Source organism: Chelonoidis abingdonii, chromosome 1 (assembly GCF_003597395.2).
Source record: "Chelonoidis abingdonii isolate Lonesome George chromosome 1, CheloAbing_2.0, whole genome shotgun sequence".
Lineage (NCBI taxonomy): Eukaryota > Metazoa > Chordata > Testudines > Testudinidae > Chelonoidis > Chelonoidis abingdonii.
In genome coordinates this window covers 346,513,196-346,657,374 of record NC_133769.1, presented here as the reverse complement: position 1 = coordinate 346,657,374, position 144,179 = coordinate 346,513,196, and the positions used below count along the sequence as shown (strand labels likewise).

At 45.1% G+C, this 144,179-nt stretch overlaps 3 protein-coding genes and 1 pseudogene across 4 annotated transcripts in view; 3 read left to right on the top strand and 1 right to left on the bottom strand.

The window, feature by feature from the left end:
• The window catches only part of C1H11orf97 (chromosome 1 C11orf97 homolog), a 15,477-nt gene extending 12,346 nt beyond the window's left edge, over positions 1-3,131 (top strand). Inside the window, exons 4-5 of the mRNA XM_075061894.1 lie at positions 1,897-2,022; positions 3,122-3,131. Coding sequence (XP_074917995.1) covers positions 1,897-2,022; positions 3,122-3,131 — 136 coding nt within the window. The remainder of the gene's footprint in view (positions 1-1,896; positions 2,023-3,121) is intronic.
• Positions 3,132-21,511: 18,380 nt separating this feature from the next.
• FUT4 (fucosyltransferase 4) lies at positions 21,512-23,079 on the top strand. The gene is given in 2 exon segments (XM_032762855.2): positions 21,512-21,561; positions 21,563-23,079. Coding segments are annotated over 2 exon segments (1,062 nt in total). The 3' UTR covers positions 22,575-23,079.
• Positions 23,080-41,812: 18,733 nt separating this feature from the next.
• Positions 41,813-42,438, bottom strand: LOC116814893 (large ribosomal subunit protein mL49 pseudogene; annotated as a pseudogene).
• Positions 42,439-54,282: 11,844 nt separating this feature from the next.
• PIWIL4 (piwi like RNA-mediated gene silencing 4) lies at positions 54,283-124,751 on the top strand. 2 transcript variants are annotated; one of them, XM_032762858.2, is made up of 21 exons: positions 54,504-54,691; positions 55,958-56,063; positions 56,651-56,776; positions 58,524-58,738; positions 61,142-61,263; positions 63,265-63,345; positions 63,792-63,989; positions 64,709-64,759; positions 65,386-65,497; positions 67,738-67,861; positions 84,411-84,528; positions 88,580-88,691; positions 89,961-90,145; positions 93,417-93,489; positions 94,504-94,704; positions 98,001-98,104; positions 110,641-110,711; positions 114,825-114,978; positions 115,349-115,474; positions 122,490-122,637; positions 124,181-124,751. In XM_032762858.2, the coding sequence occupies exons 1-21, from the start codon at positions 54,602-54,604 to the stop codon at positions 124,295-124,297; spliced, it is 2,634 nt and encodes an 877-aa protein (XP_032618749.1). In that variant the 5' UTR covers positions 54,504-54,601; the 3' UTR covers positions 124,298-124,751. The 2 variants fall into 2 exon arrangements, with proteins under 2 accessions (XP_032618750.1, XP_032618749.1); XM_032762859.2 differs by lacking the exon at positions 64,709-64,759 and having other exon boundaries at positions 54,283-54,691.
• The last annotated feature ends 19,428 nt before the right edge of the window (positions 124,752-144,179 follow it).

Here is a 144,179-nt window from a genome sequence, read left to right as displayed (position 1 = left end):
CAAAAGGTTTGTTGTTGTCTTTTAACATGTTCCTGTGTAAGTTCATTCGAGAGCACAATGATTGTCTGGTTTCACCCATATAGTTGCTATTTTGGCATTTAGTGCACTGGGTGAGGTATGCCACACATAGGTGCTGGAAATTGGGGTGCTACTGCACCCCTTGGCTTGAAGTGGTTTCCATCATTTACAGTTTGGTTCAATGGCTCTCAGCACCCCCACTATACATTTTTTTCTAGCACCCCTGACACAACATGTTGTGATAGGCATGTGTAGGACCATGGATCTTGAAAGGTATTTTGTAGGGAGTGTTGATCATTGTAGCAGTAGAGATATGTCTGCAAGTTTTGCATCTGTTGTTCTGGCAGGGTCTAGTGCCGCTTTGAGTTGGTGTGTCTTTCACAATGGAATCTCCATCAAGTATGGGTTGATAGTTGTTTGATGATACACTAAGACTATGAGTTGGTCATGGAGGTCACAGATTCCGTGATTTTGCATAACCTCCGTAACTTCAGCCCTGCACAGCAAGGCTCAGGCTGTCAGTGCCAGGTTGTGGGGCTCGGGCTTCCATGATTTATTGTTTATTGTCTGCATCCTGTCTCTGACTTTTACTAAAAATACCCTTGACAAACTCTTAACCTTATTATACCCCATGTAGATTCCAGTGTGGGGTGATAGGTGACAACTAGTGGTATGCGGTCAGAAGGGATTTTATTTTTGTATTGAAGCAGATTCTCTTGGGGTATTTGAGAGGCCCTTTCCCTGATGCAATCTACTTCTCTGGTGGAGTGTCCTTTGTTGGTGAAGGTAGTTTTGAGTGTTTTAAGGAGTATATCCCAGACTTTCTCCTCAGAACATATTCTGTGGTATCTCAATGCCTGGCTGTAGATAACAGATTTCTTGGTGTGTTTGGGGTGGTTACTGGATCTATGAAGGTAGGTGTGGTGATCTGTGGGTTTCTTGTATATAGTTATCTGTAGGGTTTCATTGTAAAAGCTGATCATGGTGTCTAGGAAGTTGCTGCTGGTAGAGAGTGTTCTAGAGGTTAATGGACTGGTGATGGCTGTTGAAGTTGTGGTGGAAATCTATGAGGGAGTTTAAGTCATCTCTTCAGAGGATGAAAATATCCTCAGTATATCTCAGGTGTATCATTGGTTTGTAGTGCATTTGTCCAGAAATTCTTCTTCAAGGTGGCCCATGAAGAGGTTGGCATATTGGGGAGCTGTCCTCCTACCCCTGGCTGTTTCCAGGGTTTGGACAAAGTGTTTGTTGTTGAATGTAAAATTGTTATGGATGAGGATGAAATTGATGAGTTGAGTGATGTGCCTGGGGTGGATATCTTGTAAATATTTGAGGCAAACAGCTATGCTGTCATTGTGAGGGATGTTGACATAAAGGGAAGTGACAACCATTGTGGCAACGATGGTGTACTGATGGATGTTGTTAATGTTGCAGCGTTTGTGGAGGAAGTTCATTATGTCCTGGGGGAAGCTGGGCCTTTGTGTGGTGAGAGGTTTGAGGATGGTTTCTAGGAGTCCCTATATTCTTTAGTAAGAGTGCTGTGGCAGGTAGAAGGTCCCTGGTTTGGGTTCTTGGAGGATAAGTTTGTAGAGCTTCTCTTGGTGTTGTTTGGGGAAGGAATTAATGAAAACCTTAAATTCAATAACTGTTGATCCAAATTATAGAAAAATAAAGTATATTAAGTTAATTGTGTGTTATATCCTTTGTGTAGTGCTTGTCTGTAGTATATTATGTTGTTTCTGTTCATTACATTGACCAAAGATATTTGTTTTAAAAGTGGCTTATATTAATTCTTTACAACAGCCTAGCTGAAAAGTAAAACAACCCAAGCTAGAATGATCAGTTTTAATGGTATTATTCTAATAAATTATTAAACAGTGGCTCTGGAAGGAATATGGAGTGTGAAAAGAAATTTCTCCGTGGGAGGCTTGACACCAGCATCACAGAACAGAAACAGTTTACTTTCACAGCCCAAGTACTATTCCAGGCATGGAGGAATAAGAAGTAAGACAGTAATCAGTAGATTTCAACTGTAACACCTCATTTTGCAACATTAGGATGACACTGTTTTATAATATTTTTTAACATTTCAACCAACCCTTTCTTTTCCTTCAGCAAGTAGCAGGACACTAGGTTGCAGACCTTACATAGGAAAGCTGGTTAGTGCTGCTTTGTTGAGCCACCTTAAGTTCATGTGCTAAGGACCCTGGTTGAAGATGCAGAATACTTTCTTTTTATTCATGTTGGTGGATAGATCTCAATAGCTCTATGTGGATCCTGAGTCACACTTGCTCTCCTCTCTTCATGGGATTAGAGTTTTCTTCAGGTCTTGGACTGCAGTGACCCCCTTCCTCTGCCCATCTCCCATTGGGGAGATATGAGGTTGGGGTGAGGTCTCAGTCATTTCCCTCTTTGTATCTGAGAGGGGTAGTGGGCAGCTTGGGGAGATTTCTCCTTACAATCCCCAAGGGGCCTCTTCAGTCCAATGGGCCTGTCCTCTCCCAGCTATCAGCATAGCATGCTCACTATGCCCAGCAGCTCTCTTCCTGAGGAATTTGTAGATTCTGTAGTGGGGAGAAAGCAGCCAAATTCAGGGGCATACAGAGTTTATAAGCTCTGGCAGGGCAGTGCTGTTAGGGCCGGGGGAGCATGCAGAGTTCATGCTCTCTGCATACTGTGTGGTTAAATGGGGCTCCTCTTCACCAGGCTGGTGAGTGGGCACTCCAGGCAGGACTTGCTTCAGCTCTTCTGTAGCAGCTCTCTCTTCCTGCCTGGGCATGTGATTCTGTGATTAAGCTATTGGCAATCCCCTGAGAACTCATTTTTGGGGGGTCTATACATTGTTGGCTTACACACAGATATACACAATATCTACACCTTATTTCCTCCCCAACCTCCACTGTTACTCTCATTCCCTCAAAGATCACATGTTGTGCTGTGTGTGGTGCTCCACCGTGGATTTCAACACACTGTGCTCTTTGTCTTGTCCTGCTTCCTTACAAATATAAAATGTGCTAGAATTCTGAGGCAAAGGCTGTTTAAAAATATCCCCTGCCAAATAAAACCTGTACTAATTTCTGTTTCCATATATTTTTTCCTCTAGGATAGGATGAAAAGCAACATCTCCCTTTCTGGAGGATGTGGGTCAGGGCAGGCACCTCCATGTGTTACCAAGCCTACGATTATTTTGTTCCAGCAAATTCAAAGTACCACAATATAGACTGTGTATTATATTTTGTATAATAAAATAATAAAGCCATCCGTACTGGCATCTGATCAGCTCTTACAACAGAGCGCTCCAGCTAGAAGGTGTTGAATGTGTAAAGGCTTGATTGCCAAACCTATCTATTTGCAGGCATTGGCAGGTACATATCAGCCACTCAGGTTTATTGATATTTTTTGACTTCAAATTAACATATTGGGCAAATAATCTTGTACTAAGGCCTTGTCTACATAGAAAAATTGTAGCAGTGTAGTTAAAGTGGCACATTTCCCCTAGTGTGGATGCAATTATAGCCATATAACATGCTTATCCCAGTAGAGCTTTTTCCTATATGGGAAGGGGCCTGGGGAATAAGCAATAGTGATATAAGACACCTTTATACTGGTATAACTATGTCCACACTATAGGTTATACTGGTATAGCTATTTTAGTATCAGACCCATAGCTGACATAGTTATCCCAGTACTATGTGATCTGGCTTCAGCTCCCATGCTCACCAACACATCCCCCTTCACACATACATACAGCAATGACAGCATCAGCTGTACACTCCCTCTCACCTGAGAGGGACTGGAGGAATGCTAGAGTGGGGGGAAAGAAAAGCTGGGGAGATCCTAGGGTAGAGAAGAGAGGAACTGGACACAGACTAGGGTAATGGGGCAAGGATGAAAAATAAGGGGTACTGCATAGACAAGAAGCCTGCAAAGTTTAATGGAGGAATAAGGGGATCCCCAGGAAAAAGAGGGAAGGGACAAAATGGAAACCAGAGGTGTGAGGGAAGAGGCAAATATCCTGATGCTAGAGAGACAGGGAAAATTCACAGGAAAGAGGGGGGCGAGGGGAAGGAGAGAGAAGAGGACCATCCAGAGACCATGCAATATAGGGGAGAGGCAAGAAGGAACAGAGAGACAAGGGAGGCCAAAGTAGGAAAAAGCAGAAGAGGAGGAATAAGGGGACACAGGCAACCTAGGGAGAACAAGCAGGGTAGATAACAGAACAAGGGACAAATAGGAGAGAGGCAAAGAAGGAGCAGGAGGGAGATGCTGCTTTCAGGGGAAGGAAAGATTCAAATAAGAAAATTAAATGGAAATGAGGGGAAAGCAATAAAATGGATAAAAGAAGAGAGAAGAGGAGGTGGTAAGAGGTGGAAGAGGGAGAATCAAGAAGAGATGCCTACAATCTGGACATTAGAGAATTTCCTGTATTTATTTCTGCTGCTATATTTTATTGTCTTTCCTTGACATTTGTCTTGTGGCCTGAATTTTCAAAAGCAACTAGGTTTTGGGTGCCCAACTTGAGACACCTTAGAGGGACTTGGTTTTCACAAAATGCTGAGCACCTGCCCTGTCAAAATCTGGGCCTTTTTTGGTGTCTCCAGCTGGCCGCTCCAAATCACTAGTCATTTCTGAAAATGTATGCCTGTCTATCTAAAGTGTTGGGGAAAGTAATGGGCTCACTGTTCTGCTCAATTGTTACTTACTGTTGTATTTCTTAGTCAGCTGATATTAGTGTAACGTCCATGTCTGAGCAAAAGGAAATCTGCATGTATCTTGGCCAGCACATCAGTTAGGAACTCCACAATACAAGGCGCATTTGCCACACATGAACTGTGAAATGTATTTCAAGGTAAAGTGTAGTTAATGCTGGTATTTTTGGCCCTCTTTTTGGCAATTTTACTGTAAAGTGATACCAATCCCTACAGCAAGATTATAAAACAATTGGCAATTGTTTTAACCTCCTTTGTCTGGGCTCATTTATTGATGGCAGCATCTTGTAGGCCCAACATTAAAAGATTGTGAATTAATATCTATCCTCATATGTGAAAGAGATTAGAAATGGGCACCAGGGAACCCAGAAATAATTAATAAATTAACTGCAGCCTTTAGGCATTATTACAGTAAGATACAAAGAAATGTTAATGAGAAATCCATTACTTATTGATAGAAACAGTTACAGCATATTCCCAACTACTTGTCACGTTTTACTCCAGGTTTAGCCCTTATCTCAGAGTTTTCATCTTCAGAGAACTTCACAAGTATTCTCACAACACAGTTGTGAAGTAAGCATTATTTTCATTTTACAGAGGGGGGAGACTGAGGCATGCAGGAGTTAAGTGACTTGCCCGAGGTCGATAAGGGAGCTGGCGCTCAGGAGTTCCTGGCTCCTCATACTCTGTGCAGACTGCTAGTCCACTCCTTTCATGTGGCCTGATCCTGAGCGGTGCTGGGCACGTGCAGCTGCCATGCTCTTGCTCTTGTTAACCATCAATTAACATAATAATGAACCAGACATGAGAATTTGCCTCTTTTCTAAGAACAGAGTTGTTGTTGTCTTCAGTTTTTCAGTGACTAGTGCGAAATTCCATATGAACAGTCTTCCTTTTTACCCTAACAGACATATTACTCATCCATGTCCACATCACCTTGGGTCTTTTCCATACTAACCTGGCCCACCCTTAATCCAGCCAAAAAACTTCTGACAAAATCCTCTTCCATTCCTGTTACTTTGTTCCCTCTGCAACTCCTGTCTTTGGTCTGAAGTACTGTAAATGGGATGAAATTCTTTAAGGGCAACTGCAAAGTACTCCACTTAGCAAGTAACAATCAGTTGCACACATACAAAATGGGTAATGATTGCCTAGGAAGGATTACTGCAGAAAGCAATCTGGGGGTCATAATGGACCACAAGCTAAATATGAGTCAACAGTGTAACTCTGTTGCAAATATCATTCTGGGATGTAGTAGCAGGAGTGTTGTAAGAAGATGAGAAGTAATTCTTCTGGTCTACTCCACACTGATTAGGCCTCTACTAGAATATTGTGTCCATTTCTAGGTGCCATATTTCAGGATAGTTTGGACAAATTGGAGAGAGTCCAGAAAAGAGCAAAAAAAAATGATTAAAGGTCTAGAAAACATGACCTATGAGGGAAGATTGAAAAACATTGGTTTGTTTAGTCTGAAGAAGAGAAGGCTGAGTGGGGACATGATAACAGTTTTCAAGTACCTAAAAGGCTGTTACAAGGAGGAGGGAGAAAACTTGTTCTCCTTAACCTCTGAGGACAGAACTAGAAGAAATGGACTTAAATTCCAGCCACGGGGGTTTATCATAGAATATCAGGATTGGAAGAGACCTCAGGAGGTCATCTAGTCCAACCCACTGCTCAAAGCAGGACCAATCCCCAGACAGATTTTTAGCTCAGTTCCCTAAGCGGCCCTCTCAAGGATTGAACTCTCAACCCTGGATTTAGCAGGCCAATACTCAAACCACTAGATTGGACATTAGGAAAAACTGCTTGTCAGGGTGGTTAAGCACTGGAATAAACTGCCTAAGGAGGTTGTGAAATCTCCATCATTGGAGGTTTTTAAGAGCAGCTTAGACAAACATCTGTCAGGGGTGGTCTAGATCAGTATTCTTCATTGCAAGGCCTGCAAGCCAGTAGCAGCACCCATTGACTCTAAGTGTGGCTCCCTAAGTTGCTGCTAAGCTGCGCAGCTGTGTAGCAGGCTATAAATAGCTGAAGATGAGAGAGGTAGGGGGTGGGCGGGAACTGGGGAGGAGAGCAAATTGGGGCTTGCAGGGCTGCTGTGGGCCTCTCCCCTGACCCTGGAGCTCCCTGCTGCCGGCTAGGGGGGGAAGGGCCCCTTCCCTCATAGCTCCCATGCTGCCTGCCAGCGGGGGGAGAAAAGGCCCCTTCCCCCGGAGCTCCCATGCTGCCTGCCAGCAGAGGGGGCTTGGGGAGTCCTCTGGCCACAGCCCTGGGGCAGCTTGCCTGCATCCCAAACTCCTTATCCCTGGCCCCACCTCAGAGGCAGCACCCTTGCATCCCAATCCTCTGCCCCAGCCCTGAGCGAACCTCCTGCTCCTTGAACTCCTCACCCCCAGCTCCACCCTAGAGCCTTCACCCGCAGCCAGAGCCCTCACTCTGAACCCTTCAGCCCCACCCCACGTGGCTCTCACATTGACGGTTTTTCACCAAAGTGGCCCCCACTTAATAGTGAAGAGCACTGGTCTAGATAATACTTAGTCCTGCCATGAGTGCAGGGGACTGGACTAGATGACCTCTTGAGGTCCCTTCTAGCCCTATGATTCTATGTATGGTAGTCACTGGTATGGTACAGATGGGAAAGAAATCAACCTAGAGCAGTATTTCTCAAACTGGGGTCTGTGGACCCTTTGGAGTCCCCAAGGGAACTCTAGGGGCCTCGTGGGCCCCACTGATGAAGTCCTTCCCCTCCCTCTATCTTTCAGAGGCTACTGAAGCCAAACTTGGAGATTTTAGCCACTAAAACTCCGGCACTGCAGCAGGGCTAAGGCAGGCTCCCTACCTGCCCCGGCTCCACACCTTTCCCAGGAGTGACCGCTACGTCCCTGTGGCCCCAGTCTCTGCACACTGCCTCAGCGCCAACTCCACAGCTCCCATTGGCCGGGAACTGAGGCCAATGGGAGCTGCAGGGGCAGTACCTGCAGGCAGGTGCAGTGCACGGAGACCACCTGCCCTCCCCACCTAGAAGCCGCTGCCAGAGGGATGTGCCGGTTGCTTTTGGGAGCCACCTGAGGTAAGTGCCTCCCCTCCCCCCCTCCCCAACCATCTGCCACGGCCGAGAGCCTGCACCCTTCACCCCCTCCTTGCACCCAAACTCCCTCCCAGAGCCCGTACCCCCTCCCAGAGCCAAACTCCCCCCCAAAGCCTCTTGCAACCCTGCTGCACTCAAACTTCCTCTCAGAATCCTCACAGCTCACCCCCTCCTGCACCCCAAACCCGTGTCTCAGCCCAGAGCCCATACCCTACACCAAAGCTGTCTTCCAGAGGTTGCACCCCACACCTCCTCCTGCACCCAAACTCCTCCCAGAGCCTGCACCCCTTCCTGCACCCCAATCCCCTGCCCCAGCGTGGTGAAAGTGAGTGAGGGTGGGGGACAGTGAGCGACGAAGGGACGAGGGATGGAGTGAACGGGGAGCGGGAAGAGGTGTGGTGGGGCCTTGGGAGAAAGGATGGAGTGGGGGCGGGGCCCAGAGCTGAGTGGAGGGCTTGGGGGTCCTCCAAAATTTTTAAATCAAAATGTGGGTCCTCAGGTTGCTAAAGTTTGAGAACCGCTGATCTAGAATATGGTTATTTACCTAGCGTAACATTTTCAAAAGCATAAAAGGGTGTAGCTACGCTGCAGTGTAAGACCAGGCTCAACCTCAAACCCCCCTTCCGTCTACGCTCATTCTATCTAACACAAGAACGGCCATACTGGGGTCAGACCAAAGGTCCATCTAGCCCAGTATCCTGTCTTACGACAGTGGCCAATGTCAGGTGCCCCAGAGGGAATAAACAGAACAGGTAATCATCAAGTGTCACAGGCCCAATGACTCCCTCAGGGGGTCCTATGGGGAGGCAAATTAGCATTGTATGTTGCTAATGTGGTTGCAAGCATTGCAAAGCATTTCAGGGGAGGGTCAAAGGTGTGTGAGTGTAAAGTGGAAGATTCCTTTGCAGGCTGCAAAAGACCAAAGGGGGAGGGAGGAAGAGAGCAGAGAACGGGTTAACTCGAAACTTCAGCTAGCTTCGTCTGAAGATAAGACGCTGACCCCGGTCCAAGGTCATGGGCTTGATGAGAAATCCGCAGCTGCCCAGCCGTGAGAAGAGGAGAATTAAGTTGAGTAGGGCTGCAGAGATTGCAGTGAGAACAGTGAGAGCGAAGGAGATGGCGAAGGGCAATGGGGGTGGAAAACAAAGTCTCTGAAGCCTGTGTGTTTTGGGAAAGCCAAGGAGGCCACAGCGAGCTGGTTTGGACTGGAACAAAGAGCAGTAGAGCACCAGGCACAGAGGGCCCTGAATGAAAACACCCCCAAAAGAACCCAGGACTTAATAAGCATCCTGAGAGCCAAAGCAAGTCGGAGATCACAGCAGACCCTGGACAATCCGTTCACGGGACAAGAACTCCCATCTACCCTTCCCTGCTCTTCTTATGTTACACCCAGGCTTGGCCAGACTCAGGTAGTGCGGGTGTAAGTATGAAAGTGGGCTAGAGCTTGGGACACTAACGCTTTGCTTTTTCCTTTCTCTGAGTGATGTGGGGAATACCCAGCACTCTCTGCTGTTATTTTATTAATAAAGCTTTAAAATTCAGCACTTGGTGTGCTCTTCATCTCCTCCCCTAAAGGTCCTGTGGCCTCAGCCTGATCACCTGATGCCCCAGGCAGATTGGTAACATAAATCTGTCGAAGCAGCAAAGAATCCTGTGACACTTTTTAGACTAACAGACGTTTTGGAGCATGAACTTTCATGGGTGAATACCCACTTCGTCAGATGCATATAGTGGAAATTTCCAGGGGCAGGTATATATATGCAAGCAAGAAGCAAGCTAGAGATAACGAGGTTAGTTCAATCAGGGAGGATGAGGCCCTGTTCTAGCAGTTGAGGTGTGAAAACCAAGGGAGGAGAAACTGGTTTTGCAGTTGGCAAGCAATTCACAGTCTTTGTTTAATCCTGAGACTAACACGGCTACCCCTCTGATAAATCTGTCACAATCCATTCCCAGCTTCTGGCAAACAGAGGCTAGGGACAGCATCCCTGCCTATCCTGGCTAATAGCTGTTGATGGGTCTAACTTGGGCCCAGGACCCTGAGGGGTGGAGGGTTTGAGACAGAGTCCCATGGAGGCACAAGCCCAAACTCCATCATTTTGCAGTATGAACACAGCTCAGCCTGGGCCTCCTGTCTTAAGTCCTGAGAGTCCACCAATGCTATCCCACAATCCCATGGGATAGTGTCCTTTCTATCCCAAGACTGGCCAATCGACTCCTCAGAAACTGAAGCAACCTCATAGTTCAAGTACAGCTGTTCAGCATTTAACCATTCCATTTTGTTTTGACTGCTGAGCTGCACACAGAATGAACCTTCCCCTGCATTTGTAATGGCCACTGACACAAAGAGAGGAAGGAAGCCCTCAGGCTAGTCCCATGCAGTGTACCGTTTTCCCTTTGGGAAATATGGTCACCCTAAGTCTAAGGGTGTGTAGAAGGGTTCAGCCAAGGCTCATCCCTTCGCGGGTTGTGGGGAATCCCACCACCTCACAATAGTTCAATGTGAGCCCAGGCCCCGGGTTAGGGCATGGCAGCAAACTCACAATCAGGAGCTCAGGCCCTTAGGCAGGGGCTGAGCCTATAGTTCAATATGGGCCCAGGCCCTAGGTCAGGGCAGGACAGCAAACACACAGTCAGTGGCTCAGGCTTCTGAGCGTCTGGTGTGAGGGGGACACTGTCACCCATGGGTGGGATGGCAGGGGGGACACAGGCCCATCCACTCCACTGTGTCCTAGCCCGGGGCCCCAGCAGCAGCAAGAGGCTCGCTGCCGTGTCAGTGGGGATCCTGACCGCAACACACTGACATCGGTTCTGGCTGAGCTGCAGCCAGACCAGAGCCGACTGCCCCTGGGTTACTTCCAGACTCCCCCCCCCCATAGGGTACCTGGGTTAGGGTGGTGTCCTTGGAGGTTTTCAGCACCATCAGTTCCTCCAGGTAGCGGGCAAGGGGTAGGCTCAGCTGCTCCTCAGGGCAGCTGGCCAGGGGTAGGCAGGGCTGGCCTGGTTAGTCCTCGTGTTGGCCACAGCCTGTTGGCATGTCCCAACCCAAAGCTAGGCCACAGGCATCTGGCCTCTCCAGCGGCTGGCTTCCAAGTTAGCACTGCAGTTGCTCTTTTCTACTTCCTGTCCTGTGCCCTGCCCCCTGGGGGGCGGGTACAGGACACGCTGGCTCAGCCCATGTTGGTGCTATAGGAGGCTCATCCCTCCACGGGGCTGTGGGGGATCCCACCACCTTGCTAGAGGGTGCATTTACACTGAAGCTGGATGAAAGCTTCCTAGCCCAGACAGAGAGACACACACTAGAAAATAGCAGTGTGGACTTGCAGCATGGGCAGTGGCATGAGCTAGCCACCTGAGTATGGACACAGGGGAGCTGCCAGGCTTGCATTCAGGAAGCTAGCCCATGCAGTCACCCATGCCACAACTTCCACACTGCTATTTTTAGTGTGCTAGCTCAAGCACATCTGTCTACCTGACGTGGGAGTCACTTTAGGCATTATGAATGCCTACACTGCAATAAAAAACCTGTGGCACTGAGTGACAGAGCCCAGGTCAGTTGACTCAGGCTGTGGGGCTATAAAACTGCAGTGTAGGCATTTAAGCTCATAGTGGAGCCCAGGCTCTGAGACTCTCCCCGCTCCCAGGCTCCAGCCTGAGCCTGAATGTCTACACTGCAGTTTTATAGCCCTGCAGACTGAGGGCTGGTCTACACTAGGGGGGAGTATCGATCTAAGATACGCAACTTGAGCTACATGAATAGCGTAGCTGAAGTAGAAGTATCTTAGATTGCGTTACCTTGGGTCCTCACAGCGCGGGATCGACGTCCGCGGCTCCCCGTGTTGACTCTGCTACTGCTGCTCGCTCCGGTGGACTTCCAGAGTCGATGGGAGCACGTTCTGGGATCGATATATCATGTCTAGATGAGACGCGATATATCGGTCCCCGAAAAATCTATCGCTACCCACCGATACGGCGGGTAGTCTGGACGTACCCTTAGACATTCAAGCCCAAGTCAGCTGTGCTGCGGGTCTTTTATCGCAGTGTAGACATACCCTATGAAGCCTAAGTCTCACCTTGCTGCAGTGAAGATGGTGTAAAATTGACTACAATGAGCACGGCAATTTCCTTTCACTTTCTGTCTAGTTTTGTCCATCTAGTCAGGTGTCCTAGCTGTGAAAGTAGTTTGTACCAGGAGTTTCACAGGAGGATGAAAAGCCTCATACTGCACCTGCACAACTGTACAACCATGGAGCACATTTCTTCTTGATCCTATTCACTGAACATTTTTCCCCTAGAAGCTTGATGATTGATTGCTCTTAAACTGTTATCTCTTGGCTAATATACACACAAGCGCTATTCTTACTCATGTATCTAATCATTCATTTGAATCTTATTAAACAGTTTGCTTCCATAATATTCCACAACTGTGAGTTCAAAGTACTTGCACATAAAAATATTTCCCTTTATCTGCATTGATTGTGTTTGTCTTTTAATCTTATCAACTGTTGATTTGATCTTTTGTTCTGGGACAGGGTTAAAAGGATTGTCCAACTGGCCTTCTCTGTTATACAGCTCTCCTGTATCTCTCCCTCCATTTCCAAACTAAACATTCCTACCATTAAAAAAACCAAAGAACCCGTCTTATTTTTGTAAGTGTTGATAAGATTTACAAATGCTCATATATTGACTTTTGTCTTTCAATGTCATGCAATATATTTTAACTACTAACACAAAAGAGATCCGAAATCAAAGACAAAATTATAGGGGAAACATCTCCCTATGAAATGGTTGTTGCTGATTAAGAGTGTTGAATTACATAACTAAAGGCATAAAAGTCATTGTCTTTTTGATTTTCCTCCAAGAATTTCCTCCTGCATTTTGTCATGAGTAGAAGTAGAGTTATGCATAGTCTGGTTTTAGCAGTTGGGATAGTCTATGAATAAGTTTAATACAATACTTGCAGCTATAGTCTCATCCTGCAGTTCTGTAAGGGTGGATCCTTATACTTGTACGGAAACTCACTGACTTCAGTGGTGCCAATGCAAGGATCCATCTGAGTGGAGCCAGCTGTAGAAGCGCAGGTCTTAGTCTTTTAACACTTTTTCCTTAGTCAATAGATCCATCATAAATGGGACCTTAGAATAGGGGAGAAATCTTGGTTGTGCAGAATTATTTTTTGTCTCTGGATTTATAAACCCAAGTCTCATAGCCAAGTTATTCAAGAACTGCTTCTAACTAAAGATTCACAATGGAATACTGTATCATAAAAGAACTAACAGACAGAGTCATACTGTGGCTGTCAGCTGCCTCTGTGTGTTTGTCACAAAACCTGAGAGCAGTTTGGAATCTTGGGATTGGGGAAGGGGTCCAATAGGGACAGGGAGGGGGCAGAGTTGGGGTAGGGACATTGGGAAAGGAGTTGGAATTGGGGCAGGGCAGGGGCGGGGAAAGGATGAAATCAGAGCGAGGGGGGGCCCAAGCACCCACCGGCACCAGGGAAAATTGGTGCCTATGCTACTCAGATGCACTGGGGAAAGTTGGTGCCTATGCTACTCAGATGCACCTGGGCAGGCCCAGCTGTAGGTTTTTTGCCGCCCCAAGCAAAAAAAAAAACCTCCAAGAGCACAACTGCCAAAGAGAGAGGAAAAAGAAAGCCTCCTGGAATGCCGCCCCTCAAATTGTGCTGCCCCAAGGACGTGCTTGGTTTGCTGGTGCCTAGAGCCGGTCCTGCACGTGGGACTATTCCCTACTAGAATACTGGTGCACACTGACACCCCCTTTGCTGCATATATTTAATCTTTTATACACAGTTACTTTTCAGAATTGTTTAATCCTTCAACCAAATAGATTACATTGTCCAAATAATACACTACGTGTAATCAAATTACATGTATATTTAAACATTACACCAGAAAATAGCACATAATTCATTTTGTGCTGGATTTGACCCACTTTTTCACACTGAGTAATGCCATACTCTGCAAACACTCCTTTGAATACTATTTGCGGAGAAAGGACTTGAAAATCTGACCTAGAAATATTTATATGCAGGAAAATATTTATATTTATATCCTGCCATTCTGTGAAAATAATCATTTCTGTTTTTAAAACAAACTCTGCAAGGTCTCCCATTGCACTGCAGTATCTGGCTCAATAGTTTGGGACCAGAAATACATCACCATCTTCCGGTGCCTTTTTAAACTGGAGTTTTGAGACAGTTGATGAATTTAGAAAGAATTCAGATCTAAATAAACATCAGGTGGTAAAGAAGACAGTGAGTCAGAGAAGGTGAAGAGACCAGCTGGGCAGCTCCTGGGCAAAAACATTTGCTGCTGTTGGAAACTGCAAACATTTGGAATACAAAACAAGCAAATGTGTTTTGCTTTGCAATGCCTTTATGGCTTAAGGGCCCAGTCCTGGAATATTACTCAGTTGTTGTTGTCAAGAGGTGTCGTCAGATGCTACTGGTTTGGTGCTCTGCTCTCTCCTTGTTGGTATCACTCGGCTGCGTGCATGTGTTCCCTCTGTGTGCTGCCCCATCTCTGCAGATAGCTGACACAGCAGACCCGAAGAGAACCCCCAATAACCACAAAGTCTAGTAAGGTACGAAGGCATGTCGGCCAGGTTTATTGCCATATCGGATACAGTAGTAGTTCCCTGTAGGTTTCTTAGCCTAACTCAGGGCATATTACAAATATGTATCCACGGTCAATGGACTTGGCTCAGTCAGTGGAGGGACTTTCCACTGCCCCCTAGGCCGGACAAAGACACCACCCCAGGGATACATTTTTATACACAGGTACAAACAAGTTACACATCACTCCTGACATATTGAGGTGCAACCCTTCCACACAGCAAGGTACAACCCTTCTACGTAGTAAGGTGCCGCCTCTCACCTTGTACATGTTGATTTGAACAAAACAACTCTATCCATCATATTACCCTTTTGCCCCTGTCATTGGGATGGGTCGGCCTGTTTCTTGTTATCTGTGTGGAATGTGCAAGTATGTGAATGTTCTGATCTCTAGTGTTCAGTACCTTTTAGGTACGTATCTTCTTGCAGCATCAGCCCTTTCCTTGCCAGCTTCTGTGAGCAGAGCCTGCCTCTGGCTCACAGCTTAACTTTGCTTTATGTTAGCAAAGTCTTAACCATTACTCTAGTTCAGGCCTCAGGCCTCATACTGGGCCTTTATCAGGGCCTTCACTTACTACAGTTGTTATTAGGGCATATTTGCCATTGACATCAATGGGAGTTTTGCCCAAGTAAAGAGAGACCGGTACTGCCAGATACGACCCTATGTTTGTGTAGAAGAACCATGGTGAAGGAAAACGTTGCAGTTTCCAGTCTCCCCACCCAGAGAAATTAAGGGTATGTCTACACTGCAATTAGAAACCCAGGGCTAGCCTGTGCCAGCTGACTCAGGCTTGCGGAGCTTGGGCGACGGGGCTGTTAATTGCACTGAAAACATTCGACTTGGGCTGCAGACCAAGCTCTGCACCCTCCCCGCCACTCACAGGGTCCTTGAGCCCCAGCTAGAGCCCGAATTCAAGCTCTTCACTGCAATTAAACAGCCCTTTAGTTCGAGTCCTACAAGCCCATGTCAGCTGGCACCGGCCAGAGGCAGGTTTTTAATTGCAGTGTAGACATACCCTCAGAGGCAGACTCCTCACCCTGTCTGAGCTCCACTCACATGCAGGGTGAGGCGCAGTGCAGGGAGCTGGTTACAGCTTTTAGAGTCTGAGCCACTTGCCCCGGGTTTATACATCATAAAGACAGAAGGGACCATTGTGATCATCTAGTCTGACCTCCTGTGTTACTCAGGCCATAAGATGTCCTTGAATTAGTGCCTCTTGAGACTACAGCAAAGCTTTCACAAAAATATCCAATCGTGATGTAAAAGTTGCCAGTGATAGAGAATCCACCCTAACCCTTGGTAAATTGTTGCAGTGGGTAATTACCCTCACTGTTAAAAATGTGCACCTTATTTCAAGTCAGACTTTGTCTAGTTTCAGCTTCCAGCCATTGGATCATGTTATAGCTCTGTCTGCTAGACTGAAGAGCTCATTATTAAATATTCGTTCCCCATGGAGGTACTTATAGACTGTAATAAAGTCACTCCTTAACCTTCTCTTGGTTAAGCTAAATAGATTGAGCTTGTTGAGTCTGTTACTACAAGGTATGTTTTCTAATCCTGGAGTCATCCTTGTGGCTCTTCTCTGAACTCTCTCCAATTTATCAACAGCCTGCTTGAATTGTGGGCACCAGAAATGGACACAGTGTTCCAGCAGCAGTGGCACCAGTGCCAGATACAGAGGTAAAATAACCTCATTCCTCCTACTCAAGCAGCAGGGAAGCAGGCCCAAGTGACACTCCTGGAATAAAATCCCTTATACCAGGAGAGGATCAGGTATAGGGGAGCTCACATGCAGAAATTTGTCCAAATTTTGTACTCCTTCTCTAGTACAAATTTTGTACTCCTTCCTTTCAAAAGGAAGCGAAGAATTTAAAAAAAAAGGTGACCCAGTGGCGTGAGCGCAGGAGCAAGAGACAAAAACTCCTGACTTCTAACCCTGGCAATGACATTGATTCTTTCTATGGCAAGTCACTCAATTTTCTTGAGCTTCAGTTTCCCAACCTGTAAAGTGGGTATTATAATGCCTATCTCCCAGGCTTAACTAGTCCACACTTACAACATGCTGTTAGACTGTCAAAGGCAAGGCACTTTAAAAGTGCAATGTACTATTATTATTAATTATTATGATAATTATTAAGTGTGCTTAAAAGAGATTATTATGCTGTCTCTCAAATTTCTGGTGTTTGTGGAAGAGGTAGCAGTTGTTAGGGTCTGAGACATAGGCAGTCTAGTGCAAGAATCACATATCCAGGTCAGGGAATGGAGTTGAAGGACAGCACCAGAATCAATTGCTGACCACCAGAGCCAGGGGTTGAGTCAGAGTCAGGAATCGAAGCTGAGAGTCAGAGCTGGGGTCAGATACCAAATGCCAGAGCCAAGAGTCAAGCCAGAGTTGGAGTCAGAAGCCCAAGCTGGAGGTCAGAGCCAGGACTGGTAACCTATGGTCTGAAGTGAGGCATAAGGGCAGGAATGGGAGGCTAGGCAAGGATGAGCACGGAGCAGGAGCACAGTAGGAACTGGGAGCAAACAGGGTGAAGCAGGATCCAGAAGCAAGTCAAGAGAAGAGCAAGAACTAAGGAACGGGGGTTGGTACAGCAGGCACAAGCAGGGTCTGGTGCTGGAGAAAAAGCAGGATCTGATGCTGGAGCAGGAGCAATCAATTGCTCAGACAACTTTTCTTTCTTTTTCTTTTTTTAATGGGGAAGCAGATTTGTCTGAATAGTCAATAGCCACCATCAACTATAATTCCTAAATACTGTACCTAGTTTATATTTTCTCAGTCTACCCTGTGTCTTTCAGAAAATGCAATAACCACCTTCTAATACTATCCCATATCCCCAATATTTTTCATTAAATAACAGTGTAATTTTTTGTTACCTTAAGATGTTTGAATTCCTCAGAAATCTTTCCCCTTTCTTCATCAAAGCCTTAACATACCCAGAAAAGGTGATCAACTGTTTCTTCCACCTTACAGTGAGCGCACACATAGTCCATCTTTGTGTCTATTTATTTCAACAGGTTTTTGTTTAAGCTACAATGGCCAGTTAGTATTCTAAAAAAAAAGCACTTCATTTTTCCTATCCAGGCTCTGAAATGTATCTTTATCCTCACTTCAAAAAATCTTTTCCTTCTTTTTTTTTTATTAATTTTCTTGACATTCCTCTTTTGATTTTTTCTGTACTAAGCTTTTGAATTCCCATTTACTCAAAGGTATTTCTGTGTCAATTCTTCCATTTCATACAGCATTTTTAGCTACTTTTTCCGTGATTTAATTCCCTGTTACCTTGATATGTGCCAGGATCCAAGCTAATGCTACACGTATCCCCATCTGTACTAACTTTGTTATTAGAAATTTGTTATTAGACAGAATCAGGCTCAAAGTGTATTGCAGCTGTTTTTCCTACTTGTTTATTTGGTTTTTTAGGTAAGATTTCAGATTTTTGACTGAAGACTCAATGTGAGACTGCCAGAAATCAAAAGTAATTAGCCAAATATTACTACTAATCCCCAAAGAGAAAACAAACCTTTTGTTTTACCTTTAAAACAGATAAGGCTATGAAAAGGGGAAGCCTTGCACAATCAGTGAGAGAAACAATATCCTATATCAGCGGTAGGCAACCTATGGCGCACACACCGAAGGTGGCATGCGAGCTGATTTTCAGTGGCACTCACACTGCCCAAGTCCTGGCCACCGGACCGGGGAGCTCTGTATTTTAATTTTAAATGAAGCTTCTTAAACATTTTAACCTTATTTACTTTACATACAACAATAGTTTAGTTATATATTATAAACTTATAGAAAGAGACCTTCTAAAAATGTTAAAGTGTATCACTGGCATGCGAAACCTTAAATTAGAGTGAATAAATGAAGACTCGGCACAGCACTTCTGAAAGGTTGCCGACCCCTGTCCTATATCAATGGAACACAGACAGAAGAGTTGGAATTTACATTATATTTATTTTCATATTTCTTAATAATACTTAACATATAGCAGCTTACACTTTGCGGGTCCCAAAGTACTTTATAAATTCTAAAGCAATGACAAAATACTGATTGAGTTCATTGTGTGTAGGATTGGGCTTTGTATGATCAAATCCATAATATGCTTAACACAGAACCACCTCTGTAAGCTACCAAAATAAAAACTTGATGTGCCAAGTGGAGCCACATGAATAAAAAATATGTAGCTGAACTTTCAATAGCATCTGAAATCACTGCTAGAAATTATATTACTGAAAGCCATAAGAATTATGATCATAGCCATTATGAATAATAAATATAATGGACAACATCCTAGCCCCATTGACGTCAATGGTGTTTTCTCACTTCAGTGGGGCCAGGTTTCATTAATTATCAAGCAAAAATGGCTCAACTAAAGAATTGGTAGCAATAAAGTGGCCCTTTTATATCAATTGGACTCTTCTGTTAGAGCAGGAGGTGGTCATCCTCTCTTTAAGCCAGTTAGGCCAAAGTGAACACATAATACATGTGCTCAATTCTCTGCACTGACTTCTGCATACCGGTCATGGTGCTGGTTACCTATGTGATCCAAACCGTGAGGAGGGTTTGGTGGATGGGTGAGGTGGTGCAGTCAAGGGATAACCACCCATCCAACATTCTCACCGGTTGATGGGAAAGGAGTTAGAATATAGGCAAAGTTACCGGAAGGCCAGGGCTGAAGTATTTTACTCTTTATTCATATACATACTCTGTTGCTGGGTTTTCCCAAGTTTATGACTATATTCCTTTTCCTATAATAAAGATTTTGCTGTTTGTACACAGTTTTGGAGTACTTGCCAGTGGGTAATCCAAGCACGGAGTCTTTCGTTTTCCCAGATTTCTGGGTGGGGGCTCAAGCCAGTTTCTCAAGTGGGGCCCTAGATGTATTGAACCCATCCCATTTGGCTGCCATTAACCACCTGGCAGAAAGGCAATTGCATTAGAATACGGGTAAAGTGCAATTTACTTTGGATAAGAGAACTGTGCTGAGTGTTTATAACTATGGTGCTGATCCACCAGGGAGCCTGCCCAAAGCCTCATTGACTGAATGCAAAACTCACTGCAGGACTGGGATCTACGTTTGCTTTTAACATGTTCCAGTTACTAGCAAAACCTGGATACCCACAACTGAAGGAAATAACTATCTAAAGCATCAGTCTTAAAAAATAATAATCCCCAGCCACTTCCACAGTAGTGACAAATTTAGCAAAATAAACATGATCTTATATTTGTCTGGTGAGATATGTGTTGTTTTTACATTAGGAAAATATTATGCAGAATGTGTAAATCTTTGCAAATAAGGATCCAGCACAGATAGACTATTATAAATATACAGTGACTATCAGGGCTACTGTTGCTTAGATTTTTGTAAGTGCTGTGAACAGGGAATTGGAAGGCTGTCTATGATGCCAACTAAGCTTTGAACACCTCCACACACAAACTCTTCTTCCTTTTTCAGGATCAACATAATCCTGACATAAATCCTCCTAAGCTCTTTGCGGCACGGACTGTCATTTTCTATATTTGCACGTGCCTAGCACATATGGGGCCCTGATCTGGCTGGCATCTAGAGGCTACTGTTATAAAATTATTTACTATTATTATTATTGTTATTATTTATAATAAAATCTAGGTTCTCATCTAAATCACGGGTTACCATGGACTGCGGGTAGATTTACATGAGAGATGAAGTTGGCCCTACACATCTATTGGATATGAAAATAGAGTGTCAGATTTGGAAACTTCACCTTTCCATAAAATAGCTCTCAGATTTACAAAGCACCAAAGCTGTACACAGCACTTTGTTAAAACGGGGAAGTCCCTGCCTGCCCCACGTGGTTTACAGGCAAACTCAGAAAAGACACAACCTGATTCAAACACAAGGAGACGTAGAGGCAATGTGAGAAGGGGATTTGGATGAGCCAAGGCCTGTGGTTCTGGGAACAAAGCGTGTTTGAAGGAGTGATCTGAAGAAGATGGAGGGAAAGTATTTGGAGAATAGAGGCTGTTCCAAATCTCTTGGAAGGAGAGAGCCTAGTCAGAAGTAAAGGAATGAGTGAAAGTGTATGAAGAAGCAAGAGTCCTCCAACCCTCAGGCTGAGTGTCCGCTGGACCTTTTCCTCACTGTGCTTATTGTGGCCTCGCCGTCCCCATCCTGCCCTGTGTCTGCTCACAGTCTGTACTCTGTGTCCTCATAATCTGTTCCCTGTGTGCTCTCCTCATGCCTATGCTTGGAGGCGGACGGGGTGGGGTGGAGTAGGGAGTGTGTCTCCTTCCTGAAGTGCAACCCCTGATGCAGCTGGTGGAAGGGAAGAAGTGGGTTTCCTTATTTTCTGCAGGATTCAGAGTGAACAAGGACGTTCATTGTGTTTATGCTGCCTTCAGCCACGGGGTGCCACATCAGTAATATGATGCTGCAGATAAATCAGTCCAGAAAGGCTGAGCAGCCAGGAGTGGAACACACCTTGGGGAGGGATGGTGGGGCTGCTAGGGGAACCATACAAGGGAAGGAGGAAGGATGGAAGTAAGGGAAGAGATGTGGTATCTTTACAGGCAAGGAGGGGCTAAGGAATGAGAAATAACGTGGGGAGGGGTAGGCGAGGGAGGAGGGAAGAAGCAAGAAGAGATACATGAGGTGCAGGGAGCGGTTCCTACACAAGGAGGGGTGTCCCCCTGAGGGAGCGGCTGGTTCCCTGGAAAAGGGTGAAGGTCCCTGGGGAGTGGTTTTTGCGCAGGTAGGGGGTGGGTCCCTGGGGAGTGGTTTGTTCCTTGCTGGGGGGCGGGTCCCTGGGGAGTGGCCGACGCGCTGGCACAGGGCTGTTGGCCGGGGCTGCTCGGCTATTCAAGAGCCAGGGCCCGGGAGGGCAGGGCTGATAGCGCCGGGCCAGCACCAGAGAGGACAACGTGGCCGGCGGGGCGTGGCTCGGAGCCTCCCCCGGATCCCGCAGCTGGGGGCTGGAGGAATCGCGGCGGCTGCAGGATGCTGGCTCCGTCGCTTCGGTCCCGGGCTCCTCAGCATTCGCGGCGCCGGCCAGAGCAGAGGCAGCGCGGGCGGCTGCCCCCGATGGAGCCGGGCCCGGCTGGGCCCCCGGCGGGGACTGCGCCGCGTGGCGCGGCTGCTGCTGGCGGCCGGGCTGAGCTGCACCGCGCTGACCCTGTACACTTGCCTGCAGGAGCTGCCCCCGCTGGACGTGGGGCCCGGCCGGACGCGGCCCCCGCCGGAGGTGACCGTGCTGCTCTGGTGGGAGCCCTTCGGCCGCCGCCGCCACATGGCCGACTGCCAGCGGCGCTTCAACATCAGCGGCTGCCGGCCCAGCGCCAACCGCAGCCGCTACTGGGAGGCGCAGGCTGTGATCTTCCACCACCGGGACTTGGTCCTCCACGGCCTGGACCAGCTGCCCGCCGGCCCCCCGCCGCGCCCCCCGGCCCAGCGGTGGGTGTGGATGAACTTTGAGTCCCCTTCGCACTCGCCTGGGCTCAGGGACCTGGCTGGCATCTTCAACTGGACCATGTCCTACCGGGTGGACTCGGACATCTTCGTGCCCTACGGGTACCTCCGTGCCAGGCAGGCATCCCCACGTTTCAGCTTGCCCCGCAAGACCAAGCTCGTGGCCTGGGTCATCAGCAACTGGAACGAGGCGCATGCCAGGGTGCGCTACTACCACCAGCTGAGGAAGTATGTCCCCATCGATGTGTATGGGGCACAAGGCCTGGCGCTGGAGAAGGGCAGCATGATCAGGACCATCTCCCAGTACAAGTTCTACCTGGCCTTTGAAAACTCCCAGCACACCGACTACATCACTGAGAAGCTGTGGCGGAATGCCTTCAAATCCAGCGCTGTGCCCATCGTGCTGGGCCCTCCCAGGTCCAACTACGAGCTTTTTATCCCGCCCAACTCCTTCATCCACATCGATGACTTCCCCAGCCCTAAGAAGTTAGCCATCTACCTGAAATTCCTCGACCAAAACAAACCTCTCTACAGACAGTACTTCGCCTGGAGGGACAAATATAATGTTCATATGACTTCCTTCTGGGATGAGCAATATTGCAAGGTTTGTGAGGCTGTCAGGACAGCTGGGGATCAACTCAAGATCATACAAAATTTGGCCAGCTGGTTTGAAAGCTAATAGTGTTGGTTGGGGAGGTTTTCTTTGTTGGCTTCTCGTGAGGATGCAGTACAGCCAAACCAAGGCTTAAAAAGCACTAGTTTTCATGGGGTCACGCACCCAGCCAAAAAACCCAGAAGATTTCAGAAGTGTGTTTGAGCTGTCACTTCAGAGGCAGGTTTAAAAATGTGGGTGAACAGACCATCAGACCGCTATATGTTTGTTATGAACTTATGCAATTCCATCTTTGGTCTATGGCAGACCCAGCACTTCCTCAAGAACTTGATTATCTGGTGATCCAGAGCTGAAACCATAATGCAGCATGGTGTTAGAATCATAGAATATTAGGGTTGGAAGAGACCTCAGGAGGTCATCTAGTCCAGTCCCCTGCTCAAAGCAGGACCAACACCAACAAAATCATCCCAGCCAGGTCTTTGTCAAGCCTGACCTTAAAAACCTCTAAGTATGGTGATTCCACCGTCTCCCTAGATAACCCATTCCAGTGCTTCACCATCCTCCTAGTGAAACAGTGTTTCATAATATCCAACCTAGACCTCTGCCACTGCAACTTCAGACCATTACTCCTTATTCTGTCATTGCTACCACTGAGAAAAGCCTAGATCCATGCTCTTTGGAACCCTCCTTCAGGTAACTGAAGGCTGCTATCAAATCCAATTTCTGTCACTCAGCCAATTTTGTCAGCTGTGACAGTTTCCAGGATTGTGAGACTTCCTCATACAGTTCTGACTGTATTTTTATTCCCTTCTGGTAATATATTTCTGCTGCACAAAGGCAAATGTATTAACAGTGATCATTGGGAAGATGAAAACTCTTTTGCATACAAATTCTGAACCTTGTGCCTTTAATGTAATAGTATAACAATACCCAGGCAGTTTTTGGCAGTGTTTTAAATAGCTATAACCAAAAACAAAAATGGAAAAATCCTTTACTAGGCATCTTAAAAGTCCCAGTGAGGAAGAAGTGTGTGGAAGGATGTGGGTGTGAGTAGAACAATAACCAGCTCTGAAGGGTAGCAAGTATTTCCTCCACTGCTTGGTGCGTAGCCCAATGTGCAGCAATGCATGGGATGGACTAAGTCTAAGTAAAAACAACAAGGAGTACGGGACCACCTTAAAGGCTTACATTTATTTGGGCATAAGCTTTCATGGGTAAAAAACCCACTTCTTCAGATGCATGGAGTGAAAATTACAGCTAGAGGCATAAATATATTGGCACATGAAAAGAAAGGAGTTACCTTACGAGTAGAGAATTAGTGTTGACAAGGCAAATTCAGTCAGGATGGATGTGGTCCACTCCCAATAACCGATGAGGAGGTGTCAATACCAAGAGAGAGGAAAATTACTTTTGTAGTGAGCCAGCCACTCCCAGTCCCTATTCAAGCCCAGATTAATGGTGTTAAGTTTGCAAATGAATTGTTGCTCTGCAGTTTCTCTTTGACATTTTAAACCCCTCTTTCTGTGGCCTGCCCTCAGTAGATGCCTGAGTCTGTTCAAAGGCATCAGCTAAAAAGCCATCTCATCCACAGTCTTTACATCTTTGTCCCATAGACACTGCTTTACATATGCTTAGGAAATACTTGTGAGCAACAAGATCTAGCATTCCTTCAAAACTTGCCACCTCTTTACCCCTCACTCATTTTCCCAACAAAACTTTAATTTTGTTTACATATTCCCCATTACTCATACCAATATCCCTCTTAAGATTCCTAAATTTAACTCTATATGTTTCAGGGGTAATCTGAAATCTTTGCAATACAGTATATTTAAATTTACAATTGTCTAAAGCATCTTCAATAGGCATTCCATTGAATACATTTCGAGCTTTACCGGTTAATTTCACAATCAGGGTGGGAACTCTCTTATCAGGAATTTCATGTATTACATAAAGTCTTTCAAAGGTAGTCAGATGTTCAGCAATATCATTGTCCTCACTGTATGCAGGATATAAGTGTTCCCATTTGTGGATTTTTGGCGTGATGGGAATTGCTTGGGTCAGTGGGTTCTGGTTTTGCTTCTCTAGCAGGTCTGGTTGGTGATTTCGCTCTCTTTCTCTTTCTTCTCTTTCTCTTCTTTTCTTCCATGGCCCTTCTGTGTGCAGCCTCCTCTCTGGCTGCCTCTGCCTCCGTAGTTTTCCTGGCTGCAGCTGTTTCTTTGAGCCTCATTTCTGCCTGCCACATTTGAAACAAATGGTCCTTTGCCTTCTCTTCCGTTTCCAGTCTGGCAGGCTCTAGTTTTGTAGTTGCCTCACTGGTAGTCATTTTTCTGCTTCTCTGTTCCTACTTCCTTTTCCTGAAATAAGCAAACAGAAAATAACAAAACTGTGACCTCCTCCTGACTGTTCTTAACCGGGGGGAAAGAATAGCTCAGTGGTTTGAGCATTGGCCTGCTAAACCCAGAGTTGTGAGTTCAATCCTTGAGGGGGCCACTTAGAGATCTGGGGCAAAAATCAGTACTTGGTCCTGCTAGTGAAGGCAGGGGGCTGGACTCAATGACTCTTTGGGGTCCCTTCCAGCTCTATGTGATAGGTATATCTCAATTTATAATATAATAACCACTACACTTAAGACTCACTTAAAATCACAAATATCAGTGCTTAAAATGTGAACTCCAACTGGAGTAACAAGCTGCACATACACCTGCTTACTGCACCACTGTGACTTTCCCCTGGACCAATGATCTGCTAGTTCATGCCAGTCCTTGACTCTGGAAGCCAGACTTACCCTGCTCTGCTGTGAGAACCTCCACTCCTGTCTGTTCATGCACAGCCTCTAGCATATAAGCTGCTCCCAGCTACTTGGAAGTGAATGACACTAGCCAATATCTCCAGTCCCAGACACAACCCTAGGAATCTCCATCTTGCAATGTCCAGTTATGCCTGCTGGACACTACAAGCTTATATGAGTTCATCAATTTAACAAAATTGATATGCACCAGGCTTGTATCCCAAGGGGAGTCTCCATCACACTTCAAACCAAACATCCTGCTTCAGATAGAATAAACAAATTTATTCACTGCAAAGATAAATTTTAAGTGATTATAAGTCAAAGCATAACAAGTCAGATTTGGTCAAATCAAATAAAAGCAAAACGCATTCTAAGCTGATCTTAACACCTTCAGTGCCCTTACAAACTTAGATGCTTCTCATCACAGGCTGGCTGGTTGCCATTCAGCCAGTCTCTCCCCTTTGATCAGTGCTTCAGTCGCTTGGTGATGATGTCTGTAGATGGAGGTGGAAGAGAGGGAGCATGGCAAAGGCTGTCCCTTTTATCATGTTCTTTCTTCCCTCTTGGCTTTGCCGCCATGCTTCAGAATCAGGTGAGCATTACCTCATTGTAGTCCCGAACTGACCAAGGGAAGGGGGGGTGACTCACTCAAGAGTCCAACAGATCTTTTGTTGCTGCCTAGGCCAATGTTCTTTGTTCCTGTGAGGCTGGGCTGGGTTTGTCCCATACATGCCCTGATGAGGTGTGAACTGCCCCTCTGCTCTTGGAGAGTTTTGCCTGCGCTTATTTTAAGCCATGAGGACACATTTTCTTCCTCATAACTGTTACATAGCAGCTCTGTGTTCTTGGGAAACCAGGGCGCAGTACACAGCCTGTCCAAGCCCTACCGCCTAGGGCTGAAGCCAAAGCCCAAGGGCTGAAGCCCTGGGCAGTGGGAGTCAGGCTTTGGCTTCAGCCCTGCATGGCTGGACTCTGTTTATAGCCCCCAGCCCACCGCCTTAGGTTGAAGCCCTCAAGCTTTGACTTTGGCCCACCTGCCCAGGGCGACAGGGCTCAGGCTTCAGTCCCTCTTCCTCGGGTTGTGTAGTAATTTTTGTTGGTAGAAGGGGGTCACAGTGCAATGAATTTTGAGAAACCGTGTTGTAGTTTAAATGAATTATTCAGAGTTCTGTATTAATATGCCTAGTAAGGAATCTATTTCTCAAAAAACATTTCCTGAATCCTTTTTGTTGTAGATATTGTTACAGACATACTTGCTGACAGGTATTTTGAAATAAATGACCAAAAATAATTGAAACTGGTGTGATTATATTACCTTATTTTGACAAATAAAATATGCAGATTATGACAGAATTTTAAAATATTGTGAACAGAATTTTAATTTTTTTGTTGCAGAATTCCCCCAGGAGTACCATACGCTGTACTTGATTAGGCCTATTTGGGAGAGCATTTAAGTATATACCTAAAATTATGCATGTGCTCAAGTGCTTTCCTGAATAGGGATGCTCTCCTTAATTGGGACCAAAGCTCTGAAACTCTTTTTTATCTTCCATATAATCTCTTGACCCTCCTGATCTTCTTGCACTATTATCTACCACTGTCATACATTAAAAGTGTACCATTTTACTATCCCTTCCATAATGTTACTATTGATATAATCCTATAGGTGTGCATAGTGATTTACAGACAAAAAACAATTTTCAAACTTGTCTGCCTAAGCGTGCTGAGCAGAACTGGTGCTCAGCACCTTTGAAAATCATGTCAGTCCTCTAAGGTATCTAAATATGGATCTAGGGGCCAAATTCTCAATTAATGGAGTTATACCAGTAGATCATCTATCTGTGGGAACCTACATTTAGGCCACATTAGACCTCATGCCATTACAGTCTCTGTCCTCCATGTAGCCCTTGTACGGGTGCATGTGTCAGACCTCTATTTTCAGCCAAAGCCCGTGTCATTTTCAGTGGGTGTTAGGCTACGCTAATTTGTGGAAGTTCACGACAGAAATTTTGTTACCTGGGGTTCTTTTAGCCCAAAGCTCTTGGTAACTTTTACTCTGTGTGAGGAGGTGTCAGGAAATAAATCAGGGGAGACACAGCCGTCCCACCGATAGATGGCTGCCACAAACAGGACAATACAAGAGTGCTTTCACTTAAAGCTAAACTTTACTAGTCTCAAGCACTTACGCACGTCCGCAACAAGATTAGTAAAACACCCTCAACCTTTGATAATTATCAAAGCTGAGTGTGGCTTTCGAGTGACACAGCAGCAGGCTTTCAGTGGCCTTTTCAGGTGGCCAAATCTCGTTCCTGTCTGCCTGTGGGGGACCGCAAGATGTAGCCCAGAGGGAGAGTCCAAAAGAGTCCCCAGAACGAGTCCAACTGTCTTCACAAGCTTTTTCCTCCTTATTTATACGGTAGTAAATAGAATGACATGTACCTTAAAGAAACCTTGTTAAAGTAAAGCAATTTCTCAATGATCAAGCAAGAGGCTCTTTCTGATCATTGATTAACCAGGTGTGGGTTTTTCCAGAGTCTGCAGCCTTGAGACTCCAATAGACATTCCTGAGGGTACATCCTGCTCTTTTAAAATGCAGTATCGCAGTAGCAACTTCAACACAGTTCTTATCAGGAAGGACATGGGGTCAAGCTGCCCTTTCTGAGGCACCCAACCTCCCCCTTCCCTCCTGCCTTGGTCAAGCTGCATGGCCACTTTACAGCTTGATGACTAGGTTGCTTTGTAACAATAAGCCATAGTGGTTTTAGGCACTTTACTGGTTTGCCAAAGTCTCCCCGTACAGTTTGGAATTTATACACCTTGGGGTTGATTCTTCTGTCACATAGGTATACATTAGTGGTAACTCCACCTACCACAATGGAGTTACTGCAGGATCAGTGGACTTGGCAGAATTAAATTTTATTTTTTTATAATTTTGACTGATATCAATGTCTATATTAAGCTATTTTTAGATTTTTATCTATTTAACTTTTCACAGGTGTGTGAAATTATGGGGTTTAAGCATTTTTTTCTATTTATAAATTTTCAGTTGTGGGAAGTTAGAGGGTGTATCAGGGTGGTCACTCCACTCTTGCCCAGAGGGGTTAAAGGCAGCCCTGGAGAGGGCTGTGGCTGGGGAAAGGCTAATTGAGGAAGCAGCCTTAGTTAAGGCTATGCCCCAATCAGGCCGCAGCTGGCCCTATAAAGGGGTTGTGAGGCAGGAGCTAGGAGTTTCTCTCCAGTGGTAGGTAGGGAAGGGCCTGGATGCCTGGAAGCTGAGAGGGTCCTTAGACTGGAGCAGAGCTGGGGAAAGGCCAGAGGAGCTGGGGAGCTCTGGCCTAGAAAGCCTCCAGGCTGCAGGCCTTGTTAAAGGCTGAGAAGGTACTGGGGTTGCAGAGGCAGCAGGTCCAGACCCTCCTTGCCAATGATGAGTGGCAATTATACTGCAGTCCACTCCAGTGAGCGGGGGCTAGATGGTGACGGTCAGTAGCCCAAGACTGAGTCAAGGTGGGAATTGGGGGTTCCCTGGGGAGGGGAGACCAAGTGAGACTGTGGGGTACTGCAGGGGGCAGAACCCTGAGAGAAGGGCACTGGGGTCTGGGAGAGACACGGGGGCCAGCGACGAGGTGAGATACCGGTCTGCAGAGGGCACTCTGAAGGCTGGTGAGCTAATTCCCAGGATAACCAGCAGGAGGCGCCACACTTGTGAGTTATCACTTTGCTGCAGGGGGTCAGATAGTTTTTATGACAGTAGATGCTGAGATTCAAAAAGTTAACACAAATTGTCAACATCACATGTCAAAATATACAAAGTAAATATCCTTACATCAACAAATTATGTGTGTTTTTACTATTCATTTGCCAGTCCATTTGTAACCAGCCTAATTCAGATCTAAATCACTGGATTTTGACTTTAATTTCTCAAACAGCATTTTTCTTACTTTGCCTATCTGTAAATTTTTATTATTATTGATGGAAATATATTTTGTCAGTAAGTATGTGTATGGTGAAAGTGATGTACTGACATTTATTAATTAAAAATCAAATCCTTCCAACCCTAAGTATCAGTGAAAGGAGAACCAGGTCCAATGAATTCAGTCTATGCAAGAGGTTTTTTTGGGACCTCAATCTTCATTTCCACTGAGTGATAAACTCCATCAGATCTTAATGGGTTTTCTATTTAGCTATGATTATTTTGTAGAGTATCCATGATTGTTTTCAGTCGCTATTATTTCAGCCTGGATGTTAACATGGACTCCCAAATCAATCAATTGCTTATGCTCATGCACAAGTAAGTTCCATTAACCATAGCTAGGAACGTGCTAAGATGAAGTTCTGGCAAGTTGCCAACATGTATGTTACCGGAATAACAGACATTCGTTCTCCATTACCATTAGATACGTCTTTTGACACAGAATTGTGCAGGAAACTGAAACCTAATTAATGCACAGAAACCACTTTCGTGACTTACAATCCAGAAGTGTTTTATTTTTCAAATGTAAAAATTACTGCCACTGTAACAAATCAAGACATATCTATAATTAAGTATAGATACCTATAAAATTGATATATTCACTGTACAGTGTTTGAATAATTTATAAATATATATAATATGTCTCATCTGACAAATTACTTAAAAACATAAATAATAAGCGCAGTACTTTTACTTAATGTAACTGAGGGAGGAAAGATGGTCTTTAATTTTAAGCACATGGCCAGGAGATGTGAGTTCAATTCCTGGTTTTGCTACAGAGATCCTTTGTGATTGTGGGGGTGTTACTTCAGTTCTCTGAGCCTGATCTTAACTGAAGTCAGTAGAGGTGCCAGAAGTTACAGTCTATAAAATTGCTGTGTAGACATTCCGGCCTGGTCTAGATCCCAGTGTCTGGAACCCCGCAAGTGGGTAGGCAATGGCACTGGAACAATTTACAGTGGGGGTGCTGAAAGCCAGTGGTTCCCACCCCAAACTTTTTCCCTCACCCTCCAACCCCTGTCTGTGCCCCCCTCCCCAGTGTTGGGGCCAAGAGTGGGACTGTGGCTGGGGGGGGAAGGGGGAACATGGATGGGGTAAGGGGGCCAAGGCTGGGACCCCGCATGCAGGGCCGGGAACAGAGCCCCAGGTGCAGGTCCTGCAGCTGGGAATCGGGACCCCGGTGCTGGGCCAAGAGTACAGCCCCAGGCATTGGGACAGCAGCACTAGGACCCTGGGTGCAGGGTGGTGGGCAGGACATTGAATTAAAAACTGGGGGTGCTTCAGCACCCCCTGCACCTCTATTTCCCATGCCTATGGGGGTAGGGTCCGAGAGCCTGGGCTCTAGCTCAAGCTCAAATATCTACACTGAAATTTTTAGTCCTGCTGCCCAAGCACTGTGAGCTCGAGTCAGCTGACCTGGGCCAGCTGCAGCTCTTTTAATCCAGTGTAGATGTACCCTGGGAATTTTGATTAGGCTCTGTGTACTTAAATCTTTTGCATCTGTAAAGTGGGGTTAATAATACTTACTTCACAAGTGTAGTATGAGACAACTAATATTTGCAATATGCTTAGTGATCACTGATCACTGAACACTGAACAGGTACGGGTGAAGGAGTTTGGAGCGCAGGTGGTATTCTCTTCGATTCTTCCTGTCAAAGGTAGGGGCCCAGGCAGAGACAGATGCATCATGGAGGTGAATGCCTGGCTGTGAAGATGGTGTCGCCAGGAGGGCTTTGGCTTCCTCGACCACGGGATGCTATTTGAGGAAGGACTGCTAGGCAGAGATGGCGTTCACCTTTCGAGGAGGGAAGACCCTATTTGCACACAGACTGGCTAACCTAGTGAGGAGGGCTTTAAACTAGGTTCGACGGGACAGGTGAGCAAAGCCCACAGGTAAGTGGGGAACATGGAAGACCTGGGAGATGGGTCGAAACAAGAGGGAGCGTGGGCTATATATGGCAGAGAGAAAGGAGGGTCAGGGCAAAACTGGGAGGCAAGATCAAACCAGTATCTTAGATGCCTATATACAAATGCGAGAAGTATGGGTAATAAGCAGGAAGAACTGGAAGTGCTAATAAATAAATACAACTATGACATTGTTGGCATCACTGAAACTTGGTGGGATAATACACATGATTGGAATGTTGGTGTGGATGGGTATAGTTTGCTCAGGAAGGATAGACAGGGGAAAAAGGGAGGAGGTGTTGCCTTATATATTAAAAATGTACACACTTGGACTGAGGTGGAGATGGACATAGGAGACGGAAGTGTTGAGAGTCTCTGGGTTAGGATAAAGGGGTAAAAAACAAGGTGATGTCGTGCTAGGAGTCTACTACAGGCCACCTAACCAGGTGGAAGAGGTGGATGAGGCTTTTTTAAACAACTAACAAAATCATCCAAAGCCCAAGATTTGGTGGTGATGGGGGACTTCAACTATCCAGATATATGTTGGGAAAATAACACCGCGGGGCACAGACTATCCAATAAGTTCCTGGACTGCATTGCAGACAACTTTTTATTTCAGAAGGTTGAAAAAGCTACTAGGGGGGAAGCTGTTCTAGACTTGATTTTAACAAATAGGGAGGAACTCGTTGAGAATTTGAAAGTAGAAGGAAGCTTGGGTGAAAGTGATCATGAAATCATAGAGTTTTGCAATTCTAAGGAAGGGTAGAAGGGAGTACAGCAAAATAGAGACAATGGATTTCAGGAAGGCGGATTTTGGTAAGCTCAGAGAGCTGATAGGTAAGGTCCCATGGGAATCAAGACTGAGGGGAAAAACAACTGAGGAGAGTTGGCAGTTTTTCAAAGGGACACTATTAAGGGCCCAAAAGCAAGCTATTCCGATGGGTAGGAAAGAGATAGAAAATGTGGCAAAAGACCACCTTGGCTTAACCACGAGATCTTGCATGACCTACAAAAAAAGGAGTCATATAAAAATGGAAACTAGGTCAGATTACAAAGGATGAATATAGGCAAATAACACAGGAATGCAGGGGCAAGATTAGAAAGGCAAAGGCACAAAATGAGCTCAAACTAGCTATGGGAATAAAGGGAAACAAGAAGACTTTTTATCAATACATTAGAAGCAAGAGGAAGACCAAGGACAGGGTAGGCCCACTGCTCAGTGAGGAGGGAGAAACAGTAACAGGAAACTTGGAAATGGCAGAGATGCTTAATGACTTCTTTGTTTCGGTCTTCACTGAGAAGTCTGAAGGAATGTCTAACATAGTGAATGCTTATGGGGAAGGGGGTAGGTTTAGAAGATAAAATAAAAAAAGAGCAAGTTAAAAATCACTTAGAAAAGTTAGATGCCTGCAAGTCACCAGGGCCTGATGAAATGCATCCTAGAATACTCAAGGAGTTAATAGAGGAGGTATCTGAGCCTCTAGCTATTATCTTTGGAAAGTCATGGGAGACGGGAGAGATTCCAGAAGACTGGAAAAGGGCAAATATAGTGCCCATCTATAAAAAGGGAAATAAAAACAACCCAGGAAACTACAGACCAGTTAGTTTAACTTCTGTGCCAGGGAAGATAATGGAGCAAGTAATTAAAGAAATCATCTGCAAACACTTGGAAGGTGGTAAGGTGATAGGGAATAGCCAGCATGGATTTGTAAAGAACAAATCGTGTCAAACAATCTGATAGCTTTCTTTGATAGGATAACGAGCCTTGTGGATAAGGAGAAGCGGTGGATGTGGTATACCTAGACTTTAGTAAGGCATTTGATACGGTCTCGCATGATATCCTTATCGATAAACTAGGCAAATACAATTTAGATGGGGCTACTATAAGGTGGGTGCATAACTGGCTGGATAACCGTACTCAGAGAGTAGTAGTTATAATGGCTCCCAATCCTGCTGGAAAGGTATAACAAGTGGGGTTCCGCAGGGGTCTGTTTTGGGACCGGCTCTGTTCAATATCTTCATCAACGACTTAGATGTTGGCATAGAAAGTACGCTTATTAAGTTTGCGGACGATACCAAACTGGGAGGGATTGCAACTGCTTTGGAGGACAGGGTCAAAATTCAAAATGATCTGGACAAATTGGAGAAATGGTCTGAGGTAAACGGATGAAGTTCAATAAAGACAAATGCAAAGTGCTCCACTTAGGAAGGAACAATCAGTTTCACACATACAGAATGGGAAGAGACTGTCTAGGAAGGAGTATGGCAGAAAGAGATCTAGGGGTCATAGTGGACCACAAGCTAAATATGAGTCAACAGTGTGATACTGTTGCAAAAAAAGCAAACGTGATTCTGGGATGCATTAACAGGTGTGTTAAACAAGACACGAGAAGTCATTCTTCCGCTCTACTCTGCGCTGGTTAGGCCTCAACTGGAGTATTGTGTCCAGTTCTGGGCACCGCATTTCAAGAAAGATGTGGAGAAATTGGAGAGGGTCCAGAGAAGAGCAACAAGAATGATTAAAGGTCTTGCCTAGGGAGGTTGTGGAATCTCCATCTCTGGAGATATTTAAGAGTAGGTTAGATAAATGTCTATCAGGGATGGTCTAGACAGTATTTGGTCCTGCCATGAGGGCATGGGCCTGGACTCGATGACCTCTTGAGGTCCCTTCCAGTCCTAGAGTCTATGAATCTATGAACAGAAAGTGCTATAGAAAAGCAAAAAAAATATTACTTTACAAGAAGTGTCTCTCATTCCCTTGGTGCATGTATATAATTACTAAAGCCACTTTTTGGATTTTCATGCTAAGATAAACACCTGGCCTATTATCATGTTATATTTCCCCTTTTGTTTTGAAAAGTTGAGGCCATCAACCCTCTTTTTTGATCCATTTGAGTGTTGCCAGTGTACCTGGTACATAGGGCAAAACACATATCTAATGCTACCCTCCTGCACTCCAATGTCTCTGGTTTATCCCGACTGAAATACTGTTATGCCCATGGAATGTAAGTCCTTCAAAGAATGTTGCAGAACACTGCAACCCATCCTGAAATAGGCGGCTTGCTTTAGGGAGTAGAAGGAAAGAGGCTTTTCCAAGATGGGTAAAATCATGGCCCTATAAGTCAATGGGAGTTTTGCAATTGACTTCAATAGTGCCAGGAGTTCACCCAATATATTTATTTCTGCTCTCATCAGTTTAACTCCCACTGAAAACATGTGAAAAGTGCCAGGCTCAGGAGCAGCACTCCAAGCGCATGCCTAGGGCAGCAAGCCACGGGGGGGCGCTCTGCCGATTGCTGCGAGGGCGGCAGGCAGGCTTCCTTCGACAGCTTGCCTGCGGAGGGTCCGCTGGTCCCGCAGCTTCGATGGAACTCCTGCAGGCGTGCCTGCAGTGGGTTCGCTGGTCCCGCAGCGTCAGCGGACCCTCCGTGCTTGGGGCGGCAAAATGTTTAGAGCCGCCCCTGCTCAGGAGCTTGTTTTAACAGACCATGCATGAATGAGAAAGCCCTTTGCCCTTGTAAAGTTCTTGAGATGACATCATAGCTAATGTTCTGTTCACGTCAAACTCCTCTCCTTTCTGGACCCAAATGTGAAATATTTTGCTTTCAGGCTCTTGTAAAGTTCTGCAATAAGGCAGGCAGAGAATAAGAAAAAATATATCAATGGGTTGGGTAGCAGATTTGGGTGTGGGCTTTGGGCAAAATCTGCATGCCTATGAAAGGGCAAAATCTGCAAGACTTAAGACAGAAAGGAAAGAATTCACACTGACAAAATCAGTAGAGTGAGCCTTGGCCAATGCAGAGACAGTAACAAAAATGTTCACTCATGGCACTTTAGTGTGAAAAAGCTGAGTGTTAGAATTATCTGTTTTCTCAATTTCCTCTCCTTTTCCAAATGAAGGTTATTTACACCACCTAGTTTAGGTTATTGAAAGCACTATTGGCCAAGAGATAGAAATGTATTAGACCAAGATAGAAAAGGCTTGCAAATTCAGGCATCTGTTTCTTCTTTTTTTTTTGGCCTCATTTTCAAAGATGCTGAGAGTCTGCAGCTCCCATTGACTTGAATGGGACCTGGGGTTGCTGTCCACCTCTAAAAATGAGGTTCTTAATATACTCATCTTACTCCATTTTAGAATGTGGACAGCTAGAAATTAGACTAAAGTTCTTATTGAACTTTATCATGGAGCCACAGGCAATTGTTTGCAAATTGATCTATCAAATTCTGCCATAGGTCTGCAGAGAGGTTAGGAATAGAATTTCCTAAAATGTTTATTGACATTTTCCTTGGTTCTAGGAGTAGCTTTAAGGAGCTCATAGAGCAACCACTCCTTTGAGAGGTCGCTTTCCACCTGAGTCTCCAAAATTACCTGAAATACAGATAATTACTCCTCAGCTGGTGTAAATCAAAATAACTGACTTCAACAACTGAGAATTTCGCTCCTCCTTTCTTTCTTGGAATATTATACATCAAGCTATTTCTTCCTCCAGAATATTAAGGATGCTAGCAAAAATTAGATTTTCTTTAGAGTTAACATACCATTTCTTAGATTCTGACATACACTTCTCCCAAAGATTCCTTGATTGCAGTTGTCATAATTTGTTGTAACACTTTAATTACCTCCACAGCAGCCAGTTAGAATGATATGTAAATTAAAGATTATGATGTGATGTGAGGAATAAGCAGCAGGCACTGATGAATTCTTAAATATCTTAGTTTTATGCACATGTCTTTAGAAGAGGAAGCATAGTCTCCTGATTAAAGCACATGGGAGAGGGTAAGGAAATGTACCCTATTTATCCCACAGCAGTGTTGTGATGAGAGATTTAATTCATTCATGATTGTAAAGTGTATGTTGAGACCCTTGCATAGAAAAAACTACAGGAGTGCAAAGGATAAGATACATCCTTAGATTTTCAGCTTTTTCTGGCAAGGTTCATGTTTACCTGTGTGTTTAGACAATGCCTAGCACAGTGGATGTGCTACCAGAATATGAATAAATAATAACTAATAGTGAAATGATTATAATACAGAAAGTATATGCTATATCAACATAATGATTTATTGAAATAATAATTATCAAAGATATGCCTGAGGTGGTAACTACCTTTGAAGGCAGCATCAGATTGTACCATTGTATGACTGTAGACCATGTTCTGTTTGCCTTACTCATGGAGTAATCTTTCACTTCACTGGGACTACTTGTGTAAACTGGACAAGATTTGGCATAGTGTCATTTTACTGTAGTTGTCATCTTGCAACATATCCTAGTGTAGCTCTGTTATATTCTGAATTAATCATGCTGCCCATGGCACAAGACTGAGCATCTCACAAGGAGCAAGGGAAAATCAATGAGGGAAGGTGACCCAATGTACTATTTGTAAAGCTACTTTTTGGATTCTCTGTAGGGCTTTTTGAAATTCAATACCGAGTGGCATTTATAGGAAGTGTATTTTTCCTGTAGTCATTATATATTTTTCCCTGTCCTCTGATACTGCAAATCCTACATACCTTAGTCCCTTCCTGGGCAACCAGATTCCACACTGCTCTCTAATTCTATCTGTGCTGAGGAAGGAAGGAAGGGAGAGAGTGTTATCCCACCCAGGAGAAAGTGGGTTACTCACATCAAGGATCCCTTGTTTGCTTTTACTCCAGTCCGTAACTCCCAAAGCGCTTATAGGCTGCCAAGGGTATATCTGGGCCCTCAGGCTATTTGTAAGCCACGTGCTACTTAAACCTCAGTCAACATAGACACCTATACACCTCTATGAATAGTTACCATACTGAATATAGTCACACTCCTATCTTTGGGTGGGATATTCAAAAGTGCCTAAGTGATTTAAGAGCACACTGAAAGTCAACAGGACATTTTAAAGTATGTAAGTTTCTGTGGCCTAATGTCCACTTACATCAAGGCTAAATTTGGCTCCATGTTTTAGGGTGTGCTGAGAGAATCTTTACTGGTGACCGTCACATACTTCATTACTGCATTGGGGTTCTAGAGGAAAATGCTCTTTCTTTGCTGTTGCATATTGTGTTCTAACAGATGTAAGGCTGCCACGAAAAAACAAATAAAAAAACAACAAAAAAACAAGGAAAAAGAACAGATTTCATATATTCTAATGAAGCAGTTCTTGGGTAATTTCATAAGGCCATCTACTAAAGGTGAAGGGGATAAGTTTAAACTGCTTATTAAAGGCATTATTAAGATGGGAGGTACTGGGAGTTTCCTATATTATATTCAAGTGCACTTGCCAACAAATTAGCTGTGCAGCACATAAGCAGAATCAAATATATTTGCAAGTATATGAACAATTTTATGTGTTCATGACTATTGTAGTCAGCCCACAGTGCACTTGCAATACATTTAAGTATAATTTCAGTATCTCTAGAGAAGCTTAAGAAGTTGAACATATGTTGTAGACTAAATCCTTTAACAAAGAACTGTATAAGAAGCAAGAAGTAAGCTTTGCAGAATGTGTAATAATTGATTGGGGGATCTTTTTAAAGCAATTGTAGTGATTCAGTGGCTGCACTGAACTTCACATACACATACCTACTGTATATCACAGGTATGGCCTGTGAGATACAGGAGGTCAGACTAACATAAGAATGGCCTAATGGGTCAGACCAATGGTCCGTCTAGCCTGATATCTTGTTTTCAAACAGTGGCCAATGCCAGGTGCTTCAGAGGGAATGAACAGAATAGACAATCACTGGATCCATCCTGTTGTCCCCTCCCAGCTTCTCACAAACTGAGGCTAGGGACACTCAGAGATAAATAACCTGGTGGTCCCTTTTGCCCTTAAATGCCATGAATCTATGACTGTGGCCACATGGTTATTTGTGGACTTGTTTGCCTAAAGCCCCAGTTTTCACCTCTTGCGCTAAAGGAATGTCTTGCACGGTACCAGTGTTTTAGCAGTAAAATACATCTGTACAGTATGCTATCCATAACATTATTTTTATGATTGAACCCCTCTACATATTTAGTTTTCTACACATACCTAGCTGTATACAAGTAACAAAATCATTCTGCAAACCATGGACTGGATGACTCAAGGATTAGTAATGGGATACAGGCATTTGATTGCTAATCATGAATCTGAATCTGGCCTGAGGTGGTAAAGCTTTAAAGTCATTAACATCCATCAGCACTATTTTTATGCTATCGCTAGTGGATCTGACCTGCCTTGTCCTTCCAGGATCTATCCTATTTTTCATGTTATTCAAAATATAGCTAAGGCTTGGAGTGTTGATTATAAAACACAATGGATAAAGCTAAAGTCCCTTGAAATACAGAAAGCCTTTGTTCTGCAGTTAAAGAACAGGTTTCAAGCACTTGCAGACCTTGATGAAGAGAAGGAGAATGCAGATGAGGAGATCAACAAGCAATGGGACAAAGTAACAGGATGCTGGCTAGGAGATCTAAGCCAGGCCCCTGTTAGCCCTGTTCTGCTTAAAAGGGGGATTGTTAGGACTGGCTGGGGAGGCCATGCCCTAATCACCTGAGGGGATGCACCCGCAGGCCTCAGTAGCCAGCCTGCTATATAAAGCTGGATGAGAGGAAGCAGAGGGGGAGAGGCAGGAAAGGGAGGAGTAAGGAGGGCTGGAGTCCCTGCTGGCAGAAGAAGTTAGTGGTCTCTCAGGATTTTGATCTGTAAGATACGTAAATAATAGGTGGTGGGGATAGGCATAAATAAGAAAAGAACACTGGTGCATTTACTGTGGAGCAGTCTCTGACTGAGTTTGTGAAGGGGCTGGGAGCAGGCACTGCTACACATGGGGGCTTGTCTGGGATTTGGAGCAAGTGACTGTGATTGGTGACTCTAGACACAGAGATAACCCTCAAATGGCTGGTGAAGCAGTCAGAGGAAATTCAGCAGGCTCTGTGGAACATCCAGCTGTCCCACCAGACAGAGAAGCAGGCCTTCCTGACCTGACAGGCAGAACAGCAACGGAGCCTGCAGGACTTTATCAGGGAGCAAACCAATGTACAAGCACAGCTCCTACAGTGGATGTTAGGTGCCTTCACCTGTCACAGGACTTGACCCCTGGACTGGACACTGCACAAAAGGAATCTAGCAGATGACCTGGATGTGTTCCTGGGGACATTTGAGCGGGTAGCCACAGGCGCTGGGTGGGAGAAGACAACCTGGGCTCTCCAGCTTGTGGCATACTTGGTGGAAGAGGCTCAAGCAGTCTACATGGCGCTGAGTGAGGAGCATGCCTGGGATTATGAGACTGTATGAACTGCCATTTTGGACCTCCTGGGCCTGTCGGCTGAGCACTATTGGCAGAAATTCCAGGCCATGTGCTGGATGTGCAGCCTCGAGCCTTTACCCAGAGGCTAGTAGACTGGGTGACCCAGTGGTTAAGGCCAGAAATGTGTGCCACAGCAGAGATTATGGACAGTTTAGTACAGGAACAATTGTTACAAAGCCTCCCCAAGGCCATATGGGTCTGGGTGAGGTGACAACAACCAAGTACTTTGGAGGCAGCAGTCTGATTGACTGAAGAATACATCGAGGCTGAGGTACCATGGAGGGAGGACCAGCCCTGGAAGGAGAGGGAGCCTCGAAGGAGACAGTCTGGACCAGTTTCTGGGGCAGCCCAGGAGAAGAAGGGCGAGCCCTGAGGGGAACCTGAATGAGTGGGCAGGCTAAGCTGCTTGCATTGTGGAAAGCCAGGACATATAAAATGGAACTGCCCAGAGATGGAATGAGTGTGGGCCGAGTTCTGTGGGTGGACCCAGGTAGAGGAGCAGGCAGGGAGACATAACCTGACCACCATCCCCGTAAGGGTAGGGAGAAAACCCCAAGCCGGCCTGCTGGATGCTGCACGCAAGCAAGCATCGATAAAACTGAGAATCGTCCTTGGTTGCATACAGGGATAAAGTTTTACCAGGTGGATAAAGTTTTAGAGGTGGCCCAGCTACCCCTGGAAGTGAGGGGCTGCTTCAGGTGGAAGTGGGTGGGGGTCTTGAAGGGGCTACCATACCCACGGGTGGTGGACAGAGACTGGGGCCCACCACTAAGAAGGGAGCAGGGGCGTACCCTGGTTGGGGGTGTGTACTGCCTATGCCAAAAGGCTGTGAGATGTGAAGATGGGCAAGGGTCCGTCAAGACCAACAAAACTCCTAGACAACAGAGCATAGAGTGGCTGAACCTGCAGGAGATCTACCTGGGGGAGCTGGTGGGCCCAGGCCCCCATGGAGGGCCCTGTGGACATGGTACCCATGGATAAGACCCCAAGCCCACAGGAGAACGTGGGGGGAAACTGAGACAGGGAAGCTCACACCAGAAGAGAGGATAGGTTCTGACTCCATACTTGAGGTATGGGAGGAGACAGGGAAGCTCCTGCTAGAAGAGGGGATAGGTTCCTACCCTGTACCTGAAGTATGGGATGAGTGGGGGCAGCATCTATCCTGGCACCTCTATTTACATGAGTCTGGGAAAGGGAAAAGTGCCAGATGAGTGGTCCAATGGGGTTATAGAGAAGATACCAAAGAAAGGAACTCTCAGTGATTGTAATAACTGGCATGGTATCACACTTTTATCTGTGCCAAGCAAAGTACTGTATAAGATCATAGTCCAGTGTATATCAGAGGCAGTTAATAGTGTTCTCAGGAAAGAGCAAGGTGGTTTTTGGAAAGGGCATGGATGCATAGACCAGATCTTCATCTACGAAACATAATAGAACAGTACTTAGAATGGCAATGGCAACTCTACATAAATTTCATAGATTTTGAGAAGGTTTTTGATAGCATTCACAGGACCAGCCTATGGCGCATTCTGTGGGCATATGGAATTCCTTTCCATATAATCAATGCCATCAAAAGCTTCTATTTCAACTTTACATGCAGTGTTGATCACAATGGACATCTGAAGGCAAATGAAAACAAGTCCGCACGAAAACAACATGGCAAAGAGCTGTGGAAGCCGAGCTGAAAAACCTGGGGCACAGCTGGGTAACCATTGAAAGACTTGCCAGAAACAAACAGGAGAGGAGGAGCTTCGTTGCTGCCCTAGATGTCAGAGGCATAATAGGAACATGATGATGATGTGTTGTCATCTGTCCCAGCCCTCCCACCCTGGTGTTACCAGATTGGTGAGACAGTTTGGTGAAACTTGCAGCCTGTATTATATCTGTTCTGTGGGGCTACGGAGAACTTTAGTTTCCCAGGCTGTCAATTATCTGGCTTCACAAATAGTGATCCACTCTGAAAAAAGAGAACAAATCCAGATATATCCTATTTGGAGCATTTAACTGAGACTCAGAATGAAGGGAAAGATCTAGTGACTTTAATGAATGTACCCAGCTTTGGTATAGCGTGTAGTGGTGTTTTTTGTTTGTTTTTTTAAAATTAATTTTATTGCAACAGTCACCCAGGAAAGGGTCATTTTGTAAACTTTTCCTGCACATTTCATGTGGTGTAAATAAAAGTGCATTTAAGCAGACCTTGTCCTTCAGCGCAGCAGAGGATGGAGTTTTGTTCACTTTCACATGGGTGTCTTAGTGCAGCTCCCTCTCTTGGCAAACAGCATTGTGCTAATAGGACATTAGGTGGACACTTCCTCTTTCTTTGGATGGGGTGTGCTATGGATATTCCTGGAACCTTGTTGTGCCCCTGTGGTTCCTTGCTGCTGTTACATAAAAAGTAAGACTGGTTCAACTGGGTCTATAATAGCTATGAGCAAGAAAACACATCCTCCTCAGAAGGGGACAGATAGCATAAATCAGCACAAAGAAAATGGAGTAGCTGGTTTATTTAAAACCCCTTGTTCAACAACCACTCTTTCAATTCATTGTCAAAATAGCCTCTGATATGGATGCTGTCAGTGACTTTGACTTGAATAGGTGGTGGTTTCCTAGCAAGCTGAGTGAAGAACTTCCTCCTCCAGGGTCCAGATATCTCCTTCGATTTTCCTGATGAATGTCATCCTCCTTTTGCCACAGGTAATAGCCTGGAATGTTGTGCATGTGGGGACATCTCACAAAGTAAGGAAGGGCAGGTGGAGTATCTGATGGTGCTCTCCAGCTAGACAGGTTGGCGTACCAGTCATGTTTGGGGGAAGCAGGATTTCTGTTGGGTGGAATGAATCTCTTCACAAGTATTCTTCAGTGGATTCCACAGTCCAGGGATAATGAGGGTCGCAGGTCTCAGGTTTGTCCCAGGACTGGCTCTGCAGCAGCCGCTGAGCTCCTGTGCCCCACATGCCACCTGGCCGCCTCTTCAGCTCCACTAGGGCCATGGCCACCGCCATCTTGCTGTCACATCTGGCTGGGGCCACTATAGGAAACTTAACTAAAATGGTTGGATGTCCTAGCTCAGCCTGCATAGGGTCTTTGTTAAAGCATGGTATGGAGATCTGATAGGGTATTTTTATATGAGCTGTTCCAAAGTCCTTGTCAGGAAAAAAGAGGGGATCTTTCCTGATCAAAATAATCATAGAACTTCAAATCCTCTTAGCAGATTATGGCCATTTCATTCTCTGCTTTTAAAAGTATACTTAGGATATGTATTAGTTCTAGTATCAATTCACCTAGGAGCCCAAGAAGGGCCAACTCTATGTAACCCTTCTGCCCCTCTGAGTTGGCAGCAACAAGGGCCAGGTTCAGTACCCAGGGGTTCCGTTTCAATAACACAAGGCATAACCGGCTCGAGCCCCCACCCCAGCGACCTGGGACACTTACATACACACCTCCTGGCGCCTCTAGGAGGCAAACTTCCCTCTCGCAAGCACGGAGTCTGAGTGTAGCGAAACTTTTTAATAAGGAAGGAATCAATGTGGCATCCCATGGAGAAACACCACAAAACGAGTTAAACACAACCATAACCACCCCCAAGTACATTTGGCAATTCCTTTCCTCTTAGGGTCTTAAGTCCATCATCAAAGTCCAACAACTCCAAAAGTCTTTGGTCAATGCCACCCCAGAATTCAAGAGTCTATCTAGAGGTCCTCCCCAGCCTGGTGAAAGGGGCACCTTACATGGTCAGGGCCAACTGCCCTGCCTCTCCGTGGGTTTCTGCTTCCGCTCTTCTCACGAACTGCTCCGCCGTTACCAGCCATTCACTCTGCTCTGCCGGCTGTCCTCACAAACTCTCCGCTCCACCAGCTATGGCTCGTGAGCCACTCAGTTGTCCCTGCAAACTGCTCGGCTCGCTCGCTCTTGTGGGCTGCTCACACGCCCAACAGCTATCCGCTTCTGCAGCCGCTCCACTCCACCAGCTGTCCTGTGGTCTGCTCCAGCTCCCCACAAACTGCTCACTCCGCCAGCTGCTCTGTTCCACAGAATAGCTTCAGGCTCCCCCACTAGTTAGCACAGTACCAGTGCTCCCAGCTCAGTAATTTCAGCTCTTTTGTGATTTCAGCTTTAGTGATCTCAGCACATAGTAGGGGAGCCCAGTGCTAGTCACCATTAGCCCAGAGTGAGTTCAGCTCAGCCACCTGTATCTAGAGTCTTAAGGAATAAAAAAATTCAACTCTGAATTCCACAGTGAGAGAGGAGGGGTGCAACTGGTGCTTCTAGCTCCACAAGCAGTCTGCACCTACCAGACACAAATACCTGTCCAACCTCCTCTCTTCACAGGGTTTTGGAACCCATGTCCCTGTCTAGCAAGTACAACCCACTGAGTTGAGTCATTTCTGTCACAAAGCAGTCCACAGCTCAGCAGTCTGGGATGGGGTAGGCTGCCTATGCAAATATTTGAGATTTCGCATTCCAGACATTCTTTCCACACTTCCCATACTTCACCACCAGATGTCAGGGTACAGCTTATCCTGACTCTGCTTACATCTATGTGTTTGTGTGCCAGGGTCAGAAAACATTTTTGGGTGCTCCCGAAGCAGCTGAGCAAACAAACAAAACAATTTGGCAGCTCCTTCCCCTACCCCCCAAATGTTGATCTGGTGCCCTGGAAGTTGACAGTCACAGAATCATAAAATATCAGGGTTGAAAGGGACCTCAGGAGGTCATCTTAGTCCAAACTCTGCTCAGAGCAGGACTATCCAGACAGATTTTTGCACCAGATCCTAAATGGCCCTCAAGGAGTTGAACTCACAGCTCTGGTTTAGCAGGCCATGCTCAAACCACTAACTAGAGAATTGGCCCTGAATCAACATCAGTAAAGACAAGTGCAGGGTACAACACTTAGGAAGGAACAAGAAATGCAAAATAAAAAGATGAATAACTGGCTAGGCACTAATACGCAGAAAAGGATCTGCGTTATAGCGATCACAAATTCAATATGAGCCAAAATGTATGCATTGTGAAAAAGGCAATGTAATCTGGGTGAATTACAGGACTGTCATATGTAAGACGCTGGAAGTAATTGTTCTGCACTACTCAGCAGGCTGAGTTTGAGTGCCACACTTAGAAAAGAGATGGACAACTGTAGAGCGTAAAAAATGATAAAAGGTTTAGTCGACCTGACCTATGACAAGGTTGAAAAAAACTGGGCATATTTATCGTGGAGAAAGAAGACTGAGAGGGAACCTGACAAGTCTTCAATTATTAAGGTTATTATAAAAGGATGGTGATCAATTGTTTCCCATGTCCCTATAGATACTATTTAATCAGTTTATCTGCAGCAAGGGAGATTAAAGTTAAAATATAGGAAGCTTTCTAACTATAAGGTAGTTAAGCACTGGAATAGGCAGGGCTGCGCCGCGGGGAGTGGGGGCGCAAGTGGAGCAATTTTCCCAGGTCCTTAGGGGCTCCACAGAATGTAGAGGCTCCCCTGGCCCGCCTCCACCTCCACATCCCCTGGCACCTCAGCACGCCGTGTCTAGGAGCAGCCCTGACAGAGCTAAAGTGGTGTGACTTGCGGGCGCTGAGCTACTCCATTCAGAGCCACATGGTAAGGGGGCAGGGCTGCGAGCATAGTCCGCTGAGCCAGGCGATGCAGCGCTGTCCAGGGCCGTTCCTGGACTCGGGTGCTGAGCTTTTGGGAGAGGGGGGAGCAGGGGTAGCAGCATGATAAAGATCAGGCAGGGGTTTGGATAAAGGCAGTCAGGACTAGGGGGGGGCAGCGTTCTAGCGAGTGGTCAGGGGATGGGAAATGACGGGTGATGTGGGCATTCTGGGGTCTGTCAGGACTCGGCAGGGAGGTGGATAAGGTTTGGGCAGAGGGGGACAGGAAGCGGGGGGGGTTCGTGAGGGGTGGGTCCAGGTGGTGGTTGGGGGGATCTCAGGGTGGCGGTCAGGTGACAAGGAGCAGGATGGTTCAGGATTCTGAGGGGCAGCGGGCAGCTGGAAGGGAGGGGGTCAGATAGGGCATGGCCAGGCTGTTTGAGGAGGCACAGCTTCCTACCTAAGCTCATTCAGCAGTTTGAGCTTGAATGACAGCTATTTAACATAAAGAGCCAAGCTGTTAATCTTTCCTTAGGGCTACCATCCTTTTCATTCTCAAAATGCCAAATTATAGTCTACATTTAATTTCAGTGCCATAGGAGATTCATGTCAGGCTAAGGTAGCTTCATTTAAAAATTAGCCACTTAGATAACAGTGATAGACCACGGGAGAGATCATATAAGAAGAGCAATATTCTACACCACCTACTCCTTCCAGCCTACCAAGGGAAACCCCCTCCCTTGCATTCCCTGAGGCTCCAGAGGGCTTAATTCAGTGGTTCTCAAACTTTGTATTGGTGCCCTTCACATAGCAAACTTCTGAGTGTGACCCAACCTTATAAATTAAAAACTCTTTTAATATATTAAACTATATAAATGCTGGAGGCAAAGCAGGGTTGAGGTGGAGGCTGACAGCTCGCGACCTCCAGTAATAACCTCGTGACCCCTGGGTTACAGTTACATTTAGCACCCTGTGTCCATTCACATGCATGTGCTATTTTGAGCATTTCAATTTTCATAACATAGGCTCATCCCAGATTCTGACAAGCTCAAATGCTCAGTTCTATGAGTATGTACATAAGCTATACAAAGATAAACCCACAGTAACCATTTCCAGTTTGTGAGGGACCTGTGGAGCCAGTCTCTAGGAAACAGATACATCATGAAGGTTAACGTCCATTAGTGGCTATTAGGTCAGATAGGTAAGGAATGGTGTCCTTAGTCTCTGTTTGTCAGACAGGGGAGTGGATGGCAGAAGAGAGATCACTTGACATTGCCTGTTAGTTCACTCCTCTGGACACCTGGCATTGGCCACTGTTGGTAGACAGGATACTAGGCTAGATGGACCTTTGGTCTGATCCAGTATGGCCATTCTTATGTTCTAAGGTAAATGACCAAAAGTTTATGGAGACAGATATGAGTCAAGGAAGCCAGCAGAGTATCAGAAACCTGGAAAAATCTCTGACTGGAAGGGCTCAGGCATTTGGTCACAAGCTGATGTGGTTCAAAAGGTTTTTGGGGTTTTTTTTAAGCAGAATTTTTGTATTGTTTCTTTAAACAATCAAACACAGCAAGCAGCAAATATTCGGCCACACACTTCTGAAACGCCAAACCATGTTCAGGTTTTGGCAGATTAATTTCAGCTTTTCAATTAAAAAAACCACAACAAATTTTGAAGGAAAGCAGACATGTCCATGATTTTTTTCTGCTTTTTAAAAACCCCTAGTTTTCGATCCAAAAAAAGGAAGGCTGTGGAATCCTCATCATTGGAAGTTTTTAAGAACAGGTTACACAAATATCTGTTAGGGATGATCTAGGTTTACTTGGTCCTGCCTTGGCATGGGGGGGCAGGTGGACCAGATGACCTCTTGAGGTCCCTTCTACCCCTACATTTATATGATTCTATGAATAAAGGTGTGGCAACTGGAGCAGGGGATTGGGGATTACCACTGTTCTGCTGTGTGACCTTGAGTAGGGCGCAAAATCTTTCTTTCCCTTAGTTTCTCCAGGCCTAATCATGGCCCAAACTATGTGGCAGGGTAGGAGTGGGTATAGCAGCATGGGAGGGGACACAGACTCCACAGAGCCATTACATCCCTTCCCTGTGCAGGTGAGCACTGTGCCCCACCCTGCACCTTTCTCCAATGTACCTGGCAGTGTAGCTCCGCTGCTACCTCTATGCTGCACCAGGTATACGCCTAGTGTTACATATCCCTTCTCTGGAGCAGCGTGGGGACTGGGAGGGAAATTGACTTCCTGAATCAAAGTCTCCCTCTTGAGCGGCTCCTGGGCAGTGCAATGATTTACTGCCACTAATGCAGGGCTCATGGCAAAGCCACAGTTGAGCCCTCAGTTTGTAAAAGGAGAAATAAGCCCAATTATATTTATCTACTTCCTAGAGGTGCTGTGAGAAATAATGGTTTAATGTAGGGCTGTAAAGCGATTAAAAAAATTAATCACTATTAATTGCACGATTAATGGTGCTGTTAAACAATAATAGCATATCTTTAAATATTTTTGGAAGTTTTCTACATTTTCAAATATATTGTTTTCAATTACAACACAGAATATTAAGTGTACAGTGCTCACTTTATATCTATTTCTTATTACAAATATTTGCACTGTAAAAAACAAAAATAGTATTTTTCAGTTCACCTAATACAAGTCCTCTGGAATGGTGTCTGAAGCATGAATGTATACCATATCTGGCATGTAAATACTTTGCAGTGTCTGCTACAAAAGTGCCCTGCAAATGCCTGTTTTCATTTTCTGGTGACATTGTAAATAAGAAGCAGGCAGCATTATCTCCCTTAAATGTAAACAAACTTGTTTGTCCTAGTGATTGGCTGAACAAGAGGTAGGACTGAGTGGACTCGTAGGCTCCAAAGTTTTACATTGTTTTGTGTTTGAGTGCAGTTATGTACGAAAAAAAATCTACATTTGTAAATTGTACTTTCACAAAAAAGAGATTGCATGATGGTAATTGTATGAGGTGAATTGAAAAATACTATTTTTGTTTATCATTTTTACAGTGCAAATATTTGTAATAAAAAATAATATAAAGTGAGCACTGTACACTTTGTATTCTGTATTGTAATTTAAATCACTATATTTGAAAATGTAGAAAAACATCCAAAATATTTAATATATTTCAATTGGTATTCTATTGTTTAACAGTGTGATTAAAACTGCGATTAATCACGATTAATTTTTTTAATCACGATTGTTTTGAGTTACTCGTGTAAATTAACAGCGATTAATCAACAACCCCAGTTTAATGTCCCTAAAGTATTTTGAGAACTGCAGATAACAAACTCTACAGAAGCATTGAGAAGAGACCACAGTAGTACATACAAATAAAAGAAGAGGAAAGGAGTGCTCCTTTAAAACTGTCTGACTCCTGTGACTTCTGTCTGGATAAACTGTGTGACAACTCTATTAATCTGAAGTACTTGCTGGAGCTTTCACTTATCCTTCAGATAAGCATGTGACAGCACAGCTTTTGTGTTTTATAATCCCCTGGATTTTGTCTCAGAGAGAGAATTTTCTGTGCTGTGATGCTTGAACTAAGCCTCTTCGCTGGGGTCAGGAGCTTTTCCTTGCTGCCAACATTCTAGAATTAAGCTTGATTCGGTTCAGTTAAAAGCATCTATTCATTTCTGACTAACCAAAAACCATGGGGAAAATCCCCAGCCAGTTTCTTCATATCATCATAATCATAGGCGGTACTATATTTGTCTAATCCACAGTACAGTCGTGATCACGAATGATCCAGTTCATTCAGATTTTTTCAAAATGGCTACAGTACTAAATACAGTGAACCAGCTGATGTGTTTAGTTTGAAAGGGAATGCTGAAATAAGGTCATACTGTTCTTTTTCACATACAGCCTTTGTGTAGGAGATATTTACACTCAGATTTATGTACTTTGCACTGAGATAAAGTACAATTTAATTGCTTTGATCTTTGCAGACATGGAGATTACAGAATATACAGTGCAGGAAACTGCAAGCAATAATATGGCTCCATATGTTCTGCTTCATGCAGAACCTCACAAAGTCTTCTCTGTGTAGATTTCACTTTGCAGTGGTCCCTACACTAGGTGCTGACTCCGTGGGTGCTCTTGGGCTGGAGCACCCATGGGGAAAAAATGGTGGGTGCTGAGCATTCACCGGCAGCCCCCTATCATCTTCAAGCCTCCCCCTCAGTGCCTCTTGCCTGCCCATGGGCCCTGCCAGTCAGCATCTCCTCCTCCCTCACTGCACCTCCCACCAGCTGCGATCAGCTATTTTGTGGCATGCAGGGGGCGCTGGGGAGGAGCGAGAGTGTGGCGCTTGAGAGAGGGGATGGAATGGGTCAGGAAGAGGTGGGGTGGGAGTGGAGTGGGAGTGGGAAGAGGTGGTGTGGAGACAGGGTGGGAGCAGGAAGAGGCAGGGCAGGGATGGGGCTTTGGAGGAAGGGGTGGAGTGACGGTGGGGCCTAGGACAGAGCCAGGGATTGAGCACCCCCATGCACACTGGAAAAGAGCACCTATGGTTCAATGACAGCAAACGGTACTGCATCAAGACCCTGGTACTATGGGCAAAAACTAATAAGACCACTTATCCTGTATTTTAAGGGAAATCCCTTATTTTGGGTGCAATGTCCCACAAATCTTATCCAACAAGGACTCTTTAAGAAGGCTTTAAACATATAAAAATAAGTTTTCAAGATGCAGATGAACCTCAGAGTTACGAACACCTCAGGAATGGAGGTTGTTTGTAACTCTGAACAAAACATTATGGTTGTTCTTTTGAAAGTTTACAACTGAACATTGACTTAATACAGCTTTGAAACTTTACTATTGCAGAAAAAAACATTACTAAAAACAAAAGGAAAGTTTTAAAAAAAAGATTTGACAAGGTAAGAAAAGGTGTTTGTTTAATTTAAATTAAGATGGTTTAAAAAAAAGTAATGTGTGTTTACCACAGTACTGTATTGTATTTGCTTTTTTTTTTTTTTTTTTTCTGGTCTCTGCTCCTGCCTGATTGCATACTTGCAGTTCCAAATGAGGTGTGCAGTTGACCAGTCAGTTCGTAACACTGGTGTTCATAATTCTGAGGTTCTACTCTATAATCATTTGAATGTATGATTTTGTATTATGAAAAAAATATTGTGGGGTTCTAGACCTTAAAATTTAGCTTGATGTGTAAATGACCACTCTGACAGGAACTATATGATTCTGTACGAAGTTTTTGCAATGTGTATAGAGACTTCTCCTCCAAACTCTGGAACAAGGAAATTCAAACTTTGCCACATTGACTTTGGCAACTTGCCAAGAGCCCAAGAGTCACATCTAATTTGCTTTGAATAAATCAGAGCACAGTCTCCTGTTTCTTTACTGCATAGGTGGGGCCTGTGCAACAAATATCACCCCATCTTCCGCCATGTTTCTCCCAGTTCATTTGGGATGCATAGTTTTGTTTTTTTTTCAGTCGCAAGTACCACATTAAAGACACTGTGAGCTGAACTTGGCTCCATCAGGCTACATTGTGGTGACCCCGAGCTAAATGAAAACAGTTAAGTGAGGCCAGTGGTGAGGGCTGGCCTTTGCTTCCCGCAGCTCCCATTGCCTGGGAACAGTGAACCGTGGCCACTGCGAGCTGTGGGCGGCTGTGACTGCAGACAGTCAATGTAAACAAACTGTCTAGCGGTCCACCAGCGATTACCCTCACAGGCCATAGGTGGTTGCCCATCACTGTTCTAATTCATATAAACATAAGTAGGTGCCCATCCCACATCCTGGGTATCCTAATATAATTTAATTTCATGGTAAAATCTCAAAGCAGTTAACTGCTCTTTCCAACCTAAAATAAACGAGGTGCCAGAAGATAACATGAACTACACATGGGGTGACCAGCTATCCCGATTTTATAGGGACAGTCCTGCTTTTTGGGTCTTTTTTTTATATAGGCTCCTATTACCCTCACACCTCCACCCCCGTCCCAATTTTTCACCTTTGCTATCTGGTCACCCTAACTACACAGAAAGCAACAGACCTCTCAAACCCTCAACCCAGCTGTCAAATGCCTGAGGAAAAAAAATGTCCTGACGCATAACACATCTGGCAAATCAAAGAGAATACTTTGCTAGCAATCCCCTCCCTTTTATATTGAGGGGCTCTAGTTCAAGTACTTCCATGGATTGTAACTGGGGCTGTACTGCACAAGGAGAGAGGCAGACTCTCAGACTACATCTGCACTGCAATAAAGCTCCCACAGCTGGCATGTGTCAGTGGCTCAGGCTCATGATGCTGAGGCTGCGTCACTATAAAATTGCACTGTAGATGTTAGGGCTTTGGCTGGGACCAATAGCATTGTGGTGTAACACGTGCTCAGCCTGAAACTTAGCTTTTTGTGCAGGTCATCACATTCTGCACTAGCTTCAGTTTCTAATCTAAGGTGTCTTTGTGAGTATGTAGAATGCATTACAGTATTCCAATCTCACTGTGAGAACGCATAGATAATTGTGGAAAGGTTCATACAGGAAAGGAACAGACAAACATTTCCTACTAGACGGAGATGGAAAAAAACCTCTTAGCCACAGCTGCTCCCTGGGCCTCTAGAAGCAGCCTGGGATTTAGTAATACACCTATGCTATGCACTTTTGTTATAAACAGCAGTTGCTTTCCCTCAGTCAGGTTCAACGTCACCACCACTTCTGGCTACTTCTTGAAAACCACACATTAAATCTCAGTTTTTTCCACATTCAGTCACAGACAGGTGGACCTCGTCCAAGTCTCAAGCTCATCTAAACACGGTAATTTGTTCCAACGTACCACCCAGGTCAGACATGAAGCAAACAAAAAACCCTTTTCCCTGACAATTTGTGTTCCTAAAAGTTATTAGAAAATGCTGCTAAAGAGACTGAAATCAAACATCCTGAGTGCTCTGATTTTTAGCCAAATCTCAATCCAACCTCCAATATTTGTAGGTGCAATTAAGTAGTTAAGGTTCTAAATGGAGGCAACTGTAGGTGCAATTAATTGCATAAATTATAATGTAATTTAGTTACATGAATACACATAGATATTGACTTCCTCTACTTGGAAGACATTTTATTTTGCTTGTACACCAGCAGCAGAAGTGGCTGACTTCTTTGTTTTTCACTGTCTCATTAGTGATGACAGACTGGAGTGTGCATAACTCTTAAAAACTGTATGGTCACTATTAAAAGGCCAAAGAACGCTGTTCATTTTCTCTGCTGAGCTCTATAAATACGCTGTTTGCTAACTAACTCTCTGATGGCGATAGTCGGCATCTTTCAGTTTGTAATTGCTATGGTTAATTATTTATTTAAATCTATACAAGCATAAAAGCAACTGTCCAGGGCTGTATGTACCTTTAACATATATTAAAATATAGTAAATGAACGCAGAAATAATATAAACCCTGCAGACAAGAAGTAGGGGTCACCAAATGAAATTAGTAAGCAATAGGTTTAAAACAAAAAAAAGGAAGTCTTTTTTCATATAATACACAGTCAACCTGTGGAACTCCTTGCCAGAGAATGTTGTGAAGGTCAAGACTACAATAGGGTGCAAAAAAGAACTAGGTAAGTTCATGGAGAATAGGTCCATCAATGGCTATTAGCCAGGATGGACAGGGTCCCTAGCCTCTGTTTGCCAGAAGGTGTGAATGGGCAACAGGGGATGGATCATTTGGTGATTACCTGTTCTATTCATTCCCTCTGGGGCACCTGACATTGGCCACTGTTGGAAGACAGGATACTGGGCTAGATGGACCTTTGGTCTGACCCAGTCTGGCCATTTTTATGTTCTGATGCTGGAAACTAGGAAGAAAAGAAAAACATCATACCAGTTGCTTAGACCCAGTGCACCTGTCCCAGAATTCAGCTCACCTCTCTCTCCCAAAAAGGCTGGGAAAAAGAGATGAACCTTGAATGTCAACAGATTTGGGCTATTTTAGATGGAGATGGAGAAAAATGAATTTAAAAGTCTAGAGCCCTTCACAAAATATACTCTGCAAACTAAAGGGGCTCCAATTTAGGTATCTCCTTTGACTAGTTGTGGCAGGATGGAACAGGAAGAAAGGTGATTTCCCAAAAATGGGTGTAGGTATGATATGCAGGACCATCCCTAGCCATTTGGGTGCCCTACACAGACCCCCCATGGGGTCTGGGAGGCAGGAGCTGTGGAGGGGCCACTTTTGGGGGCCTTAGAGGTCCAGAGTGGTCCATGCGATTAGTCGGGGGCCAGGAGCAGACTGCTTCGCTTCCCTCACCTCGTCCCCAAACGTGTTGCTTGGGGGAGGGGACTTGGGGGAAGGGATTCCCTCCTCACTGGCAGCGGCAGGAAGAGGAGCAGCCTGGCCCAAGCCCGCTCTACTCCGCCAGCTCCCAACCGTGGCACTTCACTTCCTTGCACCTTAATTTGGTAGATCTATTCTATATTCAGAGCCCACAAAAACCATCTCCTTATTGGTTGATGAAAAGACCTGAGCAAAAATGTCCAGAGGAAGCACATGCCCCTTCCCATTGCAACTGGGAACACCAGGAGGATACATGTATAGGTGCATGTGTATGTACATGCCTTGGAAGTTAAACTGACAAGCGCCTAGAAAAATATGCTGAATTGCTTAGCATACTAAATATTTATGAAAATACATCATAGGTATTGGGATCTATCTGCTTCTTTCTTTCTGACAGCATGAACTGTTTGTATCTGGGTGCCATGGCATTGTACTGCAGCACAAGGCGACTGTTGTGACAGCAATGTGAGGTGGCTTTGTCACAGTGTAACATCTGACTCAGGAAGCAACTGTGTCATGACATTACATGTCACTTCCAAGGTGATTCTTTGGTGACCATGACATTGCACCATGGGTCACGGCTGTGATGTCATGCTGTGCCCTGGTATTGCCTGCAGTATAGTTCCCCCACCTGTCTCTGCCTTTCCTGCTATGGCTCTGTATGGCTGCCACCTGCCCAGGACTCTCCCTAACCCCACCCTTGGGGCCGCCTCCACATGGAGAAGGCCCCACTGCCCTGCCGCAGGGGGCTGCCGAACCCTGGCAACAGCCTGCCCCCGGAGGTGTCACGCGGATTCAACACTCCCCCGGCCCGAACGCTGTCGTATTACTGAGGGGGCGTGGCTTGCAGGGGCTCGCGCGCCTACTCTAGAGCGGGCGTGTTATTGCCGCTGGAGGGGCGTGGCTTTCCGTAGTGTCACGTGTGTGTGGAGGAGCGCGGGAAGCGCGTGGGCGGCTGCGGGCGGGGTTGGTGAGCACGCGGAGAGAGGCCCTGAGGCGCTTCTGGATATTCAGGCGGGCGGACCCGGTGTTTCCCCGTCTGTCGCAGCCCCTGCGGTTCGTCATGGCCCCCCGCCCGCACTAGAACCCACGCGGAGCCGGTTCCGTACCCGCCCCGTGATGCCCCAGCCCAGCCTCGCGGTGACCCAGCAGCGGGCTGGGATAAACGCGCGGTGGTAACGGCCCCGCCCCAGGCAGCGTATTTCACACCCTCGTGTCTGTGTGTTTCCTGCTCACAGGGCGGCGCGCGGTGCATCTGCGAGGGAAATGACCGGGCGAGCGCGGGTCCGAGCGCGGGGACAGGCCCTCACGGGCTCCACCGGCAGCGGGGGGCAGCCGGGCTCCCCACGGCGGCCGGTGCGTACTTCGTGTCCGTGACGTGCTCCGTGTCCTCTGACCCGGCCTCCAGTGTGTCCTCCTTGTGGGGCCGGGTCTTGTGTGTGCGTGACACTCGGGGTCGGGGCAGGTCCTGGGCTTCCTGTTCCGTGCTGTCTGTTCAGGTTCATTCCTGTCCCTGACCACCAGGGTGGTAGCTGAACACTGCCTTGCTCATCAGTGACAGCGGTCACCCCTTCCTCCCCCCATTGGGGGTAAAATGTGTCACTTCCCCAGTGGCCCCCAATCACCCATGTGTGGGGTATAGGTATCTGAGCCAGAGAGTGGAAACTGGTTTTTGTAGCTGTTGACACTGAGTGCGAATTGAGGGCCAGCACCATTTCATTCCTTCATGTGACTGAATTTATCTTTTTGGCTTAATCACTGAAATAGAGTCTAATATAACTTCCTTTAATGGCAAGAAATACAAAAATATTCACGCTTTTGTGCAGCTTATCTTCTTTTCTTCTTGAAAGACACAAACTATGAAATTGTACTATGAATATTGCCTGCTTTTAACTGACATTGCAAAACTGGCCTACATTTAAAGTCAAATTAATAGTCTTTCAGGACAATTTGTCCACGTGCCCCTTCTGTCCTGCCACTCTGCATTTAGTTTTTATAATAGAGAACAAGTGAAAAAGGCCTGCCTTATCAAGAAGGGGTGACATCTATCATTCAAAACTAAGCACCAAAATTGTTTTCTTTTGACTCAGTATTTTTGTGATGTGGATAAAATACTAAAGAAAAAGATCTCTTGTTATTAACATCCCTTGAAAAACCTGAATAATGCTGTTTCTTAGAGTGAATTTTCTTAGTGTTCGTGAATTGAAGATTTTTAAGTAGTAGGCAGGTTGTCTTTGTTTCTAGTGTTTGGTACATTTCTGTTGCTTCTGTCTGAGCAGGTTTCTGCATGACATGATCTCAGTTCACTAAAGCTGTGATTCAGCAATCTATCTTAATCAGGAAAGTGTTTAAGGATGGGGGACTTCTGCACAGGCTTAAAGTTAAATATGTGGTGGGGATAATGTTATCTCTATTCTGTAATAGCTGCCTCTGTCCTATGCAGTATTGAAATTTCTTTACAGTATCACCTGTGCTGTACGTGGTGACTTTCAGCAGTGAAATTTCATCTCTTCCATGAGAACATGTATCATATTATTAGGACAATGGGCTATCTACAGAGTAACTATTTTGGTAACTAAGCCATTTTCCATCTTACGGACATCCTTTATCCATATCTCATAGGATTGTTCTAGAAGTGATAAGCCTGTGGCTCTTAGGACTCCACAATCTGAGAAAGAAGCCTCAACTTCCTGTGGCCACAGGGAAACAACAAAACTTACTCAGCGATGTAAGAGGGCAACTGCATTATTTACTTTGAAAGCTCTTGAAGGCAGGGACTATCTATTTGTTCTCTGTTTGTACAGGGCATAGCACAATAGTTTTGGTCCATGACTGAGGCTCCAGGTTCTAGTAGAATACATATTAATAATGGGTAATGTATTTTATTATTAACTACTATAGCTTGTTTTCTAAGTGAATGTATTAACATGTATTAGGAAATTATAAGCCGGATGAAGTATATAAATGAGTTGCAAGTCTTGTATAAAAATAAGGAATTTATTTTTTAAACCACTTTAAGAATAAGGTGCTGTTAATACTGCTGTGACAATCATGTGGTAGCTCAGGCTCTGGTTATTAAAAAGTGATTTTGCATCTCATTATTACATATTTTATGTGCTGCTGTCCAAATAAAATCCAGTTAAACATATTCCGGTTATGTAGCCTAATTCTTGCTATTAGGATGACAAAAATTGAAGGATAATAGACTGAAGGCTATAAAACTACCTGTGTCCAAATTTATGAATTCTTAAGTTATTTTGCTGGATTTGCAGGGAATGAATAAATTTTACAGTTCTTCCTATGTTTCTGTTCAAGATGGCCTTTCTGCTGGGGCTTCTGGATGCACACTGCTGGAGAGAGGGGGAAAGACCCGGTGTAACTTTCAAGATTTGGGAATAAATACTAGAGAGACCATGGCACACGTGAAAGACTGTAAAACAGGTAGAGTAACTCCATTTCCTTCAGTTTAGCCTTGCCTTCTAAGGGTCTGATTTGGGGAGGTGCTAAGTACCAGTAGTCCATAGATTTTAGCGAGTTGCAAGAGCTCCCTGTCTTCAGCAGCAAGCCCATAGTATTTGGTTAATACATGAGAACATGAAAATATGCTGAGAGTCCTTAACTTGGAGCTGAGGTTGCTCCTTACCTCAGAATTTGTTTTCAGCCGCTTACAGGAGTTTCCAGTTATCAAGAGAATGTTCAGAGATGTCTAATTTTTGACATGTAAATTCTCTTTGTGTTACTTGTATGATATATTTCAACTTTCTTGGCTTCTGAAGTTAAGCTTCTCTGACATAACACAATACATTTTGCATTAGTACTTCTGGCAGGTGCTCTTGATCTGGTGAATCTGAGGGATTAATATATCTAACCAGAGAAAATCTTTATCTTAGTTTTAAAAAAAGAATAGAATAAACGTGGCTTCTGTAGTAAGATGTGGAATAAATGTTTCTTGTATTTGTTAAATGAAGTATTAAGAAACCAATTCAAAGATTGACTTTCAACATTGTTCAAAATCAAGAATATTGTCTATCAAACAAGGAGAGCATTTTGATTTTATTTTTTCACAGAAAAATGTAGTCTCTGCTAAACAAAAAATTCCACTAGAATGGAAATGTGGTCTTATGGATGTGGCAAAGGACTGGGAGTCAGATCTGTGTTCTGTTACTGAATCTGTCACTTACTATTTGTGTGACTTTATGTAAAATACTTATAAAGCCTCCTGTGCTTAAGTCTTCTCATCTATAAAATGGAGTTAACAGCACTCTACTTCATAGGGGTATTGTCTGGCTTAATATTTAAGTGCTTTGAGATCCTTGGATGGAATATAAAACAGAATTAAACAGTATTATTTCTTAGTCAGATGTTAGAATGCATTTCAAGTATAACTGGGATGAGTGAACATTTTAGGAAAAAATCAGCTACATCATTGTGGTGTACTGTTTTATTATACTGCAAAGCAGGTTGAGTTTACAGTTAAAAGCAAACTTGCGCTGCCTAACTACAGTGACTGCATTTATGTGTGTCATGCTTTGTCTGGAATATAAAAGATGGTAGTAATAAGTATTTTATGGAAATTGCTTTTTTGAGGGGGGGAGAGAGAGAGAGAGGGAAAGAGAGCAGTCTGACCTAACCCTTACAAGCTGACATGAGCAGGGTTCCTTAGTTATGTCTCCAGAACAGTACACATTGGGGCATCTCTCTGTGTGTAACCTGGTGATTGGTCATAAGTCTAGTCTTCATGATCCTTCAAAATAAGAAATCAAAGGCTGGTTACACCCCCTCTTACGCCTCCCACATTTATTTGGAGCTGTATTATTATTTATTTTGACAGGTCTGGTATGTTTGCCAGTCACCATCAAATAGTTAATTGGGAAAAATAAACTAATCTTTAGTGTATTTTTGTAAAATAACGTATGTTGACAGTGGGAAATTACTTTTTCTAGCCCATCTGTATCATTTTATGTTTCGTTAGACATTGTGTTCCATCTACTTGTATTGATGCTGGTAAAGCATTCATTTTGATTGACTTGCGTTTGTATTTTGATGACTTTCTTGTCAAAAAGATCTTAGTGTTGTTTCTTAAGTTTACTGAGCAATAAAGTATCGCCTGTAATTACGTAATATGATTTAAATATTTTTGATAGTAATATTTGTCTTAAAAGAAATAAACTTACTTATCTGTTTTCAGGCTTCAGTGGAATTCCAGTGAAAGTGATCACAAACCTATATAGCTTAGGCTTGCCTAGGGAATGGCAGCTTTACCAATACCATGTAACATTTAATCCAGAGTTGGAATCAAGGCGCCTGCGCCTTGCTTTGCTTTACAGCCATACCGAACTTCTTGGAAAAGCCAAAGCATTTGATGGAGCCATCCTTTTTCTTTCTCAAAAGCTGGAAAATCAGGTGAAGATAAGCCCTGTGCACTTTTACATTACCACAAAGCCAAAGTCATTTTAATTATGACCTTTGTGTTGGCAGGCTGAAACTATCCCCTCCCCAAAACCTTTTCTTTTATTTGTTTAAAAGAGTTCAAATAATTTGGTGACCAAGCCATCTCCTCTTATCTGAAGATTGGTGTTGGCAACATCTACTGCCTGAGGGGATGCTTTAGTGAGCTAAACACTAAGATTGAAATAACAGGATCAATTTAGTTCATCATCCTGCAAGGTAGATATATTGAATTCCTTGGATTTTATTGTATGTGGATCTTTAAAAAATGAGGCTTGTCCACTTTGTGAGAACACTAAAGATGGCACTGTAATGATGTCCTTGGCCAAAATTCCCCTGGCCACCAACTTCTGATGTGTAGAGTTTTACATGCTGATTGTCTTATCTGACTTCTCTCCTTCTACCCAGAGGTGCCTGCATTTCATTAGTGCTGCATGTATGCATACATTTTGGCAATCTTTAATTGAGCATAGCTCCCATTTCAACTGTTTATGTCTGCTAAGCTAATAGAGGGTTTCAGTTGTTGTCAGTGGCTACCGGTGTGATACTTTGCTCTTGTTCGATGATAATAAATTAGCTGGGTGCGTGTTCCCTGTGTGTGCTGTCCCAGCTCTGCGCAGATAGCTGACACAGCAAACCCTGAGAGAACCCCCAAAGACCACAGACTCTAGTAAGGTACAAAGGAACCCGAGCCAGATTTATTGTCAAACAAAGCACAGTAATAGTTTCCTATAGACTCTACAAGACATACTATGAATTTGTACCCCCTGGCAATGAACCGGCTCAGTCAGTGGCGGGACTTTCCACTGCCCCCTAGGTCAAACAAAGGCCTGGTCTACACTACGCTGTTAAACCGATTTTTAACAGCGTTAAATTGATTTAACGCTGCACCCGTCCACACTACACTGCTCTTTATGTCGATTTAAAGGGCTCTTTAAATCGATTTCTGTACTCCTACAAAACGAGAGGAGTAACGCTAAAATCGATATTACTATATCGGATTAGGGTTAGTGTGGACGCAAATCGACGTTATTGGCCTCATTATTTTACAGTAGCTACCCACTGTGCACCGCTCCAGAAATTGATGCTAGTTTTGGTCCATGGATGCACACCACCGAATTAATGTGCCTAGTGTGGACGCACACAATCGACTTTATAATATCTGTTTTATAAAATCGGTTTAAGCTAATTCAAATTTATCCTGTAGTATAGATGTAGCCAAAGATGTGCACTTTGGGACCTTCTTTTATACAGTTTACTCATCCCTACTGATGTATTGAAGTACAGCCCCTTGGTTCATTAGGGTGCTGTCTCCCCTCTGATCATGTTGTTTCAGACAAACAGATCTATCCATCACACTGTCCTGTCTCTAAGATGCACCTGCCTGTTCCTTGTTATGTCTATGGAATGTCCTTGTATCGGGCTGTCCAGGTGTCATCTTGGCAGAAGTTCCTCTTATTAGCACTTGAATGTGAATGCATCTGCTTCTAACAACCCTCTTTTCGCCATCTTCTCTGAGTGAGGCCTGCCTCTGGCTCACAGCCAAGCTTTTGCTTAGCAATGCGTGGAAGTACTTTGGTTCAGGCCTCAGACTGGGCCTCTGACATAAGAGTTTGTTTCAGGGCCTCATCTTACTACATCAGTTTCCAGGTTTGTCAATCTAACACTTTTCAAAGCTTGAAAATACAATATGTTTTTAAAAAGGTAGAAAAAGACAGAACTGTGGGGTACAATTCTTTATTTTCTGGGGCTTCACATAGCACACTGAGCTGTCTTCACTTTACCATATTAAAATTGCTGTTGCACTTCAGTTGTATTTCTCAGTGTTTGGTGGCCTTACAAGCATTGCTCAGTCTCAAGTTTTTAGTAACATTGCTAGTGTTCCAATAGTCTGCAGTTTGAAACATATTACTGTAACAAAAGGTGAGTAAGTGGGGGAAAAAGACTTGCAAACCAAGAAGCTGTTTAAGTGGGTTTATGGAAGAAAATGCCACAACGCTTTAGCTTCTGGGTTATGCTGTAGCAGTAGTTTTCTGGCATAGAAATAAATTTTAAATTATCAGTGACCTTTGCATTGTAGGAAAGCTCTGTCTTTGAGAGAGTAAAGATTGTGCCCATAAACACAGAGCTCTGGATATGTTGGTTGAAGGCCTGCATGCCCTGTTAATTTTTGCATTAGTTACAGTTGTGTTGTGAACATTAACTTCCTGATCCCAGAAAATCGATGGAAAGACAAATTATCTGAACAGTAATATAGGATACATTTTGGGGCAGTTAAACTTTTATAACTACTATTCTGTATTCCAGACAAGATGTGCAATGGATATTACATGTATGTGTTTTGATTTTTTTTCTTAGGTTACGGAATTAGTGAGTGTAACAAAAAGAGATGTAACGGTAAATATCACCGTTACGCTAACAAATCAGCTAGCATCAAGTTCCCCTGTATGCATTCAGTTTTTCAATATCGTCTTAAAAAAGTAAGTGGTTTTGAAAGTTTGTTTTAGATTAACTGTTAAAGATGGAGCATAAAAACATGGCCTTATAAATAAAGGTGTAAAAATTAAACTTCTAAAAAGTTGCATATCTAGTAGCATCTGACTTTTTCAGTTGTTCAAGTTGTAAAAATGTAGGTTGAAAATCTCTCGGTGTATTGTACATAGTTAAAAAAATTGTTATGAAATATTAATTGGCACAAGTAGTTATAAAGAATAAAAGTACTTCTGATGAAAGTGTTAACATAATTGTGATACTGTCATTATTTAGTAGTATTACCTATTATTAAAACTTTATGTCCAGTGTCTTGGGCAGCAGTAGTGATTTCTACTTGAATTTTGAAGATGATCAACTGTTTTGAGATTCTACACTTCCTTAACACATGAATAGCTCAATGTATGGAATTGTGTGCATTTGTTAAAGGACATGTTTTTTTCTTTTATTAGAACTATTGGAATTAATTAATTTTATTGTATTCCATAATGCAGGTGTAACTCAACTCTGTCTTAATCAAATCTCACAGCTGTGTGGCCTCATTGCCCCCATACCAAGTGTTTGTAAATCACCACCACACAGACTTTTTCACTTCACTTATCAATTGTGCATTAGACCTTTCAGTAGAATGGGGTAGTAGTAGCTACTGTTGTCCTGAACTCTTGCAGTATTTCCACTTTGTACTAAGGTATTATAGCTAATATTGGTTTCTGAACTGCCCCTTTTTTTCCTTGTGACTGTTTCACTGATATGGATGTGGTCTTTTTAATTTTTTTCTTGCACAGTAGATTGTGAGATTTACTAGATATAGTTTAATTTTCAGGTCCAAATTGCTGTCTTGAAACCTGAGCAATTTCTAGAAGATAGTTTCGTTTGAAGTATTATTCCAGGGGGAATTCTGCGCCACTGCGCACACAGAATTCATGACCTTCACAGATTTCTTTGCTTCCCTGCAGAAAAGTGACTTCTAATAGGGAAGCAAAGGGAGACTGCAAGAGTAGTCATGTGCTCTTCCCTGGCAGTGCAGACACATTAGTTCAGGTGCCCAGAGCAGCTTGTAGAGATGGGGATGAGGAGGAGGCTGGGCAGTCGTGTGTGTGTGAGAGAGACAGACATTCTGTCCCTCTCGCTTGCTATTGTGGCACGCTCAGCATGGAGGGGTAGGCATGGAGCCGGCTCTGTCCCCTCAGGCGGAGCAGAATGTAGCAGCTTGCCTGCTTAGTGAATTGTACCCATTGTTCTTAGTGAATTTCTCCCAGGAGTATAAAACAGGCGTAAAAGTTTTAAGGGTCCTTTACATTGCCAGAATGGTCTAATGAAGTCTTATTATAAAGGACAATGTGGCCTTATAAAGGCTTATGGTGCTTTAGTAATTAGAACTGTTCTAAATTTTTGGACTGAAAAAATTTCCTATCAAAATGTGCTCCATGAACTGTTTGCTACTTACCTTTCTGGAGATGGTCAGTAGCCAATATAAATTGAGTTTGATTCCCCAACCCTCACTTGCTCTTCAGTTGCCTATGATGTAACAGTGAGCATATGGCTGCATATATTTGTGTTGACTAATAATTCAAAGTAAAGGGTCAAACCTAACTACATTACTATTAGAGAAAGGAGGTTTGGGGATTTCCTCCCATGCTCCCCACTCCCATTCTCCATCCATTATATTGTAATTTAAATAAGTTACCAAAATAATTGAAACTAGCGTGATTATATTGTGTTAGTTTAACAAATGAAATATGCAGAATTTTGTGGAATTTTAAAATATTGTGAGCAGAATTTTTAATGTTTTTGGCACAGAATTCCCCTAGGAGTAAAGAATATAGCTAGATTTGAGACTTGCGTTGTGAGTTCAGCTTCTGTTGTGTATTTTGTTAACTTAAAATGTAATAATCTAATAATGAGTTAAAAATCTAGTCTGAAATCTATTTTCAGTGTGTTCTCAGAATTATATTTATGTGATGTGTTGAAAAATATGCATTAATACATAGGGTTTTGAAAAAATTGTCCATGTACCAAGTTGGACGGAACTTCTACAGTCCTTCAGACCCAGTGGAAATTCCCCAGCACAAGTAAGGTTTTTGGGTTTTTTCCCCTTTTAATTCTAGAATTTTCTGATAACAGTTTATGGTAACATGTAAATTCTTTCCAGTACATCATGCTCTAGAATAGTTTTTCATGTCTGAGCTTTGTATTTGAACAGAATCTCTGCCATCACACAGAGGATTATTATTTTAATTCTTAGGATGTGCTGAATTATTAATACAAATTGCAGCAGGAACTTGGGTACAGAATCGCTACCATAAGGCAGAGCTAGGCAAACCAGTGATGATACTCTTTGTATTACCAGTGTGAGAAGAGAGAGAGGTTATACATCTTGCATGTTTGTGTACCAATAAATATGCAAAACTTAACTTCAAACACATGGCAGCTAAGATGGTGGAAGTGGACCTACGTTGTTAAATATGTGTTAATTCAAAAAGAGTTATTTTAAATATTTTTCTTTGCATTCCGTAAGACTGACTCTTTGGCCAGGATTTGCTGTTTCCATTACACAGTTTGAGAACAGAGTGATGTTAAGTGCTGACGTGAGCCATAAAGTCCTTCGCAGTGAGACTGTTCTGGAATTCATGACAAGTCTGTATACCAGAATTGACAGCGCGTGCTTCATACAAACCTGTGAAAAGGAGCTGATAGGACTTATTGTGCTTACAAGGTAAAGACATCACTATTTATTTTGCTGTTCTGTTGACTTAGGTGTCCTGTCAACTAGAACCATTAGTACATAATGACTTTTTGCACTTCTTTCTACTTAAAAAGTCATAGTCCATGTTAAAACTTGTAGTGGTTTTTTGTGTCATTCATAAACTAAGTATTCATGAGGCAGAAGATGGCTGTTTGTTAAGGATTATAGGTGTATCTTGCAGTAGAAAGATCTGCAAAAGCAGGAGAGCATGAAAGAAATCTGGGTATCCCACGAAGAGGACAAATGTGGAGGTGGAGAATGTATGTGGGGGAGAGCTGCTAGTTTTTGTTGCTATTAGCTTGGTTTGGGAGGATATTGTAGACACGTCCAGGTCACAAGGATATTTACCTCACGTAGGAGTGCATTGGGTGTCTCCCACCAGAAAAAGAAACTCCTATAGGAAGTATCTTTAAGAGGGAGCCTCCTTATCACAGTATTGCTGCCCTTTGAAGGGGCAGTGGGCCATCAGTTTTCTCCCCTAGCTGTGTCTTTATTGTCTCTAGAAGATTGAGCTGGCCATTACTGACCCTTCCCCCTGCATGATCCTCCTGTTGTGTGGGAATTGGATTGGGAGAAGCCAAAAAAAACCAGCAGAACCTGGATTTGTACAGGACTTCGATTTCTTTTGCCTGCTACATGTACCACAGTGTGACTCTTATCTTTCTTTTTTTATTCTGATTTTTAAACAGAGTCTTCTGGGGTCTGATGTTGGGCCACTGTTCAACCCCACTTGGGGCTAGGTAGCACACCATTTTAGACTGTTTTCTCTCACAGTTTGGATTGCTCTTGCGGCACCTCTTCCTTCTGGCCTGGAAGGAGTGATGGATATGTACTTCTTGAATTTGATGACTTCAAAGCTTGCCCACTGATCCTGCAAAGACATATGCATGTCATTATTTTTAGGGTGCTGTGAGTAATTCTGGTGGCCTCAATGGGAATACTTGCAGTAGATAAAAGTAATGCATGCACGTCTTTGCTGATTTGGAGCCTTAGACTTTTTTTAAATATAATTCAGTGTAGTTAAAATTATTTCCAAGTTATTGGAGTAAATATGTATCTGCTGGTACATGTATGTTAAAACTGTCTTTTGTAAATTAATCAGTCTGCTTTGCAGTAATATTTGATAAGATTTTTTAAAAAGGTTTTTATTGTACTACTGAAAATTCATTAAAGGTGCAAGCTTTATCCTTTGAGAAAATATAGAAGACAGTATCACATACAACTGATATTTGTTGTGTCATTCTAAGCTTCCCCTCTACATACATCCAAATGGGCAAGTCTCTATACTGGAAAAGACTTATGACTATACCACACTTAAACAGGCCAAGCAATTAAATCCCCTCACTTTTATTGTGCATTTTCCCAGATATAACAATAAAACCTACCGTATTGATGATATTGACTGGTGTGTGAAGCCAACGGACACATTTCCAAAACGTGATGGCACTGAAATCTCTTATGTTGATTATTATAAGCAGGTAGGTTAAAAACTAGGAAACTGTTACAAAATAATATAATTTTTTTTGATTGTGTGGTTGCTTCTGAATGTACTAGCGCTGTAATTGTGGCAAGTGTGACCAAAGTTTTCTATGTTAAACACAAAAACGGAACCATTTTTAGTAGTATGATGTACATTGGAAATACAGTACTGTTACATTTGGATATTTAAAATTACTTTTACTAATAGACTCTGGTAACTCTTTGCTAGATTCTAGGATGAGGAACTGTTTGTAAAGTGTTTTGAAGATGAAATAATTCTTTAAGTATGAAATATTATTAACAGCATTCTGTATATTAGAGTGTTCGGCTTAACCTTTTATGAAAAGTAACAGAACTTTAACTTGTTCCATTGTCTTAAAGTATTCTCAGGACAGAGTGCTGTAAGTAAGTGCTTGGCAAGTAAGAGCAAACATTGCTCCATCCATAAACATACATGCATAAAAAATAAGTTACAGTGAAATCCTAAGAATAATGATGTTTCACACTTACGTGGTACTTACAGATTTGAGATACTTTATGAACATTAATAAAATCATGAGTACACTTAGAGTGTGGCAAAAAGCATTTTCACACTCATCACTACTATATTGCATGGTGTATTAGAAGTAATTTTAAATATCTAAAAATATTTAAATATCTAAAAATATATAAAAATCTATATTTCCAATGTACAATAAGACTAGAAATAGTCCCTTTTTGTGTTTAGTATGCTTCAAAGCACATAAAAGTGCTATATGGAAAAAATCTGCTCATACTCCAGATGCTGCATGTACAATACACATTAAAAGGGGTTGTATTTCATTAGTTCCAGTGCTGGAAACACAACTTTACAGTAGTTAAAATGCCATTGTTATCTATCTTTGCCCTTGTTCATATGTTTAAGGGCAGGCTTACGTTTGGTCTTATTGCAGGCATCCTATCCTAATCATATTTTGAGACATTAGATTGAGGTAAAGTATTGCTGCTTTTCATTTAAAGGTTTAATTAGGCCAAAAGATAAAATTGGGACTGTTACATTTGTTGGGTGCATTTGGCCTTGTACCTTCAAATATAGTCTTCCTGAATGATCTTATTGTTAGTGCCAGAGTAAATCCAGTACTCCACTGATTTCTGTGGAGTTGCTCCTGATTTATACTAGTATAACTGATAACAGAATCTGGCCTTTCATTCTAATTATTGATGCAGATGTATAAAGTAGCTAGCTAGTCAGATACCTCCCTTTTTGTCTACAGGTATAAAGTCCCTCTATGCATTTTGATTCAATTTTCTCCTTTGTTAGTGTCTGAGTTGTATTGGAAGTGATAGTGAATTAGAACCTCTGTCTTTATAATATGAACTGGTTCTTTACAGATACAAGAAAATACAGAAAGGTAGGGATTGGCATGTTATGCAGAGAAGACAATACTTCATTCTTATCCCTTTTGGTTGGCCAGGAATCACTTTCAGTGGAAGCAAAAGATTATTCTACATACATGTGGAAACCAGAAAAGGAATATAGTAGCTGATGGTGGTGGCAGCATGAGAACAATAACAGAAAATGTCGTACAAGAAAACTTAAGATTGTGTACTGCTTTGTACCTTGTGTAGGTATTTAGACCTGTGTAAAATATTAGTCATTCCTATTTGGTAGCGATTAACACTCAGTGGAATAAGGCCCAGTATCTTTCCAGAAAGTAGTTTTGAGTGATGTTAGAAGCACAGGATAAAAACATAGAGCCAGATTCTCAGTGTACTGGACCCTACTCTCTGCCTTCCCCATAATCCTGGGGGCTGTTTTTGACAACTGGTGCAATTTAGAACAGGCTCAGGCCTGTTGTGAATTATGTCGAATTAGCTGTGGTTCCTGAGGATCCATCCCCTGAGCTGTGGATGGCTGAAGCACTGCCTGTTTTGGTTCATGCACTATATGCCCTATACATCGGGAGAGTAAGGAATAACTGGTTTAGAGGTATCTGCCAGTTTTACCATACAAGAATTCCTCTAGACAAGAGGAATCCCATGTGGTTGGAAAAGTCTGCTTTCCTTCCCTTTTGTACCTCCAGATTGGGGGAATGCATGTATCTCTATATGTGGACAAGATTATTTTGGTCTTTATTGTACAGCCCAAAACACAGCCACTGGAATAGCTTGCAGCTTATGAGCAGATTTGACTAATTATCTGGAACGTGGTACAGTGTCTCCTGATTAATCTTTTCCTCAATAATATTTCACCTTACAGCAGTATGATATAGTCCTGACTGACCTAAATCAGCCTATGCTGGTTAGCCGATTGAAAAGTAAGCAGAATAGCACTGTTGAACCACGTGTTGTCCACCTGATCCCTGAACTGTGCTATCTAACAGGTAAATCACGCTTAACTTATAATTCTTGTCTGATCCAGCAGCCAAGTAATGTAGTCTGACAGCAAAAGAGGGCAAGGAGCACTTGGAATGGTATTTACTACGCAAAATGACAGTATATTAAACTTACTCTGACTCAGTATGATGGGGGAAGCATGGGGCAGAACCAGACCCGGCTGCTGAAGAGACCAGCTCCTTAGTTTGTGTCATATGGAAACTGCACTAGGACCTCTGAGGGTATGTCTACACAGCATTTGAGAGCGAGCCTCTCAGCCCGGTTGATAGACTCAGACTTGTGGTAGTTCTGTAAAAATGGCTGTTTGACGTTGCAGCTTGGACTGGAGCTCTGGTTCTGAAGCCTAGAGAGGAGGCATGCTCGGAGACCTGCTGCTGTGGGCTGTGTAGACGTACCTTTAGATTCAACTTGGGATGGGGCTGGGGAGACCCAAGCACTTCTAATACTGCAAAGTCCTGGGTTAATTAAGGAGAGAAATATCACAGACACCAGTATCCCCCCACTGCCCCTAACACGAGAGGTTTTCCTTACGCCATTCAGGGTCCCTGTGTTGGGGGTAGGGGCAGTGAGTATCTAATGAGGTGATAGAGACAAGTAACCCTCACACGATTAAACAATAATAATACCATTTATTTAAATATTTTTGGATGTTTTCTACATTTTGAAATATATTGATTTCAATTACAACACAGAATACACAGTGTACAGTGCTCATTTTATATTTATTTTTATTACAAGTATTTGCGCAGTAAAAAGTCTTTTTAGTTCACCTCATACAATTACTGTAGTGCAGTCTCTTTAGCATGAAAGTCGAACTTACAAATGTAGAATTATGTACAAAAAAACTGCATTCACAAATAAAACAACGTAAAATTTTAGAGCCTGCTAGTCCACTCAGTCCTACTTCTTGTTCAGCTAGTCACTCAAACAAATAAGTTTGTTTACATTTGCAAGAGATAATGCTGCCCGCTTCTTGATTACAATGTCACCTGAAAGTGAGAACAGGCTTTCTCGTGGCAATGTAGTAGCCATAGTTGCAAGATATTTACATGGCAGATGAACTAAAGATTCATACGTCCCTTCGTGCTTCAACCACCATTCCAGGGGACATGCATCCATGCTGATGACTGGTTCTGCTTGATAACGATCCAAAGCAGACCGTGTGGACTGACGCATGTTCATTTTTATTATCTGAGTCAGATGCCACCAGCAGAAGGTTGATTTTCTTTTTGGTAATTCAGGTTCTGTAGTTTCCGCATTAGAGTGTTGCTCTTTTAAGACTTTTGAAAGCAAGCTTTGCACCTTGTCCCTCTCAGATTTTGGAAGGCACTTCCAATTCTTAAATCTTGGGTCAAGTGCTATAGTTATCTTTAGAAATCTCACATTGGTACCTTTGCGTTTTCTCAAATCTGCTGTGAAAGTGTTCTTAAAATGAACAACATGTGCAGGGTCATCATCGGAGACTACTATAACATGAAATATATGGCAGAATGTGGGTAAAACAGAGCAGTGGACGTACAGTTCTTCCCCAAGGAGTTCAGTCACAAATTTAATTAATGCATTATTTTTTTTTAAAGAATATCAGCATGGAAGCATGTCCTCTGGAATGGTGGTCAAAGAGGGAAGGGGGATACAAATGTTTATCATATCTGGCAATGCCTGCTACAAAAGTGCCATGCAAATGCCTGGTCTCACTTTCTGGTGACATTGTAAATAAGAAGAGGGCACCATTATCTCTTGTAAATGTAAACAAACTTATTTGTCTTGGTGATTGGCTGAACAAGAAGTAGGGGACTGAGTGGACTTGTAGGCTCTGAAGTTTTACATTGTTTTGTTTTTGAGTGCAGTTATGTAACAAAAAAATACACGTTTTAGGTTGCACTTTCATGACAGATTGCACTACAGTCTGTACTTGAATGAGGTTAATTGAAAAATACTATTTATTTTATCATTAAGTGCAAATATTTGTAATAAAAAATAATATACAATTTGATTTCAGTTACAACACAGAATACAATGTATATGAAAATGTAGAAAAACATCCAACATATATAATCCATTTCAATTGGAATTCTATTGTTTAGCAGTGCGATTAAAACTGTGATTAATCGCAATTAATTTTTTTTAGTTAATCGCATGAATTAACTGTGATTAATCAACAGCCCTAAACAGTTATTTAACTTAAACTAGAAACAGGAGCCTATATGAGCTATGTGTAGGTATGTGTGTGCTTGGGCAATTGCTTACCCTCACTGTTTGTTTCCTAATTTGTAAAATAAGGATAAATAATATCTGTCATACAGGTATTTTGAGAGGCTTAATTGGCTAGATCTTATTTTGATTTAAAACAGTTGTAAATCAGGAGCAACTCAGTTGAAGTTGATAGGTTTACACCTGTGCAAGATCAGAATTAGGACCCTGGTGATCATATAGTGCTTTGAAAATGTAAAATGCTACATAAATTCTAATTATTTTGTTTACAGTAATTCACTTTAGCCAACAGGTTCAACAGTGATCCGCATGACACAGACTCGGATTCATTTTCTTACGTTTCAAGACAGTCTTTTCAGTACTTTATATGCTGTGTGCAGTTACGTTATCTAAGGGAAGAGAAAAATTAGGTTGCTATAGTGGGTTCTCATATGGTGGGTCACTGTTAGTTTCTTTACAAGAGTTGTGTGTGTTTTTAATTGACTATTTTATTCTGCCAGAATTCAGCAGTTATTTTCCCTGTCACCAAACAGCTTCTTTAAATATTCATGAGCGAAGTGCAGTGTACATGCTGCACTGGTGAGAACTAGGCTCCTATTTTAGATATTCAGGAAGTGGGAGAACTTTCACATGTTTGCTTTGCAGAAAATGGAGGAGTTCTTCAAGTGCCTGCTCATGTTGATGCTGTGTTAGATGTGCATGCCCATGTGGCTGCTGGAGATTTTTGCTTTAGTGGTATCTGTAGGGCCGAATCTGGTGCCTTCTGGAGCCTGGCACTCATGCGCCGGTATATGAGGTGCCACCGGCCCTGTGCTCTCTCAGTTCCTTCTGATTGCCTCTGACGGGTGCTGGAACGCCTTTCCTCTTGCGACTGCAAGAACTTACAGTGGTTCTTTCATAGTTTCTTGTATATAGTTGTTCAATAGAGTTAGTATTTTGTAGTTAGTAAGTTAGAGTTAGTTAATGGTCCCATTAGGGACATCATCCGAGGGATGAGGCATGTTCTGGTCCCCAGACCTCAAACTGTGTTCTGCTTGCTGTAAGCTTATGCTGGTCAGTAACTCCTATAGAAGCTATCTGAAGCGTTTGAGGGAGACACACATTTAAGATAAATGCAGAATTCGTAAAAACTTTAGACCAAGGACTCAAAAGGACAGAGATCTGTTTGAAAGCCCTCCTGATGGAGATGGCTCTGAGACTGGCCTCGGAGTCATCCCGTTCTGACTCTGCACTGGGCATGTTTGCATTGTTGCGGAATGCTCCACTGGGTTCACTGTGGCACCATTCACCATTGCTGATGCCAAGAAAGAGGTGCAGAGAACAACGAGGGTGTTCCCTGGCGCTGAGAAAGGAAAGAGAGGGCAGGTAAATGACCCGTCTCGGGCTACCTGCCTTCTGTGGAGTAGCAAGGGGCAGCTTCTTCACCAAGGGCCCCAAGCCCACCCAGGGAACTACCTCAGACTCCTGGGAGCGGTAGGGGACCCCTACAAATAATTGTTACTTCAATGCCAGAGGCATTTCAGGTGGCCAGGGATCTCATGGCCCTTCCAGTACCACTTACGCAACGGGATACCTAGTTAGCTGCAGAGTCAGCGAAGGCTCTTCCCTCCAAATGGAAGCTCTCCATAGGACCACTGCAAATGGTTACTCGGTCGTTGCCGGTCCTGGAGTCATGGCACCAGTCTGTCACATCATGGCCCTGATCTTCTGTATCACAACTATGGTCTCCAATCCTGCGGCCCAGGTTGCTGGCTCCATGTTCACACTCTTCAGCTTCATTATGTGGCTCACTGACCTTGCAATGTCGGTCACCAACCTCCTGGTACTGGCTGCTCCCCTCTCGGCAACAGTTGGTGATGCTGCAGCACCAATCGCCGACTCCTCGAAGGTCCTCGACGTGGTCTCCAGCTCGGTGCCACTCTCCACTATCTCGACTCTGGTCCCTGCCTACACAATACCATTCTCCAGAACACTGCCAGTCACTTTCCTCTTAGCACTGCGTTCTGGCCTCCTGTCAGGGCTGACATAGGGAGGCACTGACAGCCCCGCCATGGTCCCCGAGGGAGGAGTCCTCCTCGGAGTCGGAGGGGTAATTCAGTTCACAGCCTCACAAACATTGGTCAGCTTGGGCACTGGACTTTTAGAGCTGGACCCGCAGCCACTCATGACGCCAGACCCATACTCTCACTGATCATCCACAGTCACATCCAATAAGCAGTCCGTGGCACTGCCTGCACTGGTGAAGGAACCAGACTTGGTCTTTGATGCTGGTACTAAAGGGCAAGTGTCGGTTCCAAGGGAGACTTCCTGGTAGAAGGTGCCACAGCCTCTCCCTTGTTATTGTCGTCATCCTCCTCATCCCTGGACGAGGCAGTTGCAGGTTCCTTCCACCCACTCCCACCAGATGACTTTTGGCCCACCAGGAGGAGCTCAGAGCTAACGCATAGCCTCTGCCATACTGGTGGCTGCAGCATTCTCTAAGTGCATGAAGGGGTGCTGAAAGTGGTTAAGGCCCTTTGGCAGACCCATCCCCTTTGCCACCAGTGTCTAAGAGGGCAGAAAAGAAATTTATGTGCTTGCCAAGCACTGTGAATATTTACATTCACACCCACTTCCAGCATCTCTGGTAGTGTTTGCCGCAAATGAGCGGGACAGGCAAGTGCCTCCCCTAAAAACAAGGATGCTAGAAAACTGGACCTCTTTAGGAGAAAAATGTATTCTACTGTCAGTCTCCAACCTAGGATATCTAACCAGCAGCCATTCTTGGGGAGATGTAATTACAATATCTGGGATTCGTTGCGTAAATTTAAAGACTCCCTGCCGCAAGAACTTGGACAGAAGTTCATGTACATCCTGAAGGAGAGTAGAAGGTAGCCAGAGCCTCTCTCCAGATGGCATTGGATGCGGCTGATTTGGTGACCAGGTCAATGGCCTCCACTGTATCCATGAGACGCAACTTATGGCTGTCCCAAGAAGTGCAGCAGTCCATTCAGAATCTTCCATTTGAGGGCAAAGTTCTGTTTCCAGAGCAAATGGATACCGGGTTGCATGAACTGAAAGATTCCTGTGCCATGCTTTGCTCCTTGGGACTGTACATGCCTCAGGCCGACATTTCCGGCCGCCTCTACCACCTAGATTCTCGGGTCCGCCATGGCAGAGCTCCTACAAAAGAAGGGACAGACACAAAGGTTTTAAATGTCATAGTCATCCCACCCTGTCATGCTCCAGCTGCCTAGTTGGGGCCCGCACAATAGCCAGGTGGCCCAAGGCCAGCATTTTGAGGGTGCACCCGAGGACGGTATTTCAGTCTGGACCCAGGATCCCATCCCCCCTTCTGTTTCTGAACTGCTTGTCTCCTTTCATCACTGTGCAGGCTCAGGCTACCTCAGACTGTTGGGTGCTCAACACCATTGCAGCTGGCTACACCCTGCAATTTTCCTCCATCCCTCCTTCCCTGTGCCTTTTCAGGGATCCGTCTCACGAACAATACCTCGTCCAGGAGGTGGAAACTCCTACAGATTGGAGCCATAGAGGAAGTTCCTCAAGATATGAGGGGAAAGGGGTTTTATTCCCAATATTTCCTAATCCTGAAGGCCAGAGGCAGCTTCAGACCTATCCTAGACCTGCATCACCTCAACAAATATCTCAAGAAGTTGAAGTTTCACATGGTCTCCCTGGCCTCCATCATCCCCTCTCTGGATCCATTTCCTGTTTCCACCATTTACAATTCATGGTGCTTCCCTTTGACCTTTTGTCTGCTCTGAGGGTGTTCACAAAGTGTATAGCGATAGTGGCCACTTACGTGAGACTTCAGTATATAGATCTACACATGCCTCTGACTGACTTGTAAGAGGCAGGTCACAAACCCAGGTTCTGCACAGCCTCAGTCTGGTGTGGGCCACCTGTCAGGATCTGGGCCTGCTTCTAAACAAGTGGAAATCAACTCTGATTCCAATTCAGGAGATAGTTTATAGGGTAGTACTCAATTCTACTCAGGCCAGGGCCTTTCTGCCAGAGTCCCAGTTCTGAGCCATGTTGGACCTCATCACACACGTAAGAGCCTGACCACTCGGGTATGCCTCCAAGGTGCTGGGCCATATGGCAGCATATACTTAAGTAGTCCAGCATACACGTCTGTGCCTCTGGACCCTGCAGACATGGCTGGCATTGGTTTGTGCTCCCGGCAGACATGATTTGGATCTAGTGGTCACAGTCCCATCCCACATCTTGTCATCCCTAACCTGCTGGACAGATCCCCGATCAGTGTTGGAAGAAATTCCCTTTGTGGCCCAATCTCCATCTATGACATTGGTCTCTGATGCTTTGGATCTGGGGTGGGGAGCACAACTCAATGACCTCAGCACGCAAAGCCTCTGGTCACAGGAGGTTCGTGCCCTCCACATAAATGTTAGGGAATTCAGGGCTATATGCTTGGCCTGCCAGGTGTTTCTTCCCTATCTGAGGGGCAGAATGGTTCAAATCCTGATGAACAGTAGTGCTGTGATGTTCTATATCAACAAGCAAGGTGGAGCTCGCTTGTCAGCCGTATGCTAAGAGGCTCTCCAGTTATGGGATTTCTGTGTACAGTGTGCCATTCATCTCGTGGTGTCACACCTTCTGGGTGCCAAGAATGCACTGGCAAATCTCTTCAGGGGGTCTTCTCTCGCTATGAGTGGTCACTATACCCAGAGGCAGTCAGTGTGATCTTCCAGAGGAGTGGGACTTCCGAGGTGGACCTGTTTGCATCCAGGAAGAACAGATAGTGTCACCAGTTCTGGTTGATCTGTGGGTTCACCAGAGGTTCCCTCTCCGACGCCTTCCTACTTCAATGGATGGAGGCATTACTATACACCTGTCCGCTAGTACCTTTGGTTCTTCTCTGAGCGCTTGCTTATGTCTATTCCATTTTAGGTATAATACACGCCCATGTGAGATTTTTGCCTTAGCGGTACCTGTAGTGTCGGCTGTTGTGCCCTCTGGAGTGCTGTGCTCATGTCACAGTATATCAGGTGCCACCAGCCCTATGCCCTCTCAGTTCCTTCCTACTTCGCATGGTGGTCAGTCAGAGCACCACCTTGCTCATCAAGGACTTGTGGTTACTTCCTTTGGACTTGTGCCTTTAGGCTTTGTGTATAGTTATCTTTAGCGTTAAGTACCTGTTAATTGCACTAGTTAGTGTTAGTAGTTAGGTCTCAGCAGGGACTTTTCCTTCTGCAACTCCTGTAACAGGCCTATGCCTGTTAGTGACCCTCATGGTGGCTGTCTCAGGTGCCTGGGGGAAGCGCACGTTTGCAAGAACTTTAGGCCTCACATGCAGAAGGAGACACACATCAGGCTTAGAGTCTGCTTAAGGAGTCCACCCTCTGCCTGGTGTCTGAGCCATCTCGGCACGAGTCTCCCAGCACGTCAGCATCAGCGCAAAGTGCGCCACCGGGGTCCTCCCAGCACTGGTGCATGTCGCCGGTGCTGAAGAAAAGGGCCAAGAAGCACAGTTCCCCGGCACTGACAAAGGGCAAGTCAGCTGGGAGCAAGGAGTGGGCCCTGAGCTGCCTGTCTGTACCGGAGCCCTGTGGTCGGCCCTCCCTGCTCAGGGCCGTCAGCCTGACAAAAGGTCCTCCTTTGACTCCTGTGAGTGGGAATGAACCTACTCCCCTGCCGGCACTGATGCCTTCGAAGGCCTAAGCATGAAGGAGCATAGGCCTCCTTCTGCGCAACCAGTGCCTCAGGCTTTAGCTAAGGCTCCCCAAGAGGGCAACCCAGCTGACAAGGCTCCTCAGGGAGCGGTGGAGCGCCGCCAATCCCTTGAGACAGTGGTGCGCTGTCTACTTAAGCACTGCCAGTTGCCAGTGCCTACGTTAAGATTGACAAGGACTTACCCCTGGTTGCTGGCTCTGCAGTCACAGTCGTTGTTTTCTCTATATTACTGATGCCAGTTACCGTCCCCAAGACCATAGTTACGGTGCCATTCTCGGTCACCAGCACCGTGGGAATGATCTCTTTCCTGCCTCCAATCTCCTTGGCATTGCACCCACTCACAATACCATCAGCGCCGGTCCCCTCAGGCGAGGCACTTATCTCCAGTATCAGTGGAGACCTAGGTCTCCAGAAGGGGGCTCCTCCAGTACCGAGGGCCGCTTCAGCTGGTCACCCTGGCCTCAGCAGCGGGACTGGGGATTGGAGTTGACAGTGGTGGCAGTTGGACAGTGGCAGCCAGGGCAGCGGCCTGCTCATTGATAGTATTGGAATGTCTGGAGGGTTCCAGTCATGGCAATGCCCCCCTCAGTCCATTCGTCAGCCACCACCATGGAACAGTGGCTGCTAGCATCAGGCCCGGCACCGGAGGAGCACCCGGTGACTGACCCTCAAGAGGCTGTGCCTATCTCGAAGCCATCCTCCCCAGCGGAGGAGGAGGAGGAACAGGCTCCCCCTCCGCCCATACAGTCCTCCTCGTCCTACCCCAGTGAGGCGATCGCAGGCCCATCCAGCACCAGCCTGCCTGATAACTTTAAGGACCGCCAGGCCCTGCTCTATCGCATAGCTGACAACCTAGTCTTGGAAGTGGAGGAGATGGCTGAACAGGAGGACACTCTCTGTTTAACATCCTGTCAACCTCAACCTCTGCCCGTATAGTGCTGTCGGTGCATGAAGGGGTACTCAATATCGCCAAGGCCATTCAGCAGATACCCTCTTCCATCCCTCCCACCTCAAAACGAACAGAGAAAAAGTACTTTGTTCCAGCCAAAAATCTGAATATCTTTATACCCGCTCCATGGCTCACTGGTGGTTTCAGTGCCCAATGAAAAGGAGAAGCAGGTGCACTCTAGTTCTACCCAAAAAAACAAGGAGGCCAAGCGGCTGGACTTATTTGGAAGAAAAATTTATTCAATAGCAAGTCTATAGTTTTGGGTGGCAAATCACCAGGCCCTCCTGGGCCACTGTAACTTAATGGGACACTCTCGTTAAATTTAAGGAGTCCCTCCTGCAGGAGCAGGCCCAGGAGTTTGGCACTCTTGTACAGGAGGGCATGTTGATGGCCTGCTGTGCCCTGCAAATAATGTGAGATGCAGCAGACTTGGCAGCAAGGCTGGTGGCATTTGCAGTGGTGATGAGGTGCAGCTTCTGGCTTCAAACAGCTGGACTCACCCAGGAGATGCAGACCTCCATTCAGGACCTTCCCTTTGATGGGAACGGTTTGTTTTCTGACCAAACGGATGCGAGGCTGCATGAAGTGAAGGACACTAAAGCAACCCTTGTTCCCTAGGCATCCACACGACACAGTCAGCACGTAATCCATTCCAGCTCCCTCGCCGCCAAGGTCATGGCATCTGCATTCCAGACCTGCCAGGGGAAGGGATAGTGACACTGCCTTTAGTTTCACTGCCCTTCTGCCTCCTGCGCAGCCTAGCCAGGCGAAACTTTAGGCAGGGTAGAAGTGCCTGTTTCGATGGCACGGTCAAGAGCAACGCCCCAGCGGATTCCCCAGATCTGCTACCTTTCTTCAGTCACCTTTTTCCTTACCACTCAGCCTGATTGAGGATTATGTCTTACTGTTGGGTCCTGGACATAATAGCCCAGGGCTATACCTTGCAAGTTTTGGTCATCTCTCCTTCCCACCCCCGTCTCTCTTCAGAGACCCTTCTCATGAGCAACTCCTCATTCAGGAGGTTGACAGCCTTCTGCATCTGGGGGCCGTGAAGGAAGTTCCTTGGGACATGAAAAGAAAGGAGTTCTACTTCCGGTACTTCCTAATCCCAAAAGCCAAAGGGGGTGCCAGACCCATCCTGGACCTGCGCTGCCTCAACAAGTCCCTCCAGAAGTTGAAGTTTCCTATGGTCTCCCTGGCCTCCATGATCCCATCCTTGGATCTGGGAGACTGGTATGTTGCTCTCAACTTAAAGGATGCTTACTTCCATATTTCTATATTCCTGGGGCACAGGCGCTTCCTCTGTTTTGTGGGGGAAGTGTGCCATTTCCAGTTCATGGTGCTTCCCTTTGGCCACCATGGTGTTCACAAAGTGCATGGCGTGGGTAGCAGCAGCTTACTTCAGGCATCATGGGGTCCATCTGTTTCCATACCTCGATGACTGGCTCATCAAGGGCATGTCTCCGGATCGAGTGTGGAGCAGCCTTGATCTGGTGCGTTCCACCTGCCACGACCTGGGCTTGTTAAAAAACATAGAAAAGTCCACATTAGTGCCAGTCCAGCCCATAGAGTTCATTGGAGCCATTTTAGGCTCCATGCCATCCAGGGCCTTCCTACCGGAAGCACGCTTTCAGCCACGTTCTACCTGATCTCCCATCTAAAGAACTACCTTCTCTATATGGCCCACGTCTGCCTACGGCTGGTGGGTCATATGGACACATGCATGAACATCATCAGCCATGCTTGGCTCCACCTACGACCCCTACAGGTGTGGCTTGCCTTGGTCTAAGTTCCCAACAGAAACGCCCTGGACTGGGTCGTCAGGGTACCTGACCGCGTCCTTTCATCCCTGAGCAGTGCTGCAGGGAGTTCCTATCGCTGACTCTAGTATCTGATACCTCAGCTCTGGGATGCGGAGCCCGTCTGGGGGAGCTCAGAACCCAGGCCCGCTGGCTGCAGGATCACCTAACCCCTCCATATCAACATCAGGGAGCTCAGAGCAGTTCACCTGGCCTGCTAGGCTTTCTTGCCCCACCTAAAAGGCAGGGTAGTGCAGGTCCTGACGGAGAATACAACTGCAATGTATTATATCAACAGGCAGGGTGAGGCCAGGTCTTCGGCCCTTTGTCAGGAGGCCCTCAGCCTTTGGAACTTCTGTATACGGGATGATATTCATCTGGTGGCTGCCCACCTGCCTGGTGTCAAGAATATCATGGCAGATCACCTCAGCAGAGCCTTCTCATCTCATCACAAATAATTACTCCATTCAGAGGTGATCAGCCTAATCTTCTGCAGCTCGGGGAGTCCTCAGGTGGACCTGGCAGGTGGGTGGGTCCCCAGATGGGCCTTACTTCTAGGCATAACAGAAAGTGCCACATGTTCTATTCCCTGCAGGGCAGGGACAGGGCATCCCTGTCGGACGCCTTCTCGATTCTGTGGTCGGGAGTGCTGATGTATGGTTTCTTGCCAGTGCCCCTAATTCATAAGATCCTGATAAAAGTAAAGAAGGACAGGGCGAGCATCATCCTCATAGCCCCGACATGGCCTTGCGAACACTGGTTCAGCATGTTGCTCAGTCTTTCGACAGCCGCCCCGCTGCAGCTACCTCTTTGGATGCATCTGTTGGCCCAGAATCACGGCATCCTGCTTCATCTGAACTTGGCAGTGGTGCACCTGATAGCATGGCTACTGCATGGCTGAATTTGGATGAGTGAGCACGCTCTGTTGGTGTCCAACGGGTCTTGTTGGGAGCAGGAAGCTTTCCACCAGGGCGACCTACCTGGCAAAGTGGAAACAGTTCATATGTTGGGCTTCGGATTGACAACTTTAGTCAGAGGAGGCCCTACTGCAACACATCCTGGACTGTTTACTGTACCTCAAGACCCAGGACCTGTCAGTCTCTTTGGTTAGCGTCTACCTGGTAGCCATCTCAGCATTCCACCCTCTGTTTCAAAGCTGTTTGATCTTCTCCCATCCCATGACAGCGCAGTTCTTTAAAAATCTGGAGCGCCTCTACCTGCATGTCGAGGACCCGGTCCCCCCTTGGGACCTGGATCTTGTGTTGTCAAGGCTCACGGGCCCTCCCTTTGAGTCCCTGGCTTCTTGCGCCCTCCTGCTTCTCTTCTGGTTGCCATAACTTTGGCCTGAATGGTGTCCAAGATCAGGGTGCTCACTTTGGAGTTCCCCTATACAGTCTTTTACAAGGGCAAGGTCCAGCTGCATCCGCACCTGGCCTTCCTGCCCAAGGTCATCTCCCAGTTTCATACAGGTCAGAATGTGTACTTACCTGTCTTCTGTCCAAAGCCTCATGCTTTGGGTGAGGAACACAGGCTACACACCCTGGATGTCTGACAGGTGCTGACCTCCTACATAGATAGGACCAAGCCATTCCGTAAGTCAACGCAGTTGTTGGTTGCTGTTGCAGACAGGATGAAGGGTTGCCCAGTGTCTACCCAAAGAATTTTGTCTTGGATCACAGCCTGCATCCATTACTGTTATGAGCTGGCGAAGGTGGCCTGCTGGAGATCATGACAGCCCACTTGATTAGGGCGCAGGCAGCCTTGGTTGCCTTTCTGGTGCAGGTGCTGATCTAGGAGATCTGTCTGGTGGGGCTTACTCTCACAGAGCCATGGCTGTCTGTAGCACCCAAAGCTAGTGTCCCTGCGCCTAACAGCGTGGCTGAATGCAGAGAAACAAGCATGCTCGGCGCAAGTTTAGCAAGTTCTGATGGGTAGCACAAAACCCTCCACCAGGGTGACCTATGTAGCCAAATGGAAGTGCTTTACAGAGTGGGCCTGAGACCGGAACCTTTGTCCTTCCTGGGCCTCATTACAATCCATCTTGGACTACCAGCTATATCTCAAGCACCGAGGCCTGGCACTCTAATCAATTAAAGTTCGTCTGGCATCCATCTCAGCCTTCTACCCTCTGTTCCAAGGGAAATCAGTTTTCTGTAATGACATGGTGTGATAAATGAAGGTGAGGAGGGTTCCTCCCTTTTATGGACACCTACCCAGACATTTAGCTATAAAGTCTCTCTTGATGGCTGCTTGCTTTACCTGTAAGTGGGTTAAAAAAGTCTCCCAGGTAAAGAAAAGGGAGTGGGCACCTGACCGAAAGAGCCAATGGGAAGGCTAAAACTTTTTAAAATAGGGGAAAATAGTGTTCCCTTTATGTCCTGTGGTTGTTCTCCGGAGACAGGGGAACAGAGCAAAGTTAGGGCTTATGACTATGCTATAAAAAAAAAAAAACTTTTTGCCAGATATGGAAATCATCAGATTATACATAGGACTACCCAAACATGTAAGTAGATTAGGAAATGTCTAGAAAGACGCGGTTAGGTTTATTTCTTTTCTGTGCTAACCCCAGATGCTTTTGTTTGTGTGTAACCTTTAAGCTGAACCCCCAAGAAAGCTATTTTGGTTGTTTAATTTTTGTAATTGCTCTTTTAAAAAGCCCAAGTTCCAAATGTATTTTCTTTTTTGTTTGTTTGTTTTAATAAAATTTACCTTTTTTAAGAACAGGATTGGATTTTTGGTGTCCTAAGAGGTTTGTGCATATGTTGTTAAATTGGCTGGTGGCAGCTAATTTCCTTTGTTTTCTTTCTCAGCTCTTCCCTGGAGGGGGGTAGTGTGAAAGGGCTTGAGGGTACCCCATAGGAAGGAATTCCTAAGTGCGCTTTCCTGTGATCCGAAAAAAAGGTTTGCATTTGGGTGGTGGCGGCAACATTTACCAAGCCAAGGTCAGGGAGTAGCTGTAACCTTGGGAGTTTACTACAAGCCTGGAGTGGCAAGTATTAATTTTTTAAAATCCTTGTGGGCTCCCATCTTCTGCGCTCTAAGTGCCAGAGTGGGGAATCAGCCTTGATACGTGGCAATCAAGTTCCTGAAGGGACTAGAAAGGCTTTACCCTCAAGTTTGTGACTCTATCCTATCTTGGGATCTGAACATGGTGCTGTCAAAGGTCATGGGCCCCCTGGTCGAGCCATTAGCTTCTTGTTCTCTGCTGTTCCTTGTCATGGAAGGTCTCCTTCCTGGTGACAATTACGTCAATCCAGAGAGTCTCCGAGATTAGAGTGCTGACATTGGAACCCCCGTATACGGTGTTATATGAGGACAAGATCTAGCTGGTGCTCCACCCAACCTTTTTAACAAAGGTGGTGTGTCAGTTCCACAATAAACAGGACACATATCTACTGGTGTTCTTTCCGAAACCTCACAAATCCAGCAAGGAGCACATCTTATATAGTCTGGATGTTAGATGGGCCTTGGCCTTCTACATTGAAAGAACTAGACCCTTCCGTATGTCGACACAGCTCTTTGTCGCAGTGACAGATGGTATGAAAGGTCTGCTGGTCTTCTCAGAGAATTTCCTCGTAGATAACCACCTGGATCAAGTTCTGTTATGAACAAGAAAAGGTGTCACCACCAGCGATTGTAACTGCTCACTCCACCAAAGCGCAAGCCTCATCATCAGCCTTCCTTACACAGGTGCTGATTCAAGACATCTTGAGAGCTGCTACTTGGTCTTTGTCCATGCCTTGGCATCCCATTATGACATCACCTATCAGGCTCGGGACGATGTCAGCTTTGGCAGAGCAGTGTGGCAAACAGCACATCTGTGAACTCAGAACTCACCTCCAGGGATACTGCTTGCAAGTCACCTAACGTTGAATCGACATGAACAAGCACTCGAAAAAGAAAAGACGGTTACTAACCTTTTGTAAATGTTGTTCTTTGAGATGTGTTGCGCATGTCCATTCCATGACTCACCCTCCTTTCCTGCTGTCGCAGTTGACAGCAAGCAAGAACTGAGAGGGTGCAGGGCAGGCAGCACCTCATATCCTAGCGCATGAGCACGGGGCTCCTGGGGGCACCAGAGCTGGCTCTACAGATACCACTAAGGCAAAAATCTCCAGCAGTGGTGCACGTCGGCGCACAAGCACCTAAAATGGAATGGACGTGAACAACACATCTTGAAGAGCAACAGTTATGCAAAATTAGTAACCATCTTTTACCTGCAGTCTACTTACAAACTATTATACACTTAAAACAAGATATTTGTAAATTGCACCTAGAGCTGGCATCCAGAGCTGCTATGAAGATGGAGAAAAACAGCATAAGCCTCTTTGCTAAAGAAAGTTTTATGTTTATGTTGCGTATGAGGCAATGATCAGAAATAAGCAACCTCGCACTTCTCAGCTATTTCTATTAGGAGATGGGCATCTCTCACTGATTTAATCTGGAGTAACTACACTAAATACATATTGAGCATTGCTCCTTGTCAGTTTCAGACTAGAGAAGAGCATGGGTCTGGCACAATTTAAGGTTCACAAGTTGACAGCAGTATGAAACATAGCAGCAAATTATATGCTTTTTGGATTGATACTCACTTTGAAACAAATCAAAAGCCCTATATACAGTAGGCCAATTTTGCTTTCAATTACACCACTTTAAATCTGGAGGAACTCCATTGAATGCAATGTGAAACTGACAAGAAGCCATACTAAGACACCGGCCAGGGTTATGAAGACCAGGTAATACTTTTTGAAGAGTGTATATTTGTGTAAATTAAGGATGCCTCAAATAGATTACACCATCTCAGGGACAACTTGTGAAAACACTCAAGGTTGCATAATACATGTACCAAAATGTTAATGTAAATCTAAAAGAGAAACTACAGCAGTGACCTGAGATTTGCAGTATTTTGGTGGAAGGGGTTACAGCTATTATCAATTTGGACACTTCATCTACTGCTTTCCCCTTTATTGGGCAACCACTTTTATGTCATCTTTTTTTGGCAATAACTTCAACATCACGCATGCCAAAAGAATAACCTGTGTTCTTTCAAGATTGATAGCAGATGTCATCTTTTAACTCATAAGATCTCCATAGGTGTCATCTGTCCAACCACGAATTTGACCCATTTAACTTTGGGCTTGTGTTCACTACTGGGGTAAGTTGACCTAAGTTGCACTACTCCAGCTACATGAATAATGTAGCTGGAGTCAACATAGCTTAGGTCAACTTACCCTGGTGTCTTCGCTGCACTGTGTCAATGGGGGACACTGTCTGGTCAACTTACCTTAATCTTCTCTGGGAGCTGGAGTACGAGAGTCGACTGGGGAGTGCTCTGCCGTCGATTTAGCGGGTCCTAAATCGACCTCTGCTGCATCGATTGCAACAGCTTTGATCTCCCCATAGTGAAGACCAGTCCTCAGTCTTGCATCCAGTTCCCTACTAGTGAGTAGTTTGCACAGTGGCAAAATGGCTGTCTGCTAAACCAAAGGATTCTTTTTTTTTGAGGAATTCAATATTAATAGCTAGGGGAAGCTCCCAACTAAGAATTGCATACATCCTTCTGTTTTTATCTCACTTTCCCTTCCCTTATCCCAACCTTCTTGTTTTACATTGTACGTCTTTTGGGGCAGGGATTGTCAGCTTTGTGTTTATATAGTACCTAGCTTAAAGAATTGCAACCAGGTTGAAGCCAGTAGGGAACACCACAATATATCTGTTAAGTAATAATATAGCATCAGATACCATGATGGATAGGCCTGGTATGAACACACAGATACTCAGGATCAATGCTGATGATATCCTTTTTCTGTATTTTTTGTTTGTCTGTTTGTTTTTGAGGGGTGGGGGAGGAATGGTTTCTGACATATTCATTATCATTATTAGGTTTGACCAGCCAGGCAATTTCTGACTTCCGTCTGATGAAGGATCTGGCTCAAGAAATGCATCTGAATCCTGAGCAAAGACAGCAAAGGCTGTCTCGGCTTGCTGACAGCATTCAGAGGTAATTTAATGTAAGAAAACTCGCCTCTGGGACCAAAATTAAACTTCTGCCTGAGATGTTAAGTGAAATGAGTTGTGTGATCTTTTGACAATCTGTAGTTAGGTGTTCTATTAAAATGCCATGCAATCTCATTCTATGATTCATCGTCATAGCACAGATGTAGAAGAGGAGGAATGGCTTACCAAAACACCTGCTGCTGCTACTACTACTACAAGAAAGCTGTGTACATAAAATCATGTGACAGACTGGTTTCAAGCTTGTAAGGACTGTAGAAAGATTTTGAGACACAGTTAAAATATGATTTGCTGTTCTTTACACTATAATTTGGAACACATTGCTGTCACCCTCAGCAAGTTTGCAGATGACACTAAACTGGGAGGAGTGGTAGATACGCTGGAGGGTAGGGATAGGATACAGAGGGACCCAGACAAATTAGAAGATTGGGCCAAAAGAAATCTGATGTGGTTCAACAAGGACAAGTGCAGAGTCCTGAACTTAGGACAGAAGAATCTCATGCACTGCTACAGACTAGGGACCGAATAGCTAGGCAGCAGTTCTTCAGAAATGGATCTAGGGTTACAGTGGATGAGAAGCTGGATATGAGTCAACAGTGTGCCCTTGTTGCCAAGAAGTCTAACGGCATTTTGGGCTGTATAAGAAGGGGCATTGCCAGCAGATCGAGGGATGTGATCATTTCCCTCCATTTGACATTGGAGAGACCTCATCTGGAGTACTGTGTCCAGTTTTGAGTCCCACACTACAAGAAGGATGTGGAAAAATTGGGAAGAGTCCAGCGGAGAGCAACAAAAATGATTAGGGGGCTGGAGCACATGATTTATGAGGCAAGGCTGAGGGAACTGGGATTGTTTAGTCTGCAGAAGAGAAGAATAAGGGGGGATTTGATAGCTGCTTTCAACTACCTGAAAAGGGGTTCCATAGAGGAAGGATCTAGACTGTTCTCAGCGGTAGCAGATGACAGAACAGGGAGTAATGGTCTCAAGTTGCAGTGGGGGAGGTTTAGGTTGGATAATAGGAAAAATGTTTTCACTAGGAGGGTGATGGAGCACTGGAATGGGTTACCTAGGAAGGTGGTGGAATCTCCTTCCTTAGAGGTTTTTAAGGTCAGGCTTGATGAAGCCCTGTCTGGGATGATTTAGTTGGAGATTTGTCCTGCTAGAGTTGGACTAGATGGTCTCCTGAGGTCCCTTCCAGCCCTGATATTCTATGATTCTATGATTTTAACTGTGTCACAACTATGTTGTAAATGGGCCCCCAGCATGGTTGATTTTTCTATAGTGTAGATGGGATCAAAAATAAGAGAATGCATCACTAGTTTAGCCTTCTGGGAAAGTAAGGTTAATAGCTGAGTAACTATAATGACTATTAATTATCTGGAGGATATTAGCTCAGTTTTCATCACTGGTAGTTTCTTCATTTAGGGCTTAATCGTGCACCCATGAAAGTCATTGAGAGCGTTGCCTTTGATTTCCATCGGTGCAGCACTAGACCTTTAAAATAGTCTGTGCAATCAGATACTTGCATCAGTGCATACATATGTTGGGGTGTACTCTTAAGTACCCATTTTAAAAATGTTTGGCCATTAAATTAAGGTGTAAGTTATACACACGCATACACCCCTAGAAATATTCTATTCGGAAATAATGGAATAGGATGGAAGAGTGAACATTCTACTTACATCATTGAATCGCCATATTTGGGGCTGGGAGGGAATTTTCATCCAGGGCAAATTGACAGGAGCCCTGGGAGTGTTTTGCCTTCCTCTGCAGCGTGGGGCGTGGATCACCTGCTGGAAGATTCTCTGCACCTTGAAGTCTTTGAGCCATGATTTGAGGACTTCAGTGGCTCAGACACAGGTTTGATAAGAGGAGTGAATGGGTGAGATTCTGTGGCCTGCATTGTGCAGCGGGGCAGACTAGATGATCCTAATGGTCCCTTCTGACCTTAGAGTCTATGAATACTTTTACAAAGTTTGTATAGTAATCACTGGGGTGGACTGATGCTGGTAGAACAGATGGGCTCTGATATTTAATGCTATAATTATTTCTGTATACCTGACCATATAGAGTAATATAACTCTTATTTTACTAGCTCATTTTACCTTTTTTATGCAGCGGAAAGTATTTTAATCAGTTTTATTGCTTCACCAGCTATTTTTTTTTTTAAATAGTGTATTACTTGGTTTTGACTGCCTTTTAGCCAATCTAATCCTTTAAAAGGTATTTGTTTAAATGGGCTCCACTGTATTTATATACTTAAACTGTATAGTATCAAGGTAATATATTGACTAGTGTGAACAATTGGGGGAGAAGGTGAGCAGCAGCAAGGCCTACGTGCTGGAGTGATACACTGAAGAAAAGAGGAGGATGAGAGAGCTGTAATGGGACACAAGAATAGGAGGGCTTGTGTCATGGTATTCTATTCCCAATGTGAACCTTAGCGTCCAAAGATGGGGTACCAGCATGAATTCCTCTAAGCTTAATTACCAGCTTAGATCTGATAAGCTGCCACCAATCAGGACTCTGAGTGCCTGATAAACTCTGGTCTCCCCAAACCTTCCCTGGGGACCCCAAGACCCAACTTCCTTGAGACCTTCATAACAAAGGGAATAAACCATTTCCCTTCCCCCTCCTTTCCTCCTGTCAGATCTTTCCCGCCTGGGGACACTAGGAGATCATCGTGCTTCAAACTCCTTGAAACACAACACAGAGAATCAGGTTTCCCTCCCCATCTCTCCCTCCCAGCTTTTCTCCCTGGGTTATTCTGGAGAGAGAGACAGCCAGTGATTCAAACTCCTTGAATCTTAGCACCGAGGATTCCACCTCCACCCCTCCCCTCTTCCCCTCACCGGAGCAATACAGATTCAAGCTCCGTGAATCCAACACAAAGAGAACTTTACCTTCCCCCCCCTCCTCTTTCTCTCCACCAAGTCCCTGGTGAGTACAGACTCAATACCTTAACATTAACAGGGTAAAAATCAAGTAGGTCTTTAAAGAGAGAGTTTTTAATAAAAGACAAAGAGTAGAGATAATCTCTGTAGATTCAAGATGGAATATTACAGGGTCTTTCAGCTTATAGAAAATGGAGAAAAAGCCTCCCCCAGAAAAAATACAATTTAAAATACTTTTAGCCAAATACTCATTAAAACTCTACCAGCCAGATACACATTTGCAAATAAAGAAAAACAATTAAAAAGACTAAACTATCTTTCTACCTTTGTACTTAACAAAATTGGAACAGAAGATGAGAGAGCCTGTAGGTACGTGTGGTCACTCTCAGAGCCCAGAGAGACAGACAGAACGAAGAACCCACAAACAAAGACATCCTTCCACCGAGATTTGAAAGTATCTTGTCCTCTGATTGGTTCTCTGGTCAGGTGTTACAGGTCACTGTTTGTTTGTTAACCCTTTACAGGTGAAAGAGACATTAACCCTTAGCTATCTGTTTATGACAGCTTGACAGTTGTGAGGGAGAGAGTTAAGGAGAGAAGTACAGGTCTTGTACTTGAAATAATGCATTACTTTATTTACAATCAACAATAAACTTTGAATTCAGTATTAGAGTTTTAGCAACTACATACATTTACTCTTATGATTTATGATATGAGTAGATCCCCTAGATGGAGTTAAAGTACCATAATTCTTAGTTAGGTGTTGATGGTTTTATATTTACAGTGCACTAGGCTGGATTCTACATACAGTACTTAAACATAATGTAGTACTCGGGCTCACTAGTTTAACTAGCTGATATTGATTACTGGTGGTGTTTAGTTTTTTCCTTTTATTCAGAAGTTCTGAAACCTTTAAAAATGATCATGTATAGAGCACCCATACTACTAGCTATTCCATTAGAATAAAATAAATGTATTTTTTCCCTGTGAGATAAAATTTTCAAAGGATCGGTTTCTATTTCCATTTTAATTTCTATTTGCTAGTTTACTGACTGACTCTTCACTGGGATTTTTGGTGCTGGTAGGTTTTTTCTTCCGTTTTTTTAATTCTTGTCCATAAGATCAACAAAAATCTTCTTACAGAATCAAAGAGGCTCGTTTAGAGTTGGAGATGTGGGGGCTGCAGCTTGGGTACCAAGTTTCCCTGACAGGCCGTGTTGTCCCAACTGAAAAAATCCTAATACGGGAGCAGACAGTGAGTACAGAAACTTTCACTTCAAATTCCATATGTGAATGTCTCTCCAGTGTGCCCAGCAACTGTTGTTTAAAGGTGCCAATATAGCTAAGGCTGGGAAACGTACTGAGGGAAAGCCTGCTGTTAGAAAACTCAGTTTTATCATTACAAATAGTTATAAGAGTCAGGTTGGGGCTGTAATTTAGGTGGCTGTAGACTACATTGTGCTCTCAGGCCATACTCTATGCACCCCACCTTTGGAATACAGAAATTCATCCCAGCAGTCAGGATTGAGTCTAGGAAATTGGTATTTGCTACTTTACACTTTGTAGTTGAAAATTTACCAGAATTCACCCTTGTGGGAATAATTTTCTTAGCTATAGGGAAAAAAATGTCTGCATAGGTCAGTTAGCCCTCATTGCCATGCTCAGTAACCACCAGCACCTTTAATATGAGGGTCCTGAGCCAGATATGGGACATCTGTTTTGTAAGAAATGATTTTAAAAAACAGCTTTGTGGTTTGATCCAGTGAATGCAGAATGCCCTGAACTCCCTCTGAAATCAGTAGGAGTTAAAGATGCTCAGAAGCTTGCATGATCAAGCACCAAAGCAAGTTAATATAAAATAGCAATTGGAGAGATACCTATCTCCTAGGTAGAGACCTGGAAGGGACCTTGAAAGGTCATCAAGTCCAGCCCTCTGCCTTCACTAGCAGGACCAAGTACTGATTTTTGCCCCAGATCCCTAAGTGGCCACCTCAAGGATTGAACTCACAACTGTGGATTTAGCAGGCTGATGCTCAAACCACTGAGCTGTCCTTCCCCCCCGTTGAGACAGGCTGTCAAGTCAACAGCCTCTTGGGACCCCGGATGGTGGTGTTTGTTAACTTAATACCTGCATATGGTACTTTTTGTATCAGCTCACTTGCTTGCAGAACCATCTCACAGCCAGATACTCAAACATATTTAGCAGTTGTTTTTAGGTATGATCAATGGAGTAGGGTGAATGCATACTTCATTTAGTAAGATTTTCTCAGTGCATAGAAATAAGTCCTGATGTTTGCTCCAAGTGCCAGATGAGACCCTTAAAAGTATTCTGTTCCCACTGTAAACTACTACAGCCTGTCTTTAAAGAGGGCTACTGAATTACCCTTGAGCTGGGTATAACAATGTAAGAATGGTCAACAAAAATGACACTTAATATTTTCTGCTGAAGACTGTTTATGAAGAATAGTCTTCTGACATGATATTTTTCTTTAATTGTTAATTTATTGTTTTTTTCCTTTGGCAGTGTCTGCCAATGAGTGCTGGTGACTGGTCAAAGGATATGCGTAATATGAAGATAATTGGAGTGCAGCCTCTGGACAACTGGTTAATGTTGTGCAGTAACAGAAATGGAGAACTAGCTGAGAACCTTCTGAATTGTCTGAAAAGAGCAGGAGGTCCCATGGGATTTCACATTGAATATCCCAGAATGTGAGATTTCTCAGAGGACTAACCTATATTTGCTTTTCTTTCATCCATCAGTCCTGTGCATTATTACTACCATAATAATACACCTCTACCCCAATATAACGCAGTTCTCGGGGGAGAAAAAATCTCACCGCGTTATAGGTGAGACCACGTTATATCGAACTTGCTTTCCCCCCTTGTTCCCTGACCGCCCCCTCCAGAGACCCTGTCCCCAGTCACCCCCAGGACCTCACCCCTTATGCAACCCCCTTGTCCCCTGACTGCTCTGACCCCTATCCACACGCCTCCCACGCCCTGACAGGCACTCACCAGCAGTAGTGGGAAGTGGAGCAACGTGGCCCCAGCGCGCCCCACTCTGCCACCTCCCAGCCACGGTGCTCCGCTTCCTACCGCCAGTGAGTGCGGGGAGGGTTGGGGAAAGGATGGCCCCCATACTCACCTGCAGAAGGAAGTGGAGCACCACAGCTGGGAGCTGGTGAAGTAGGGCAGGCTGGGGCCGGGCTGCTCTGCCTCCTGTTGCCGGTGAGTGCGGGGAGGTTGGGGAAAGGAGGCCCCCTGCTCTCACCTGCGGCGGGAAGCGGAGCCCCGCAGCCCCAACCCACTCTGTTTTCCTTGCTCCAGCCCCAGCTGTGTCCCCAGGGGGTGGGTGGGTGAGGTTTGGGGAAAGGTCCCACACTCACCAGTGGCAGGAAGCGGAGCACCACAGCCCCAGCCCATTCCGCTTTCCTTGCCCCGCCGCCAGATTTGTCGCTGACAGGGAGTTGGGGAAAGGTCCCTCACTGACCTGCAGCGGGAAGCAGAGCGCCGTGGCTGGGAGCTGGCGGAGTGGAGCAGGCTGGGGTTGGGCTGCTCCACTTCTGCTGCTGCTGCTGGTGAGTGTGGGGGGATCCCTTCCCCCAAGTCTCCTCCCCTGAGCGACACGGCTAGGGTCGGGGCAAGGGAAGCAGAGCGGGCTGTTCCCAGCCCCCTGCTAATCCCCCAGGCCACTCTGGGACTGCAGGGCCCTCAAAATTGTTCCCCCCCCCCCCGCAGCTCCTGCTTCCCAGACCCTGGTGGGGCGGAGCCCCTGACTGCCCCCGAGACCCTCTGTCCCTTATCTGACCCCTCGGCCCCGGTCCAGCACCCTTAACATGCTGTTCAGAGCAGCGTGTCAGAGCTTTACCACGTTGTAAGCAAACCCGTGTTATATTGGGTCATATTATATGGGGATAGAGGTGTAACTTACATTTACGTTGCTCTTTCAACCGGCAATATTCCAGAGTCTTTCACAAAATTAACAAATGAATTATGGCAGCCTCAATCACCTGCTTATGCGTTTCTCAAGAACCACTGCTCTCTTTTATGCTGTCCCTCATGCACATAAAAGTTCCCAGTCAAAATCTGTAAAGCCACCACCACATCCTTCAAATCCTTCTTCAAACTCACTTCTGCCATTATGCGTACACTAAACTGCAACCATATCATGGGTAGACATATAGTGAGTTGTGGTTACTGTACCTGATTGGCTAGGATTGAGACACACCTTGTTAAATTTATTGCTCTCTCTTTCCCATCCAGGCTTGCTTGTGTCTCATCCACTTACTGTGTTTTGATTTTTAGCTCTTTGGGGCAGGTATTTTCATTTTCTGTATGTTTGCACACTGTCTAGCTACAATCTGATTGGTCTCTTGGCACTACCACAATATAAATGTTGAATAACAATAAGTATTATGTATAAATAATTATGTATGCAAGTTGACATGATGAAATATGGATTCTAATAGGTGAAATGAATTTTTTAAAAAAAGCGGGTGGAATATCTCAGCCACTACTAGAAACAGTCACTTCTGGGACATATAGTAGGCCAGCTATTTAATAATTTGCAGCAACATTATGTAACGGAGCCTTAGGATAAAGGAATACTGTATATCCATTTGAAACTACAGAAGTGATTTAGGGAAGCAGAATATAAGTATTGAAGGACAATAAACTGGAAGACTTGACTTAGGCCATAGGAGCCTTTCCTACATATTTTAAGGTATCTAATGCAAACATAGTTTTACAAAAAGTTGCATTTTAATGTAATCAGCTTTCAATAGATATATCTTACACTATATATCAGGTTATTGCTTAATTTTCTAAATCTGCATTTTGAAGGAAAGTAACCTTTTCAGATTCTCATTACACTACCATCCTGATAAATTAAATATTAATACTTTATATTCTGTAGTAACTTTGGGCCAGATTCTCTCCTCTGTCTGCTTGGCTCGAGAGTATGGGTCTGTTGGAGCCAGGTACAGCTCCCTGATCTTCTGCCTTGTGCAGCTGTCATCCACCTTAGATTAGAGCAGTGTAGGGACTATTTTAACCTAATCCAGAAGGCAGGAGTCTCCAGGGGATCATTCAACAGTTGAGAATGGCCTGAGTACACCCATGCTCTGGCCGTGCCCCTAAACTGTCCCTCTCCCACTCCTTGGTGTGGCCTCCTAGGCCAGGAAGGTAGCGTAAAAGCCAGCCATGTCCGTTTGTTTCTAGTTATGAGGTCCCTGCCACTGGGAAAATTCTTAGCTGGCCAGCTATGGACAGGTTCCAACGTCTTTCCTGTGGATGGTGATGTGTAATGAGTTCAGATGTGTTTCCTCAATGATTTTGTATTCACTTACCTTGTTCTTTTGATATATACATATTTAACTCTTATAGATAGTGGGAGTTACATATGCAAAAACTGAGCATCTCTTGAGTGAAACTGAAGGGCGATTAGACTTCATACGGCATTGTCAGGGTTGTTCCTTCAGGAAGCTGATCCTGTGATATGATGAGTGATTCTATAGGGTGTTAAGTGCACTTCAGGCAGCTGTGAGACCCCTTGTTTTTAAAAGGAAGTAACTAATTCACATCTTTCCTTCACCTTGACTGCAACGTAGACTGCTGCGACCATGCTACTTTCATATGTTCTCAGTGAGCTGACTGTGATGCTAGTCCTAAAACCAGTATTCTCCTATATCCCACAAATATGCATTGCCTCTCTTTTGACCTTCTTCACCTCCATGTCAGATTCTGTGGAGTAGGATAATAAACCATCAGCAGCCCCCCCACCCCAAATCGGTGATTTGCCCAACTCTAGTCTCCACACAGATGCAGCCTCTTTCAGGCAATGGATGGAATTTTGAGTATTAGTTTGAATGACATTTTAGTCTTTGTGGAAAATCTGTTCATAATGCTCCTAAAGATGTGCAGTGAACTGACATTTGCAAAGATAGTGCATGTTTAAATGTCTTTATATGTTTTTATTCAGAGTACAAGTACAAGAAAGCCCAATGGCATTCCTGCGAGCAGTGCAACAGCATGTAAATCCTGAAGTACAGCTGGTGTGTACAGATTTATGTTCATTAAGTGATGCTTTTGATAGGGCTAAGTCCAGTCTTCTGATATGCAAGGAAGGTGGAGGGAGAGGAGAGAAAACAGAGAGAACCTCTTCTCCCTGTGGAATCCTCAGAGATATTCTGCTCTGCTAACACTATCAGCAGCCTGACTGCAGCAGCAGATAATATACCATAACCCCAAAGAATGACTTTCCAGTTAGGAGGCATGTCTAGCTCAGGACGTGCACTGCTTCTTTCCAGAATAGCACTGTCAGAGGATGCTTTTTGAGCAGCAGTGAGTAGCACTTCTAGCCTGTTTTTGTGGACTTTCAGTCACAAACACACAAGGTTACTTTTTCCACCTCATATACCTTTAATCCTCTGTTGCCTAACAGAGCAGGATGTAGCACAGGTATACAGCATGGGGAGCCTTTCAAACAGCTTTCTCCTTCATCGAGCTCACCCTCTCTAAGATCCCCCCCACACTTCCTGTTCCTCCTGATTATATATCCTTCCATTACTAAGCCAGTTACTTCATTAGCCCATCAATTGCCACCACGTGTCAGTAATCCCCACCAGTAACAGGTTGATTCCAGTTAAGTCTGCCACTTTCTGTGCGCTGCAGCAACCTTGTGACCAGAATTCTGCAACCAGTACTCCTCTCACAAGCACCCTCCCCCATTTTTGGCAGAATTCTTAGAGAAGGGAATACATCTGCCAATGTCTCTGCTCTCTGTTTACACTAGTTGTGGCTAGATTTGGCCTATAGTTAATCAACCATTAAATGTAATGTGGTCCATTTAAAAAAATGTATACAAGCCGTTATCTGTCAATGTCAGTTTCCAGTCATGGACTGGCAAGAGGGGATTTGCAGGAAAAACAAGTTAGTCTGGCTTTGTAAATTCTTCAGATTTGTGGGGGAAATTGTATGTCTTTTTAAGAGGGTGAAATGTATCAAAGTGTAAGGAGAGATCTGCAGAAGTAGAGTACTGACCACTGTGTTCCCCTTCTTCCACTTAGGTAATGTGTGTACTGTCTTCCAATCAGAAGGACTGTTATGATTCGATTAAAAAGTTCCTGAGCCTTGACCGACCTGTCCCAAGCCAATGTGTACTAGCACGCACTCTGAACAAGCAGGGCATGATGATGAGTATCGCCACAAAAATCGCAGTGCAGATTATCTGTAAACTCGGAGGGGAGCCGTGGGCAGTAGAGATCCCTGTAAGTAATTTGTTTAAAATGTTTGTTTTTATCACAGCAAAACTTCTTCAACCATTTATATTAACTAGTCTTTGGTATGTCAAAAATGCTTAGCTCTAGCTGAAATTGATTTAAATTGGTGTAAGTTGTGCTTTGTTGACATTTTTCATCTGAGGATCTCAGAATACTTCAGCAACAATAATTCATACGAGAAACCACTCCTCAGCATGAGGAATGATTGCCCCAGATTGGGCTCTGTGTTAATGATGCAGGATCCTTACTCTGGATCTGATGACTTCACAAAATGTTGGTGTATATAATCCCATCAAAATCATTTTTACATTAAAGTATGTCTCTGTGCATACTCAAAAATCTGAGCACTTCTTGTTTGCAATAAAAATTGTTACAAGGTACAATATTGTGAAACATCCATGTTTTATGAAGGTATGCAAACAAATGTTCAACTTTAGCATTGCTTTGATCCACATTTCTGGGTAGGAAATCAAGCATTTGTGACCCTAATGGCCCAACCAGTGGGGGGAAAAACCTCTAAAATTCTTTACATAAGCTTTATTTTCATGTGATCATACCAATAGGCCGTTTAGTTTCACAGTATTTTTGCAGTGGTGATAAGATTTAAAATAATAGAATTTAAAGAAATGTAAAGCTTTCTGACAAAAAAGGATGTGTTCTGGGAAGATGTATGGTCTATTGATTAGAACAGGGGAACATTAGATGTGGCAGTGGTATTACAAATAATACCTGAAGACCCCAAGTAGGCTCTGGGTCCCATCGTGTAAGGCACTGTACAAACCTAGTAAGAGACAGCTCTGCCCCCAAACGCATGTGTCTCATATTAGCCATATTTAACACTGGTATAATAATCTATATGTATCCCTGTGGATCTGCTTGTGTGAGTAATAGCTTCCTGATGGAAGGGCTGTACTATCACTCTTGAGGTCCAAACTTGCTTCCATTGAAATCAGTGGCCAAATTTCCACTGACTGAAGAAAGAACAGGATTAGGACCACAGTTTATATCAAGCAAGTCCTGTCTGGAAATCACAAACTCTAGTGTTAAAATGCCAGTTATTTGATTGTTACTTATGATATTTGCATGTCCTTCAACACCTTGTGGCTTCAGTCTTGGGGCCAAAAGTGAGATTGAATAGTGATTTCTTAGAAACTTGGTAAAAAGTAAAATAAATGATCACACTACGGAATAACGTTTTCATTCATCAGTAGGAGATTCAGTAAGCAATTAATTCCATATCAAGTTCTGTCACCTCCCCCTGATTTTTAATTCATCATTTTGGGATGCCTCCTGCACGTTTTAAAAACACGGCGGAACTCAGTTTCTCTGATCTAATTGGGACTGGGACCAGATTGGATAATCAAATTTGGATAATCAGGAGAATGAGCAAAGAGCTTTCTATCTGTTATTTTAAGATGTGAAGTTGCTTTAAAACTAGCTGACTACTCCCGGAAAAGCATTAAAACACACACCCCCCTTCTTATCTACTTAACAGAATATACAAACCCCTAGTTCTTTCAAAGAATGTTTTGTTCATTTATTAACAAGAAAACCAACGTGATTTTTTTACAAGTTCAGGTATTGGTCATTTTTACACTCTTTCCTTTTAACCCTGAACATTATAGGGACTGTCTACAACCATGTTTCTCAACCTTTTTGTTGCAGTTGCCCAGAGTGCCACACCACATGGAGGTTCAGATAAATGGAGTTTTTCTATATTTCTTAAAGTATTCAGAACTCTGCTTTATTTCATATATATCTTATCAATCTAATGTTTAATGGGAAACAGGTAATTCTGTTTCATCTTTAATCTTTAGCTCTGATTTCAACAAGAATTTACTTCATTGATTTTCTTTGTCATTATAAAAATAGCTTGACAGTATGCTGAAATTCAGTTGCCAGAACTAAGTGGAGGAAATGGACTACTTTGTTTTATTTAGTATGATCTTTCATCATGAGACCCCTATGCTCCTTTTGAAATTCTTCCATTTCATCTGATTTCCCTTCATAAAAGGTGTCAAGATTCCTTACTGAATGAGCAGGGCTTAACTCTGTTAGTGCTAGACAATATCCTTACTGTTCTCTTTTATCTTTTTTCATTGAACCAGAGATCTCTGCTCCATTCTTTATGCCTCTCTATCACTCCCCTTCCCTTCTATGGTTTATTTAGTAAGATATAAAAATGGAAACTATGTACCAGATTTTGCCCTGAGTTACTCCCCTGCAGTTATGCTTTTTCAACCCCACTAAAAGTCCATGTCTGTTGTGCTCTATATGTGAATTTCACCCTGTATCTCTACTTCTTGTGTTGTATGAGAGTCTGAGCCTTGTAATGAGGTCCTGCTATAATTATAAATAACAGCAAAAATAGGCACACTAACCCAAGTATCTGCAGTACTTCTGCAATCCTTGTATTTTAATCCTCTTGTAATTTAATTAGGTGAGAGAGGCATCAGACTACAAACATTTTGTGGGGACGAGGATGGGATTTTCATCCCTCTTTATAATGAAACATTCTTCACTTTCATAGTTTGCATAGGTAGAAAAAGATTAAGTAACACAATCTTATTTTCATAACACATCGTCAAATTTCACCAGTAGTACTGTATGAAATATTTGCTCCCACCTATTACGGAGAGCCTGAGTCCCATCTACAGATGTCCTAAATAGTGGTTATTTCTGACACTTTAATTTAATTCAAAAGATTTGATTCAATTATTCCAAGTTGATAGTGTCTTTTAGCAGTCTGTTCCTTCTCAGAATCACCTTTTACCACCTTTTTTCCCCCCAAGTGGAAGGCACACTATGACCTGGCCTTCAATAATAAATACGCATAGCAGCATACATAAAATATTTGTAAATCCTTTTAACAGTTTTTCCCCAGTGAGCGAAAGGGAGAAAGAAAGGATCACATTTTACAGGCTCTAGTTATGTTGATGCTCATTGGCATATCATTGGGTACAAGGTCAGGACCTTACAGAATTAGCAAATCAGGTCTGAAGTGATTCGTTAGTATTGGTGGGGATGTTTTATCTAAACAGAGTTTAAAATGTCTTTATTTAACAAAATTAAACTTGAAGATTTGAAGGTTTTATTGAAAATAATGTAGTCTCATCTGACAATTCTCTAGCTTTGCTTTGTTGTGTGGCTCTATACCATATGTATTTTAACTGTTTCAAAAAGTGATTTGGTAAAGCTTTGAAAATCAGTATATTTGAAGTACTATATATAATTGCTAATTCATTGCATCACCAAATTATTGTAAAATTACATTTATTTCACAGCTAAAATCACTCATGGTGATAGGTATTGATGTCAGTAAAGATGCCCTTAACAAAGGAATTTCAGTAGTTGGATTTGTGGCTAGCACTAATTCAAGAATTACAAGGTAAGCCTTTTATACTACTGCTAAGAGTCCTATAATTATGCCTACCTATATCAGAAGGGTGTCTGGGGGCTTACTTTCTGTTTAGATTCTTTGGACAGAAAGCACTATCACAGACCTGGAAGAAAACATAAAATTATTATTGATGAAAGTTTTCAGGTGTCAGATAGGAGGAATGGTAAATAATACATAGCAATCTGGATCACGTGGTAAGCAGGGCACAATCAGTCTATGCCTTTTAATACAGTAAGGTCAGTACAGTAAAGCCAAATGTAAGGTCATATATCTAGCAACAAAGAACATAAGCCATACTTATAAGATGTGAGACTATATCTTGGGAAGCAGTGACTGAAAAAGATTTGGGAATTATGGTGTATAATCAGAATGGTGTCTATCATTTATTCATTTCTGTACGTATATACATACTTCATATCCGCCATCATACTGAGTCAGACTTAGTGAATCACCACAGCCATTTCAAGCCAGTATAGTTTAAATATAATTTAAGTCAATAATTTTGTGTTTCTTTGCAATTCCTTAAGTACACCAAAGAAAATGAGTTTAAAACAAATGTGAAATTACTTCAGATGACTCTTAAATCCATAAAGACTGTAGAAGTCTTAAAAATGGCCATTAAGACATGAGCCTGTGCTCATCAGCCATAGATGTTTTACCATCAACTTCAACAGCAGTAAGTTTGTGCCCTTATTCCATCCATCACTCAAACAGTTCCTAATTATTACAGAATATATGATACTCTTTAAGATCATCTGTTATGAGCCATATGAGGTGGCTTCCATGTTAAAGATAATATCATGCCCTTGGTCACTAGGCATCACTGCCAGTTGATACTGATTGTAGTTGTATATGTGGATCAAGAGTACCATGTGGGTCTTCATTGTTTATTCATAAATATTAAAGAAGGCAGTGTTTAATGTTGTGAGCAAGGGGACTGTTGGATTCTGCTCCCACTTTGTATGTGCTCACTGGCGCTGCCTTCCTCCTTTCCCTCAGCGTGCTCAACCCCTGCTCAGCCACAGGCCCCACCTCCGCTTTGTCCCAGGTCCGGCCCCCAATCCACCCCTTCCGCAAAGGCCCCACCCTGCCTCTTCCCACCCAGTTCCACCCCATGCCACGAGTGCGTCCCAGCCCCACTCCTCCCCTTCTCTACCCCAGCATCTTTTGCACACTGTGGAACGGCTGATCGCTGTGGGCGAGAGGCACTGGGAGGGATGGGGGTGCTTGCTGCCATGGGTACTAAGCACCCACTAATTTTTTTTTCCATGGGTGCTCTAGGGCTGGAGTACCCACAGAGTCCGTGGCTGTTTTTTGGAAAGGATGTAAAATTCAGACACGTATATTATTGAAAGGGAGGGGCATTTTTTGCAAGAATATGGGTGTTAACCCTTTTTGTCTTTGCTGAATTAGGTAATTACATTCTGCCTACTAAATTGGATATAGTATTCTTTTCACTTTGTCTTAATATTAAACAGCTGCCTTTTTTTTTTTTTTTCCCCCAAAGATTAAGTGACTCCTGTATATGACTTTAATAGTAGTTAATGGAGTGCTTTAGGATAAAAGATGCTATATAAATAATAAATATTATTTTATATTTATGAGTTCAGAACTTTTTGGAGTTTGGACCTGGTATAATGATAGTGAATTCATTGCAAATCCTTAATTCCTACAGTGTCAGGGCAAGTGTTTGTTAATACAATATTCGATCTGTAGACTCTTCAGAAGATAGAATGGTGGCAATTTAATTTCACTGTTGATATAGCTTTAATGTTAGAAAAAGAAATTTCTTTGCATTAAGAGGTCTGTATAAAGTTAAATATTGTGGTGATTTACGTGTTTGGGGGTATAATCAGCAACCAACACAAACTTAATTTTTTCAAAGCTATTTTTTTACAGTAATCCAGTAAGGGTATGTTGTTAGTGCATGATAGTGTCTTCACAGTCCTGGACCTGGAAAGACTTGTTGGCAGCCCTGATGGGGTTCATTATAAACTGACATGTTATGGTCAGTCAGCTTCTCAGTGCTGAATGGATGTTAATGTTCCCTTCATATATGTTCAGTCCAGTTCTTTGGTGTACCCCCCGCTTCTGCGTATAATAATAATAATTAGCATTTACATAGAACCTTCCATCTGAGAATCTGAAAGTGCCTCACAAATATCGGGTTTGGCCACACTTGCAGGTTTGCAGCACTGGGAGTTAAAGGTGTCTTCATACAGCTGTGTAGGGAAAGCGCTGCAGTGTGGCCACACTGACAGCTACCAGCGCTGCAGTGTGGCCACATTTGCAGCGGTGTTGGGAGTGGTGCATTTTGGGCAGCTATCCCACAGAGCACCTCTTCCCATTCTGGCGCTGTGGGTTGTGGGAAGGTTTCTGTGCAGCGCGATTTCTGTGGGAAATGGAGCTCAAACTGCTGAGGAGTATGCTGATGAGTCTCGCCAGCACATCACGTTTGGCAGTTGAGCTATTCCTTAAGATCCAAAGTGACAGTGAGGAGTCCGACGATGATAGCGAGTCGCGTAATGTGTACAACACAAAATTGCTTGTGGCATTCACAGACATGCTCAGCACCGTGGAACGCTGCTTCTTCTTCGAGTGATTGCTCATATCCGTTCCAGTCAGGTGTGTGCATGCCGCGGGCACGTTTGTCGGAGAAGCATTTACCCTAGCAACACTCGGCGGGTTGGTTGGGCGCCCCCTGGAGTGGCGCCGCTATGGCACCGGATATATACCCCAGCCGACCCGACCACCCTTCAGTTCCTTCTTACCGCCCGTGTCGGTCTTTGGAACAGTGGAGTGCGGCTTAGCTGACCTCCACCTTCCCTAGTTAGTCGTAGTTCTTCTTCTCGTTGTTATTTCAATAGTTGTAGTTAATTGTTCTTACCTATATATAGTTAGTTAGATTTAGTTATAGTTCATAGTTATAGTTGTTAATTAGTATTTGTTAGCAGGGTTCTGGGGGTAGCCCCTTCCGTGCACCCAGTGCCGGAGCTCATGCCTGGCTCACCGGGTTTCAAGCAATGCTCAGCCTGTCACAGGCCGATGCCAACAGGAGATCCCCACGACTCCTGTTTGAAGTGCCTCGGGGAATCACACTTATCTGCTAAGTGCTCAATTTGCAAGGCTTTTAAGCCGAGAACTAAGAAGGAGCGGGACATCAGGTTAAAGCAACTCCTCATGGAAGCAGCCCTGACACCTTCACCTTCGGCACCGAGCACAAGCCAGTCGGGGAGCAAAGGCACCCCTATGACACCGGGCACCGCCGGTATGCCTAAGGATTCCCAGCACCGGCCGCCACCGGCACCGAAATCGACTCCCTGCCGCTCCCTCTCCCCGAGATCGAAGACGGTGAAGGCTCTGACGGCCCCGACGACACCCGCGTCGCAGCCAGAGACTGCGCCTAGGTCAGACTGCCCGGCACCAATACCTGCCGCGGCACCGCCTAAACCGGCACCGTTGACTCCAGCCCCGTGAGGGCCGTTGAGTCCGGCGCCTGACAGCTCCCCGGCACCTGCCATGGTAGATCTCACTTTGCCGTCTACTCCGGAGACATTTTCTGCGGCGAGAGACTTGATCGCCATTACCGATGCGGCACTGCCCCTACCCCCGGCACTGCCGGTGAGGGTACTACAATCCATGGGCAAGCTGACCCTGACCAGACCGCCGTCTGTCAGCGTAGCGGACCAGCACCACTCAAGGTTACAATCCCGCAGACGCTCCAGGTCGAGATGTCGCTCCCACTCTCGACGCCACTCCCAGTCCCGGCACCGTTCCTCTCCACGGCACCGATCAAACTCACGGCACCGGTCAGTCTCTCGCTCCCCATCCCACTACTCACGGTACCGCTCCAGTTCCCGGCACTGACCCAGGCACCGCACCTCCCGGAGCAGATCACGCCGCAGAAACTCGAGATCCCGGTCGACCTCCCGGCACCGGTCTGGTCACAGGTCCCGGTCCCGGTCTCGTTCTCGGTACCGCTCTGCGTACTGGCACCGGTCCCCACGGTCGCGGGGTGCGAGATCCATCGGGACTTCAGCTCCAGGCTTTTCTGCTCCTCCATGGCTGTCCAAACAGACATCCGTATCCTCCCATGCAGACCGCTGTTATGACCGGGACCGTGATACGGAGGTGCCTACGGGGGTTTTTCAGGACACACGTCCTCAGGACATAGGGCCTCAACAGTGGTCCTTTTGGACACCCTGGGCATACCATCAAGCCCAGGGTGCTCCCCTAGCCCAGACCAGCTGTGCTGCCTCAGAGCATCGGGCACCAGAGGCCACCATTTCCCGCCCCCCCGCGACTGAGTCGGAAGAGCACATGACCCATCATCCGGACTCCCCGGGCCAGCTGGAGCAGGGACCTCCCCAGGAGCAAGAGACCATCCAGGACCCTCTCGTTCCCGGGGTATCTTCCTCCTCCTCCCGGATGAGGCGATGGCGGGGACCTCAGCATCAGGGCCTCCACCAATAGACCTCAGGGCCTATCAGGACCTCCTTCGCAGGGTGGCTCTCAATATCAGCTTCCCAGTGGAGGAGGTCCCGGAAGTCGAGGACCCCGTAGTGAGCATCCTGACCGCGGATGCCCCCACCCGGGTTGCGCTGCCATTTATCAAGACTATCCAGGCCACTGCCGACACCCTCTGGCAGTCTCCAGCCTCCATTCCACCGACGGCAAAGGGAGTGGAGAGAAAGTACATGGTACCCTCTTGGGGGGTATGAGTTCTTGTACATTCATCCTCCTCATTAGTTGTCCAGTTGGTCAACGAAAGGGAGCGCCATGGCCAGCAGGCGCCTGCCCCAAAGTCCAAAGAGGCTAGGCGGATGGACCTCCTGGGTTGTGAAATGTACTCAGCGGGGGCTCTACAGCTCCGAGTGGCCAACCAGCAGGCTCTACTGAGCCGATATAACTATAACACCTGGGCGGAGGTGGGTAGGTTCACTGAAGTGCTACCCCCGACTCATGCCAGGAATTTACCGTGTTCCTGGAGGAAGGCAAAAAAGTGGCCAGGACCTCTCTCCAGGCCTCCCTAGACGCGGCCAACTCGGCAGCCAGAACTTTGGCCTCTGGCATCACCATGAGGCGTATCTCTTGGCTCCAGGTCTCTAACCTGCCTCGTGAGCTTCAATACACCATCCAAGACTTACCCTTTGATGGCAAGGGTTTGTTCTCAGAAAAGACTGATCCCAGGTTGCAGAGCCTGAAGGATAATAGGGTCATCATGCGCTCGTTGGGCATGCATACCCCCGTGACCCTAAGTAGACCCTTCAGACCCCAACCCCACCGCCCGTACTTTCCGCCTCGGAACAGACAGGACCTCAGTAGGAGGCGCAGGCGGGGTGACCGTAGACACCAATCCGGTCCTCAAGGGGGCCAAAACCATGGGCCCTCTAAGGCACCACTGGGGCCTAAGTCCAACTTTTGAAGGTGCGCCTGGGGACGGCATACCAGTCTCAGGACAGGATTCTTCTCCTCCTTTTTCCAGCTGTCTCTCCTACTTCCTCCCGGCGTGGTCCCAACTGACTTCGAACCTTTGGGTTCTACGCACAGTGAAGCAAGGATACCACCTCCAATTTGCTTCATCCCCGCCCTCCTGCCCCCCATCCCGGTCCCTCTTCAGGGACCCCTCTCACGAGCAAGTCCTCTTACAAGAGGTACAGTCTCTCCTCGTTGCGGGAGCCATAGAGGAGGTACCATTGATCGAGAGGGGGAAGGGCTTTTACTGCCCCTATTTTCTGATTCCCAAGTCCAAGGGAAGCCTCAGACCTATCCTAGATCTGCGAGGACTCAACAAATGGATGCTCAAGTTGAAGTTTCGCATGGTCTCCCTGGAAACTATTATCCCATCCTTGGATCCTGGAGACTGGTATGCTGCCCTCGACATGAAGGACGCGTACTTCCATATTGCCATCTTTCCACCACACAGGAAGTACCTTCGCTTTATAGTCAACCACCAGCACTTCCAATTCACAGTCCTTCCCTTCGGCCTCTCCATGGCCCCAAGGGTGTTCACGAAGTGCATGGCCGTCGTCGCCACCCACCTCCGCTGGCAGCAGATACGTGTGTTCCTGTATCTGGATGACTGGCTCATCAAGGGGACCTCTCAGACTCAGGTCCGACAGCATGTCGGCATAATCACGGACCTATTCTCCTGGTTGGGCCTACTCCTCAACACCGAGAAATCCACCCTGGTCCCTACACAAAGGCTGGACTTCATAGGGGCAACCCTCGACTCCACTCAAGCCAGGGCCTACTTACCTCAGCCCCACTTCAAGACGATCGTCTCGATCATCCAGAGTCTGCAGGCCTCCCCAATCACCTCGGCTCGCACCTGCCTCAGCCTGCTGGGACATATGGCTGCATGTACTTATGTGACCAAGTATGCCAGGCTCCGCATGCGACCCTTTCAAACGTGGCTTCATTCGGTCTTCTGCCCGGGCAGGGACCGTATAGACTTCCTGGTAACAGTTCCCCCGAGCCCCCTCAACTCCCTCGATTGGTGGCTAACTCCATCCCTTGTTTGCGCAGGGATGCCGTTTCATCCACAGCCGCCGTCGCTTGCCATAACGACGGATGCGTCATCCCTCGGTTGGGGGGCCCATCTAGGTCACCTTCGTACCCAGGGCCTTTGGTCATCCCAGGAGCTGACGCTCCACATAAACGTCCGGGAGTTGAGAGCAGTCCGCCTTGCGTGCCAGGCGTTCCAACAACATCTTTACGGCCGTTGTGTATCTGTGTTCAGGGACAACACAACAGCCATGTACTATATCAACAAACGGGGGGGACCCGCTCGTCTCCCTGGTGTCAAGAGGCCATTTGACTCTGGGAATTCTGTATAGCCCACTCGATAGACTGGTAGCGTCCTTTCTCCTGGGGGTCCGGAATGCGCTAGCGGATTGACTGAGCCGGTTTTTCCGCTGTCACGAATGGTCCATAAGGCCGGACATCATCCATTCGATCTTCCGGAGGTGGGGATTTCCCCTCATAGATCTGTTAGCCTCCCACTCGAACAGGAAGTGCCAGGAGTTCTGCTCCTTTCAGGGTCTCTCTCCGGGGTCGATCACGGACGCATTCCTCCTGCCATGGAGGCATCACCTGCTATACGCCTTCCCTCCGTTTCCTCTGGTGCACAAAGTCCTGTTGAAGCTTCGCAGGGACAAAGCGCATCTGATCCTGATTGCGCCTGCGTGGCCCAGACAGCACTGGAACACCACCCTGCTAGATCTCTCCATGGCCACTCCTGTTCCCCTCCCTCTCCTTCCAGACCTGATCACGCAAGACCACGGCAGGCTTCGCCACCCAGACCTGCGAGCCCTCCACCTCACGGCGTGGCTCCTGCATGGCTAAACACAGCGGAGTTAACGCTGTTCCGCTCCGGTACAGCATATTCTCCTCAGTAGCAGGAAGCCTTCCACTCGCTCTACGTATTTGGCAAAGTGGAAACGCTTCTTGCTGGTGCTCAGCACAGGACGTTACGCCCTTGGAGGCCTTGATTCCCACAGTCCTAGACTACCTCTGGTACCTTAAGCAGCAGGGCCTGGCGACATCCTCTCTGAAGGTGCACTTAGCGGCTATATCCACTTTCCATCCAGGCGAGGGTGGTCACTCCGTGTTCTCCCACCCCTTGGTCTCTCGGTTCATTAAGGGCCTAGAGTGCCTCTATCCCCCTGTACGTCGCCCTGCCCCTACCTGGGATCTCAGTTTGGTCCTGACCAGACTAATGCACCCACCCTTTGAGCCGCTAGCGACTTGCTCGCTCCTGTACGTGTAGTGGAAGACAGTCTTCCTGGTGGCCATTACATCGGCCAGGCGGGTCTCTGAGCTGAGAGCGCTCACTGTGGACCCGCCGTACACTGTCTTCCATAAGGACAACGTACAACTGCGACCTCATCTGGCGTTCCTCCCTAAGGTAGTGTCTGCCTTCCATACCAACCAGGACATCTTCCTCCTCCCGTCTTCTTTCCGAAGCCCCACTCTTCTCGACGGGAGCAGCAGCTAACACTCCTTAGATGTGCGTAGAGCGCTGCTTTCTATATTGAGCGGACGAAGCCCTTCCGAAGTCTCCCCAGCTGTTCTGTGGCGGTCGCGGAACGGATGAAGGGTCTACCAGTCCCTCCAGAGATTTCCTTTGGGAAACAGCATGCATACGCGACATGCTATGACCTAGCTCATGTCCCTTAGGCCATCTCACGGCGCATTCAACCAGAGCTCAAGCTTCATCAGACCGCTTCCTGGCCACGTGCCCTATCCAGGAGATATGCCGTGCAGCGACCTGGTCATCGGTCACACACCCTCGCACTCACGCATGCGCTGGTCAACAATCTAGAAGATGATGCAGCCTTTTGGCGCAGCGGTTCTATGGCTGCTGGCCACATCTCACTCCGACCCCTCCGCCTAGGTAAGGCTTGGGAATCACCTAACTGGAAATGGATATGAGCAATCACTCGAAGAAGAAAAAGACGGTTTACTCACCTTTGTAACTGTTGTTCTTCGAGATGTGTTGCTCATATCCATTCCAAACCCACCCTCCTTCCCCACTGTCGGAGTAGCCAGCAAGAAGGAACTGAAGGGTGGCGGGTCGGCTGGGTATATATATCGGCGCCATAGCGGCGCCACTCCAGGGGCGCCCAGACGACCCGCCAAGCTGTTGCTAAGGTAAAGTTCTCCGACGAAATGTGCCACGCGGCGCACACACACCTGACTGGAATGGATAATGAGCAACACACATCTCAAGAACAACAGTTACAAAGGTGAAGTAACCTACGTCTTGGGCTTGGAAACAAGCCCACTCGAGTGGTGGGAGCACATCATTGTCCTGGAAGTCTGAGAAAATGAGACAGATGCTGCAGAAATTTTCGGATGAGAAAAGCAACTTTCATGCAGACTGTAATGCTGAACTTGCCAACCCTGTGGGCGTAAGGACACAAGATGAGAGCTGCCCTTACTGGGGAAGCAGGTGGCCTTAATTGCAATCTGAAGCTGGCAACTCCAGAACAGCTACCGATCGTAGGGAACCAAGTTTGGAAGTGGGAAAGTTCTACTGTTGGAATCGTGTTGATGCAAGTTTGCAGGGCATTAATCGCATCCTGCTAAGAAGAACCGTGACTCTGGGGAACGGCAGACATTGTGGGATGGCTTTGGCCAAATGGGTTTCACTGGTGGAGGGAGATAGATAAGATGCATATTACTATTCTGCACCACCCCACCTAGCAACCGAGGTACATTAATCAGAAGGGGTATTTTTCCATGGTTCCCAGGCGCTTGTGGATCACCGTTCGGGCGTTTCATTGACATTAACACAGGCCGGCCCGAAAGGTGCAGATGTAACGCTCTTTCGGAACACTGGCCTGTCAGGAAGATGGGCAGGCCGGGACTTTGTTTTCCCAAAGACTGGTTCAAACTTATAGGCTGAACCAGTGCCGAATGACTAAGGAGTGTGCTTTGGCCATTTAAAGGATCAACTGTGGTGATCTCTGAATGGGAAGCTAGACTTGGGGGAAAGCAGCATCCTCGCAGTTATATCCGTGTGCTGTACCCTCCGTAATATTTGGGAAGGGAAGGATGAAAGATTCAGTCAGGCAAGGACCTCCGAGGTTCAATGCCTGGATGCTGAATTTGCACAGCCAGAGAGCAGAGCTACTAGAGGGGCCCAGCACAGGGCTGCAAGGGTTAGAGATTTCTTGAGGGAGCAATTTGAGGCTGAAAACCAACAGTAATGTTTGGTGCCTTGCACGGGAGTGAAGTGCACTGGTTACAATGTTAGTAGGAATCTGTGTTTGCTAAGCTGATTTGCAGTGCCTGTTTCTTTCCTGGGCTAAGGTATCTTTGACTTTCTGCAATAATAAAGACTCTTTTCAAAGCCCAGAATTCATTTATTGAAAAGAAAATAACTTTATTGACAGACACACAAGTTTTTGGGAACCTAAAAGGGTAGGGGGGTGGGGTGGGGAACTATACAGTCACAGGCTTGAATATGTTCTGTCTGGAGTGCTGTGCATTGACTGCTGCACTTCAGGATGGCTATACTGCATGGTGAGGGGGGTTGAGTGCAGAGGGTAAGGGTTGTAGTTCTCAGGGCTGCTTGGTGACTGTACAGGTGTTTGGAGGCAGCTGGTGATGGTGGTAAGAACCTGGATGCTGGGGAACGGGGTTTTGAACTGACATGGGAAAGAGCTTTGGGACAAGGGCAGCGGGGGTGGGGGGGCACGGTAGTGCTCCGCCTGCATGGCTACGAGTGCCTGGATGGAGACTGCTTGGCGCTCCAGGATGCTTATCAGTTGCTTTGTGCTTTTCTTCCTGTCGGCTGCATTTCTCTGGCAGATCCTGCTTTCCCTTTCCCTCCCCCTCCAGTCCTGCACTTTTTGATTCTCTGACAGAGTGCCGCATAACTGCTTGCAGCATGTCGTCTTTGCTTTTTCGCGGCTTCTTCTGGAGGTTTTGTAGTCTCTCAGCTATTGATAACACGGGCAGCCAAGATCTCAAGGTTGCATCTGTAAAGGCAAAAATGCAACACTTAACAGAGGCAGCATTGTTTATACCAGACAGTTATTCCCCTGCAGTCAAGGAGGGTAACAGTCTTCACAATAGCATAATTTTCCCATCCCAGAGAGAGCGCACATAACCCATGGGAGCCCCGAAATGGTGAGTAAGAGGGACTGATTGTTTCAGGGCTGTACTGTCCTTGGGGTTTCTGTGTGTTGGGGAAAGCGAACAGCTGCAGGGGACACCTACACTGAACACTATCCCAACATTTTCCACAGGAGTTTTTCCTGAAAGATATCTCGCTGCTGCGGGTCACCTGGGAAGCATGGGAGGGTCTTCTACTGCAATGCGGATTCTGCCCTGGCCCCTATGCAGCTTGCCTCTGTCTTGCAGTGGTCCCCCTACCCCTCGCGGCACAGTGGCGTGGACATGTTAGCCTGACTGGGACAAGGACCACAGTGGCTCTCCCAAGAAACCTGTGCAAGCGCGTTGCCCACGCTCTGGCTGAAACTTTTGACGAGATTACCGAAGCCGATTACTGCGATGTGATAGACCACATTAATGCGCTGTTCCGCATCTGGGCATGCATGCATGCAGCCCTAACCCTCCCTTCTGTCCCGAAAAATTTCAGTCCTGAAAATAAAAGCTGCTTACCGGGAACCCGCTCCTCTGTTTGTCCTCCACCAAGTACCGGCTGCTGCGACTGGCTGCCTTCCTCCTGGCTTGAGAAGAGCTCCTAGCTGCATGCCTCCTGGGACTCCGGAGTGTCTCCCTCTACCCCAGTACCCTCACTCTCGCTTTCCTCCTCCTCCCCCCGCTCTGAAATGTCCATCGTGATCCTCAGAGTAGAGGTGGGGTCACCCCCAAGTATCACATCCAGCTCTTTGTAAAAACGGCAGGTCGTGGGGGCAGTGCCGGAGCAGCAGTTTCCCTCGTGGGCTTTGCAGTAGGCACTCTGCAGCTCCTTCACTTTAACCCTGCACTGCAGCGTGTCCCAGTCATGGCCTCTTTCCGGCGTGGCCCTTGATATCTGCCCATAGGTATTGTAATTCCTATGGCTGGAGCGCAGCTGGGACTGCACAGCTTCCTCCTCCCAAACACTGATGAGGTTCAGCAATTCACCACTGCTCCATGGTGGTTCTCGTTTGCCACGTGGAGCCATGGTCATCTGGAAAGATTCACTGATTGCACTGTACACCTGGCTGAGCAAACAGGAAGGGGATTTTTAAAATTCCCGGGGCATTTAAAGGGCAGGTCTGACGCTCGGTCATCTGAGGCTAGGGCAGTAGATTTCAAACTGATGAGCAGAGTGGCTGAAGAGCCATTCTGGGATACCTCCGAATACCTCTGGAGACCAATAACAGCACTTTTGGTGGCGACACTGGCGGAGCGACGCTGCATTAGCAGCGCTATAGTTGTTATTCCCCAAGTCGAGGTGGAGTACAGCCAGCGCTGTAGCCAGGGAGATACAGTGCTGTGTGTTCATTGCAAGTATGGACGGTGAGTGAGTTGCAGCGCTGTAAAGCCACCACCAGTGCTGCAGCTCTCCAGTGTAGCCAAACCCATAGTCTGTTCATCTTACAACACCCCAGTGAGAGATGTAGGCATTTTACAGAGAAGAAAGAAAAATAAGAGGTTGAAGCTCAAGTTTTCAAAAGTGGCCTCTAACTTCAGATTCCTCAGTGTTTTGGGTGGCCAACTTTAGACACCAACTAGCTAATTTTCAGAGTTGTTGAACGCTTAATCTACCAATAGAGTCAGTGTGAGCTAACTAGACATCAAGTTTGAAAAATGTAGCTCATGAATCCTGGGGAATAAGGCAGGTCTGACCTGTTCTACTGCATTGCTCAGGATCTGGATTTCATGTTCTCCTAAGCTATGCCTAGGTTGAAGAGTCCTCCCTTTATTGGTAGTTTCAGGTGATGGCTGTATGATTTATGAGAACCGCAGCCCACAGTAAAGGAAACTTGGTGTTAAAGTAATGCAAAACTCAGAAGAACACAATTGTAGTAGTTGCCTAGTAACTTACTACTTATTTTTAGGTGGTTCTCTCGCTGCATCCTTCGGAATACAGGGACTGATATCGCAGATTGTTTAAAAGTCTGCATGAAAGGTATAATGTCATCTATCTTTTAAAGTTAGAGCAATACAGTTTATAGGTTGATTATTGGCTATTTCTCAATTTATTGTTTGCATTACATTCTAATCTCCTGTGTAAATGAATTTCACAGTGCATCAGAACCTGTAGTATTATAGAAACGATTATTATTACAGAAATGGCTACCCAAACTAGTTTTAAAACCAGATGCACAACATTATTACACCAATTACTCTGTATTTTGTAAATTCTAATATTCTTTTATTGGTTCTTCTAATAATAAGTTAGGAGTTTAACTTTTAAATCCTTAGTCACAGGAATAGTCCTTATTCACTATACAGAGTACTACTCCCATGTCCTCACTTTGTAAACTCCTTGGGGCAGGGAACCTTGACTTATTATGTATTTGTAAAGAGTAAGGCTCACCAGGTGTGCTATATAAATCAAAATTACATGGCAATATATAGTAAGAGACCTTGAAAATGTCACTCATCCAGCGTGATTAGGACTCTTCTTCATCAACATCTGTAGAATCTAAGCTCTACCAAAAAACAAAATAAAACACCCCAACCCCGTTTCTAACTCTTGTAGTTGTGAAGAAAACCTCCCAAGGTATATATTCTCGCCTAAGCCATGTCTCACCATCAACACTGCTGTTTATATCTGTGCTGGGGGGCTGAGTATGTATTTACGCTACACACTGCTGAAAGAAGCCTGCAGTGTAGATGTAGTATAACTCTTCAGAGAGATGGTTCCAGTGTTGCTGTCACTTTAAGAGGAGCAGATGAGTTTGCCTGTCACCAGTGCTAAGGCTGCCAGAGTCCAACCATCACTCCTAGGAGGGATGGGCCTTGGTGGGGCTTCCCCACCAAAAGCAGAGGCCCACACATGCTCAGTGGGAGAATGTCTAGCAGAATCTTTGCTCCTCACGCCCCCCGGCCCCCATAGAGGAGCCCTCCGTGGCAGTAACAGGCAAGGCGCCTGCTGCTATTGGTCTTCAGGATGGCTTGGATCACCCTCCTCTTTGTTCTGATGCTACTGCTTTATTTTTGGGATGACTGGGGTCAGGTATAGGAGGAGGGAAATCTCACTCTCTGCCATTCCAGCACAGGACTCTGCTTTATTTTGAGTTGAGGAATTGGTGCCTATCAGAAGCAAAGAAAAAGATCCAAATTCAGATATGTGACTTTTGTCCAACTCTTCATCATACAAGTTACGTCAGTTTATTTACAGTATATACACCCATTTCCAGTGTGTAATTTGCATCTTTGATTTTGGCCTCTGGAGACTTATCCTGATCCAAAGTGCATTAACGTTAGTGGGAATGTTTCCATTTACTGTGGTAGGCTTTGGCCTATAATTTGCATATTTCAAGTATATTATAAATAGGGCTATCCAGTGATTAAAAAATTAATCTTGATTAATTGTGCTGTTAATAATAATAGAATACCATTGATTTAAATATTTTTGGATGTTTTTTACATTTTCAAATATATTGATTTCAGTTACAACACAGAATACAAATATTTGCACTGCTAAAATCAGCTCTTTTCAATTCACCTAATACAAGTACTGTAGTGCAATCTCTGTCATGAAAGTTGAACTTACAAACGTAGAATTATGTACAAAAAAAAACTGCATTCAAAGATAAAACTGTGTAACTTTAGAGCCTACAAGCCCACTCAGTCCTACTTCTTGTTCAACCATTCACTCAGACAAACAAGTTTGTTTACATTTGCAGGAGATAATGCTACCTGCTTCTTGTTTTCAGTGTTACCTGGAAGAGAACAGGCATTCGCATTGCACTGTAGCTGGTGTTGCAAGATACTTATGTGCTAAAGATTTGTATGTCCCTTCATGTTTCCAGAGGATATGCATCTATGCTTATGACAGGTTCTGCTTGATAACGATCCAAAGCAGTGCATACTGTTGCATGTTCATTTTCATTATCTAAGTCAGATGCCACCAGCAGAAAGTTGATTTTCTTTTTGGTGGTTCAGGTTCTATAGTTTCCACATGGAAATGCTGCTCTTTTAAGACTTCTCAAAGCATGTTCCACACTTCATCCCTCTCAGATTTTGGAAGACACTTGAGTTTCTTAAACTTTGGGTCGAGTGCTGTAGCTATCGTTAGAAATCTCATGTTGGTACCTTTGCGTTTTGTCAAAGCAGTGAAAATGTTCTTTAAATGAGCAACATGTGCTGGGTCATCATCTGAGACTGCCATAATATGAACTATATGGCAGAATGTGGGTAAAACCACAGAGCAGGGGACATACAGTTCTCACCCAAGCAGTTCAGTCACAAATTTTAATTAATGCATTATTTTTCTAACGAGCATCATCAGCATGGAATCATGTCCTCTGGAACGGTGGTTGAAACATGAAGGAACATATGAATATTTAGCATATCTGGCACAAATACCTTGCAATTCTGGCTACAAAAGTGCCAAGCAAACACCTGTTCTCACTTTCAGGTGACATTGTAAATAAGCGGGCAGCATATCTCCTGTAAATATAAACAAACTTGTTTGTCTTAGCAATCAGCTGAATAAGAAGTAGGACTGTGTGGGCTTGTAAGCTCTGAAATTTTACATTGTTTAGTTTTTGAGTTCAGTTAAATAACAATAAAAAATCTACATTTGTAAGTTGTACTGTCACGATAAAGAGATTGCACCACAGTACTTGTATGAGGTGAATTGAAAAATACTATTTCTTTTGTTCACAGGTTCGACTTTCCAAAGTGCTATGGGATGCTTGACTCCTGGCTCTGCTCAAGTCCCCGCACCCATTCCACCTCTTTTCCCAAGGCCCCATCCCTGCCTCAGCTCTTTCTGGCCCCGCTCTGCCTCTTCCTTTCCCCAAGCATGCCATGTCCTTGCTACTTCCTCCTGCACCCCAACCTTCTGCACGCCACGGAACAGCGGGCAGGGAGGGGGAGGTGCTGAACCATGGGACCCACCAGCAGGCAGGAGGCACTGGGGGATGAGGAGGTGCTGATGAGGGAGCTACCAGTGGGTCGTAAGTACCCACAATATTTTCCCGGTGGGTACTCCAGCCCTGGAGCACCCATGGAGTCAGCACTTAGGCTTTTGTTTATCTTTTTTACAGAGCAAATGTTTGTAATAAAAAATAAATAATATAAAATGAGCACTGTACACTTTGATTGGCCTCTTACAGTTGGTATGGCTACTTCAACCTTTTCATGTTCTCTGTATGTATAAATATCTTCTTGCAGTATGTTCCTGTCTATGCATCTGATGAAGTGGGCTGTAGCCCACAAAAGCTTATGGGCTGTAGCCCACAAAAGCTTATGCTCAAATAAATTCGTTAGTCTCTACGGTGCCACAAGTACTCCTGTTCACTTTGTAGTCTGCATTGTAATTGAAATCAATATATTTGAAAATGTATAAAAACATCCAGAATATTTAATAAATTTCAATTGGTATTGTTTAACAGTGTGATTAAAACTGATTAATCAAGATTCATTTTTTTGCGTTAATCGTGTAATTAACTAATTGGGCACAATTTATAATTAGGGCTGACATCTTTAAGTAGATCTAAGATGGATGTGTGTTTTGTATATGTTTGTATATACACAGGAATATATAGTGTTCTGCATTAGAATCTTAAATACAAGCATGTGTAGTTTTTGGTACTTGGAATAGATAAAAACTGTGTTCAGCTTTTGGTAAATCATGAACACTTGATGGAGCCAACTGTATATAAAATACAGGAAACCACAATAAAAAGATATAATCAATTTATTTGAGTCATTAACACTAGGAATGAATTTATACTATTAAGTTTCATAAAGTAATATGTTGTATATTAATGCATTAAAAATATTCAAGTGAAACAAAAATGCATCAAAGAACTTGCTGTTACTATTAACAGCACATACAGTACAGTACACATTTTAGCAGAGAGGGAGAATTATTACCGCTAGAGCCAGGGCTGGATGATATAAGTTTTTATCTCCAGTACTATTTTTATGACACAATATTCTATGAAAATCAAAACAAAATGATTGAATATTGTTACAAAAGAAAATAATATTATTATTAAATTAGGTTGCAAAGAAATAAATCCTGATCACTCTCTCCTTACTGATGCGGTGTGTAATATAGGCGCTATCAGCAAGTGGCACAAGTATAATTGTGAGTTGCCTGCGCGCATCATAGTATACCGTGATGGTGTTGCAGATGGCCAGCTGAAGATGGTGGTGGATTATGAGGTCCCACAATTACTTAGTGTCCTCACAGAATTGACTACTAATTACAGGTAACTAGAATTTCTTCTCTCCCCTCCCCTTCCATGTTAGAGAAATCAAAGCAAATTCAATGGTCTTGTATCTATTATGTAATTTCCTATAGAATATATCTGAAAACATAAAATTCTGGCTGACATTGCTGATTTCCAAAGAGACTGAGGACTTAGAGACGCTATCATGTAACTTGATTGTTCTTTCAGCTCTCAACCATAACCCATTGTTTATATGCTTTATAAAAAGACAAGTAGAACATTCTGAATGAAATATGGCAACATAATTCAAGCCATCTGCCTGTTTCTATTCTTAGTCCTTTTATAACTAGGAAAGAGGTAATATGAAATCATTTATTATAGCTACTTTATATTTGTCCTTTGTTTCAAGTCCCAAAGTGTCAGTGATTGTGGTCAGGAAGAAATGCATTCCTCGATTCTTTGCAGAGGCAAACAGAAGCTTGCAAAACCCGCCTGTTGGCACTATTGTTGACACAGAGGCTACTCGTCCTGAATGGCAAGTATACTTGCGTCAGACCAAAAGAATCTGCTGTCTCCTTCATAGAGTACAATTTGAATATCAGATTGAGAGTATAATGTTGTTAAGCAGGAGTCTTCTAAAACTTTAGGTTAGAAAGGCACCCTGAAATTTTTTCAGCTCTCCTAGTTCAACAACCATACATTATAATTTGTTTGAAGGAGCAAATGTATCTGCTTTCAGATATGCTTACCAGCAAACTATTTTATGTTTAATCCCTGCACAAAAATTCTGATTTTGAAGCTCCTATTAAAAGTGAAATATACAGTGTTCTGCACTGAATTATGCTAACCAAATTGAAAAAGTACATAAATGTCATTAATTTTTTAATGACAGTTACAGTATACAAAATGTACGTACCAACATAATCTGTTCATCTTTACATTGTATTTCAAAAGATGAATCCTCAAAAAAAAAAGAAAAGAAAATACAACTTAGTATTCTCATGTGGGTCTGATTTGCCTCTGTATTACTCCAGGTTTATGTTGATGCAATTCCATTTATTTCACTGGCATGAAGTTAGAGTAATGCATGGGCGAATCGGACCCATATGAGAATCCTAAAGTTTATTTTCTCTGTTATACTTGTTATAGGTATTAATATTAATGTAACTAGCTAAAGATGCTACATTAATAGACATTGATACAGAGATGACAGACTCAGAAACCTAACAAGGAAAAAGGTCTGCATTTTCATGTCCTTTTCAAACCCATTTCAGCCAAGACTTTTAACTCGGCCTTGTCTACACTATAGAGTTTTTATCAACAAAAGTTATGTTGACACTCAAAAAGCGCGATAATAAAAATCGGTATTGCATGTTCACACTACTCTCCCTCTGTCGTCAGGCACTAGCATTGACAGTGTGAGCAGCGCATTGTGGGTATCTGTGCCACAGTTCAACTCAACATCTTCTGCCACTAAGTCTTGTGGGAAAGTGGAGTGGATCACAGTGCATTTTGGGAGTGGGCTTAACATCCCATGATGCATTGTTTTCCATCCCAGCATTCAGTGGGCTTCCAGCTTTCTTTCATGGCATTTTTCAACAGCCCTTGTTCGCTGTGCACCCCAGCATGTGTGTGTGAAGGGTTGGATCCTACACTGCTCTCCTATGCTCTGATAACTGTCATTAAGACATCACGGATAGCAGTGCAGTTAATCATGAAGTTCCTAACTGAACAGGACTCCCGGTTGCCTCACGTGCTCTGTGATGTGGATAGGAGCAACTTAGATTCCTGTTGGCATTCATGGAACAGCTGCACATGGTGGACCATCATTTCTGGCCTCAGGAAACAAGCAAGGAGTGGTGGGATCATATTGTCATACTGGTCTGGGATGACAAACAGTGGCTACAGAACTTTCGGATGCAGAAAGCCACCTTCTTGGAACTGTGTGCTCACAGCGGCACTAGAACATCGGACCCAGAGTTGCCCTATTGGTAGAGAAGCATGTGGCAATCGCAATGTGGAAGCTAGTGACTCCAGCCTGCTACTGGTTAGTCATGAATCAGTTTGGAGTCAGAAAGTCGACTGTTGGGGTTGCGTTAATGCAAGCGTGCAGGACCATTAATTGCATCCTTCTATGAAGGATCCTGACTCAGGGAAATGTGTGTGAAATAGTGGACAGCGTTGCAGAAATGGATTTCCCTAACTGTGGAGAGTGCCAATTTTGACACCAGACCACCTTGCAACAGAGTACATTAATAGGAAGGGGTACTTCTTCATGGTGTTGCAGGTGCTTATGGATCACTGTGGGTGTTTCACTGACATAAATGCAAAGTGGTCCAGGAAGATGGATGTCCATTCCATGACCCGCTTGCCTACCCTTCTGTTGGAGCCAGCTGGCAAGAAGGAACTGAAGAGGTGGTGGCTTGGCAGGGCCCTATTTGTGGTACCATCAAGGTGCGATTCCAGGGGGCACTTGGACCAACCTGAAGGGTGCTACTAGAGGAAAAACCTTCTGACAACTGTGTCCGTGGCACGCACATACCTACTTGGATTGGACATGAGCAACACATCTTGAAGAACAACCGTTACAAAAAGGTAGGTAATAGTTTTTTCTGCCATACTGATTAGCTGCACAGGGAAATGTCGAGCACACAAACACAGCATGCCTTGTATATTTATGTACCCTGAACCCACTTCATGCATCTTCAGGAACACCAGCCTGTACAGAAAGCTGCAAGTAGGGACTTTTTCTTCCGGACCAGAAGATTACAGTGGGGGATTTTGAAGTGATACTGGGAGACCTAGCATACCTCTTACAGCCATGGCTCATGAAACTTTACACAGGAAACCTGGATAGCAGTAAGGAGCGGTTCAACAACAGGCTGATTAGGTGCCGGATGACCGTGGAATGTGCCTTTGGCAGATTAAAGGTGCACTGGTGATGCCTTTATGGCAGGTTAGACCTCAATGCGGATAATAATCCCATGGTCACAACTGCGTGTTGTATGTTGTGTAATATTTGTGAAGCTAAGGGTGAAAGGTTTGCTTGGGTGGAGTGCTGAGGCAGACTGTCTGGCTGCTGATTTTGAGCAGCCAGAAAGCAGGGCTATCGGAGGCACAGAGGGGGACAATTAGAATCAGGGAGGCTTTGAGGCAACACTTTGAAAATTAGGAGCAGTAATGTATATCCCTGTGCTTGGTACAGCAGTGTTACATTACATCTAGTTTTCCTAGGAAGGAACTGTGAATTTTGGGGCCTTAAATTCCAGTAAGCAAATGATTAAACTGCCTGTGTATGTCTTGGGTAGTGCCTGCTATCTCAATTTGTAGGGCACAAAGATTACTTATCATTCAAAAACAAAACACACTTGGTGGGAAAGAAGGTATCAGGGAAGGGCAGACTTTCAGAGCTGTGCATAGGTCTAGCTATCATTCTGAAAGTTGTCCAAGGGATTAGAGTGAATGGGAAATAGAGAAGTCTCGGAAAGTGGAAAGGAATGTGAAAGTGGAGTTGGGGGACATGGAAAAGAGTTTTGAATGGGCTGCAAGGGAGGGTGGGCACACATCTGCTCAGTATGAAGCATTATTAAGGACTTCAGCATCTGTGTTTGCTCCCCCATTACTTCAGTCATCTGCATAGTAACATCCTTAACGAACTTCTGATATTATTTTCTGTCTCACCTTTTGGCTTCCCTCCATTCCTGGCCTTCCCTTTTCTCTACATTAAAGAATTGCAGTACTTCCTTGAACATGTTGTCTTTGTTCTGTTTTGTGTGCTTTATCATCTGGCCGACATGCTCTGCCAGAGTGTAGGGGGTGCCCTGAAGCCACATCTGTAGAAGCATAAAAAACAATCACGCTTCTCTTCTATTGTTAAGTTCATACACAGCATTGAAACATTTCAGTAAAATGCACCTCTGGTAACAACAATCACTTTCTCACTGACCCTTGGCAAGCACACATCTTGGCAAACACCCCAAGCATGATGAGTGTTGGCTGGGGGATAGGGGTAAATGTTCTACACAGGAGCACAGCACTGAGGCCAGCACCGAGATCAGGGCCAGTGCTGAGCCTGGCACCAAAACTGAGGAATCTGAAAGCTGGAGGGACAGAAGACCATGTACCAGCCCGGGTGTCATCTTCACCCCTGATGAAGTGGTGACACCAACTCCAGTGGACAACAGGGCTCACCAGGAGCTGTTGAGGAGAGTGGCCCAGAATCTGGGACTCCAGGTGGAGGAGGCAATGAACCCTGTGGTGGATATTTTGATGCAGGAGCCCTTACTGCTCATAAAGACCATTCAGACCAGTACCATGACATTGTGGCTGACGCCCGCCTCTCTACTTCCCACAACTAAAGGGATAGAGAGAAAGTACTTTGTGCCATCAAAGGGGTACAAATACCTCTTTACCCCCAGTCAGCCTGGGTCAATGGTGATAGCGGCTCCAAATGAATGGGAGAAGCAGGGGCAGCAAGGTCCAACACCCAAAGGAAAGATTGTGAAGAAGCTGGACCTCTTTGGTAGAAAGGTTTATTCTACTGGAGGGCTCAGCTTTGCCTTGCAAACTAGCAAGTGATCCTTGGTTGCTATAATTTCAGCTACACAAAGCACAGTCGCTTAGCAGGGGTGTGCTGTCCTGCTTCTTGCTTGCTGGAAAGCAACTGCTGAGACTGGCTAGACACCTTCAGAATGGTGAACAGTTCCTGGCTGCCTGCCCCACTGGGCAACCCCCCCTCCACCTCTTCATCAAGGTTAACTCTTCCTGCCGCCTCCAGGCCCGTCCAAGTATCCATGGACCTCTTGGCGGTGGAGGTGGGGTTGCTTTTGAGGATAGTGTTCAGCTCCTTATGGAACCAACAGATCTTGGGTGCAGCACTAGAATGAAGGTTTGCTTCCCTCGCCTTCTCGTTCGCCTGCCTCAGCTTTCTTGTCTTTGCTCTGCACTGCACCATGTCCTGGTCATACCCCTTTTCATATAAGCCTCAAGAAATCTACACATGGGTATTGAAATTCCTATGGCTGAAGTGCAGCTGGGACTGTACAGCCTCCTCTTCCCAAATACTGAGCAGATCCAGCAGCTCCTCAGCTAAGTTCCCTCTTCACTGTGTGGCTGCGCAGCTGCCTGTTAAGCCCTGCACAAGGGCTTGAGGCTGCAGCGAGGAGAGATGCTTCTCCCCTAGCATGAACCTGTGCCGGCAGGGAGAGGTGCCCCTCCCCACCGGGGTCCAGCATGGACCTGCAGCAGCAGGGAGAGATGGGGTGCCTCTCCCCATGGGTCCCAGCACAGGCCTGCTGCAGTGAGGAGAGGCACCCCTCCCCACCGGCCCCAGCACAGACCTGCTGGGGTATGGGGAGAGGAGAACCTCCCTTGGCCCAGCCCAGGCCAGTCAGAGCTACTGGGGAGAGGAGCCCTGGGCCAGCCCCGCCAGAGCTGCTGCGGCTAGCAAGAGGCATCTCTCCCCTGGTCCTAAGCTGCTGTGGCGAGAGAGGGCTGGGGAAGTCCTCTCCCCTCCCGCAGCTGCGGGGCAGCCTGCACCCCAAACCCCTCATCCCTGGCCCCACCCCATAGTCCACACTCCAGCCCTCTGTTCCAGTCCTGAGCCCCTTCCCACACTCTGAACCCCTCATCCTCAGACCCTTCACCCCCTAGCTGGAGCCCTCACCCTCCCTGCACCCTACCCTCAGCCCCAACCCCCCTTCTAAACCCATCATCCCCAGAACCTGCACCCTACCTCCAGCCCTAAGCCCTCAAGCCCCTGCACCCAAACCCTCTGCCCCAGCTCTGAGCCCACTCCCATACCCTGAGCCCTCATCCCTAGCCCCACCCTGGAGCTCACACACCCCACCCCAACCCTCTTCTCCAGCCCTGAGCCCCCTCCGAACTCCTTGGCCCCACTCCTACCAAATGAATTCTATGTTCACCAATACGAAGGTGATGTGTTATACATGGATGTAAAAAATTAGAGGCAACACTGCTCCTTAGTAGATCAGCAGGATAGCTTTTGACATGTGGGGTTGCCATGGTCACCTGGGAACATGTGATGAGACCTCTCCACAGGGAGCAAACAGGAAATGGAATTTCAAAAATTCCCTGGCTTTAAAGGGGAGAGGTGGGAATGGTTGTTTACCTGGCTGGAGGGCAGCAGATTTCAAACTGCTGACCAGAGCAGTCAGGATGCACATTGTGGGTCCTTGGCTACACTTGGGAGTTACAGTGCTGTTAGTGGCTTTATAGCACTGTAACTCACTCCCCGTCCACACTGGCAAGGCACATACAGCCCTGTCTCTCCCTGGCTACAGCACTGCTTGTACTCCACCTCCACATGAGGAATAAAGAGTATAGCACTTCTGCTGCAGCACTGGGGTGCCAGGGTAAACAGGGAATAATCTTAGTATGCTGTTACTGACCTCTGGAAGCTTCCCATAATCCTTTTAGGTAAAGATTACTCTTTGTTCTGTTTTGATGTCTCTCTTTATTGTGTTGTGAACTCCGGGCTCCCGAAGCTGTTTATCAAAAAAAACAAACACAGCTAGTATTTGCTGTGAATGAGCAGAGGCAGGCAGGGGGGCTCCCTTTGGAACGCCCACAGCTAGTGTTTGCTTGAAGAGAGGGGAAGGGAGGAGGCTTGAGGAGAGAAGCAGCATGGCATGCGGGAGGGAGGGAGTGGGGGTCCGTTTCGGGGAGGCTGCTTATCTGGTCTGTTTGCTTTCAGAGACGGGTGGGGGAGGGCGTTGGAACTTGCAAGGCAGCTGCTGACAGTGTTGGCTCTAAAAATTCACACTCTCCCCCATGCTCCCTGTCACACTCCACCCCATCCCCCTCTTTTGAAAAGCACGTTGCAGCCACTTGAACGCTGGGATAGCTGCCCATAATGCACCAATCCCAATGCTGCTGCAAATGTGGCCACGACAGTGCGCTGGCAGCTGTCAGTGTGGCCAGACTGCAGCGCTTTCCCTACTCAGCTGTAGAAAGACAGGTTTAACTCCCAGCGCTGTACAGCTGTAAGTGTAGCCATACTCTGGGACACCTCCTGGAGGCCAATAAAAATCAAGTGCGGTGTCTACAGTGGTACTTTGTCAACAAAACTTTTGCGCAAAAAAGCCTTGTCTCGGATGGCTTTGTTTTGTTGATAAAACAAGGCATTTTTGCCACCAAAAGTTGCCTAATAGTGATTATGCCTCCACTTTTTTGTAGACAAAAGCTGTCTTTTGTTGGTAAAACTCTGTAGCGTAGACAGGGCCCTGGACTTGTCTAGAATATAAAGAGAGGAGGATCAGATTCTCATTTACACTAAGGCCCCTTTACATTGCAAGACTTGTAAAGGGAAATGTAAATCTAGCCTAGAGAACCTTAATCTGATTGCAGCATAGTAAATCCACTAGTTTCAGTAGAGTTAGTCCTGATTTACAACAGTGATAGTGAGATCACAGGCCCTTAAATGATAAAGAACCACCTTACATTTTAACTAATAGGCAGTATTAGTGAGGGTAAACTGTCAAGTGCACATAAGCTAATGCCTTTTTTTTTCTCCCCCTCTAATTCTTTAGGTATGACTTTTACCTAATCAGCCAACTAGCACGTCAGGGAACTGTCAATCCCACATACTACAACGTTGTGTATGATAACAGTGGATTAAAACCAGATCACATGCAGCGTCTCACGTACAAGATGTGCCACCTGTACTACAACTGGCCAGTGAGTAAATAGTCACATACAATCATCATTAAAAGTAGTGTAATTTTTCCAGCTGGTTTTAAATAAAACTGGAAAGAAATCACGCAGAGTTTCACATTTGATGATTCAATGTAGTTATCAGAGTACTGCTGTTATAAAAAGGGTAGAACTGCAATTTCCAATCATAGCCACCCTGTTGCTGTTATGGTGGGAGGCATAGGTGACTTGTTCCTCCAGATGCTGGGGTAGGGGGCACAATGTATAGGGGAGGACATATGACTGCCCACGTCTCTTCTACCCAGCAACCCTTTTGTACTGCGCCCAGCCTGGGGCTGCTGTGCTTTCGCCACCCCACCACAGTTACCTGCAGGGAGAGCTCTGTCTTTCTCCTGCTGTGCACCCCCGCCCCATGTTAGACCGCTCTCACTGACAGCCGGGCCCAGACAGGGAGTGCTATGGAGTCATTTCTCATGCAGCTGAAGCTGGCCACTCTGGGTCACTGATTCTGTGTGGCGCAGCAGTTGCCTGAGAGCGAGCGTAGCTGGGGCAGCGGCCCACCTCACCCGGTCTGCTCCCTGCCCAGGCCCAGCTGCCAGGGACAGGGGCTGAACATGCAAGGGGGCAGGTGCAGCAGGAGAAGGACAGAGCCCTTCTTCCTCCTCCCTCCACCCCCCTAAGCAGGCTAAGCAGAAATTTTGATTCCACATGCCTCTACCATGTCATCTGTGGTGGGAGGAGCAGCTTCTCCAGCTGCAAGCTGCTTGGACATATTTACAAGGGCTAGAAGATTGTTTCTTAGTAGCCAAAAAGCTATTTTGAAAGGCTTGTGTGTGCTGAAACCCCCCTGGAAAATGTTTTTGATATTAATTCAGTTCCTAGTAGACATGTATCCATATCACAATTATTGGTACTAATTGGGAACCTTGGCGTACTTTAATAGAGAGGCCAATGATTGAATAGGCAGACAGCCTGCATTACACATTCAGCTGTAGAAGTGGTCACTCCATTTCAAGGTTGAGACATTTTGGGTATTTCTACACTGTGCTCAAGATATAGAATTGCAGCACATGTTGGCGTACCAGAGCTAGCTTTAATTGATGTAGCTCACTAAAAATAGCAGTGTAGCCACAGCAGTCCAGGCTTGCCCCCCGAGTATATACTCGGGATCCCGGGTGAGATTATACTTGTTTTGATGAGGGAGTGGAGAGAGGAGAGCTGAAGACAGGAATCCTTCCCTTCAGCAGGTATTTAAGAAATTGAATTCAGATACAGTCTAAAGACCGGGGGGAGTGGCCTACTTCTCCAGTAGGTGTATACAACATAACCTTTTGAATAAAGGAGATGGTGTTTTCATTGTGCAGGAGTGCCCTCTATCGGCTGAATTTCATTGGTACAAACGTGGGCAATTCCTGCCTACCATTGGCTAGAAAAGGAATTCTGGGATTATATTATGTTTGGAAATGGGGCAGTTGGGATCTTAAAAATAGTTTTGCTTTTCTCAGCAGAAAGCAGCAATACAGGCTGGGAATGTCAGTCTTAAATTCATCTGATGTTTGTTTCATAGGGTCTAATCAGAGTGCCAGCGCCATGTCAGTATGCCCACAAGCTGACCTTCCTGGTGAGTCAGAGCATTCACAGAGAGCCAAGCCTGGAACTAGCTGACAAGCTTTTCTATTTGTGAGGAGAATAATAATAATAAATCATGAAGACAACTTTAAGAAATACTAACATGGCCAAATCTGGATATGGTCTCATGGCTGCCAGCATAGCGTAGCTCAAACCTCGGTCTTGTATTTGAAGGAAAATATCTAGTTTCAGACTTAGAGAAATATCTATTCTCTGAATTAAGAGAACAGAGAATCCTGAACAGTGTAAGGGATTAAGGTACTTTGCTTCAGTTAGCCCCAATAGGAGACTTGGAGCATACTCCCTAGTAACATTTGAAAATGTATATGATAGACATTTTGTTGATATAGATACGCTGTACAGCTGATTATTCAGTAAGCATATCATTGCCAGTAAGCATATCATTGTTTTAGAGGGTTACTTGTTCCTTCAAAGACTCTTTTAGAAAACCGTTTGGATAAGGTTGAAATTTTTTTAACAAATAAAGTTTTATTCTGTTTGCATTTTAAGATTATTTTTGATAATTAGTTAGAATATATATCAAACTTTCTTTTAAGCTCACTCTACTATTGATAGATAATCCTAAAAAAAAAAAAAAAAAAAAAAAAGCCCAGTGTTGCATGGATGTTTTGCAAATTAACACAAATCACTGTAAACAAAATATAGGAACAGACACCTTGTTATACATACATATTAGCTGGGAGGTATTACTAAATGGTCTGGAACTCAGTTCATTGAAAAAATTGATTTGGAGGAGTCTGGTTTTTTTAAGTGTTAAATTACATCTATTGTAGTTTGATTATTTAAATAGTGTAGGTGCCTCACTGCACTAGTTAGATTAATAGCCCTACTTTGTGAATTTTTCATTCAAGGATCTGGGTTCAGCAGTCAAATTGTGTCTCAGCAACCCTGGATGGTTGGTAAATGTTACCATATATGCTTAATAAATGGGTAGACTGAAGTTAAGTGTCTTGGTCGTAGCAAAATTTTGAGTGAAGAGCAAGAATACAACCTAGGATACTTAACTCTATCTGATTTTTATGTATTAGTACCACAGAAATAACTATATTCTATGTTCAGATACTTCACAAACATATGAAAAGTTTCCCGGTTTTAAAAGGGGGGTTTCACATAGAGATACAGTCAAATCTGTAAAATAAATGAGTGGGATTCAAAGTGAAAAGCCACCCACAAGCCATATCTAAGGAAGTAATGAAAGTGGAGTCTACACATTGCTGGGGTGAGCTGTTTCCACTTTGGGCAAAAGAGTTCAAAGAATCAGGATTGATACTGATAGCAAAGAATAACGGTGGAGAGATTGCTGCCCAAAAATGTCCCAGATTAGATTGCTCCCTGAAGAGTTCTGCATCTTGCACCTTTTTCACATAGTTCCAGTCAGTGACCTAGTTCTCTGAAACTAGTGGAATCTATTAATAGTTGTATCATTGTTACCACAGGTCACTTATCAAAATAAGCACTCTTAGTATTATTGAGTCCCTCATACAGGTAGTTTGCCACCTGGAAGCCAGTGAGTCCCTAGCTAGACTAGTGATATGAAGCATCTTGATGGGTATCTGATGTGACTATTACACTATTCCATATACAGCTACAGCGTTCTCTATTTTGATAGAATTGACGGTTTCAAAAAAAAGTGAGTGAGAGTTCTATTGAAAAAAGAATATCCACGCAGAGACTTGCGCCAAACTAACAAAACATTTAAACTTCAACTCAATTATTTTGGTTCCAGCTACCAGGTTGACTAGCCTGCAATGACAGTTGCTAACTGCAGTGTTACTCTGAATAATTGCATTCTGGCTTAGAGCACATAGGCTTGTACTTTAACAGTGCACAGTTAAAATTATGAATTAACTTGTGGTTTCCAGTTGCCTGAAATCTTATAAACTTACATGCAAAAATCAACATGGAGAATGTTGAAAGTTAATCAATGACCAGGCAGAGCCACAATTAAGGCTGTATAACTTTAACTCCGCCTTCTTATGCATATGCATTACAATACATTGCCAAATCCATAGCTGATGTATATTGGCTGTTTAATTTTAATGGTTAATAGCCTATGGTTTAGTGGCCCATAGAACGGAAGATCATTAATTACATGATTCACATACTGTGCTCTCAGGACAGCACATGGTCCAGCCATTCATGAACTGTATGCAGGGAGATACCAGCAAGCCCCCCATTGCACCTCAGAAGTGTGCATCTTACACTGCTCAAGAACCCCTTGATCAGAGTAAGCTCGTTAATTAGTTTGTGATACCATCAAAGGGTACAAGTATGCACCAGCCTTTGTAACCCACGTAGACTTCCCACATTTCAAATCAAAAACACTCTGGCTTAGATAAAACATTAAAATAAGTTTAACTACAGAAAAATCCGTTTTAAATGATGTATAAGTGATATAGGCATAGAAGTTCAGAACTGGTTACAAAAAGAAATAAGAGATAAAATTGCAGTCTAATTCCTAAACTATTACTTTAAATTTGACTTAGTTTGATAAAAAAGTGTCTTACCCAAAACCCTACAGCAGTCTGTGCTAACTGGCAAGCTTTTCCAGTTAGGACCACTACTCCCCTCCCCTGGTCAAATGTTTTTTGTCTTCCAAAGATCTTGTTGACTTCGGTGCAGATGGGAGAGGAGTGGTGAAATGGTGATGTCATTGTCCCTTATTTTATACTCTCCTCCGGGCAGGGCTGGCTCCAGGCACTAGCCCAGCAAGCAGCTGCTTGGGGTGGCCAATGGTGGGGGGCGGCACATCCGAGTCTTCGGTGGCAGTTCAGTGGCAGGTCCCTCACTCCCTCTCGGAGTGAAGGAGCAGCCCCCGAATTGCTGCCGAGGACTGAAACGGCAGTGGTAGAGCTGCAGATTGTGATCACAGCTTTTTCTTTTGCTGCTTGGGGTGGCAAAAACCCTGGAGCCAGCCCTGCCTCCAGGTGCTGGAAATACCCTTGCTGTGTCATGGGGGTTAGGCAGCCCTATGGTGTGGAGCAACTCTTTCATTGTGCACTGTAAATCTCTTGCTTACAATTCTGCTGCTGCTGAATGGCTGAACACTTGGCTGGGTGTTGATCACCCCTTTGTTGCCACTGCAGCCCTAGTCCCTGGGTATTTCCTGGACTCACATGTTACAGTAACAAACAGCAAAATCTCAAAACTTCATATACAATGACGATACAGACATTTCAACAGGACAGCAATGGTCAACAGATTGACTTTTTCAATGATCCCTCACAAGGCATACTTTGCACAAGATTGATCATAATTTTTTAAAAGTGGTGACTATAATACTGTAGACTATCACACCAATATATGCCAGCAAATTTGTAGTATTGCTCAGTGTTGTATACTTAATGCTGTGTGTTGTGTAAGGATGAGTTAATGAATACTTTACATATAAATAACTTCCAAAGACTCTTTATTCATAACAAATAGTTGGAGCCATACTAGTCAGTCTTTAGATCATTATTCTCAATTACTTTTGGACACCTTTTAACATGAAAGGCATTAGTTAATATCAAATTCTGTTCTGCAATGATACTGCAACTAATTAGTCTAGTGGACGCAATAGATGAACCTCATAGCTTTCAATAGGGTGCTCCCAGGGTGGCCTCAAAATTTGTCCCTGTGTGGGAACACAGGCAAGATCAAACTGTTCAAGTTAATAAAATCCATAAGGAAACAAGATAATAGAATGGCTGCTGATCTAGATATCACAGTTGGCTCACTGGCTTGAAAGTAGAGTTGCAGCAAAAGACCTTTGGTTTTATAGCAGATAGAAAAACTAGAGTAGGGTACATATTGAGAGGCAGCTGTAGAAAAAGTAAATTCAGTTCTGGTTGTATAATTAGTGACATTACAAGTAAATCTAGGGAGATGGAGCCTGATTCTGCCATCAGCTAGTTGAAAAATGCAGAATTTTTTTGTGCAAATTTTTACAATAAAATTCTGTCCCTCTTATCATCTGGTTAAAATACAACACATGTTCTTCATGGAAAGTTTCCTCCATTCAATTTCCACTGAAGATGCTCAAGTGTAACCCTTCTGCTAGGTGAAGCCAGCAGCAACAAGGGCCAGGTTCAGTATCTAGGGGTTCCTTTTCAACAATACAACACAAAACCAGTAAGTTGAGCAGTATCCTTTTCTCTGCAGGATCTTAAGTCCAGCAACCCAAAAGTCCCTTTAATGTGCCCATCCCTCCTCTGCATCCCACTCACAGTTGCTGTTCTTGGCCAGTGCAGCCCCCAAGTTCAGAGGTTCATCCACAGAGTTCACCACCCTGTGTGGAAGGCAGGTGGGGGGGTAAGGAGGCACCTTACATGCTGCACTGCTCAGGCATTTGCTCGTCGCCCCAACAGCTGACTGCCATTCCTCTGCAGGGCTCTGCTCTGACGCTCTTCACCAGCTTCTCTGCTTGCCGCTTGCCACACTTCTCCACTAGTCACCCTGCTGGCTGCTTGTCAAAATGTTTGCAGGGCTCCCCCACACTTAACACCGCTGTTAGTGATTTCAGCTGTTACTGGAAGAGTTTCACTGCTGGTGCACACTGGATAATCTCTTGCAATAGAGACAGTGTCTCAAAATAAGTCTAATACTCAATTATTTCAGCTCTACAGCAGGTGACAAGATTCTCAATTAAACCTAAATTATCTATTTTATTATAGAGAGAAAGGATCAAATCATATCTAAGATCCTTACACAAAACCAGGTACACATACCTATACTCATCTATTCTCTAATCATTGGGTTTTGGAACCCACATTACATGCTTAGCGAGTGCTTGAGTTGAGGGCGAGTCCCTCCATTGGGGTATGCCAGGTACAATTCTGCTGCCCTCAGTTCATACAACAAGGATAACAACTCTTTATTACTTCAGCCCCAATAACAAGGAGACTGGGGATCCAACACCAGCCCAAAGTGGTCATTTGGGCAAGCAATCCTATCATGCTGAGCACCTATGCAGGGTGGGTGTGTCCATGCAAACGAGATCAGCTTCTGAAGATTTTTTCCACAGCTCACCACTAGGTGTCAGGGGAGAGCTCATTTAGACTGCACAAGCAAGCAAAACACACTACCTTCCAGTAATGGGCTTGTAATTCTTCTCTGCTGAGCACTGATGATGTTGCAGTTGGGTTGCTGCACTCAGTTCTGGGCACTGTTCTACAGGAAACATACTGATCAGACAAAGGATTCCATCTACTGATTTATCTGCAATTCCCTTTGCTTCCAGGGAAATTTGTAAATCCAGAAGACACAGACTCCTTTCCAGAATGAAACATTCAGATGGCATCATTTGCTCCATGTAGGGATTAGACATTAAAAATAGCCATAGTTATCATAATTCATTATAATAAAAAAAATAGGTAGGGATGTTAAATCTCATGCTTCAGGTCTTAAGCAAATCTTTAACTAGTAGACACCAGGATGAGATCTGATGTAGAGGCTGATTATCTCACATTTGCCTACTGCTAGATTCTGACACCTTTCTCTGAAGCAGCTGGTACTGGTCACTGTCAGAGACAGATCCTGGACTAAATGGACCATTGGTCTGATCCAGTACAGCAATTCCTGTGTTTCTATAAGAGTAGGCAGCAGAAGAGTGCTGGGAAATACTGTGTGACCTGAGTCAGGGTTCTAAAGATTTTTATCGTGGTCTCATGATTAGGTCAGTGTCCATGGACTCTAGTGGCCGCTGTTAGATTGCCTATTCTGTGACTGTCATTACTGGAAGAAAGCTTGTGTAAACAGATGAGTCTTACTTTGTGCCCTAAAGGTAGCAAGACTTAGTCTCCACTGGTTAAATGACAACCGCTTGGAATTAAACAAGATGGTTATTTGTGTAAGGTTATACTAACAAGCAAATGTCTGCTTCTATCTCTGGCCATGTGGAAGACTTGTGTCTCAGGACCTCAATTCAGAAATCTTTCTGAAAATGAAACACAATATTAGCACCTTTATGTTCTTCCACAAAGAGAAAAGCTAGAGGACTTTTAAAGGAAATGACAGGGAATGAAGAGAACAAACGTAAAGTCTCCATGAGAGAGCACAGAGTGTGGGGCTCATGCTGGAACAACCATCATCGTAAATTACCTCACTTGAAAACATCCACCATTACAATCACAGAGCTATGTCTCACACTCCCCTGAACACTATGCAGAATGGGTTTGAGATTAACTTCCCAGCAATATATCTTCTTATTGTAGGCCATATCATCAGTATTTAAAGTGCAGCCCTTCAATACATTATAAGATGGTTTTTGAAGATAAATGAGTCTTTTATGCTGTGCAGGGGGGAAATGTCAGGATTATGAAACTGTATAACTTGGTAATGCTGCATGACAGCAGAGAACAAAATGATCATAATTGTAACGCTTACAGCAGGTGCCATTAAAAATGCCACATTCACCCCCAGACTCCTTTACTCAGGCTAGCTCCACTGGCGGAAAGTTACCACTGAGCAGAAAGGCCAGGCACCCATGTATGTCCCTGCGTCATAAAGGATGAATTAAGCCTTGTGTTGGCCCTCTGCACAGGAGTGACTTCCAGGTGTATCGCACCACTACCACTGTACCTGTTGGGCTCCTAGGGGTATCCGCTGTACTGATATTGGGGGGCAGGCTCTACATGCTCTCAAGTGGGAATGCAGGCTGCGGGAGCAGGGGCAGGGAGCCTCTTTGCCTTCAGGTCCAGTGCAGGGGGCACCATGGACTCTCCAAAAGAGAGAGACACTTGTCTCTTTAAAGTTCCCTTTGGGTGTCTCTCTTCCCTTGGGAGTGTCGCTGCTTGAGTTTGGAACACCCCTGCTCACTCTCCTTTCCATTTACCTCCTTAGCAGGAGCAGCTGGAGAAGTGGGTGGGAGTCACGTCAGCAGGGCCGGCTCCAACATTTTTGCTGTCCTAAGCGGCAAAAAAACAAAATAAAGGTCGCAATCAGCGGCACTCCGGCGGCAGCTCTACTGCTGTTGCTTCACTCTTTGGCGGCAATTCGGTGGCAGGTCCTTTCCTCTGAGAGGGACTGAGGGTCCCACCACCGAATTGCCACCAAAGACCCAGACATGCCGCCTCTTTCCATTGAGCAGCCCAAGAACATGCTTGCTGCACTGGTGCCTGGAGCTGGCCCTGCATGTCAGACACACAGGCTGCCTCTCTGCTTGGCAGTCACTGCAGCTGGGACTGGGGAAGTGCAGGGCCGCCCAGAGGATTCAGGGGCGCTGGGGCAAAGTGGGGGAGCTGCAGCACTTGTACTCACCTGGCAGTGGTCCGGGTCTTCGGCAGCATTTTGGTAATGGGGCCCTTCAGTCGCTCTGCGTCTTCAGCAGCACTGAAGGGTCCCTTGCTGCCGAAATGCCACTGAAGACGCGGAGCGACTGAAGGGTCCCCCGGCGCCAAAGACCCGGACTGCCGCCAGACCAAGGCTCACGGGGCCCCTGTGGGGCCTGAGGCAAATTGCCGCCCCCCCCCCCCCCCCGGGAAGTGGCAGTTGCCCAGAACTGCTTGAGAAACTCCTGTGTGTGACTTAGTGGGAGGTGGACAGCCTGGAGCAGCTTCACATCACCTGCCTTCCCCACGTCACTTCAGTTCTTGGTTTTCAGGCAGCGGCATCAGCTTCATTCTAACCCCCCTCCCCCAACTTCCTGATCAGCTGAGCTGCTGGAAGCAGCACCTTAAGGCTGCTTGAGCCTGGGAAGGATTTGCTGCCCTAAGGACCAGCCTAGGGGAGTATGGCATTCTGGGGTGCAAGCCAGACCAGTGAGGGGCTGTGTTGCCCCTGCCCTGCAAACCTGGGTGTCTTATGCTGTAGCTTCCATGTGGGCCACTCACAAGCTGCATGCAGTGTTTCTGTATAACTGTAGCATGCCAGTCACACACTGGCTCTGCACCAGCCTTAAGAGAGGTGGTTTATCTTTGTAATTTAGTTGAAAAGTATTTAATATTTGACTTGATTTCCTATGGGTTTATTTTTGAGAGTATAATGTGGCATAGGGAACATTGGGGCTGACTCAGAAGCTCTGGATAAACATTGGGCTTTGGTTGAGTGGTAGCTGCAGGAGTTCTCTGCCTCTTCAGCCCCTGAGGCTGTGGCTGTCATCAAGGCTGCTTTGTGGTAGTTAATGCCGTAAATGTAGCCAGTCATATCGTAGCATTACAGTGTGGCTATTACTGTGAAACATGACTGTAGGAATGGCACCTCTTCGCTCAGTAGCTCTGCTCTCTGGGTCAAATCCTGGTCCCATTTACACTGATGTGAGATAGAGGTTACTCCACTAGCGTGTAAGTCCAAATCCAGATCCGAACAATGCAGCTTGGGCCCATTTCTATAGCAGAAGAAGCCAGGACTTTGTTGCTCAGATGGCTTTCCTATCATGTTTCTCTATTGAAGGGCAATTTGGCACTGACTGAACCAAAAGAGTGGGATACAACTGACAACATTTTGCGATGGGAGAGAACTCTCAAGATGGCAGCACCGCGTTATTATTTATTGATATTACAATAATGCGTGGGGACCACAGACAGGATCAGGATCTCAAACTTTTGTATTGGTGACTCACACAGCAGGCCTCTGTGTAAAACATTTTTTATATTTAACGCTATTAGAAATGCTGGAGGCGAAGTGGGATTTGCGGGTGGAGGCTGACAGCTCTCAGCCCCCATGTAAGGGGTCACGATCCCCAGTTTGAGAACCTCTGTGCTCGGTGCTATACAGACATACAGTGAAAGATGATCCTTGCCCCACAGAACTTTCAAGTCCAGTTCCAGACAAGATGTAAGCAGTGACTGGAACGAGTCAGGAGGGGGGTGGAGAAGAAGAGGCTAACAGGAAGATGGCACAATTTGTAGGCAGAGGGTATTTTTGTTTACTTGTTTGTGGAGACAGCTAGAGCACTTGGAGGCTTGTGACTGGCAGGTGGTGAGCTGGATCTACAGCCAAAGAATGGGAGTGGGTGCAGACTGAGGTGCTCTTTCTCTGTGCAGCATGGAGACTCTGCAGGAGGGTGGGGGTGGTTCCCTGCATAGCTCCATGCAAGGTGGGGCCGGAAGCACGGATGGAGCAGGGAAGGGACTGGAGGACATCTCTACTGCAGTCTAGCCAGGGGCGGCTCAAGGCACCAGCAAAGCAAGCAGCTGCTTGGGCAGCCCATTTGCAGGGGCGGCAGCTAGCTGGGATTGAGCCTGGGAGCTGACAACCAACAGTGGGCCCTGGGAGCTGTAGTTCCTTGGTTAGCTCCCTGCCTATAGAACCATCCCTGAAGCAGGGAAAGAACTACATTTCCCGGCATTCCCTTGGCCACGACCAACAGGAAAGTGGGGGAGGAAGTATGGTAGTTGAAACCTCATGCTGCAGCTTGAGCTCATTGCTAGAGAGGGATGGCACTGTGAATGGGGAACAAGTGTGCCCAAGGAGTAGAAGGCTTTGGCTCAGATATCCTCTTCAGAAGACATCCCCAGACTGGCTTAGGGATTCTGGTGTGACTTCACCTTGCAGCCCCCAAAGAAGGAATTGGGTGGACTAAATGGACAGTGCCTCTCTCTATCTGAAGCCTAGCAAGGGAGGTACATGGATCCCACTAGAATTTAAAATGAAAAGTAAGGGAAGGGAGGCTCTGCTGGACCTGGGCCACTTTAGGTACTGTACCAGGCACTTAGGAGGACTTCCACTTCTGAGCCATGGACGCAGAAATTGACTTTTCCTGTCCAGATTTAGCTAATATTCGGAAAGGGAATCTAGCACCTGCCTTCCAGATTTGAACATCTCAAAATTCAGGAGTGCTCAAGCTCAATCTGGGCAGCTGTTACTTCATTTCTCCCAAATCAAATATACTGATCCACTGTAATTTGCTATACAAAAAGTAGATAAAATTGAGCAAGAAATGCTTCCCAGTGGTTTTTAGGACTGGAATTGCTATTTTCAACAGCCATTGCTTTTTTTATTTTTAGTTGTTTAAAAGGAAGACAGTGATATTGCATTAGCAAACTTCCCATAGTAACAGAGCAGAACAAAAGAATAATAAAGGCACCTTGACTTTTCGTCATTTATGTAGGACAGTCTTATAATATGCACATCCTCCAATCGCACAAGCTGAAAATTGTTGCACTTTACTGTAGTTCTGTAACCATATGGGAACCAATCCTGTCTGTGTTCTGTGCAGATCCAAAATTCCTGCTGAATGACCCGCCCTGGGAGCAAGTCACCAGTGACCCAGGGCTGGGACAGAAGGAGGGTACAGGTGAGGGTAGAAGGGGCAAAGCCCAGGGCTGGGGTAGCGGAGGGGGACACTGGGGGTGCCGAGAGCTAGTGCAGCACAGGGTGTGTGTGAGCCCAGACCTGGGGTGCCAGGGTGTGGGGGTAGGGGGGAAAGCCTAGGGCTGGGGCGGCAGGGGGGTGCGGGAAGGGGGAGGCCCAGAGCTGGGGCAGTGGGAGGTATAGGGGGGAGAGCCCAGGGCTGGAGTAGGAGCATCCAAATTTTATTTTCCTTGGGGCGGCAAAAAACCTAGAGCCGTCCCCGAGTCTAGCTCTGGATTGTCAAAGTGATAATATCTGACATCTCTGTAACTCTTCATAGCACTGGATAACTTGCTGACACCATGGCTGGCTAGGTCACAGTGGTGAAATAGAAGGGACTACATGAAAAAGCAGTGGTTCCCCGGAAGGGAGACAGTAACAGAGTGAAGGCAGAAACTTGCTTTAACACAAGCCCAGCTACTCTTTAGATTTGAAAAGCCCCTTAGGGTGGTGCTGGGCCAGGCTAGGCCCTCCATGCACGAGAAGGCCTGCGCCACCTGTGGGAGAGGACGTCGGCAGAGCAGCTGCTCAGGTAGGTTCCCCACTCCTTGGAGTGAGGGGAGGAATAAAAACCCATGCTCCAGGTGTTGCTGGCACAAAGGAAAGCTGTGGGTTGAACAATAGGGATCCGGTGCTTAGAGGAAACCCCAGAGGGGACCCTGAAGGTATGTCCACACTGCACTGTAAGCTCAGGGTTAGAACTCAAGCTAGCAGAGCCTGGTTTTGTTAACCTGGGGCTTGAGCACCTGTGCTCGTTTGTAACTCCAGGTTAGGAATTATTGAACCCTGGGTCCCAACCTCAGGCTCCAGCATCTACACTGCATTCAGTGGGCCTGAGTCCCACCACCCATATACCAGATTTCCTAGCACCTTCCCAAAACATGGTCGTGTTGCAGTGTGGGAAAACCTGACTGTCCTTAGGACAAAGAAAGTCGGCCTGTGGGATACTTTTGGCCAACTCTCAGAGCAGCAGTCCAGTGGGGCTGCATCTACCTTGCAAAGCGATAGGGCTTGAACCTTGGGTCCTGGCTTGGCTCAGACACTCCATCCTGTGGGGTCCTGGTAGCTGGGTTTCAAGCCTTGGGTTAGCGTTACTTGTGTGTGGATGGAAGGGGGGGTTAGGCTTGAGCCTGAGTTGCAGAGTAGACATACCCTGAGGCCTGTGGGTGCTCCACTGCTTGCCCCTGGGCTGGAGAGGAGTGCATTTCACCTTCCCCAGTTTCAGTGCAGAGCTCCACATAATCCCAGTTACTCAAGCTATATGAAAGAGTCTGTCATTTCACTTTAGGAGCAGATCCTGCCTCGGTAGACTCCCCTCATTGTGGACCCAGTGCAGTTCCACTGCATGGGACGGTAGGAGGAGCTGGATTTTGAAGTGACCATGCAAGGGGGCACTCCCTTCCTGTGATGTATGAAGATTTCTGCCTGGGGGTTCCCAGCAGGGCAGCATGCAGGGGACAGTTGGAGCACCTGCTGCTATGGTGTATGGATTCTCCCCCATGTGGGCTAGTGAGTAGAGCACTGAACTTGGACTTGGGACCCCTGGGCTCTAGTTCCAGCTCTCAGGGGCACCCTCAGAAATTTTTCACATGGAACACAGAACTTGCAACTTTGTGTCTGTCCCCAAGGATCCCTGCTGCCCCTCTCCTAGCCAGTTCCCCTGCATGGGCACTCACTGCAGCTCCCTAGATGTGTAACAGCTCTTGAGGCTGTCGCTGAATGAATCTTGGGGGCAGAGCAGGGAACACTGGCTGCTGGAAGCAGGGCGAGGCCAGGTTGCAGGAGAGGCCCCACAGCAGCAGTGAGGAGGAGCAGTGCTAGCTGCCCTACTGACCACTCAGCGGCTGCACCAGGGCTTCCCCGAGGGCCTACCTGGCCTTGTTCCGCTTCTAGCAACCTCAGCCCTGGGTGCCCTGTCATGGTATGCACTGGGTGTAATGTGTGCATGTCTGCAGGTGCCACCGCTCTCTCTGCCACTGGCCTGCAGGATGACCTTGGTCAAGCCATGTCACCTCTCTGTGCCTCAGTTTCCCTGTCAGTCAAATGGGAATAATGAGACTAACTCCTTTTTTAGAGTCTGTTGACATCTACTCATTAGTGCTATATAGGAGCTAGGCATTATTATTGGGGGGGGGCAGTATAAAAGATCACAGGGGCATCTCTGGGCTATAACAGCTCCTGGGCAGGAGTTGTGGGGCTGCCCAATGACCTAAGATGAGAAGGCCTCCTCTCTGTCCCTGTGCCTGCTGGGCTCACCCAGAAATACAGTAATTTATTAAGAACAAATAAAGGCTGAAGGGCAATCACATGTTCATAGAACAGAATTCTTGGGCAAATTTAACATTTAACACTTTTGACTCTTTATCCATGAGCAGCAGCAAAACTCACCCTGAGTTCAGGATGAAACCTCCCCTGATTACATAATCCTCCAGGCTCAGCTCAGCAAAGACATAGCCCATTAAAATGGAGAGCATGTTAAAAAGCCACAGGAAAGTATTTCACCTTATCAGCAATTTCTCAAATGGGTTTGTGTTACTTTAGGTGGTTTTTTTAAACTATTATGGAATTTAGGTCAGTTGCTATGCATCATATACAGTAAAAAGATAGATTCTCCCTGCCTCCTCCTGTGACTCAGTTCCTGATCCAAAACGTGTTTCAATCCATAGACAGACACCCACTGACTTCAGCAGGCCTTGGATCAGGCCAATAATAGGTTTTTAAATGAAGATCAGATTCCTTTCTCTTTGAGAGGCTGTACAGACTCTGGAGTGTATTTGTGATGGACTACTGGAGGACTGTTCTGCAGCATATATGCAAAAGTAATAAGATCTACTGCATGTTACATAATGGAATAATTAAGTCTTCCCACTTCCTTAGCACCTAGGCTACAGCTGAACATGTTCTGTCATTAATAGTTCTTGTATAATCATCCTAGGGTAGACTTTGTTTATGGTCATTCTTTGCTGATCAATCATGCCATTTGCATGGTGGTGTTGTGCCTGTTGGAGTCTTGTAAATCGTTAGAGCATTTTGTGGATAATTGTTACTTCAGTTCCCTGAGTGAAAATTTTAAATAACATGCCCCAAGTTGAGAACTGGCATTGCTTCATAATGCCTGTTTAGAAAGTGGGCAACCAACAATGGAAAACGAAAGAATTGGGGCACACCACAATTTAACAGGAACTCATATTGCTGCCTCATTAATCTATTCATAGTGGAGACAGCTTTATGTTAAACATGCAAGTTAATTTAATACCTCAGACTCACTGTGGATTGGCACAGACAGGGACTTGTGACACACTCCTCAGTGGGTTACATAGACACCACCAACCCTGCCACACACTTTGCACAGCAGCGCCCCTCTGAGGAAGAGTAGAGAGTGTGAGCTGGAAGAAAGCAGGAGGAGGTGTCCCCCTTGGGAAGTAAACAGCCTCAATAAAAGTCTCTTCACACCAAGTGGTTATGTACACATCTCCAACTGTAGGGCAACCACCACAGCAGGCACAGGAGAAAGCAGTGCTGGGGTGTTGTGCAGTGATCCCCATGTGTGGACCCAGATGTGTGTGGGCTGCAATGTTGCTTACTGTACTTCTTTGGCTTATGCCAAGTTTTGAAGCTCATTTTGCATCGCGAATGACTTTGCCTTTGCTAGGGGAGTGTGTGGTGGTTCTTCGCACTAGCAAGTGGAGTCTTTGCACCAAGCATCCCCTTCTGTAGATTTTTGAGCAAGGGGAGTATGAGTCATGTATGTAAAATGCACACTGCTACAGAGTCAAGTAAAGCTACCCTTCACTTTCATTCTAACCTGCCAGTTGGCCCTTTCTTTAAAACCACAGATTCCCTTCAAAGCTGGAAAGAAAAGAATGCCGATGTCTTGCTTCTGGAGTAGTGCATTGTAGCCTTTTGCCGTGTCCTCCTTTTTACAGGCAGCTGTACATACTTCCCAATCAAAATGAGTCAGAGGGCAGTCTTTTGTGTATCTAGCTGCAACTGACTGGTGGGGCATGCAGTATATTTTACATGCCATATGTATTCTAGTACCTTAGAATGGCACAGTGTGTGAGGTATCCCAGATGGTAGAAGGTAGTTTGCATTTGACCTGAGCTAATCCCAAGAGCAAAAGAAGGCTGCATAGGACATGGTCCTGCTGACAGAAACAAGATAAGGGTTGAGCTGATGAAAGCACCCGGAACATCTGTCAGTGAAACAGAAGGAAAGCAGGTTGGGTGGAAGAGGAGTTGTTGGCCTGGCTCAGCACAGGCTTGCACTTGAACTGCAGCATACTTCATCAATAGGATGGCTGAACTGTGCAGGCGTATGCGAAAGGGGAGTCCCAGTCAGTCTAGGGAGTGATGCCATTGTGTAGCTAGCGCCAGCTCTGAGGAAGAGAACTGAGGCAAAGGTGGAGCCATGGTCCCCCACTCCTTCTGCAGCAGCCAGTTGAGGTGGCCTGGAGTGGGGCAGGGGAGAGGGGAGGAGAGTGGTGTTTCTTTTCATAGGACAACAGAACTCCTCTTCCCATGAGCTTTCCTTTGGGGCTTTCTGCTGTTGCATGACTCTTCTCATAATTCCTAGTTGCAGCCATTGCCTTATAACCCCAAGCGTGATCCTTAGGCATTAGTGCACTCTGTCTCTGTGGAGACTACAACCAGGCTCTATTAGGCACTGAACGTTTCCATTCCTTTTCTCTGTCTGAGGAACGTTGACTGTGTTTCCCAAGGAGCACGAGTGCTCCAACGAATCAGAGTTGCTTCCCAGTCTGATTCCCTCCACTAAATGTTTTCCTTAGAAGTCTGCATCTGTTTTCTTAACAACTCTCTCCTTCAAGAAACAAAGCTGGCCTGGCCTAGGGCTTGAGTTTTCCCATTGATTTCCATCTGTTCTACAGGCTCTTTTCTGTCCCTGCTTAAGAGCTGGGCAAGTGAGTTTTTTCCTGTAACTTGAGCAAAGGAGCTTCATAAATCTGCTCTAGAGTTGGAGCGGAGTGCAACATCTCTGTGGCTAAATATTTTAGATACGGAAGTCTTGAAAGTGAAGAATAGGATAGAATTGAATAGAATACACTGAAATGCTACCATAGAAGCATACAGGAGACCTGAGCATCTATAACTGTAGACCAAATGCTCTGAGAGTGAGACCAGCCAGAGAAACAATGAGATTTATAGCCCAGAACAGAATTAACCTGCACAAGTTTCTCTAAGGTTTCCCTTGCCTCTCTTCAAATAGCTGCTTCTGTTTGTCTTCCCTGCTTAGCTCAGCCTCACCACCAGGGAGTGATTAACCACTCAGACTTCAAACAGCAGACAGAAGGTCCAAGGGCTAGGGACTCATGTTCTTTAGCAAGACACTGATCAAAGCTCCAAAGGCTTAACTCATGGGTCTGCAGTGCAGCTTTGTAGCCTGTAGACTGAGAAGGAACAAACAGCCCACAGCTGGCTCAAATGCACCACTCACCAAGTCCTGTGCTACCTCCAAGCATAGCATCTGTAGCTGGAAGTACTCCCTCCCAAACTCCCATTAGCTGCTTTTCTTTGTGGCCCTTGATTTTGTCTTGTCCCAAGACTTGCCCGCTTAGCTTAGCTAGTAGACGACTTGAGGGAACTTGGGAGCATGCTGAAGAAAGTTCAAGCAATCTTCTCTGAAATCTTTCCTATCCCATGAGCAAACAAGGTCAAAAGGCAGAGTGAATCGCTGGCGAGGTAAGTGGTGTCAGGAGGCGAACTTTGGTTTTGTGGAACATTAGTCCGCCTTCTATAGGAAGGAAGGAGCTGTATAGTTTGGATGGCCTCCAGCTCAGTAGAAGGGAGACCAGCCTCCTGGGGGACAGGAGGGGCTTAAACTAATGGCAGTAGAGGAGAGTAAAAAGAGGGAAGGTACAAGCATGCAGCACAAAATCAAGATGTTGAGAACAAAATTAATCAAGAAACGAAAGGACACAAAGAGAAGATACTCTTGAATTGCCTATACGCTAATGCTATGAGTCTGGGGAACAGACAAGACAAATTCTAATTGCTCATTTATAGGCATAAATTCAGTCTAGCTGGTGTTACTGAAATCTGGTGGGATGATGTGCACCACCGGGATATTAAAATCCATGGTTATAACCTATTTAAGAAGGATCCAGTGGGCAAAAGAGGAAAGGAAGTGGCACTCTGTCAAAAATGGCATTACCTGTTTGAGTCATTGATAACTCAGAAGAAAATGATCTATGATCCATAAGCGTTCATGTCCTAACAGATAAAGCACAAGATGGGGGTACTGGTGTCTGCTGCACACCTCCAAATCACACCAGGGAACAGGATGATTGCCTCCTTATGCACCTATCTACAGTGTCTGTGTGGGGGGGTGGGTGGGAATTGTGATCATGGGGGACTTCAATTTGAGTGACATACCCTGGAAGTCTCATGCTGCCCCCCTAAAACATCCTTGGACTTTCTAAATAGTACAGATGACAATTTCCTAATTCAAGAAGTGTTGCAGCCAACATGGAGGGGGGATTCTATATTAGCCCTGGGCCTAACAGATAAAGAGGAACTGATCACAGAACTAAAAGTTAACAGCAGCTTAAGTACAAGTAATCATGACTTAATCACATTTATAATGTGCAAGCAGAATAAAGTCAAGACCAATTTTATATATATATACACACACACACACTTGGTGCTTTAAAAGGGTAAAGTTCATGAAGTTGAAAACAATTGAGACAAATAATCTGGAGGAAGAATTTAATCAGAAAAATGTGAATATTAATTGGGAATCATTTAAGAACAACTTTGTAGATGCCCAAAAAGCCACAATTAAGGGAAAAGGCTGTGATGGTTAAGAAACCAACCTCACTAGAGAGGAAGCAAAGGCAGCTATAAAAAATAAATACAATGAATGGAAGAAAGGGGAGGTTGAGACTAATGAATATAAATACGTCAGCAATTGTAGAAAGTTGATAAGAGAGGCCAAGGAATGCAAGGCCAGCAGAGTTAAGGACAAAAAGGAGGAGTTCTTAAAATATATTAGGAACAAAAAGAATCCTAACATTACTAGATGGAAATGATAGCATTTTCAGTAATAATGCAGAAAAGACAGAATTGTTCTGTTCTATATTTGGGGAAAAACAGATGCTAGAGTCTCATCATACGGTCATAACACTCTTTTCATTCCACTGGTATCTGTAGAGGATGTTAAATAGAAGCTACTAAATTAGACATTTTTAAATTAATAGGTCTGGATAATTTGCATCCAAGAGTTTTAAAAGAGTTGTCTGAGGAGCTTGCTGGACAGTTAATGCTGATTTACAATAAGTCTTGGGGCACTAGGGAAGTTCTATAAGACTGGAAAAAAGCTAATGTTGTTCCGCTTCTTTAAAAAGGTTAAGCCGGATGACATGGATGCTTATAGGCCTGTCAGCCTGACATTGATTCCAGGCAAGATAATGGAGCGGGTGACTTGATTAATAGAGAATTAAAGGATGGTATGGAATTAATGCAAATCAACCTAAGTTTATGGAAAATAGATCCTGTCAAACTAAACCGATACCTTTTTTTTGATGAGTTTACAAGTTTGGTTGATCAAAGTAATAGTATTGATTGTAATATATGTAAACTTCTGTAAAGTGTTTGCATGACATTTTGATTAAAAAATCTAGAATGCTATCAAATTAACATGGCACACAGCCAATTTTTAATACATTTTGAGACATATCAATTATTAAATGGAACTGTAAACAGAGAATAGTCATCAAGTGAGAGTGTTTCCACTGGGGTCCTGCAGGGATTAGTTCTTGGCCCTACTCTGTTTAACATCTTTATCAATGACCTGGAAGAACACACTGATGAAGTTTGCAGAGGACACAAAAATTGGTAGAATGGTAAACGATGAAGAAGCCAGGTCACTAATTCAGAGTGATCTAAATTGTTTGGTAAACTTGGAGCAAGCAAGCAATGTGTTTTTAATATGGATAAATGTGTGTACATCTAGGAACAAGGAATGTAGGCCCTACTTACAGTAAAGGGGACTCCGTCCTGGGAAGCAGTGACTCTGTGAAAGATGTGGATAACCAGCTGAGTCTGAACTCCCAGAATGATACTGTGGCCATAATGCCTAAGCAGGAGAATCTCGAATAGGAGCAGATTACCTATTACCTCTGTGTTTGGCACTGGTGTCTGTGCTGCTCGAATTCTGTGTCCAATTCTAGTGCCCACAATTCAAGAAGGAGGTTGATAAATTGGACTGGGTTCAGAGAAGAGCCATGAGAATGATTAAAGGATTAGAAAACATGCCTTATAGTGTGTGACTGGGCAGAGCGGCCCCGCACTGGTACCACAGGGGTTAACTCTTCCTTCCTAGCAGAGGAAGCTCTGCTAGGCATGCCCCAACTGAAGACTCTGGCCACTAGGCTAGGCTGTACTACCCCGCCTGTGAGGGGGGAATTATGTGGGCTCTGGCCGTTGGGCCGCACTGCCCTGACACTTGGGGCAAGTTACATGGACTCTGGCCGTTAGGTCACGCTACCCCACCCAAGGGGTGATTGCGTGGAGAGAGGCCATTCGGCCACATCGGGCTGCCCACAGAGAGGAGAGCACATGAACTCAGGAGTGGCGAGGTTCTGACACACCATCCCACCCCTGCCACAAAGGGGCAGTGCGGTGTCAGGCTCGCCACATAGTGATAGACTCAAGGAGCTCAATCCTATTAGCTTAGCAAAGAGAAGGTTAAGGGATGACTTGATTACAATCTAGAAGTACCTCCGTGCAGAAGTAGATTATGGTTTTGTGGGGCCCTGGGCCAGAACAAGTGGGGGCCCCACCCCTTCCACCTGCAGTCCTCCCCAACCCCTTCCCCGGTGCTCCTGCCAGGGAAATGGGGTCGTGATGCAGGGGCTTGCCCCACTCCACCCCCCCTCCCCATTCTCTGGCAGGAGCACCAAGCGGGTGGAGCGGGACAAGCCACCGCGCCCCGACCCTGCTCTGCAGCAGGAGTAGCTAGGCCGAATGGATCGGGACACAGGGGTGCCCATTTTTCTGGAGGCCTTCAATTGACCGGGACCCCAAGGCATGGGCCCCATTGGCCCAAAGTCTAATCTGCCACTGCCTATATGGGGAACAAATGCTTAATAATGGCATCTTCAGTCTAGCAGAAAAAGGTAGAACTTGATCCAATGGCTGTCAAGTGTCAGAGGGGTAGCTGTGTTAGTCTGGATCTGTAAAAGCAGCAAAGAATCCTGTGGCACCTTATAGACTAACAGACATTTTGGAGCATGAGCTTTCGTGGGTGAATATCCACTTCGTCGGACGCATGTAGTTCACCCACGAAAGCTCATGCTCCAAAACATCTGTTAGTCTGTAAGGTGCCACAGGATTCTTTGCTGCTTTTACAGATCCAATGGCTGGAACTTGAAGCTAATCAAATTCAGACTGGAAATAAAGCACATTTTTAACAGTGAGAGTAATTAACATACAAAGGATCATGGTGGATTCTCCATCACTGACAATTTTAAAATCAAGACTGGCTGTTTTTCTAAAAGCTCTGCTCTAGGAATTATTCTGGGGAAGTTCTACGGCGTGTGCTATCCAGGACGTCAGACTAGATGATCACAATGGTCCTCTCTGGTCTTAGAATCTCTGAAAGTCCAATGTTTTGTGGCATAGCAG

Coding starts and splice junctions, on each gene's coding strand:
- PIWIL4 (XM_032762858.2), top strand. CDS start 54,602: ATGACCGGGCGAGCGCGGGTCCGAGCGCGGGGACAGGCCCTCACGGGC. Junction 93,490..94,503: donor TAAATCCTGAAGTACAGCTG/GTGTGTACAGAT, acceptor TCTTCCACTTAG/GTAATGTGTGTACTGTCTTC. Junction 94,705..98,000: donor CGTGGGCAGTAGAGATCCCT/GTAAGTAATTTG, acceptor TTTATTTCACAG/CTAAAATCACTCATGGTGAT.